This window comes from Ambystoma mexicanum, chromosome 3q (assembly GCF_040938575.1).
Source record: "Ambystoma mexicanum isolate Mex_15411 chromosome 3q, UKY_AmexF1_1, whole genome shotgun sequence".
NCBI classification, from domain to species: domain Eukaryota; kingdom Metazoa; phylum Chordata; class Amphibia; order Caudata; family Ambystomatidae; genus Ambystoma; species Ambystoma mexicanum.
The window spans coordinates 555,848,587-555,992,765 of record NC_090926.1 but is presented as its reverse complement, the minus strand read 5'-3'; positions in this window follow the sequence as shown (position 1 = coordinate 555,992,765).

Below are 144,179 nucleotides of genomic sequence, written 5' to 3'. Positions count from 1 at the left end.
GCCTGGATGGAAGAACAAGATGCTTGTGTATCCTGCTGCAGGACAGGACGAGGTGATCATTGAAGAGATGAAGAGAATGAATTGCCCTGATGTAACAGAAATAGCTGGATCACCTGGATGTTGGGAACAAACTCAACTATTTATCTATGGACAAGTGAGTTCCAAGAAGGGATGGGAAGAAGGAATGATGTCCTGTGCAGCTCATCTCTTGAAAACAGATTACGTACAAGAGGTACAGAAAGTGAATGACGGATGTTTAAAGTCATGGGCCAAACACTCCAAACTACTGACATGGGTAGAAGACAAATCAGGCCCTGTAGTTGTAATCCCACTGGTTAAGGTGACACTGTGCTTCCGAAGACATATACAGAATCACGTGGGATATAACAAAGAATGCAAAACCACAACTGACGTTCCTAGGATAGGAGCAGGGACAGCCGTCCTTATGTTATGTGTTTGTTTATAACAAGCCGATAGCCCGCAGGCATCAGGGTGCGGGCGTATCCGTGATAATTCAGTGCGCATAATATTATATGCTGTAGAGGGCGGTCTGCAGAAAGATAATGAGATTATCATTGGAAGAGGTGGGTTTTCAACAATTTCCTGAAACTCCGGTAGTACTCTTGTTTGTTTGTTTATTTGTTTGTTTGTTTATTTATTTAGTATGGCACACAAAACCCAGAGGTAACAGGGCGCAACAGAGAACAGAAGGGTAAGATTGCGTAAAAACTTGGTTACAGGATAAGGCATACATGAATAAGAGGCATAACATTACATTGCGTGGACTGTACATATATACATACAGAAAATAAATTACTTACATTTTTCCATATTTGATGCTGTGCATAGAGGTGGTCAAGTTTGATTAAGGGCATAGGCATGTGGGAGGGCTTAGTCATGGGGATCATTGGACCGTAACCCGGTGAGGGTGTTTCTCCTGAAGCAATAGTAAGATTGGTCTGTCCTAATGTTGAGTGGGAGGGCATTCCAGTGTTGGGCTGCCAAGACAGGGAAACTACTGCCACCGGTTTTCTTTTGTCTGAATTTGGGTACCTGCAGGCAGTGGGAGTTAATCGATCTGATAGGGCGGGTGGAGTTTTTTTAGCTATTCTGGCTGCTAGATAGGGGGGGGGCTGCATTGTTTAAACATTTGAAAGTGTGTGATGCTGTTTTTAGAGATATGCGGTAGGAGATTTTGAGCCATTTGTTTTCGCTCCTTTTGTTGGAGATGTGTTCCTTGGATGGTAGGTTAAGGGCTGTTCTGAGAGCGTTGTTTTGTAGTGTCTGTAGTTTGTTGATTATGCATTTGTTGCCACCTAGGTACATGTAATTACAATAGTCAAGTCTGGATAGTATTAGGGCATTGGCGATGATGATGCAGCTAGCTTGGATGAGGAAGGCTCTGCTTGCCCTGATTAGCTTGCATGTGTAGGCGGTAGAGGATGCTAGTGAGTTGACTTGTTTTTTTAGCGACATGGTTGTATCTAGGTGAAAGCCTAACGTTTTCACTGTTTTGGCCACTGTGATGGTGTTGCCATCAATGTTGAAGGCCTTATAGTTGGGGCTGAGTTTTTTTATATTGGTGTTGGATCCGAGGAGCAGGATTTCGGTTTTCTCATCATTCAGGCATAAGCCATGTGTGGCCATCCATGCCTGAATGATGAGATATATTTTGTTTACCAGGGCCGTATCTGAGTCGAAGTTGCCTGAAAGGGGTATGAGGATCTGGGTGTCATCTGCATAGTTTGTGTAGGAGACACCCAGTCTGTCCAACTTGTCAAATAGGGGCTTGGTAAAGATGTTGTAGACGGTGGGGGAGACGCAGGAGCCCTGGGGTACCCCGCAGGTTATTTTGATGGGGTCTGCTGAGGCTGGAGTGGAGAAGGCCCTCATAGTTCGATTGTCCAAAAATGATTGGATCCAGGCCATGGCCTCTTTCGAGAAGTGAGCAGCTGAGGCCAGGTGTTCGCACAGGACTGCGTGATCCACCAGGTCGAACGCTGCCGACAGGTCGAGGAGGAGTAGTATGTCGGTGTTCCCTTTGTCGTTAATCTCGTTGATCTGGGTTTTAAGATCGATTAGGGCTGTCTCAGTACCGTGCTTTGGTCTGAAGCCCGATTGACGAGCGCCTAGTAGTTTGTGAGTTTCAAGATATTGCTGAATTTGGAGGTATGCTACTCTGTCTATTATCTTTAACAGGAACGGCACCGTGGTGTTGGGCCTGTAATTGGTGGGAATAGCAGGGTCAAGGGTTTGCTTCTTGAGGAGAGGCAAGACCCAAGATTCTTTGAGGTTACTTGGTATGGTGTTGGAGGAGAAGGATGCGTTGATCAATTTGGTTATAAAAGGGGCTATGTACCTGGCCGCATCCTTGATTATCTGGGGAGGCAGTTGTCACCTTTACAGTTTGATGGTTTAAGTGAGGCTATAACTCTTTCTGTTTCTGGGATAGATATTTTGGTGAACCTGAAGGGATTCGGGCTTAGTGGGTTAGTTGCTTTAGCTTGGTTGCTGGGAGGTGCTTCGTTAGTGATGAGGAAGTCTTTTTTTTGTGCAATTTTGGTTTGGAGAGTTTTGATTTTGTTAGGGCGTTTTGGACGCTGGTGCACCATGCTTTGTCCTTGATTATGTTGTCTGGTGGGGGTATGGGGGATTCTAGTTCCCTTAGTATAGCAAATAGTTCCCTGGTGTTGGAGCTAGATTTTTCGATTCTTTCATTGAAGAGATTCTTTTTAGTGAGTAGGATTTCTTTTTTGTATTTTGTCGCAAAGAGTTTAAGTAGTGATTTGTTATCTTCTGTGGGGGAGTTGCGCCATTGCGTTTCTAGTTTCCTTTTGCGCAACCTAAGTTCTTTCAGATGGGGGGTGAACCAGGCGTTCAGGTGGGCTTGCTGTTTGCTCTTTTGCAGTTTAAGAGGGGCAATGATGTCTAGTGCTATCTTTATGGCATTGTTGTAGTTTTCTACTAGACATTCTGGATTTAGGCTGTCGGGAAGAGCATTGAGGGTAGGCAGTAGTAGTGGTAGGAGGTTGTCAGGGGTTATGCTTTTTTTTGGCTCTAGTGGGCAGTGGTGGTGCCATGATTTTTTCTTTGATGACTTCTTTGTTGAGTGATAGTGTGAAATCAATGAGGTGATGGTCTGTCCAGTGTTGGGGAGAGGTTTTGGTGATGAGGCTGTCGCAGTTCAGGGTGGCAATCCAGTCCAAGGTCCTACCTTTGTTGTGGGTAGGGGTAAGCACTCTTTGGATTATGCCGTGTTCATCTAGAATATTGGCTATAGCTTGTGCTGATTTGTCATCGGGGTCATTTAACCCAAGGTTCAGGTCGCCTAGCAATACTATTTGGGAGGTGTCTTTTGTGTTGTTGGCTAGGTTGATGGATAGGTCTGCTTGGAATGAGCCAGTGGGGCCAGGTGGCCTGTATATTAGATAAATGGTTAGGGTGCGGCATTTGGAGATGGGCAGTTTGGCTGTGAGGAGCTCGCAGGATTTTAGAGGTGCTTGAGGCAGTGGTCTAAGCTCGAGGTTTGTTTTAGCTATGATGGTTAGGCCACCTCCTCTGTTGTTGGGCCTGTCCATTCTGATTATTTGGTAGTTTTCTGGGATAGCTATTGAAAGTGCTGGGCCTGCTGCTTCTGTGCTATTTCTGTGGCATGGGCCACTAGCGATCTTGCGTTGATTAAGGTTCCGGATATAGCGGCAGTGTTCGGGGTGTTTTGGGTTGTTATAGGTATGAGTTTGGGTTGGGTGCTGTTATGGCAGGGTGGTGGGGTTTGGTTGGGGTGTTGCGAGGTGTGTCTCTTGTTATGGTAGATGGGCTCGTAGAGGTGGGGTAGTCTGGCTCATAGCCTGATGTTCCTTTCTGTGGTCGGACAAGGCGCTTTTTCAGCATGGTACGTGGTTGTGACAGCAGTATAAATGGCTAGGTGTAATAAAGGTATGGCGAGGTACAGTGGGTGGCTGTTTGGCTCTTGCCTACGTACATTGTACGATTTGATTAGGGATAATCACAGTAGTGTGGTGCGACTATTGTATGGCAGGGCTGTTCTGGCTACAGTGATAGTGGGAGGGTACAGCGACTAGCAACAATTGGTAGCTGATGAGCTGGCAGAGACACTCTAAACATTGAGGATACTAGCATGCTGAGCCTAAAATGTTACGGCAGCTAAATTCGATTTTGGTGCAAGTTTACAAAAACACTCTAAGCATTGAGGATACTAGCATGCTGAGCCTAAAGTGTTATTGCAGCTAAATTCGATTTTGGTGCAAGTTTACAAAAACACTCTATGCATTGAGGATACTAGCATGCTGAGCCTAAAGTGTTATGGCAGCTAAATTCGATTTAGGTGCAAGTTTACAAAAACACTCTAAACATTGAGGATACTAGCATGTTGAGCCTAAAATGTTATGGCAGCTAAATTCGATTTTGGTGCAGGTATACAAGGACACTCTAGCTAGGTTGTACTCAGTACAGGCATCTGGTACAGTTGTCACATTAATTAGGTCAGAAGGAAGGCTAATGGAGCTGTGAGTAGGGTGCTCTATGCTGGTGCAGGGTTATGGGCACAATTGTACTCTGTCTATAGTTAGCTAGCAGATGGCCGCTATTCAATGCAGGAAGCCCGTTTGTTCAGTAGTGTACAGGCAAGTAGCTAAACCATAAGGCACGCTAGGTGTAGATGTACAAGCCGGGTTTAACAGGCAGTGGTATGTGGGAGTCCCAGTGTAATAACTTAAGCTAGCATGTGTGTAGAGTTTGTAGGGTGTCCTGACCCACGTTTAAGCTACCCTGCTACAACATTTGGTGCTGTGGGCTTAGGAAATTCAAGATGGCGGAAAACCCACATGTGCGCCGAAATCCAGGAAAGCTGCGCAGTTGTGCGCACACCAAAATGGTTACCTAACTTGCCACCCACCAGGGTAAAGAAAGGTCTTTGTTAACAAAATCCACTTTTACTGATGTCAAAAAGTTGCTGAAATCGTGACTCATTGTACCACTTTAAAGATTCAACCCTTTTTGTGGGGTTCCACATAACCATCTTACTGTAAGGAGCCCCATCAAAACAATGTTAAGCAAGGATTTACTACCATGTAAGAACCATTCCTGTTTAGAATGCATTAATCCAAGAAAATCCCAAAAATGGGTGCAGTACCAGTACTCACCACTATCCAAAAGCCGGCGTTTTAAAACCCACTGTGTGTTTTTCTGAAGGCAAGCAAAATGCCTATTTCAAACCTTGCAACATGTGCAAAATATTCACTGAACACCAGCAGACATTTGGCAGAATGGAGTTTTGTGTGCCTACAAAATCTGGGAAATGAAGAGCCCAAAAACAATGCTTATAACAAAAATGCTATGGAGTCAGCAGCTTAAGCCTAACTGCAACTGGATTTAAAACCACCAAAATCGAAAATGTTAAATTAAATGAGTGACCTATGTTTGGTGTCACATGCCTTTGTAACTGTTGAAATGTCATAGTTTTGCACTTAGAATCAGCATTCTAGCTGCATGTGTAAAATTACAAGTTATTTTAAAAGCAACAAAAAGTTAGCTGAAGGTCTGGCTTAAGGAACTTGATTTTGCCTAGCAACGGATCCCATCAGGAGTGAAACTTGAGTCACAACTATGTTCCCAGGACAATGTTCCTTTTGCTGCCCACACTAAGGATATGCCATCTATCTGATAATTGAATTTCCTGTGCTCTGCCAGAGAGTGAACAAAGCCCTCTCCACTCAGGCAAAGGTTTTTATTACAGACGTCGTAAAAAGTGGCTTCCTCCTGGAGAAGCTGGGAGGGGCACTGCCTGTGAGAAGCAAGCTGGCTTGGCAGAAACTGGAAAGACTGGTTTCTGTACCATGTGACCTGAAAAGACACACCCCTGCAGCAAGGATATGGTTTTATAAAATGGGGGATAATTCATAGTGCGGACATGTGAAAATTTTATAAATGATACCATAATTCTTGTGATTTTTCTGCCCACAGTTTAAGACGTGGTAGGAACCGGTGGTATGTTCAGGGGGGTTTTAGCGGAAAAGTGGATATTACTCTAAATGTGTGCATGTTAAAAATCTGAAACTTCATCAGTTAATGTCCCTACCCCCTGCACACATGTATGTAAAGTTGGGTCCATGTCGGAAATTGAAAAAGCAGTTAAAAAGTCAATTATGTACACTCTTTGAATGCAAGCTCCGAGAATGAGCAGATTTGGACATAGACATGGCTAAATTCAGCCACACCATGTATATGTAATTTCAAACAACTGTGTAACTCTGAAGTATGGATTTTGATCATATATATATTTGGGTGCACAGATGATAAGGGAGGGTGTTTCAAGAGATCATAAAATGACATCAATCTGACTCACAGTTCAGTTTGCCAATCAAGCGGAGGAATGGAAGCCTGACCAATGACGAATGAGAGGGGCAAGTCTAGTGATGCAACACACACACCCATTCTCAAGAAACAGATAAAAGCAGAGAGTCAGGACACATAGAGACATTCAATTTCATCTGCCGCTGGAAGCCCTGCCGGAAAAATCCATACTTACCTCCATCAAACTCCAGAAAGCCAAACTAGAGACTTCAATCTATCCAGAGCAGAGACCAGACCAGAGAGAAAGCAGTGCTGTGCCTAGCAGAGACCAGACCAGAGAGAAAGCAGTGCTGTGCCTAGCAGAGACCAGACCAGAGAGAAAGCAGTGCTGTGCCTAGCCGAGACCAGACCAGGCGCTGTGAGCAGAATCCGGAAAGACCTGACCAGACTGAAGATCGTGACCAAGTCGCTTTCCTGTTCAAAATCTCTTGTGAGTACTTAGCAAAACTCAGAACACATCTCTTAGTTTAAATTCATCTAATTCAATCTATTTAACCTAAGTAGAACTGCCTCCTATCTGTCACCTGTCATTTCTAGTAAAATTTGTCATTTTGAAAAAGTGTGCGTTTAAAATTTACAAAACCAAAAACGACCTTTACTAAATTACTCATATCTCCGCAACCGTTTGGGATAGAGACTTGCAATAACTTTCATTTGGAAGCTGAGATCCCAGGCTTTCCTAGGACCCCAAAACGGTAGAGATAGTCCTTGCGGTTCCTTTGTAATAGCGCTCGGCGCATCCGCGAATTTTGCCGCGATTTGCAATTTCTTCACATGTAAAAAAACTGCTGCTGCCTGATTTCATTTGCCAGAAATTCGTTTAACCTGCTAACTATCCCTGCATCATTGCTAGTGTGAGCCTGGACTAATATTAACTAGATACCACTCATCCTGAACCTCTAAAAGGGAATTAAGAGCGTTTCCAGCATATTTCTCATTCATTGCTAGCACCTATCAAAGCATTTGCCTGTGTTTTCAAACTTCTGTTTAAGCTTGCTGGATTGAACTGAATTACAGTTGATTGCATTTCTGAGAACTGTGTGTTTTCCTTCCATTTCCTTGCCTTGCATCAAGGGGGGGAGGGGAGTAGCCAGAGAAAAGTGATTACATTGTTTGGTTGAAATCATATTGCGTATTTTCTGTACTGCATTCATTGAATATTGCATCCACCTGAGCCTACATAAAGCATCCTCTACCACATTATACTTTTGTTCCTATTTACCAGTGTGCTACCTTATCCATTTCATGTCAACTCATTAGTGATTAAAGAAGTGTGCTAGTGCCAGATTCTCCGTTGTTAATATTTACCATATCAGATTAAGTGTGATATTCAATTATTAATTTATTAAAAAGTGTGATATATATTTTAATTTATCAAATAAACCTTTTAAACTTGCAAAACAGAATTACTTCTTGGCTCAGTGGGGTCAGGGGGATTCCAAGAGAGGGGTGTTATACAAGGGTAGTCATCCAGAACGCATGAACTGGACCTAAAGATATATCAATAAGGGTTTTCATTCAGTATTCTAGACTAGGCGTTAACTTGGCTGTAGTGCTGAATTGAATCCTCTTACAAAGTGGGGGCTCGAGCCGAGACGTTGGGTTAGATTTACCAGTTGTGCAGCTTAATACAGTGTGCTAACTGACAGGATACATACACCCGGTCGGATCACCACGCTGCATTACGCTGTGAAGCATTCCTCAAAAGGGACACTCCAAGAAAAGTTCTGTTCTGCAAAAATAAAATACTAACTTCTGTAAGTCAGGACAGAGACCAATCTCTAGAATGACGACCTTAGTAGACATGAAAATAGCCAGAGAGCACCTCTTGCATAAGCTATTTGTGAGAGGTGAATGGACCGAACAGGGCCAGGATGTGTGGTTGCAGGCCATCACACAACAGGTCACTGAAACAGGGTCAGATATATATAGAGATCAGGGTCCCTTACATGTGGCCCTGAGTGAACTATATATGGCTCCTAAAGCCAAAGAGGAACACAATAAGATCGCCAGGATAGCAGCATACCTGTACCTATATATGGGAGACATGCAGGATAGATGTGCTGAAAGCCAAAATCTGGCAAATAGGCAACAGATGGCATTACAGAAGGTCCAATCTGATCTGGACTCTTCTGAGCAGAGGCTGCAGAGGAGCCAGGAGTCAGAAAATGACAGCAGACTGTACATTACTAAAATAAAGGAGGATATGGATGTGCTGCAAAAGGAAAAGTCAGAACAGGATACTAGATTTCTGGCCCTGCAGAAGGAGCACCAAGACAGTTTGGACTCCTTACTGCAGAGCCAGAAAAAGCTGGAGCAACAGATCAATTTCAACAGGGCATGCACAGAGCAGGTAGCCACCCTGCAAATCCAACTAGACAGAGAGAAAGAGGAGAGCAATAAACTGATCCTGAAAGACCTGGATACCCAGGCAGAGTTTGATCAGGAGCGCCAGAAAGCTGGTGCCTTCCAAAGGCAAAGGGACGACCTGGCGGCACAAATGCAGGCTCTTAGTCAGGAAAGAGACGCCTTAGGCCAGGAAGTCTGCCATTTAAAAAGGAAAATGGAAGAAAATCACCTGGCCCACCAGGGACTGGGTGACCTCCAAAAAGAAAACCAGAACTTGCTAGAGCACACCAGGAGGGTGGAGGATGCTCTAGCAAGAAAGGAGCAGGCCAATAGGGACACAGCTCAGGAGGTAACCCTCCTGCAGCAAAGACTGGCCCAGTTCTCCAGGACCAACCAGGAAGCACAGAGGGAAAATGAGGCCCTCTGTCAACACAATGATAGGCTCCAACAGCAGGTAGCGATGCAGGAGAGACTGATAGAGTCGAGTAAGGCCTTAACTGAGGAACTGAAGGCACAAATGCAGGCTCTTGCATTGCAACAGGGAGCAGGGGCGGATAGAGATGAGGTTCGCTGGGAAATGGAAACTCCGGAGCATAACCTCAGGAGCCCTAGTACCAGAGGCCCTCATACCTCTCAGTCCCTGGACTCTGCCACCCCCATGTCCCCTGGCGCACATGAGCACAGGGCCACAGGGATGGCAGATTACTATCCAGCCAGAAGCATGGGGCTCATAGGCCAGTACCATCCAGGAATGGAGGGGTGGGCATCCGGGTATGGGCACCCAAGTACAATACAGTTCAGTGGGGAACCCCAGGAGAGTAGGCCCATTAAGGGCATCCTGAAAACCTCTGCCCAGTTAGGTCAGTGGAGGGGGTACCCATCAAATCCTGACAGCAAGGAGGAATCTGAAGACTCCTCTGAACTGCGCAGGACACAGGAGACCAGGTCCCCACATTCTGCTAGCCATTCCCAGGCTCGCAGAATCCGGGAAAACCTGGAAGAACAGACGGGAACCTCTGGGAGCAGTGCCTCTGAGTCCGACGAAGAATGGACAAGGGTTACCCGAACCAAAAAGGCCAATAAGGCAAAAAGGGCCTTGCTCAAGGACCCCTTAAAGCAGATTAAGGCGATCAGGAGCGTCATCACGCCTTACCATAAGAACGCTAAGTATTCTGTTTGGGAGCACTTAGAGTTGTTTGAACAAATGATGGAGACTTTCCATTTGAAGGACAGCCAAAGCTGCATTCAATATGTAAAGTGGACCTTCTCCCCGGAATACTCCAGTTTCTTTGCGGGGCTGGAGGACCAAAATCATTTAAGATGGTCCACCTATAAGGCGGCCATCCTGAAACATTTTTCTGTTCACAGAAATCCTCAAGAGGCTCGCAAGGCAGCCTACAATTTGCAATGTGGGGAGGATCAGGCCCCACAAGAATTTGTGCAGGAGTTAAAGCGGGCTTTTGCACAGACCACAAGAAGGGTGCGCACGGATAGCCGTGAATTTATAAACACGTTTTTCCATGCCTTGCCCAAATATATCATGACCCAGCTCGTGAGGGATTTTCACGAGAAAAGATCTTTAGACTGGGTCATTGAACAGGCTACCCGCATCTATGAGGTGCAGAAGCCCATAGAAAATAAAAGCAATGCCCAGAAAAACCCCAAAGCCAACAGCACCCCTGCTGCTGCCAAGGTGGCAGAGGTAAAGGTCACCCCCGTTTTGGATTTGGAGATGGGGGGGCCTAAAAACCTACCTGCACCTAATAATGCTAGGCCCAGAAGGTCCTCGGGCCAGTCGCAGACAGGGAGCCAGGGAGGCAGCCCCACAAATGGGGTCCCTCGCTCTCCTGACTATGTAAGTCCTCGCTACAAAGGTAACAGACCCATCCTGGGTTATGTGTGGACTCCTCCAGCCCAAGGGGGGGGATCCAGCCAAGCACCTAACCCAGGGAACTTCCCTCCAAACTTCCCACAGGAGGGCAGAAATTTACCAAACCCTGGGCAGAACTTTTTCCCCAGATATCCACCCGACTTTCAGCCCCAAAACCATCCATCCTTCTTTCCCCAATTCCCTGAGCCCAGACCACTGAATCCGGGAGAGGGGAGGCCAAGGGTGGAGGGGTACCCAAATCTTCCCAACCCGGGGTATTACCAGAGGAGGGACAGCTACCCTTCCCGGGATCAGCCCAGGGGAGAAAACAGGGCCCCGTATCAGCCTGAGCGGGTTTCCCAGTTAGAGCGCCAGGTTCAAAACATGGCGCGGGACCTGGGTCACATACTGAGGGCTCAGCAGAACCCTCAGATGGGCGTGCCGGCGCAGAACGCACCCAACTCTGGACCTGGTGCTCCAGAACAATGACGGGGGCAGCACCCCGATAACTCACCGGTTCCCAGGGAGGAGGCACAAAGGGAAGGGGGGTGTAAAGCCTTGGAGGAAGCTTCCTTCCTCACTTGTAAACAGCCCCTGGAAACCCAGGAACCGGAAACAAAATCTCTTGCCCCTGAAAGTCTGCCTCCTAAGGAGCAGAGGGGGGGTAGGAGAAACAAAAGACCCAAACAGACTCAGTTTGAGGAGGAGGTACAGATCTTCCAATTTGAGGGAGAGGGATCCTCAGAGGATCCTGGGAAAAGGATCTTCTCCTTCAGAGAGGGGGGAACTCCTCCCAAAGAAAAATGGGTCCCTAGGGATGCAAATCCAGACTGGGGAGATGGGGAGACTGAGCTACCGCCGCCCACCATCTCATCCCAGAACCAACAGCAAGAAAATCCCCTGGTTCAAACCCATCCTTGCGACTGCCTCCAAAAAGGGGGTGGCGGCCCAGAAACGGAGCCAGGGGAACCCACAATGGCTCTGATCTCCAGTTGCAAATTTTTTCTTTCAGATTCCCAAGACTCTCCACAGAATTCTGCCCAAATCTCCTCGCTAGCGATGTCCAAAACCAGAAAATTAGCCCACCAGTTGTCCAAAAATGTACATTATCTGTGCCCCCTTGAGGAGAAGGAGGGAAGATATTATGCCCCGGTACAAGTACAGGGGCAGGGTACAATCTCAGCACTGGTGGACACTGGATCTCAAGCTACCCTTCTGTCCAGAAGGGCCTTTGACGAACTGAATGCAGGAAGGGGAGAGAATTACCAAATTCCTCTCACCTCTCTTCCTGGACAACTGCAGAACTTTGACGGGAAGGAAATTCCCGTCGAGGGGACGGCAGACTTGGACATTAAGATCGGGCGACATAAGTTGAAACACCCGGTCATAGTTGTGACCCCAGAGGGCACCCCTTGTTTACTAGGGAATGACCTCCTGAGAAGGTTGTCACCCCTAATAGATTGCGTAAACAAGGTCCTCTGGACTCAGACTAGCCGACCCATAAAATTAAAACAGAGTGTCAACCATGTTAGTTTAAACGGCACATGCCACATGGTTGAACAAAAATCTGACCAAGTAGAATTTCACTTCCAGAACAACCAAATTCCAGACGTGACGGTAATAGCAGTAGGACAACAGACTGGTGATGGGGGGTCCTCTCTATTTCTGAAAATCAACCTTCCTTCCAGTCTAAAGTGGTATTCCACGCTGGAAGGAAACACTCTGAAATTCTATACTAATCCACAATCAGAAACTCACACTCCTATAGTCCAGAAAGATGTGAAATCAGCTCAGAGCCTGGCTGATATTCAGCAAATTGAAGAGCAGTTGTTCATCCCTGTTCAGTTAAATGATGGGAAGGACTCTGTTCTCGCTCGAGTGTGTGTGAACAACGGTAAGAGCTTCATCAGCCAAGCCATGTTTCGCCAACTCCCAAAAGATCCAGCCATTCCCACCTTCAAACTGATAGACAAATGGGAAATGGACCTGGAAGCACCTAATTCCAAACATCTCCTGCCAAGCAGGTGTATGCTCAAAATCTCCATTGGCAACAAGAGCATAGTCCACAATTGTTGGGTCGTGCGAGACGTCCCTGCCGCCTTTTACTTAGGCAGTGACATTCTCAATCGCTTTGCCATTAGTTTGGACCTAATAAACTTCAAAGCTTGGTCCCGATTAGCGGATAATCCCATGGGCTTTGATGATCCAGAAAAAGCATTTAGGTCAGCTCAATTACTACCTTATGCAGTTGAAATTCAGATTAAAGAGGAAGTCACCATCCCAGAAAGGACCCGACAATTCTCCCTGGAAGTGAAAGTTAAAAGGGGACAAGAGTTGAAAAACCCTGATGCTTACATACATCTAAATGCTTCTCTCCAACAGCAAGGGTTGGGGGTAAACCCAACACCATTAGTCAACATAGAACATGACACCATTCCAATAGAGGTGGATAACAGCGACTTAAAGAGTATTACTCTAGCCGCAGGCACCATTATTGGAATGGCGGTTGATGACCGACATTTTTCCATCGACTTAGTAAATGAACTGTTAGGACCAATCCCCAAGGACTGCTTTGACAGTGACAGTGATGACAATACAACACCAGACAGGATTTTTACCCGGCATGGGGGGAACTTCCTGGTGTACACTTCCTGCCCCTATGGTAAGGAAGATGTGACCTGTGACTTCAGGAGGGATGAGGTGATTTTCCAGGTCCATGAGGGCTGCCTTTCCCACCTGAAGCCTCCGGTCCAAATCAGCACTCTGACCAGGGACTTCTCCACCCAGCTGGAGGAGGCCGCGGAGATAGCCAAACCAGAAGTCTTTCCAGGCTTCAGGCAGATGGTGGAAGAGAGAGTCAACCTAGCTGATGCCTGTGTGACTCTGGAACAAAAGCAAAAGTTGAAACAAGTTTTCTTGGATTTCCAAGATCTCTTTGCGGTAGACTCATATGACTGTGGTCGCACCGACATCCACACCACAACAATCCCCACGGACCCTGGCATGACTCCAGTGTTTGTGAAGCAATATCGCTTGCCTCTCGCATCAATGGAGTCCCTTACTGAAATAATTAAGAACCTTGAGTCCCGGGGAATAATCCGTCCAGTCCACAGCACCTTCAATAATCCGGTGCTGGGAATATTGAAGCCAAACGGCCAGTGGAGACTCTGCGCTGACCTCAGGGAGCTCAACAAACGGGTCCACACTTCCCGATGGCCTCTTCCCTACATTGACCAAGGGCTGGCCCAGATTCAGGGGTCACAGGTATTCACTGCAATAGACCTGACCAATGGATACTGGACCGTGCCTGTCAGTAGGGAGGACCAATACAAGCTGGCTTTTACCTTTGGGGGCCAGCAGTACACATGGACCCGGACTCCCTTCGGATACCTTAACTCCGGTAATGAGTTCAATATTTTCCTACATAAGGCCATGCCCGACTTGGGTGCAAGGGGTAACCTGGCTTATGTAGATGATGTCCTCATCAAAAGTTCATCTGTGGAGGAACACATAGCGGAGATCCGTTATGTTCTGACGCAGTTGAGGGCCGCCGGAGCAAAACTTTCCTTTCAGAAAGCACAGTGGTGTAGAACCCGTGTTAATTTCTTGGGGCATGAGATTACTCCTCAGGGTCTTTGTCCCCAGGAAAAGAAAGTGGAAGCACTTCAGAAACTGAAAGACCCCACAACTCTGCGGGAACTAAGGAGCCTCCTTGGACTGACTAATTACAGCAGAAAGTTCATTGAGGGCTACGCAGAGATCACCAGACCCCTGATTCATCTCCTGAAGGGGGGGGGTCAAGTGGGAATGGGGTCCAGAACAAGCCGAGGCGGTAAAACAACTCAAAAGAAGCCTCTCACAAGCGCCTTGCCTAGCTTACCCGGTCAGAAACAAGGAGTTCTTCCTGGAGACAGGGTTCTCTAATACGTGCTTGACGGCAGTATTATATCAAAAGCATGACAAGGTCAATAAAGTAATCTCCTATGCGAGCAAAACTTTATCCTCTGTGGAGGAAAAATTCAACGATTGTGAGAAGGCACTCCTGGCAACGGTGTGGGCATTGAAGAATTACCGCCCGTTTATCCAGGGGGAACACATCATAGTGGAGACTCCACACCAGCCTCTGCAATATCTCCAAAGTGACAGAATCCGGGCCGGAAATGTGAGTAATTCCCGAATTACTTCCTGGATTCTGTCAATGCAAGGCTTTCCTGTGGAGGTCCGATATGGCCAAAACAAGAAGAGTCCCCTCGCGCAAGGTCTGGCTGACTTGCATGATTGTGCCAGAGAAAACTGTCTCGAGGACGAAAGTCTAAAAATAAAGGACAACATGGAGGCATACCTTAATTCCCCCCACAAAGTCTTTGAAGAAGACAAGTGTGAGGGAATGCCCACTGTGTATGTGGATGGATGCTCTTACCATGTCGACAACAACGGGGAGAAAGAACTGGTGGCCGGCGTAGGGAATGCATGGGTGAATGAGTCCCCAGAACCCTCCGCTGGATACAAAATTGGTCCCCGAAGTAGTCAGGTGGCAGAATTGATGGCTGTGCATCAGGCCATCCTCACTGCTGTCCAGCATCAACTCCACGAACTGGTCATAATCACAGATTCGGATTATGTACGGAACGGGTTCGTGGAGCACCTGGTTAATTGGAAGACCAGAGGCATGGTATGTGCTAACAACAAACCCTTGAAACATGGGAAGTTGATCCAAAACATTGATGATCTGGTCACCTCGAATGGGATGACCATCTATTGGAAGAAGATCAAGGGTCATTCCAAAGTAGAGGGACCAGACAAAACTGGAAATGACTTAGCTGATCAGCTGGCCAAAACCGGGGCCATCCAAGGGGATCTAATTGAGATTGAGTCCCTCTTGGGGGAAATCCAGGTCACTGCCATCACTAGGTCCCAGACAAATGCTCACAACGACCTCTCAATTGCACAATGGAGTAAGGAGACCCCTGATGCTGATTTGATTACCGCTCAGAAGGGGGATCCAATTATTGGTAAATTTTACCAGCACCTTGAGGACCCTGAGAACTTTCCCCTGACGGATACCGATTACATTGGGAAAGAGGACCTAAGAGTGTTGATGAAATGTCCAAAAATGTTCCGGATCCAAGACGGTTTGCTGGTAAGGAAATCCAAAGCTGGCCACGATCAGTGGGTGGTTCCTACCTCATTCCGAAGCCTGATGTTAAGTCACGCCCATGATGCGGCCACCGCCGGTCATAGGGGGTTTCACACAACATTGGAAATCTTAAGAGAGGTTGCATACTGGCCACACATGGGGCAGGACCTCGACCAATACTTGAAGGGTTGTCTTGTGTGTGCACAATTTCAGCCGACATCCCTCACACACCGGGCGCCTTTACAAAAGAGGGGAATGACACTGCCATGGTCAGATTTACAAATCGACTTTGTAGGCCCTGTGATTCGCTCGGCTAGGGGGAATAAGTACATGTTGACTGTGACATGCTTGTTTACCAAGTGGGTGGAATGTCTCCCAGCCCCAAATTGCAAGGCAGAAACTGCAGCTGCCTTGATGATTAACCACATCTTTTCCCGTTTTGGTCTACCTCAAAGGATTGAGTCAGACAGAGGTAGCCACTTCACCAGTGAAGTAATGACAAAGATGTGGGAGATACTGGGGGTCAAGAGAAAGCTGCATATTGCTTATAGACCAGCTTCTTCTGGGGCAGTAGAGAGATATAACCGGACAATTGTGAGCATATTAAAGAAGTTTGTGGCAGATTCTGGGCCAAGTTGGGATATCCGATTACCTCTGGTCCTAATGGCCATCAGATCTACCCCTTCATCTGCAACCAAAATGTCACCATTTGAGTTGATGACTGGGCGCAAGATGGTGCTTCCGCAGCATTTGCTCTACAGGACCCAAGAGCAGACACTGATAAATGCCTCCACTACTCATGAGTACGTAGAGAATTTAAGGAAACACCTCCAACATGCTTTTGCTTATGCTCAGCGGAATCTAGAAAGATCGACTGATAGCATGAAGACCCATTATGACCTGAAAACTTCCAGGAAGGAATATCAGGTGGGAGACCGGGTCTATCTATACAACTTCCAAAGGAACCAGGCCAAGCAGCGCAAATTTTTGCCTACATGGAAGGGACCCTTTGAGATCGTCGATAAGATCTCCCCTGTGGCCTACAAGATCCGCATCCCCAAAGGTGGTTCGGCAGAGGGGGAAGACAAGTGGGTCCACATAAACCAGTTGAAATGTTGCCATCCCAGGCACACTCTGCAACAACTGGAGGAATCCTCTGGAATCCTAGCGGGTACTGTATCAGACTAATTCAGTTCCAATCATAAAACCTACCACATCTAGTCTCTAAAATATTGTGATTTACATGAAACTGTCTCTAGTGATGCTGTTTTTTTTTTTTTCAAAATAAGAATGTAATATTTCGTTACGATGAAATGCATATGCTGCCCCACTATCTCAACAGTGGTGGAAAAAAAAATCGTCTATGAGTAGATATTGCCGCTCTTCCTTTATCATCCTAGGAGAGATGAAACCATGAAGGATGACCAAGAAGGACGATCCGGAGACCGGGAGCAAAGACACAACGGGCCCGGGGTACCGCCCAATCTTCCCATCAGGACCGGCGAGGAGAACTGATCGATCTGACCGGATGGAGAAGAAGATGCTGAACTGTGCCATCTACAGAAGAGGAAGAAGATTATGCGGACAGACCGGTGCGTGGGTCAAAACCCTTGGGCACGCGACTCCCCATCGACCCAAACTCAAAGTGCAGTCACGTGGGGGGGCTTGTAGGGTGTCCTGACCCACGTTTAAGCTACCCTGCTACAACATTTGGTGCTGTGGGCTTAGGAAATTCAAGATGGCGGAAAACCCACATGTGCGCCGAAATCCAGGAAAGCTGCGCAGTTGTGCGCACACCAAAATGGTTACCTAACTTGCCACCCACCAGGGTAAAGAAAGGTCTTTGTTAACAAAATCCACTTTTACTGATGTCAAAAAGTTGCTGAAATCGTGACTCATTGGACCACTTTAAAGATTCAACCCTTTTTGTGGGGTTCCACATAACCATCTTACTGTAAGGAGCCCCATCAAAACAATGTTAAGCAAGGATTTACTACCATGTAAGAACCATTCCTGTTTAGAATGCATTAATCCAAGAAAATCCCAAAAATGGGTGCAGTACCAGTACTCACCACTATCCAAAAGCCGGCGTTTTAAAACCCACTGTGTGTTTTTCTGAAGGCAAGCAAAATGCCTATTTCAAACCTTGCAACATGTGCAAAATATTCACTGAACACCAGCAGACATTTGGCAGAATGGAGTTTTGTGTGCCTACAAAATCTGGGAAATGAAGAGCCCAAAAACAATGCTTATAACAAAAATGCTATGGAGTCAGCAGCTTAAGCCTAACTGCAACTGGATTTAAAACCACCAAAATCGAAAATGTTAAATTAAATGAGTGACCTATGTTTGGTGTCACATGCCTTTGTAACTGTTGAAATGTCATAGTTTTGCACTTAGAATCAGCATTCTAGCTGCATGTGTAAAATTACAAGTTATTTTAAAAGCAACAAAAAGTTAGCTGAAGGTCTGGCTTAAGGAACTTGATTTTGCCTAGCAACGGATCCCATCAGGAGTGAAACTTGAGTCACAACTATGTTCCCAGGCCAATGTTCCTTTTGCTGCCCACACTAAGGATATGCCATCTATCTGATAATTGAATTTCCTGTGCTCTGCCAGAGAGTGAACAAAGCCCTCTCCACTCAGGCAAAGGTTTTTATTACAGACGTCGTAAAAAGTGGCTTCCTCCTGGAGAAGCTGGGAGGGGCACTGCCTGTGAGAAGCAAGCTGGCTTGGCAGAAACTGGAAAGACTGGTTTCTGTACCATGTGACCTGAAAAGACACACCCCTGCAGCAAGGATATGGTTTTATAAAAAGGGGGATAATTCATAGTGCGGACATGTGAAAATTTTATAAATGATACCATAATTCTTGTGATTTTTCTGCCCACAGTTTAAGACGTGGTAGGAACCGGTGGTATGTTCAGGGGGGTTTTAGCGGAAAAGTGGATATTACTCTAAATGTGTGCATGTTAAAAATCTGAAACTTCATCAGTTAATGTCCCTACCCCCTGCACACATGTATGTAAAGTTGGGTCCATGTCGGAAATTGAAAAAGCAGTTAAAAAGTCAATTATGTACACTCTTTGAATGCAAGCTCCGAGAATGAGCAGATTTGGACATAGACATGGCTAAATTCAGCCACACCATGTATATGTAATTTCAAACAACTGTGTAACTCTGAAGTATGGATTTTGATCATATATATATTTGGGTGCACAGATGATAAGGGAGGGTGTTTCAAGAGATCATAAAATGACATCAATCTGACTCACAGTTCAGTTTGCCAATCAAGCGGAGGAATGGAAGCCTGACCAATGACGAATGAGAGGGGCAAGTCTAGTGATGCAACACACACACCCATTCTCAAGAAACAGATAAAAGCAGAGAGTCAGGACACATAGAGACATTCAATTTCATCTGCCGCTGGAAGCCCTGCCGGAAAAATCCATACTTACCTCCATCAAACTCCAGAAAGCCAAACTAGAGACTTCAATCTATCCAGAGCAGAGACCAGACCAGAGAGAAAGCAGTGCTGTGCCTAGCAGAGACCAGACCAGAGAGAAAGCAGTGCTGTGCCTAGCAGAGACCAGACCAGAGAGAAAGCAGTGCTGTGCCTAGCCGAGACCAGACCAGGCGCTGTGAGCAGAATCCGGAAAGACCTGACCAGACTGAAGATCGTGACCAAGTCGCTTTCCTGTTCAAAATCTCTTGTGAGTACTTAGCAAAACTCAGAACACATCTCTTAGTTTAAATTCATCTAATTCAATCTATTTAACCTAAGTAGAACTGCCTCCTATCTGTCACCTGTCATTTCTAGTAAAATTTGTCATTTTGAAAAAGTGTGCGTTTAAAATTTACAAAACCAAAAACGACCTTTACTAAATTACTCATATCTCCGCAACCGTTTGGGCTAGAGACTTGCAATAACTTTCATTTGGAAGCTGAGATCCCAGGCTTTCCTAGGACCCCAAAACGGTAGAGATAGTCCTTGCGGTTCCTTTGTAATAGCGCTCGGCGCATCCGCGAATTTTGCCGCGATTTGCAATTTCTTCACATGTAAAAAAACTGCTGCTGCCTGATTTCATTTGCCAGAAATTCGTTTAACCTGCTAACTATCCCTGCATCATTGCTAGTGTGAGCCTGGACTAATATTAACTAGATACCACTCATCCTGAACCTCTAAAAGGGAATTAAGAGCGTTTCCAGCATATTTCTCATTCATTGCTAGCACCTATCAAAGCATTTGCCTGTGTTTTCAAACTTCTGTTTAAGCTTGCTGGATTGAACTGAATTACAGTTGATTGCATTTCTGAGAACTGTGTGTTTTCCTTCCATTTCCTTGCCTTGCATCAAGGGGGGGAGGGGAGTAGCCAGAGAAAAGTGATTACATTGTTTGGTTGAAATCATATTGCGTATTTTCTGTACTGCATTCATTGAATATTGCATCCACCTGAGCCTACATAAAGCATCCTCTACCACATTATACTTTTGTTCCTATTTACCAGTGTGCTACCTTATCCATTTCATGTCAACTCATTAGTGATTAAAGAAGTGTGCTAGTGCCAGATTCTCCGTTGTTAATATTTACCATATCAGATTAAGTGTGATATTCAATTATTAATTTATTAAAAAGTGTGATATATATTTTAATTTATCAAATAAACCTTTTAAACTTGCAAAACAGAATTACTTCTTGGCTCAGTGGGGTCAGGGGGATTCCAAGAGAGGGGTGTTATACAAGGGTAGTCATCCAGAACGCATGAACTGGACCTAAAGATATATCAATAAGGGTTTTCATTCAGTATTCTAGACTAGGCGTTAACTTGGCTGTAGTGCTGAATTGAATCCTCTTACAAGTTTAATGACAACAGGATGCGGAATACATGGTGGGTAACGTGGTACAGTCCAAACTATGCATGCAGGGGGGCTTAGTGGCGAGCAAGGTTAAGACAACATACATGATTATGCAATACGTTAGGGTGTGAGGTCACAGTGTTCATGTAGTCCCTTTTAAATGTTCCTTATGTGGGCAATTCAGCTGTCAGAGTAACCCGCCGACGGCTGGGAAGGCGTGGACAGGCTGGGACAGGTAGAAGGCCTTAATGCAGGCAAGCACAGGGGCCTACCTCTGGTGTGTGGGAGGAGCTCCTGCTCCTCTCCCATGCGGCGGCGGTGCACTGCTCCAGCAGTGTTTGGGGCTCCTGCTACCTCGATGCCTGGTGATATGTGGAACACAGGCTGGGACAGGTAGAAGGCCTTAATGCTGCAGGCCTTGTTGCTGGAGGCCGGCGCCGCCTACCGGCTTGCCGATTGGACCGTTAAGAGGGCAGGCGACCCAATGGGGCAGGTCAGCAGCCTGGAGAGGCTTATGCCGGGAGGCAGGCAAGCTGAAAATTGCAGACGGCCATCTTGGAATGGCGATCGTAGTTACGAGATCAGGCGGTAGATGCAGGTTCAAAGTCATAGCACGGGGTGTAGAGCGTTATTGCAATAGCTCTGAGGATTGCACCTCACACAGGATGGTGCGCATTAAAGTAGCGCAATTTGGAATGATTTTCGGATTTTTGTGGTCGAGTGCATGCAAGCACAGGGGCCTACCTCTGGTGTGTGGGAGGAGCTCCTGCTCCTCTCCCATGCGGCGGCGGTGCACTGCTCTAGCAGTGTTTGGGGCTCCTGCTCCCTCGATGCCTGGTGATATGTGGAACTCTTCTAGTCGTAGAGTTAGTGGCAATTCGCTCCATCATTTTGCTGCCTTCACTGGGAAAGATTTCCCCCGCCCTTGCACACGTTTAGCTCTAGGAATATTCAGATAAGCCTTATCCTCTGATCTAAGGTGTCATTGAGGCAGGTACAAAGAAAATTGCTTCTTAAAATATCTCGGGGCTTCGCCATACAGACATCTGTGAAATATGGTCATCGCCTTAAAGTGTACTCTGTCTTCCACTCTTAGCCAGTGAAGGGATCTTCTCCCCATAGTCACATGTCCCTTTTTTTGATTCTCTTGTTAGCTCGAACTGCGTCCTTTTACATGACCTGACACTTTTGTATATCCCTCTTCGTGGCTCAGTAAGGCGTTACCGTAGTCAAGGCGTGACAGAATGACCGCTCTTGCTATAGTTGCTGCATTTGCTTCATTAATAAATGGCATTATGGCTCTCATGAGACGCATGTAGGAGGCATGGTTTTTCTGCAGGTAGTTAACCTGAGCCTCAGTTCCTACTGATGCTTCCACAACCATCCTTAGGGTTTTTAACGTGGGGCACCACTGGGATTTTGATCTATTTGATAGTAAAGGTCTGGTATTCTGTCCCTAACTTGGATCTGACCTGTTGCATCCCAAAAATCATCAGTTCGGTTTTCGCATTATTGAGACACATCCAATGATGTTGCATCCAAATGTCAATAATGCGATAAACCTCTGATATTTTTGCGCTGTCGATGCTGTATTCTCCCTTGAGTTAAAAAATGAGCTGTGTGTCATTGACGTAGTTAGTAAAGAACACGCCGATTTGTTCCAGGAGCTCGCATAGACTTCTCATATATAAATTAAATAGTAGCAGTGACAGGCTAGCACCCTGGTGGACACCAAACAAGATAGGGGCAGCCTCAGAGAATGTGTCACCCCAGTGGATCTTAGCACTCCTGTCTTTCAAAAATGATGCTAACCACTCCAACGCCTTAGGCGTGCAACCAACTGTTTTAGCCAGCGCTTCCTGCAGGAGTTGGTGATCTACCAAGTCGAAAGCTGGGCTGAGATCCAACAGCATATGGATACCAGTGCTGCCCTTGTCTATCAGGTCTAACGTGTAGGTCTGAAGATCGAGCATAGCTGATTCTGTGCTGTGGGAGGCTCGAAACACCTGGTTGCTGTTAATGCAGTAGGTTCCAGTCTTCTACATGCTTTTGTAGTTGGCTTGTGGCAACTTTATCTAGGACCTTCAGGATAAAATTTGAATTCATTATGGGCCTCAGATTACTGGGGTCCTTCAGATCCAGCCCTGGTTTCTTCACTAACGGGGTAATAGTCACCTTCTTAATTTCCTTTGGTACTACCCCCTCCCTAAAGGAGGCATTAACTATCTTTGTCAGTACTGGAACAAAAATGTCTCTATTGTCCAGTATGATTTTGGAAGGCAGAATATTCTCTGCGCAGTAGGTGGGTTTCATTTTAGCCAACACTCTACATAGCTCCTCCTCAGATATAGGGAGGAAGCTGAAATTCTCTCTTCCTTCCTGGTTACTTATTTCCTCTGGAAGGATAAGGGGCTCTCCTTCTCTTCTGGCTGTAATGATGTTATTTCGAGCCTTAGAGATATTGGCAGCAAAAGCTTATTGTACCCTATCACATTCTTGCCTAGTGGGAGTATGTGGAGGGGAGAGTGATTTTGGCTTTTCAATCCCTTTAAGTATTTCAAAGATTTTACTGGATGTGTTGGTCGCTGCCTCTATTTCTTTGTTGTAATGATTCTTCTTTGCTTCCCTGATACCTTTCCTGTATCTGTAATCAGCCTTTTTCCAATCATCTTTGTTTGCTAAAGTGGGATTTTGGTGCCATGATCTTTCTTTGGCCCTCTTCAACTGTTTTAGTTTATTTAGTTCTTCGCTATACCAAATTGGTGATTATTATTTTTTTTCACCAGTTTGTGTTTAAGTGGGGCTTTCTCCTCTACCAGTTCTTGCATGTGTTTATTATATTTTTCCAACAAGGTCTCGCAGTTGTCCTTTTGAGGGAAGGAGTCGGTGATGCTCTGTAGGCATGGTTTCAGAATCTCGGGACCAATACTCTTAAAATTTCTGCTCCATACTTTAGTATGGGGTTTTTCAATGTAAGATGTCGGTTAATTCAAATGCATCCTTATGGGCTGTTAGTAGGCTTGAGGATCTAGAGCTTACATAAAGTTGCCCAAGGATTGGGGTGGAGAGTGTTCTTTGGTGCTCGTCCATATTCTAGTTATAGTGATTCCTCAAAGCGAACTGAACATTGGAGAATTTTCAAAAGGGGATACCCATTTGAGAAAAAAAATGATCACTTGAACTTCTCCATCAGACAAGAAGATAGAATTCTTTCTCAGCCAAATCAATAACAGCATATGATTCCATTCCTGAGGAACACAGGTTGTTCAGCAAGACTGCTACAATATTTACGACTATGTTCATAACTGGGATCCAAACAGTAGCAAACGCCAAGCAGCTACAGATGGGAAATTCTGTAAACAATCAATGCTACCATAACGGGATTCAATGCTATCAAAAAAAGCTGATGGCCATACCACTGATGACCCTCCAGTATAGATGTGCCCTTGAAAATTGGGCCATCATGTTGCACATTCATACCTTATCACGATGAGTAAAATGGAACCTAGATCGAGGCCATAACGTTGTTGAGAGACCTGCATACCAAGATGGAAGATGAGACAGATGACATTGAAGATGACAGTTGGTTTGCCTCCCTGTTCTCGTGGATTCTGCAATGGTTGTCAAATATATTCAAGATTCTTGGAGAAATATTAGTGCTGGTGATGTTCAGATTCTGTGTAATCAGGATAGTGATTGCCCAATGCAAGAAAACAGAAAAGAAGGTGGTGGGAATGAAGATCATGATCAATATCTAACCTGAACATAATGCCAAGGAGCTGACTAATGAAGCTGTCCGAAAATATATAGAGGACAGCATCGTAGCCCCTGAAGGAACCAAGTTCCTGTATCCGAAGAATCATAAGAAGTACATGGGATGATGGGTCTATTGTTCTCTGAACGGACAATGTAACTACATGATCTGGAGTGTAAATGGACATGCTAAATCAGCCAGCACCCTGAGGGGGGTGAGGAGAAGATATGGATCCCAAAGAAGCACTTCTTCAAAAGAAAATACCAGGATGTGGAAACGATTTAGAAGGTGGTCGAGGACTCGACCAGAGGGGGTTAATGTAGAGGAGCAGCTGCATGCCTCTGCAGGGAATCCCACCCCCATACCTCCTATATGTTGGAAGCCTGAGATCTAGTAGTGTTTGACAGCAGCAGTTGTGCCAATACCACACCGTATATTCAAAAGAAGATACCCATTGAGACAACCCTATCGAATGTATCCCCGAAGAGACGACAATCTGAGGGAGGAAATCCCTGAAGGAATATAAAAGATTAAAGAAAGAAGTCTGTGACATCATAAAAGAATATGAATGACGTCTCTGGATATTGGTCAAAGAGGATGTATGGATATTACAGAAACCAATGACGAAGTAAAGAATCGAGTCAACTCTTAAATATGGAAAAGAAGATTACATGTGCACAAAGTGTTGCAGAGATTCGTTCATTAATTGTACAGATGCTGAAATGCAAGGTAGACTATGTCATCATAGAAGCTGGCTATGTGTGGTGAATAGAATGCAGGCAAAGCCACCATTGTATGTGAGCTGGACATCGGTATCATGAATTTTAGTAAGCCAAGACCCATGAAGAAGAATGGAAGAATTGTGTCACAGCAAGTATAAGCTGAAATCGTGAAGCTGCATGGCGAGTTTGTCTGGCCTGGAGTCAAGACTGAAGCAGCCAAGGTCAGCTATCAATTCTGAAAAGGAGCGAGCGTACAAAGGATGAATCAACCCTTGTTAAGGTGCAAAGAAAGAACGCCAAGAGTGCCAGATTTTATTCATTTAAGACATTTAAACCTGCAAAATGGACCAAATCATGGTCTCCTGTCATGTAAGACAAAGTTGAAAATAGATTTGAACTTGGAGTCCTAGAACAACAATAGTGAGTGCCCTCACTCCAATGTATTCGAGAGACAAGGATACTTTGCAAGGCCAAGTTCAAAGACAATCTTCATAGCCGAAGGCTTGGGTGATGAGAGATTTTGGGCTAATTGGGTGGAGAGGTAGAGTCAGGCCCACCTCCTTGCATCGGGTTCTGGGCTTAAGTGTTGCTAAATTAAGCAAACGTTCCACACACATGGCACAATCGTGCCAACCAATTGTAGAGGTCCATATTATGAAGGACTTTATTGTTTTAAGCCCAATCAGAAACCGTGTACTTGATGTTTTTGAAGATGGCATGTTTTAGAGGTAGGCATATATTGTCCACCTGACAGTGGGCAGCCAATCACAATCCTAGTTCCTATATAATGTATAGTTAAATATTCCTCTTAAGCCTATCCTTATCCTCAGTAGGTTTTTCATTATTTTCCATATAGTATGACGTCACCACTGACGTGTTTTGAATATATTATCTTGTTTTTATTGAAGAATTGTTGAAAGAAATGGAGCGTATGTCAGTTGATGTTCGTTGTAACTCCCTGTTTTAGATAATTGTTAATAAAACAGTACTTTGCCATCTTTCTGAGTTGGTCCGGTTATTTGGACTCAGTTATTCTGTGAACCCATCCATTGCACGCACGTTGCTAAAGGGCCATAAGCTCATCACCAAAAGATCTTCATAATTATACAGTAATTGAGGGGTGTGTAGTATACGTGAGAAATGCTTACATGTTGTGTGTTTGAAATATGTTTGTTTTTAAAGTAATTCAAGATCTATATTTACTTGGATTCCAATTTATGAAGTGAGCTTTTGTTAAAATAACAACCTCTTAACTGCCGAGGATTGTGAAAGAAATATTCAAGGTTTCCTTATCTGACTGTGCACTGGCCAACAAATGTGTAACTGATGCTTATTATTAGAAAAGCTATTTGATTTGTGTGAGCTCTCTAATGAAATGCATTTTATCCATGTTCAAGTACAAGTTACTGTAAAGGAGTACAGCATAATGCAACTATTTGGTCATTTTTGGTGATTCTCTGAGCTAAATAAATATCGATACTATGAACTCAGGGAAACCAGGAACAACATGCTTTCTTTTCTTTAAAATATTTTAAAAATATTGTGCAGTCTCGGGTCTGCTTTGGTTCTTGCTGGCCAAAAACATAGCAGTTCCTTGATGCCTGGAGCATCTCTCGTGCATCACTCATGTTTTGCCCTCCTTAATGATATCTCTGCTGGGCTAGTTAGCTTCCTCACTTAAAACCTACATGTACAATCTTCCGGCAAAATCCGGTTGCTGCCATCTGCAGCTGTGACTGTGTTTGCTGGCCCTGCCATGCTCCCTCTCCAGGAACTGCTGTTCTGCACCTGTCACCTCTTACTATTCTTGCAAGCCCGGTTCCCAGGACAATTGAGTTATACAGCTGCTGCTCCCCAAGTGGAGCAGCCCAATCACCTGTCTGCTCCTCTTGGACTTGTTTGTGCTTCTGCATTCCTTAGCAGTGTTTCCATCTTGTGTAGCTGTGGACCTTGGCCACGCCCCCTTTTGGTCCCCCCCAATGGTCCTAGACCTGTATGACATCACATCCTTGGCAAAGCCTTGTGCGAACTCTGGCAAAGTCTGGTTGCTGCTCTCTGCATATGTGACTGTGTGTGCTTGCCCTGCCGTGCTCCCGCTCTAGGAACTGGGGTTCTGCCCCTGTCACCTCTAACATCTCCTGCAAGACCGGTTGTGAGGGCAAGTGAAGTTACACAGTTGCTGGTCCCCACGGGGGGCAACCCACTCACCTGCCTACTCCTCTGGGATTTTGCAGTGCATCAGCATTCCTTGTCCACGTCCTCTTCTGGCCCTCCCACTGGCCACAGACCTGTATAACATCACATCCTGGGCAAAACCCAGGGTGAAATCCAGCAAAGTCTGGTTGCTGCTATCTGCAGCTGTGACTGTGTGTGCTGGCCCTACCCTGCTGCCTCTCCAGGCAAAGCTGTTCTGCGCCTGTCGCCTCTGACATCTCCTGCAAGCCTGGTTGTGAGGGCGGGTAAAATCACACAGCTGCTGCTCTCCATGGGGGGAAGCCACTCAACTGTCTACTCCGCCAGGATTGTGCAGTGCTTCAGTGTTCCTTGGCGGCGTTTCCATCTTGGGGAGCTGCAGACCTTGGCCTACCCTCCTTTTAGCCCGGCCACCGGCCCCAGACCTGTATGACATTACGTCCTTGGCAAAGTCCAGGGCAAAATCCGGCAAAGTCTGGTTGCTGCTGTCTGCAGCTGTCCTCTGATGGATGCTGACAGCATACTGCCCAATTCTCATTCTTTTCTTCCTGCTACACTTCCGTCTACTCCTTCCTCCTCAGGTTCAATTAGGCAGTGAAGATCTTTGCCAGCTTTCCCATTCGCTGCACGCCCAGCTTACTCACTGGCTGGTTCTACCACAGTTCCCATCCTAGTGTTGGCTACATTATTACTCCTTCAATCCGACTCTTCCCTCATTGTTACTATTGCTGATATGGCTGTCCTAATTCCTACTCTTTATACTTCCCAGGGTAGTGCTCTCTGTTCATCTTTTCGTAATCATTCTAATCTTATCTATCCTCCATGTCTTCCCCATCTTCCCCCTATGAATCTTGCTCTCTGAAATGCTTGTTCACTCTCATTCTGTTCTAGATTTCTTTCTTTGCCTGAATCTGCATTTCCTGTGCCTTACAGTGACTTGGCTTTCATCTTCAAACACAGCTATTCTTGCCTCTCTCTCTACTTCCACTACTGCTTTTCTTCACACCACTCGTCCTTCGGGCTGTGGGGGTGGGACTGGTATTCTCTATCACCCAGCATTTGCATCTACTCCTACTTCTTTTTCTCCTCCTACTTTTTCATCATTTGAGTACTCCCTGACTACTATTTTGAAACCCCACTCTTTGACTTGTTTACTTGTGTACCATCCAATTGGTCCTGCTGCTGCTTTTCAGATGATAGCGATGCCTTATTCTCTGTTGTGTTGCCATCCTCAACCCCACTCATACTTCTAGGCAATTTGAATCTGCATATCTCCTCAGTTCATTCTTCACTTCAATTTCTTGCTATTCCTGTTTCTTAACATCTTCTCTGTTTTGCTGACTCACCTCCCTCATGTGCCTGGTTCCAGTCTGGACCTTATTTTTACTTCATCAGTATCAACGTCCTCTGTTTCCTCTCTCCCTATTTATTCTTCTGTTCACCACCTCCTATTCTGTTCGATTTTTCCTTCCCTTTCCATTAACTAGTCCAGTCAATTTTGATGCACCCACATTTTCTCATTGTGATCTTTGTGCCTTTAATACTCATCTATTTGTTTCATCTTGCATTTCTGGTCTTCAATCTCACTCTGCACCTACTGCTCTTTCTGCTGACGATGCTGCCTCTACTCTTTCTTTCTCTCTCTCTTTGACTCTTGATTCTCTTTATCCTGTCTCCTAATTTTCACCCTCTTGGAAGCCACCACAACCTTGCCTTAGTTCCTAAATTTGCTCAATACAGCAAGCCCTCTATTGTGCCCTCTACAATTCTTCCTGGTTGGGAAGCATAGAACAAAGGGCCTATCTTATTTCTGGAGACCCTGTACAGGGTTTCCCTACTACTCAGAGGTCAAGCACCAGCTCTAGACCCTTTTTGCCATCTTCAATCCATTTTCAAGCTGTCTCGATCATTATGAGATGCTTTTCGAGTCACTGCAAGCACTGAGTGATGCCTGTGACAATTGCTGCTTTTTTGATCCACTGTCAGGCCCTAAAGTTGCTGACTTCACTCATTGTCTGCCCATGCTCCCGTGTTTTCGAGCTGATCAATGCTTTTCATTGTCGGATCCTTTTGAGTTGACTGAAACACTATGAGATGCCTATTTGACCCATCATCACCTGGTTTCTTCATCTGAATTTGAGACGATCACTGGTACAGGACTGCACCACATCGTTGGACCATTTTGTTCCTCTCTCCTCTCGACTGTCTCAAATTCTGTGATCTAATGGGAAATTACAGACTCAATTTAAATGTATATTTCAATTTAGTCAGCATGAACAGGCACAACTATCAAACATGGTTTTTCAGCACTCATCTGAAACAGTCAAAAAAAGAGCCAAGGGTTAGTTTAATAAGAAGTTATCAAAAAGCTTTGAACAAAAGGGGTGTGTGTCTCTTTCTAAACTGTGTGAGATCAGGAATCTCCCTGATGCTCAGGGGAATATTATTCCAATACTTAATCCCGATGACCTTACCATAGCCTCTTGAGCTGGTGAACCTAAGGACCGGAAGAGAAAAACATAATGAAGATATAAGGGGTCGGGTGGAGCTGTACCAGGAAAAGTGCAGAAGCATGGCCATCCAGCTTCTTATGTATCCGTGTCAAGAGTTTACATTTAATTCTGGCCTGAATAGGAAGCCAACAAACCCTTTTGAGAACCAGGGTCTGCTAGTGTTTGTAACAATGCAAGGTGCAACATTGTGCAGAATCTGTAGTTGTTGAACAAGATATTTAGTTGATCCAGCATATATACAGTTCCCATAATGCAATTTGGTTCCAATAATATCACTTGCTAAGGTGGCACAGACAGCTTCAGATAATAAAGGTCTAAGTTGTTTCAGAATCATTAGATGGAAATGTGTAGAGCTCAAAGCCTGCAGACATGTGATGCCATTGACAGTGATGACCCCAAGATCATTCCTAAGGGATTTCACCTGTTCTAGAACTCTGATGGTGCCATTTGGTGGGAGAGATCTACAAACCTAGGCAGTTCTTTCCATGGAGTCTGAGTAGGAGGCACGTACACTATTTCTGTTTTTGCCTTGTTTAAACCTACCCAGTTCAAAGACATCCATTTTGACATTTCCAAAAAAGTGCATTGGATAAAGGTGACATTATCATTGATGTTGCCCTTAAGATTAAAGTTAATGTGTGTGTCTTATTCATAATTCTGGAAAGTGACTCGAAGGTTAACCAGGAGATCATGCAAAGGTTTTATTTAGAAGTGAAAAGGCAAAGGTGAGATTCAAGATCCCTCTGCCAACCCACTTGTCACAACCACTGTTTCCAAATGTAAACTCCTTGACCTTAACTCTGGAGAGTCTGTTGGTAAGACCCAGGCGAACACTCCATCACATACCATAGCTTGGTCCATAAGTTGGTTCAATTGGCTGGTACAGTTGAGGGTACTGTATACTGCTGATAAATCTGGAAAAATCAACATACTAATATGACTGTCACCCAAAATTTTCAATCGGGTGTCCTTTCCGTCCATGAATTACATATCTCTGCTCTGTCTGGGTCAGAACCCAGAGTGGCTGTCCCCCAAGAGCAGCCCTGTGCCCAAATGCTCCTGAAGCTGACGTTTAGTCGTTTTATCTAATATTTTCAGGCAAACCCGTACATTTGAAATGGGTCTATGTATCAGGAGCGGAGTAACCCAAACCATTCTCAAACTCGCAGGGATCAGAGGTCCTGAGCAACGTATTGATGATCTTTTTAGCTATCGGTGATAGGGTGTCAACACATGTCTTAATAACTTGGCAGTTACAGGCATCACCTCGACAAATGGTAGGGTTTAAAATCAGTATTGTCGATTCCAAATTTCTTGGCACCAATTTAACCCTTTTATAGCACCTCGAAGCCTGGTCCCAAAGACAAGCATTCACATGTGTCTGAAAATGTCCTTTCCCCCTGTCCTGCCGTGAAGGTCCCTACTGTCTTGTAAGAGTCCAATTCCTACCTTTTTAAAGCCATCTCCTGAACCTTTTACTTTTGCTGCTGAAATCATTGCATGTGCACCCCTGTCTTCAAGCCCATGGTGACCCTTTATTTTCTGTCTGTGTTCTCTGTGTTTTCCTTTGTAGGGGTACGTGACAGTGTGTTGGAATCTTTTGAAGTACATTATTTATTTAGAACCTTGGTTAATAATGCTTTTATTTTGGCACCACAGCACTATTGTTGGTTGGTCTGCTTCTGTACTAGCTCACACCCTTCCTAAAGTGGAAGTGGTAGCATGATATCCTGGCCGGCCGTTAAGTCGCGGATGGATCCTGCACGCTGAAGTGATGTAGAGGCTGTCATCCCACATCTTCTGCACAATCATGCTGTTCTGTTGCTTCCGACTGCATAATATTTGCTCCTTGACTAAATAGGAATGGAGGTAATGTGGGTGAAGACCAACGCCCCCAGAACTTTCATTGAAGCAAGCAATTACAAAAGAACTAACTTGATCAGTTTTGATTTCTGCTTGATGGTGACGAGGGAAATGTGTCTATGGGCATGTGGGGGAAGGGATGCAATAACAGGCTGAGTGAGCACTGCAGGAAATGCTGGCTAGCTAATGCCATGCTGCATTCTCACTTCATGCTAGTACTTCCCTGTAACATTGAACTCAGTGAAGCCATCAGCATGAAGATGCAGCTTATGACGCAACAGACTGCAATTCCACTCTCAATGTCCTGATGCATGTGGTGCGCACTTGGGGTCCTTGAGTCCATCCGGCAGTGGATGAGTGAGTATCTGCTTATTGCTGAGCATCTGCAGTTAAGAGGCTCCTTCTTATCCTCCTTTGCCTCCTCTGGTCCCGCTATGTCCTCTATGTCCGCTATGTCCTCCTGTTGCTGCTGCAGCATGCCCCAGCGCCCAGCATGTTTATTTGTGGAATGCTTTAGATGTGTGTAAGCCTTGCAGACCTTTTTCAGGAGATGAGGGTTACACGTGTCTCAACTGGCCTCACCGGGAGCCAGAACATCTAACATTTGTTTCAGTGCTAAAAAGTGAGCAACCGTTTTGATAATACAGAATGGAGCAAATAGGATTTGTCAGTATCCGTATTATCTAAACACTTTTACACTAGGTAGAACATTAAATCGACTGTTTTTTTTAAACTATTTTTGCTGAATAACATAACAAGAAATCACTGTTTACTACATTTATTTTCATGTTACTCAGTAAAAATAATACATCGAACTGCCTGTTTTATTTTTGCCTTTGTGATTTTTTTTTGATAATTTACATTGCGGCTAAACCCGTTTGCTCCATTCCCAATTATCCAAGCAGCAGAATTGATGCTAAATTAATTTGCCGTGCTTTTTTTGCACAAGTGCAAAGCTTTGATAATGTGGCCCCTGGCAGTCATTTCCACCAGCATTTTGCTGGACGGGATCGTTTGCGGTATGTGCCCCATTTCTAGTGCAGCAATCCAAGCTAGGGTAGCACAGCATTTCCAGATGCAACATCTGGAAATAGTGAATGAGGCGTTCCAGGGGTTGGCATACACAGCAGTGTTTTCCGCATCTGTCATCTACTTAGTTAAAACTGCATCCGGTGACAACTCATAATCACGTGATTGGTAAAAATATGCATTTATATTCCCGCATATGTTTACTCTCACTGCAAAACTCGTAATGCCTGCCTGTGACGTTATGCAACATTGAAACGGACAAGCTGATGAAACAGGTAACACGTTAAACCTAGATATGTTTGGAGATATGTATAGCTCCACTATTTTAAATGAAACATGTCTCTATTCAAATTGCCTGTTGTAAGTGGTATGTATTATAATCTAGAAAAATATAGACACTGCTAAACGGTTACCAGTCATACACATAGCAGAAGTAACCCACGTAACTTCCGACTGATGTTTCTATTGCAAGAACTAGAACAGAATCAAGGACATTCAAACGACCCATTTTTGGCTGGAAAATGTAAATCATTACTACAATGTCGTGAATACTAATTGTACTATTAAAGGTACATTATGCAGGCTAATGTATGTAGTGAACGTACAATGCCCCAAATCATTCCAAGGTATGACAAAGGCTTCTTAATGAAACATAAATAAAATAGGAGAACCATCAGAATTTCTGAAGGTGGAAGAAATAAATCTATCCAACTGATGAAAAGAGCAAGGTGAAGCAATGTTAGCATGTTCTTTTTGTTGTAATTGAATAAGTCCTTTATCACAAAAGGTCGTGTCTTAAGACACTGAAAATCCTATTTCCTTTTCTCAGGAGAACTCAAGTACACGCCTTGAGCTAATCAGCATGACTAATCGCTGCGGGCCTATAGTCTCAGCCAAGAGTTCTTATGTAGACTAGTACAGGTTTCATACAACCTAAACATAAATGTCTAAAATTTGAGATCTTCTGCATAAGAAACATGTAAACAGAGACAAAGTGTATACCCCTCTTTACTTACATAAGTGCACAAGCTGTAAAACTAAACTCACCGGAAAATATTGGACGGTATATTCCTATGGAAATGCCATTACAATGATCCTTCAGAAGTAACACCATAGGTGGACAAACAATACCAATTGGTATGAAAAATCTGCAATCCACTACAGGTCATTACCATCGCCAATGCATCGCTCTCTAATTCTAGCTTGTTGTTATTGATCTTTACTATTCGAACCCCAATGGGAACGTGTTCGGACATTCAATTGATAATGATTATGGTCATGGTTTGGCCATATACATGTTGGCATTTTGCTTTGCAGTAATCAGTGCATGACATTAGAATATCGGAGTAGTTCATGTGTCAGGATTTAGGCTGGGTGCCAATTCACCACCAGAATTAAGTTATGCCATAATCAGGGTAATGCGTTACACACCCTGTAAAGCAAATTCTGGATTTCAATCCCATACTCACCTCAGATGGCCCTAAACGGACAGAACACCAGGCACTTCTGAAGAAAGTATTACCCTGTTGGACACACCCTTGGACAGCCCCAGCAGAAGCAGAACTTCAGAGGTGGGACAGAATCGCAAAGAATGTGTATACCACTACCTATAGAATCAACAATGGCACTAAATCATTACTGCTGCCATGCCATACAGGCCAGATCAGGAAGAAGAGAAACACCTTTATTGGGCAAACACAAGTCCTAGCAGCTATCAGAAAACACCAGAGAAGGTGACCATCATCTTTGATTTCCCACCGGAGGGAGGTGAACGAAAGACAATTCAAGAACTCATAGTGCAATTCTGTAGAATAACTCAAGCACCAAGATAAGCTAGATAGGGATCAAACTGCCTATGGAAAGGATGCGTCTCTGTAGGACATGTGCAGTGAACATCTATGCATAAAGCAGACAACCAATAATTTGGCAAGACTTTTCGAGGCTGCACACAATTTCAGGGGACCCCCTTCACAATGCCCATGCCTCACTGTGCTAGGGGAGGCAGCACCATCACCGATCAGTAAGGAAGAGATCATAAATCAGTGGGTATAGATGTCAAATAGCCAGATAGAAACTGCCAAAAGTCTGTAGAAAATATAGGATGTATAGTATTTTGTGTTACCTTTACTGAGGCAGAAGAACATGTTCATAATACACCATTGTGGATATCCCTTCATTTAAAGAAATGTCATATTATGGTATGTTGTTGTCTACCCCGCTCCCGTTATATATGCTTAACCTTTTCTAGAGCATGCATTGGAGGGTGACAGAGAACTTCACACTGAGTCGGAAAACAACTCTTGGGAATCAATACAATACACTCCATGTAAATCCCAGGCCAACACAACATCTGTAATATAGAAGAGATGAATTCTAGAGCTAGTACAAAGATGTATCGTACATTCTTGGAATATAGATAAACTCAAAGTCTCACCTTTATATGGAAGAACGGATGTTAAACCAAGCCCTTGGGCATCAGGATTCCAGAATACATGATTTGTAGTAGTACATAGTATGGGAAGTGGTCCCGATGGGATAAAATGGAGCCACATACCCCAGCAGAGATATAGGGCCTCATTATGACCCTGGCGTTAACCATGGTGCTATTAGCGCCATGGTTGACGCCGGTAAATTACCAACTCCGCCATGGCGAATGGCGGAATTACCACCCCATTCCAAGGTTGGCGGGGCGGTGTTTCCCCATTCACCATGGGCCCTTCCCCATTCCCATTTTTGCCCCCATAGGGCTCAATGGGAATGGGGAAGGTGCTAATTACGGCACCGTAAATTAGGGTGCCGTAATTAGCTCCTAGGTCCCTTTTCGGGTTGGTTTTTTAACGCCTGCTAAAAGCAGGCGTTAAAGTGCAACCCGCAAAGGGACCTCGTAATCAGGCGTTAAGGATTTAACGGCGCCGACACCTTTTACGGCGCCGTTAACCCCTTAACACCTGGGTTGTAATGAGGCCCATAGATTGTTAAAAAAGTTATTCTGTAACACTTCTTGGGAGTAAGGGGCAAGTGAAGTGGTTTCCTCAGTGAGCAATACTGTTGGGTTGGCTGAGACTTGGAAGGAACTGTGAGAGGTCTGGGGAGATTGATAAATATAAGATGTGACATCCAGGGATGTGGTCCCGATGAACATTCTTCCCTCACTGCATCCACCACTTCCTCTGCAGCATCTGTTTTCCATGGTGCTTTCCTATTATTTTGCAATGTCTCCTTTTCTATCCTCAAGCAGTCTAACAACTGGGTCACCCTGTCATGGGCCAAGCACGCCACTCCACAAACAGGCCTAGATGCACTTATGCATTACCTGTTGCTGTCACCCTTCAAGATGGGGTTGGCTCTCTTGTTTTATGCCACTGATTTTGACCATATGTACGTATGTAACCAAGCAAGTATTCTTAATAGCACCACGATGCCCGAGGGCAGTTTGTGCACTTTACAAATGCAAATAAAATAAATAAATAAACTACTACAGCAGCGATATGGCACAGTATTAAAGCCACTTAACATAATAAAACACAGGCTACCTGAACGCAGTTTCACAGGAAGAAGATGTTAGACGAGGTATTATGTTATGGTGACAAGGAAACAATATGTTTGGCGGTTCAGCCCAAGTGCCTTGCATGTTTTAAGATGCCTATGTAGGTATTGTGTTGAGTAGACTTTGCAGATACCTTCCTGTGTCCAGATGTGTTCTGAGGAAGGAAAAGAAGCAAGGAGCAACAGCGAAGCATCATTTCATGTGTGGGGTTATTTGGAGGTGCTATTTCTCCTTTTCGCATGCCACTTCTCACAAATCTTATTGCGCAGCAGCGATTGTGAAATGTGCTGTCTGGTCGCCATTCTGCCACTGCTCCAGTCGGACTTGCCCTAATACTTGTGACACCCCAGAAACCCCAAACCCCCTTTCCCCTCCCCTTGTATGCACGCCGCAGCCCTCTCTTCCCTCCTAATCCAGGGACTGTCCCCCCTTGGAAATCCACTCCCTCAATGCCTCTCAACCCACTCCCCCTGCTCCCTGTCCCCATCTACCTCCTTACCCTACAGCCCTGTATGACATGCCACACACACCCATGCCTGTCCCCTCCTAATCTTCTGTGCATGCCCAACATTGCACTATTTTCCCACGCACGTCGGGAAAATAGTGCAATGTTTCTTCAGAATCGTCACTGGGGCTGATTTGGAAATCAGTGGTACATACAGCCAGCGTCCACTTTAAACCACCTGCTCGCATCTTCTTTTCCATAAATCACATAGTATTATGTCATTCTAAAACTGCAGTATGTTTTGAATTGGGGGTTAGCACTAATAAGATTCTTTTATGTTTTTTAATTAAAGCATTCAGCGTAAAAAATAAAAACTTTTGCTTTAAAGGACATTTTCCCACTTTCACAAACACAAGCCAAACACTTCCTCTTTCTCTTTTCCTTCATCAATTTCAGTCCTGGTTTGGCTTTGTATTTCACTTTCGCCTAATAAAATTCAGTTTTAACAGGTCCATTATTTGATTGGTCTTTTTAACCTTGGTCCAGTCTCTTTAGCCTTATTTCCAGAAACATTCCCAAGCCTCTTGTATTTTTTCGATTGGGCTCGTCATACACCGCTGACCACCATGAGTCTGGGTCTAGATCACATGTTGGCATTAATATTCGTTGTAACTGGTGTCCCTTTTCTGTTCGTAGTTCTGGGCAAAACAAAATTAGGTGTTGTGTTGATTCTTCATCTTGTTTCCATTCCGCACAGAGCCCCCCATGTTGCAATAGAACACATCACTGTACTCACATGCCTGACCATGATGTCCCTGCACACACACATACGTACATGGCCTATGTCACACATACAGGCAGGTATCAGACAACCAGCACACTGCAACATGCCCTGTCTCACACAGCAATGCTTGGCCACTTACCGGCCAACTCCAGATGGGTCTGCCTCCGAAGGATCTGGGCGTGGAGCGCTGGGTCTACGCGTTCCAGGACCCTCATCTGGATGTCACTCAGGCGTGCCCGGCCCCCCTCCGCGAGGCGCCGGGCCTTATTGAGGGTCCTGGACCTCAAGTCCTCCCAGCGCTTCTTGATGTGCTTGATGTCGCGGGTTGCCACCCCCTCCGCGTTGATGGCAACCACTACATCGTCCCAGATCCTCTCCCGTCCTTCCTTGTTGGCGCGTGGTCTTCCGAAGAGGGCATCATAATGCCCCAGGACATGCTCCACCAGGACACCAACTTCCTTCTCACTGAAGCTGGTGGCCCTCTGCCTCTCTGGCTGGGGGTCGCCACTGGTCTCAGATGGTGCTGACATGGCGACCCCCGAGGCAGGCGTGGGTGGGCAACTGGGTCCTGGGGCTGGGCTGTGGAGCGATGGTATCCCAGTCGGGAGTCTACTGTTCCAGCAGGGGTGGACACAGCAACTGGACCCCTGCAGATGGCTGATGTGCAGGCACCAAATGGCAGGGCACGGTGGCAGCAGGCAGGCAGGCAGGCAGGCAGCAGCAGATGGCACGTGGGAGGCTGCTCGGGGCACTGGGGGGGCAGTGATTCGGCCTTCTGGGCAGGAGCGTGGTCTTCCGTGTGTATTCGCGTGGCCAGCTTGATACGGAGTGATTTGGCACGTGAAAAATCTGCACGTCAGCGTGTAATTCGAGGAAAGGCCCTTAGCGCGTAAGCGCGTCTGCACGCATACGCATTTTCATTGGACCAAAGGCCCTCAGCGCGTGAGCGCGTCTGTGACGTGACGTGCGAGGGTGTATCCATGGCACCCCGGAACACACGTACCCAGGCCAATCGCGTGTAGGATTTCTCGCGCACCCCTGTAATACACGTACCCAGGCCAATCGCGTGTAGCATTTCTCGCGCACCCCTGAAATCCACGTACCCAGCCCATTCGCGTGTAGATTTTCTCGCGCACCCCTGTAATACACGTACCCAGGCCAATCGCGTGTAGAATTTCTCGCGCACCCCTGAAATCCACGTACCCCGCTCAATCGCGTATTTGACTTCCCGCGCGCCACTTTTTTGATGCGCTGGGACTCTACCGCCTGCCTTCGTGTGGCGGCCGTGTTTCAGCTTGTGCGTGTCTTTGCCTGTGCGTGGCTTTGCCCTATTCGATTCCATGAATACGTGTGGTTCGAGTGCGTGTGGGCGTTCCATCTGCTTCCCTGCAGTACATCCCCAGTTACGCCCTTATTTTCCCGTGTTGTTCCCCATTCCGCGCGTTACGCCCCATGTCCCGCCCACTTTCTGGTGTGTGCGCTGAGGTTGTGCGCTTTCACTGTGCGCGTCGCGCACGCCTTTCGCGATGTTGCAGTGACTTGTGCGCCATGCATGGGTTTGGCGCACATCCCGCGGTGAACACGCGCAGGGACTTCCATGAATCGCACGCGTGCGCGTGCGCCTGTTTTTTTCCACTTGCGCATGCTTGCGCATGCTTGCGCGAAGATTTTCGGCGCACGTTTGTTCCATGAATCGGCCCCTAAATGTTAGGTTGAGTATTGTGAACCGTGATGTGAGCACCAAGCCATGTATTGGTGATGCATTTAGAGATTCACACAGACAATCCTTTTATCGCAGACTTGTTCATCAAATGTATAGTCCTGAAATGCTCTGTGATTTAATGCAAATCATGCAGGAATCTCCATTGGTGCTATTTGTCCCCTTTCCCACTCTCAGATAGGTATTTTGAAAGAATACAATAATAGTGTACCAGACTGTCCATCTTGGAATGATAACCTTCTACCAGAAAAGAACACATAGGTCAGTCTAGTATTGCCCCTTGCGAAATACAAGTGAGGTGGTATGAACAGAACACCTGCAACACAGGGCCAGGTCAGTGGGCCCTTGGACCCCAGTAGGCTGTTCACACCACAGTGTGCCAGTATGGACAGTTTGAAACTGCATTCAGGCAAGGCCTTCCCTAAGATCAGGTGACAGAAAAACCATTTTCTTGGGCAGCAACAGCTGTGTTTTCACATCAGAATTCTTCTGTAAAGTACTTGAATTGCAATGTAATGAAACCAGCTTCATTTATATAGCAATTATTTATTCATATTAAGGAGGGGTTTTGTCACACAGCAGAGGTGAAGTTTGGGAGTGATGTGTGCCAATCGTTTCGATGTTTCGCCCTGGGCACCAAGTTGGCTAGAAACTGCCTGAGGGTGGCATTGACCTTTGTAAATGTTTGTGGCCTTAGCAGACATGAGGCAGGGCCTTAAACCTGCAACTACTCTGAGTTGTTTCATTATTGTGACAGCTCACCCCCCCACCAGAGGTTCAGTTATCTGACCCTATTCACATGTGATCTTCCAGTGGAACGCATCGGCCTCTGATGTGTGGCCTGGCCTTGTTTCCGGGTATGTGTGTAGGTCTGCCATCCGCACATATACAGCAACATTCACAGTGCACTTTTATTTGCATGTTGAGGAACTTTCCTCTGATGAGTTGCTCCTGTGTGGCCGTTCCACATGCCCACATTGCGCAACGCATATTGCATGGAAGGGATTGTGAAATGTACTGTCTGGTCACCATTGTGGCACCCATTCTGCTGGACCTTGCCTGTTCTGGGGGACACCCCTGGAATCCTCACTACCCCTTTTCTATTCCCCTTCCCTACCCCCATGGACTTCTCCATCTTACCCCTCCACCATTCCCAATCAATGTGACCACTCTCCGCCCCCTTTGTTCAGTATACCCCCCTGCCTTCCAGCCTTGCGTGCGCTTCCACGCGTGCTCACCTCCACCGCTTCCAGGCCTCAGGGCGCACACCCATCCTTGCACTTCTTTTTCCACAAGGCTGGGTTGTGCTATTGTTTCTTCACATTCTTCACCAGGGACTTCTGAGGTTGGCACCAAGGTTTTTCAATAAGTGTGCTCCTCTTTTATTCTCCTGCCTCTATCCATTGAAACATGGAATAGGTCCACGTGCGTCAGGCTTTGTCCTTGCTGCAATCAAACTACACGTTTGCTTTATTGTTATAAGCTGAATAAGGACGCACTGAAACATGCATTAAATACGATCCCATCACTTATTTCTCGATAACAATGCGTTTCAGTTCTCCTTGTCACAATCACAACATACCGTTCTACCTACTGTTTCTGAGGCATTTGACCCCTGCTTTGCAGGCTCCAGGTGCAGCTCTGGATGTTTGTGTGCAGTTTAATCGTAGGGCACTCAGGAAAGGGATGGTCTTGTGAAAAACACAGAGATGTTATATATGTAATGCTTACAGGGGGCCGTCCTCCACTGTATTGGATTATGGCAAATTCCGACAAGCACTGAAGACTTTTCTCTACGCTAAATATTCAGCTTGAGTCTTTTTTCTGCTAGCCTTCTGCCCAGGTTTTGTTTTCAATACCCTCGGGTGTTTGTGCGGTATACAAGGACACATTAAAATCCCGTAACTGTACTGGCCTAATCTGGAAAAGATTCGGTTGTCATGAAGAAGAGCAGGCATACAGATGCATACCTGTTTTCAGATCTGAGATCTCATGGTAGTGTGACCAGGGTGGCTTATGGCTAATCTCACCAGTTTTTGGGTGGGCCAATTAATCTATCAGTGGCACGCAGGGATAAACTCATACAAAGTCATTACAGCACCAGTACACAATTCAGAAAATAACACATTTGTGAAACAAAAATCCACAGCTACAAATGGAAGAAACCACATGAGCTGTATACCTGCAAACAAATGATTTGAAGTTCGTGCCCAAAAGGTATGACCGTTTTCACTGTGAACAAGCAGTTTTAAATCTACTGCAAGAGTTTGACTTACTTCCCACAAACCCTCAGATAGCTGTTACATTGAAAGTACTTAAATTGGTGATTGAAAGAATGCATCCCGCAGCGGGCATCCAGAGGGTGAAAAAACCTCTGCAGTGAAAAAGTTGCCAAGCTAAAAGTACTCAATAAATACAGCTGAAAAGTAGTCAAAATGTAGGTGTTGCTAGGCTTAAGGAGTGTTTACTGGGCTTGTGATTGGCTGGTTTAGGGTTAGGATAATGGCTAGGATACGGATTGGGGTACTGTCAAGTTTAGGTTTAGAGTGAAAATGTTGGGGGTGACTAGGGTAGATTAAGTGTCAGGGTAAGTGTTAGGATAGTGGTAAGGCTAAACCTAGTGGTTAGGGTAAAGTGAGCTTAAGGGTAGGTGGACTAGTTGCTAATAGTGGAAGGCTTGTATTACAGGAAGGGTTTGGTTTGGGGCAAAGGCCATGTCATTTGGGGTTGGGGTTGCTTCACTGTTCACCTTCGGGTTCATTTGCATTGAGTAATATGCAGGTAGAATGCAGTATCGCGCTGAAGGGTTAGTGTTCTGTGCGAGGTCAGGGTTGGGGAAGGGTTAGGAATGGAGTTAGGGCGATAGTGGAGGATGTATTAGAGGTTTGGACCATAGTTAGGATTACAGCCTTGTCCTTTTGTGTATTGAAATATAGCTTTTTGGGCCACCTTATTACTGGCAACATGTTCACACTTTGCTTTGCTTGTATTGAATGACTACACTTTTATAAACAATTGTTTGCAGACTACATTTTCACATGACTACAGTTTCCTGGGGACAATTTCACATAGAACCCTGCAGAGGATATCACACAACTACATGTATGTGCGAGTTAACATAAAAGTGATGCTGTCAGTGGAAACTACTGCCATGTGACAAATCTTGGCCAATAGGGGACACATACCAGAATTTGTGTAGATGTCTGTTTAATGGAAAGGTATGCCGAATTGGTTCTCGAGGTGCAGAACGTCAAATGTGTCCAATTAAAGTACTCTTCTTCACGCACAAAAGGCATTGCAAAAACTATTTGTTTTTCCGTGGAATATTGGGGGACATGTATTGATATGCATGGTTCTGAGGCCTCAGTGGAGTCATTACAGAGCTTGGGAAGACGTGGGCTGGACTCCTGTGGCTGAGGACATTAGTGCAGTCTTCATTCCGTGCTGCAGGATTTAGTGGGGGGCACCTGAGGATCATCTTCTGCAAGGGACTACTGGTATATTTATTCTTGCAGGGCTCAGGTATGCGACCTGCTCACAAAGCTTCTGATTCTGGGGTCGCTTGCAGTCAGGCGTCCTTTTACATCGTCCAGGTGACTTACAGATCAACTGAGCTTCCAAGTGAGGGTTGGGTACTGTGCCAGAGAGACTGTGCAAGCTCAAACAAGGGGAGAAGAGCACTACAGGGAAAGCCACTTAATGCATGGGCCTGTATCATTAGGAGGAAAACAAAAGATGCTACTATTGTCAGTTAGTCCTGAAAGGCTTCTGAGGTCTCCCCACAAGGGCTTAATGCAGTTCTGCTATTCTGGGGAACTTTTTTTCCATGTATGCCTCATCCTTCCACTAGTTGCAGGTAGTTGCAATGGTGCGGATTCAAGGGGAACAGAGTGCCACATCAAGATTTGTGATCAGCTTCTCTCTCCTCCAACCATCTGGCTGAGGTTCTTCCAATTTGGTGTCAAGATGGAGGCTGTACTGTTTGCTTCCACAATGGTAAGAACAGTGGCAGATGCAACCCCCATATATCCCTGTGGGTGCCCAGTGCACCCCAGAGCCTCCCGCTGGTGCTCTATTATCCGCCCCCCTTTGCACCAAAAAGCTGCCTCCACTACTGGATAAGAAGAGCTGTAATAAGAGATGTTATGTCAGAGTTGGGCAGGGTCATTGTAAAGACCGCCAAGAAAAGCGTAGTGATTCCGTGTGTTAAACGAGCTGTTATGAGAGGAAGCTTTACATTTTGGATAAATACACCTGTCTTGGGGAGACTGTGCCAACAAAGTTAACAAGATGCCATACACATAATAGTAGCAGGCTCATTGTAAGTTTCAGTATCCTGGTGGTAAATCTGCCAGGATACCGGCAAGCGAAATGACCAATACCGACACTTGTTCCTGCGGTATTACCGCTGGATTACGAGTGTCAGTAGCCAGTGTAAATCCACATTCAATGGAGTCCCTTTGAGCTTTTGCTGGTATTACGGGCACTGGTATTATCAGTGCCTCTAATGCCAGTGATTGTTGCCAGTAGGGTGGCGTAATGAGCTCCAGCTAGTAGCTGGAGCTCATTCCGCCATCTCACCGGCAAGGTCATAGTTTACCCTTGCAGTAACGTGCAGGTATACATTAATATGAGCACGTTATTTGCGCACCGGTCAACTTGTAATGAGCCCCTATGTTATATATGCTTGTTGTCTAGTTTATAATATGCTCTGCTAGGCATGTTAATATGTTAATATGTTATATCAGACCGTGTTAGATTAGACCAAGCGATAATTAGGAGTGTACAAAGTTTATTTTGTGCCATTGTAAGTGTGTGAATTTCCTGTCTTTGCCACTAAGTGAAGTTGGCAAGGGTGCTGTGTTTTTACTATTTATGATGTCTAAGGTTTTTCATCCAGACCATTCATTTAGCAGGTAATATTTCTCTGGAATTCATGTGTGCATGAAATAGTTCTCAACAATACAGTCATGGTGAAGAATTAAGAAGCATAACTGCATTTCGTTCCTTTGTTACTTGCTAAAGTACATTCGGTGGAACATTTGTGAAAATGATTACCATCTAAAAGCACATTTAGCAGAAAACTAAATACGCAAAGCTACATTTACTGGTGTTTATTCACATGCAGGGCACACGGCAGAAGCAGAAGCTGGAGTCAATGTATGCACAGAGCACACAGGAATTTGGGGTCAACCCGGCTACTGCTTTCTCTTGGTGACTGTAACTGGGTGTTTGGGATTTGGGAGATGACCCTGAGGAGCACACAATTTAGCAAGTTTGAGGCAGCCTGCCTAATATGCTATCAGGAACTTTATATGCCATGAATGATGGAATGGGTGGGAGGGCATAGGGGAGAAGGAGATCTCAAAGATGGTGCTGAACACTGCTCACAAATGCACACAATGGGATGATGTGTTGCACTTGGCGCCAGACCTGCTCACGGGCCTGTGCGTGCAGAGGCAGGAATCTGTCAAACGCAGGGCTGCAATAGGAGCAAAAGGCGGTAGTAAGTGAGAGCACGTTAATTGGGGAACGTGGGTCTCATTTACCTTTTCCTTTATTTGCAATATCCAAACTTAAAAAGTAGACTGCAATCCTAAAATCTAGCTCTGAACTCTGTCTAAACTCTGCTCTCAACAGTCTAAACTGTAAACATTCTAAATCCTAAATGCTGAAAACTCTGAAGTAACTGTACACTACCTGAACACTCTAACCTATAATACAGTGTATATACACATCTGTTTCCTTTAACCAGATGGAAATTAAGAGATGTATCCAGGAACTTCCAGTGGTACAGGGAAGTCACTACTCAGAAAAGAGTTTGCATCGGTGCAGTAATTGTACCTAAAGTAGACACAGCGGCCTAAAGTGAACACTGCCCAAGTGGCACCAATGACAACCTTCCAAGAAGGCCCACACCACCAGGCCCACTGACCTCAGAGACTGTAAAAGAGAATAAAAGTGAACTTCTAGGAAGTCCAAAACCAGCTGGACCATGTGGAGGCTATGATTCAGCTTTTGAAGAATGGCTTCAAAGGGCCTTCCAGAGAGTGGCCTTCATAGGTTCCATTTCCCTTGTTCATTTATTTCTCGTTTTATGTATTTTGTATAGTTGTAAGTATTTCTACCTGAAACACGGGACAATCATTTTTAAGGTAACAGCTCTTAGTTGTTTTCTGGCAATAAAAAATGTGTTTGCACTTCCTTGTGACGTTATGTTTTTGTCTCAGTAGAGTAACTACACTAGTGTCACAATGTCAAGGTGGTGGCAGTGGCGGCAGGGTATTTCATGGGCAATGGAGACTTGTGAAACGGTTCATCCACTTTCTAGCACCACATGAATATGCTAGACAAGCTGAGAGCAATGATGGCACAACCAACAGTGATGCGATTCCAATTGATTATCTGCAGCAGGAAATCAGGGAAGAATTTGCAGGACGGAATCCCAGCTCTGGGTTGAACATATATTGATGTTACCAGTACTACCATATTTGCCATAGCCTGGACTCTCCAGTGCAGAGTGCCGTAGTTGCTTCAAGCAGCATTATTGGATGATGGTGCCATCCCCTGGATCATGGTCATTTTACTCAGCAGCAGCAGACACATGTTCAAGTCTACCAAAGTGCTTGCTCCAAACCCTCAGCTCCGGAAACAATGCATATGTGTGGTAGGAGGTGCTGGTCCATCGTCAACATTTTTAGGATTCCTATATTTCCGGCTCACAGACTTGTCCTTCTGTCTCTGACGATGGCCCCTGCAGCACTAAAACAATATTCAGAGATGGCATTGACATATATTTGATTGGAAGTCTGCCACTGTTGACCACTGCTCCATTTCACCGCTTTAATAAAACAGTGAGGCTCTTCATGAATGCGCAACAGCTCATTACCAGCAAGACATTCCTTGAGTATTCTCTCTTGTGTCCTTCTTGATATCAAAATGTATTTCTATTAGCTGTGTCTTCAATCCACATTTGAATGTGCCTTTCCAACAGGAGTCTTTGCTATGGACTGCACCTGGAACGCTACTGAAGACAAAGAAGAAAACAGACATACACCTGTGCTATATTTCCGACTGCTAACGGATATCAGAGACATTGTAGAGGCTTGTGAATTCTATTGTTTTGGGGGGGTGGCAGTGAGGGTGCTTGTGGTTATAGTGCTGCCATGGTGCATGCTCTTTTTGGAGGTAGAAGAAGAGGACATTTGTCCAGTTCCTTTTCTGGGAAGTTGCAAATGAGACTTCTCATGTACCGCAATTCAGTCCAGGATCCATGTCTTGCATTTTGACATATTACCCCTGAAAAAACAGACAATCAAATCTATAGAATGCATTTAAAATTGGGGCACAGATGCACTACTTGGGGCAAATCGGTGTATATCCTGACATTTGTTTCTAAGGGGATCATTCCGAGGTTGGCGCTAAGGGACAAACGATGCCGGTAAAGGATTACCGGCATCGATTACCGCTACAAGCTATTCTCACCAACATGACCGCTATCATAGCGGCATCATAATTTACGGCGTCTCTAATAGCAGCATGGGCGCGGGCACACGGGCCACCATGCCGGAATAAGCGGCATGCCATAAACTGTAGGAGATCACAAGTTGAGCGGACATGCAAATAACGGCTCCATGAAGGCGTTAAAAGTGGTTACCGGCATGTCGTAAATACCGGCATCGCAGACCTACCGTAAAATGCCATGTGCAGTGATCACAACTGCCACAGGTGCACACAATCAGCACAGGTGGAGGCAATGGAGTCTGGCTCACTACAAAGGAGCACACCCACACACCACACCCCCTCCACACCACACCCCCTCCCACACCAAGATGATTCCAATAGTAGTAGCATTACTGGAGCTGGAGGACATGCTTGCATTGCCACAACAGCAGCAACAACAACAACAGCCGGCACGACAGAGGAGATGTAGGAGGAGAAGGAGGGTGAGACAGGCCCAGCATGCCCCACCAGTGCAGCCACCGTTACCACGCAGGCAGCCCCCAATTCTTCGCATCAGAGCCAGTCCTTTCAACCTAACCCCTGAGCAGATCCACACCCTGTACCGTCTGGACCGGGACACCATCACCACCATTGTGGACCTGATACACAACAACATTGTCAGCCTCATAGAAATACGCACCGCCATCCCCCCTCTACTGAAGGTAGTGTCTGTGCTCCGCTTCCTTGCCACAGGCACCTACCAGCACACAGTGGGGCACATGCATGGCATATCACAATCCTTATTTTCTCGGATACTGAACCAAGTGCTGGATGCCCTCCCCAAGCACACAAGGGACTACATATCCCTACCACGGACTCCCCAGGAGATATTTGATACAAAGGTTGGCTTCCATGCACTGGCAGGCATGCCAAATTGTGTAGGTGCCCACGACTGCACCCACGTGGAGTTAGTGATCCCGCATGCCATGGAGGTGGTGTACCGCAACTGCAAGCAATACCACTCCATCAATGTGCAGATGGTATGTGATGCTAGCAAGATCATCACACATTGTTGTGCCCGATATCAAGGATCAACTCATGACTCTATGGTCCTGCAGAACTCCATGCTATAACACTTCATGGAGCGACATGCTGGACGACGTGCCTGCCTGCTTGGTAAGTTGCATGACTGGCACATGGCTTTTAAATGGGGGGAGAGATGCACACACCACCATGCTGCCAAATTTGATGTGACTGCACAATGTGCACATCACCTAACACTGTGCCCCAAAGCATCACAAACGGTACATGACACCCAAATCCCATAGGAATGAAGTAAGGTTGAGACCTATCACTACATGACTAACAGGAAACCACCCCACATCCCACAACACGTGCACCACTCATCAGCGGCCCTCACCCTCTGTACCGCCATCCTGCACCATGCAGTGCATATGCACTATGTTGCTATCTCCAGCATATCACCACACAGGACAAGCATCCCTGGTAGTGCTTTAAACTGAACCAACTAGGGAATCCACAGTCTGCCACAGGTCCACCACATCCACAGGAGTGCTGCATGTCACCATGGGATTGATCAGCGCTGATTGCACAATAATGCACAGACTACTGCCAATGCAGAACATAACACATCACAATTCTGACATGAACACAGCTGTATGCTTACACGATGCATGTGCAACAAGACGTCAGTGCACACCATGTATCATCTTGAAGATGCAACCCACACCATTAGTCCATGGCACAGGACACATTGAGGGGCTGGAGATGGCATAAATACATCCATGAACATGTGCATGTGGGCAACGATAAACTGCAGGCATGTGTGACTAGTACAGCTGTCCATCATGAATTGACCAACATTTACCTTTTATTGCCTCTCATGCAGGTGATAGTGGCTATCCCTTGAAGCTGTGGCTTTTCTCCCCTGTCCGAAACCCACAGAAGAGGCACGAGGAGGACTACAATCGTTCCCATACCTGTACCCGTGTGGTCATCGCGCAGACCTTTGGCCTGTTGAAGGCACGATTTCGCTGCCTCAGGCGGTCGGGTGGGTCACTCCTCTACAGGCATGAGAAGGTGGCCATGATCATCATGGCATGTGTCATGCGGCACAATATGTGCATCTGCCGGAACATGCCCCTGCCTCCTGATATTGAACTGCTACCACCTGGTGATGATGAAGGGGAAGAAGAAGATCTGGCTGGACATCATCGCGGTGCCCATGCACAGGAGGGACGTGATGTGCGCCAGTCAGTGATTGCACAATATTTCTAACACACATGGCAGCAGAGGGTGATGTGATGGTTGGAAAGAGGGCACTGGGTCAGGGGATACATGTACACTGTACACTGTAAATGAATACATGACACATGCGCAATGATGAATGTCCACTCAGGTCTTGTTTTTCACACAACGGGTGTATTAAATATAACAATGTAAATGTAAGTGCAAAAACCCTCCACCACCCTCACTCAACTCCCACTACCCCCACAACTCCCCCACACACCCTGACCTCCCTCCCCTTTCCCCCACAACTCCCCCACACACCCTCACCCACTCCCCCTCTCCCCAAAACTCCCCCAAACATCCTCACCTCCCTGCCCCTCCCCCACATCTCCCCCACACACCCTCACCCCCTCCACCTCTCCCCACAACTCCCCTGCACGTGTCCCATCGAGTTTCCAATGCCTACATGAGGCTGCCCTGATGATAAATTGGCACTCCCTGGTTCAGGTGGCGGCATGTCTTGCCAGCACAGGGTACGTGCCTACCTGCAGAGCGGGCTTGTCTGGGTCGAACTGGATGAAGACGGGGTGGCCACCTGCTGGGATTGTGAAGCGGGATGCCCTGCCTCCATGGCATCCGTTATGCGGCCTAAGACCTGGCGGAGTGCCGAGACCTCCTCGCAGAGGCGGCTTGTGTTGTCAGCAAAGGATTTGGCCATGGAGGCAGTGTTGTCCATGATGGACCTGCCTAGAGAGGCAAAGTTTTCACGCCACTCCTGTCTGGCCAGTCTGTTTTCCTCGACAAACTCCCGTACAGGGGCAGTAAGCAGGTTAGACCGCTGCGGCCCTGCGGGTGCACCTGTGGAGGTTGCTGGTCCCTGCCTGTCCTGCCTAGCCTGCTCAGCCTCCCTAGTTGTCAAAATGGGTCTGAAGTACCCTTCCGTCTGCTCCTGAGCAGACTGCTCTGGGGTGGTGGCGTGCTCTGTATCGAGTGACGATATTAGTGGGGATGCCGGTGGACCTGGCGTACGGACCACTTCCGATACATCATCCTCAATGGGCACCCATATGTCATCCTGTGGGTCCTCCACAGCCAGGGGTGCTGTGGCTGCCACCTCCCCAGACAAACTGGACTCCTCTGACTGTGGTGCCTCACCTGATTTGTCAGGATGGCCTATGGGTGGTGGTGCTTCGCCCTCTACGGGCCTTGGTGGCAATGGTGTAATGGCTACCTGGGGTGTCTTGCCAGTTGGTGCACGGCGGCCCCTGGGTTGTCCCCTTGAGGTCGAAGGGCGGTTGGCATCATCCTGGGACCTCTTCCGGGGTTAGCTCTGTGCAGGGGTTGCGTCCTGCCCATCGCTGTCATGGTCAGAGCCTGGGGGGGGTCAAAGAGAGGGATGGCATGAGTGATGTTTTGATAGGCATCATACATATCTTTGGACAATTGATCATCCACAACATTGGGGGTAATAGGCATTTGTGTTTGGATGAGCACGTTGTTTCATACATGGGTGGGTTATGCAGGCATATGTCGGCGTCACTCATGTTGGCCAAGAGCAATGCTATCTGACATGCATGGTATTTTGGGCCTGCACGCTGGGTGACTCATGGCATTTACAGCTTTGTGTGGTATGTGTGAGGTACGGCATTGCCTTGCAGCAGGCATCTGCATATGTCTGTGATGCGTCCGCCTACTTTGCTGGGAGTGTGTGTGTGTTGGACCATGGCTTGACTCTTTGGACTGAAATATTGATTGACTTTCATCACACTTGGCATTACAATGTTTTCTTAGCACACTCACCTCCATCGCCTGATGTTGTGGCGCCACACTCCATCTCGCCAACACCTTCGATCCCCTCCATCCCTATCATGGTGGCGCAGATGTCCTCCCATGGGGTGAGCTTGATTGGAGAGCTGGGACCTCCTCCTGTTCCGATTGCCTGGCTCCGGTTCACTCAGAGAATGTTTCAGACTCTCAGTCGCAGGTCGTCCCAGCGCTTGCGCCAGTCTTTGATGGTGTGTGGGGTGTTCCCAACAGCACTGACCTTCTGAGCAACAAGTGCCCACGTCTCCTTCTTCTTCAGTATTGCCTCCATCTTCATGTTATTGGAGAATAATATGCCAGCATGCTCCTGCAGTGTGTCAACCAGCATCTGCAGCTCATCCTCATTAAATCTTTCTTTCCGCTGGTGGGCAGCTCCCTTCTTCAGGGCCTTGGGCATAGTGACATAATAGGTGGATCTATTCACGACAACAGCAGAGTCCAAAGGGTCCTGTGTGGTGAGGATGGCAATGGATTGTGTTTTTAAAGATGGCCACCATGCTCCTTCCCGTTCCTGTGCGATGACGGTACTTCTGGTTCCGCTTATTAGCGGTGGCCAATATTAGCGGTCACCGCTAATAGAGGTCACCGCTATTGCCGCATTGGACCTTGTCGGTAGTGCTATCTGCGCTATGCTTGATAGCGCTAAGGGCATTTAAGGTGCCTTTAACGGCATGCCGGTAATGACCTTACCGGCATGGCGTAAAGCTCGTGCCCGCGAAGTCGTAATAGTCCTCTATTAGTGGACTGATGACTGCCCCGACACGCTATTTACACCATGCCGGTACGGACCGTTACTTACCTCCAAACACGGAATGAGGGCCTAAGTAATCGTGTATGTCATTGGCCAGTTACAGAGATTCCAAATCCTTGTTGCCCTTTCTGGGCAAACTCCTGGAAAAGTTGGTCATATCTCAGGTAAACCTTCATTCAAATTCTGTTGGCTGTCTCCATGACCATTAGTCTGGCTTCAGAGCTGGCAGAAGCATGGAAACTGCTCTCCTGAACATCTGCAAGGATCTGCTCTCCAAACTTGACTCCAACATTCCTTCTATCCTCATCCTACTCAATCTCTCCTCTGCCTTCAAAATGGTCAACCATACCATCCTGCTCAACCATCTCCGTGATAACCTGGGTATCACTGATGAGGCTCTGGCCTGGCTGACCTCTTTCCTCTCTGATCGTACCTCCCAGGTCCAACTTGTGTCCTTCCTATCATCTATCTTCCTCTCCACCTGTGGTGTTCTCCAGGGGTCTAACCTCTCACCCTGGCTTTTCAACCAATACCTGGCAACTCTCGCCCACTGCATTGACATTTTCTGCTCAAAATTTCAGTGATACGTGGATTACACTTAACTCATTTTCAGGCTGCCCTTACCACCTCCTCTCCCACTCCCATCTCTGATTGCCTAACTGCCATTCAAGATTGGTGTGCCGCCAATGATGTTTGTTTGAATGCCAGCAAGATGGAGATCCGCCTCATTGGCACACCAGCACCATCCTTTCCCCTCATTCTCTGGCTGGCCTCCCTTGGCCCTCCTCCTATCCCCACATGCAAGGCTAAGAACCTCAGGGTCATCTTTGATTCCACACTTTCTTTCTCCGCCCACATCGCTGATGTCTCTAAAAAGACTAACTTCCTACTGCACCTCCTCCGAGGTACTCTACCTTTTCTCTATTCCTCCAGAAGCTCACAGGTCTCCCAAGCTAAGGTTCTGTCTAGGTTGAACTATTGTACCAGCCTCTTTCTAAATCTACCTGCCTCTACTCTCCGCCCTTTGCAACTTATCCAGACCAGGACTGCAAGACTAGTCCTTGGACTCAAGCCCTTGTATCGTATCTCTCCAGCTCTGAAATCTTTCCATTGGCTCCCAGCGGATGCAAGGATTAAATTCAAAACCATCTGCATTGCCGACAAGGTTTTCTGGGGCCTGGGTCCAACATACCTTTAGCTATCCCTCAAACAAATACCTCCCCTCTCGAACTCTCCGCTCCTCTACCGCTAACACCCTCAAGGTCAGTCGTTTTTCAATGAAACAATCTGGGGTAGATCTCTGTCTTCGACCAGGGCCTCCCTCTGGAACAGCATCCCCACCACTCTAAAACTTCAGGAGAACCATCTCTGGTTCCGGAAGCACCTCAAGACCTTCCTCTTTGCTTCTTCCTTTGTTCCCTCTCTCCTGCTGATTCTGTTCTCCCTCGGCACCGTGTACCTGGCCACGCTCTGTCTTCCGGGCCCAGGTACCTGCTCATCCTGCCAGCCTCCTGCACTGCCTCCGGCCCACACTTTGGACTGGGGTCTATATCTGTACCCATACAGTCGCCCCTCTTTTTCTTCTTGCACTTATCAGACGTACCCAGTCTGCTGCCTTATACCCAGCTCTTGCCACTTGCTGGCTGCACTTCCATTGTTTGCTGCATTTTATTATTTATTAATGTGTTATTATTTATATGTTTCTCCTTGCTCCGCACGCTCCTTTTTTCCCACCTTCCATGCACTTTTCCCCCTCCCCCTCTCCCATGCGCTTGCGTGTTCTCAATGTCATTTGTCCTAGTAAGATCGTTGTTTTTTTCTCCCTTGTTCCCCTTCCCTTGCCTTGTCGCGCTCTGAAACACGTGTGTGTATGAGCAGGATATGTAAGATTAATTAGCGGGTTTTGGGAACACAGAGCACAGCACCACTGTACAGGATCAATGTATAGCATGTTTTTTATACAGCACCACTGCATGGGTTTGGTGCATTGCTATGATGCAATTGTTTCAAGCTGTGTGTTGCCAGTGCAACCTATTGACATGTAAATGAAAACAGGCTATGCAGTCAAAAACGATTTCTACATATAAAATGCAAATAATTTTTTTTCACAGTTAAAAGCATATATTTTTACCTGAAATTCCTCTGTTGCAGGAGACACATTTGAGGATTAATGAACTAACCCCATTAACAAAAAACTAACATACTAACTCATTAATAAAATAATGTGTTCTCCAGTGCAAAATGAATGGAAAATGACAGGCTCTGAAAGTCATTTTAAACGCGCATCCAGGTTTTTTTTTCTTTGCTTCTATCTGCGCTCTGTCCACAGTATTTGCAGGAAGCAAAGACTCGAATAAGCAGGAAATCAGTTTGGTTACAGTTGCAACTGTATAAGCCAAGCCATTGTTAATGAGAAGCAGGGTAGGACATGATAGAATTTCATTGGTTGAACTCGTTTGGCAGGCTGTAACAGAGCTTTGCTAATGAATCTCGGGAAAAAGGAGGGCAGAATACATTTTAGACAGCTCGGAGAAAGACCTGACTGGTAGCTGTGGAGTTTCTGATTGAAAAAGCAGATCCCAGCTGCACTGCTGCAGAGACTGGTATCCCAGACAATAATCCCCGGTTTGAATAACGGCTGATGCCTGTTCTCACTGGGGGTAATTGAAGAGGGAATTGCCACATCCAGAAGGCGACCAGCCGAAGAATTTCACATGCTGAACAGATTAGGTAATTATACATTGCAAATACGGGGGCAGTGTGTGTGAATGCGAAACTATTCAGTCAGTGTAGAAGAAAGAATTCCAGTGTGTTATCATCAGGTTTAATGTTGCGACTTCTAGTCACCCTCTTCTCATTTTGTTACAGATAATGTTGACTGTGCTATTTCATTTATTTCTGTAAAAAGAGTGAGATCGTGTTTAAATGCAACTTTTATAATACACAAAAATATCTGAAAGCAGATGGGTAGTGTGTTTTATTTTCTCTTTCCTTTGTGCATTTACCAATACAGTGCTGATGATGTGGGGAGATGTTTAGACAGTGCAATTGTCATTTTTAAGGTAGCTAAAAATAAGACTTGGCTGCAGCTGTGTGCACGATTTCATTCAGTATGAGCAATTATAAATAACTGTGTGTGTTATAGCCTGCTGGAGGTACATGAGTCAGCAGAAAGAGAGGCCCTGGACATACTTCACCGATGTAGATACGTTGGTGATAGATACCGCATGTAAGCTCGCTGCCGGAGATAAGACAGCGAGGACAGCCCATGGAGGTATACTAAAAATGAAAATGTGGTATTTCTGAAATGTAGGCCTGAGGTCTCTCTAGTGATCACACAAACAAACTAAGCAAAAATAAGGGGTTCTGGATATTGGGGCCATATATAAAACAAAGAAATTATGCTCACCAGAAATACCACCAATAATGCATACCAACATAATGTATACCACTAAATGTATCAGTGTGCTGAAATAATGTATGTATACTGTAGTACGATATACCAAATCTAATCTGAATGCAAAGAATGATTATTACTGAATTATTTTCATTTTGGCGGTAAGAAAATACCGCTAGGCCCCAAATCTATAAAAAATACCCAACATATTTATGGTGCGTTGCAGGCCGGGAAAGTGATCATAGAGCACCTGCCGGGCGTGGCATGCGTGTCTCACACTGCCACCTGTACATTAGAGGGAACCCATTTCATAATAGCAGTGTTCCACTAAAAACGAATTTCAGAATGTCTCCAATGGAAGCCACATTCCCAGAGCTAGTGCAATATTTAGAGGCAAAGTTGTTTGCACATGGGACGTGGTCATCGAACAATGCCACAGAATGGCACGACCGCATTCATGGTGAAGTGCAGAAAGAAAAACTAGACAGTATTTTTGCAGCAGGCAGCATGATTCAGGTCTGCCTTCAGAGATTATTAAATGCAGCTGATAAACATGCAGAAAAAGACTGTTTAATACGGCTATGTGCCGAAATATGGTTTATTTTGAATAGGTCCCTGCAAATGCAAGAAAATGATACCAGCTAATTAACAGGTTAAAGACTGACTTAGATGGGGCAAGTAAAAAAGAGGAGATGTTAAGAACAGAATTAGAAGGATGTCAGAAAGACATGCAATTAAAATGCAGAGATTTTGATATTCAGTTGTCCAAAAGCAAGAAACAGTTTGAAGACAGTGAGCAAGAATTGGTACGCTTAAAAGCCTTAGTGGATCACATTAGACAGGATAAAAATGAGATTGTTTCAGAAATGCAGATTTTACAAAAAGAAAACTTTGAAAAAGAAAGTGATCTCCAAGTTGCAGAGAAAGAAATGGTTAAAATGATTCAAGAGAGAGACAAGAGAAACAAAGAATTCAATGAATGCCAAATGCAAATGTGCGACATGCACGAGGTAATAAATAAAATGAGTGATGAAAACAACTATCTGCAAAATGAAGCACACAGGCTCCTTAAAAAGTGCAAAGACTTAGAACAGCAAATGTGTATTCCCAGGTCCCAGGAGAGGCGGCAAGGTACTACATTCAATGGAGTGGAGGTGAATTCTAGTTCTGCCCAAAGAGCTAGTGCTCCAGTGACTGGGCCGGTGACTGAACTTGGTTGCAGCGCCCTTGGGGGATTTGATACTCCCATTGGGGGCAGCCACCAATCCTATACACCTGAGACCCGGATTGAATCACAAAGTGGTGCAATTCCATGTATTGCAACAAGTAGCCCAATAAAGATAATGAAATCCATTAAAGCCCTGATCAAACCATTTAAAAAAGTAGGGGAATGCTGCATTGAGGATCACTTAGAAGCGGTTCATGACATTTTTAAAGCACTTCAAATACCTAAGGAACAGTACAGACAATATTTTCATTTAACTTTAGATGCTCCGACGGCCAGCATCATAAGGGGATTAAATGAACAGCAGAATATGACATGGATGGAGTTTGAAAAAGAAATTAGGCGTCATTTTTCTCCTTTTCAGTCATTGCAGGAGGCAAAGAAAGTCGCTTACACAATCACTGCTGGGCCTAACACATCCCCTCGCCAATTTTTACAGGACTCAAAAAGGGCATTTTCTCGCTTTGATGTATCTTTTGACCCCAATTCCAATGAGTTTAAAACTGCCTACTTCTATGGGCTACAGAAAGACATCATATCACAATTGGTCCGTGAATTTGACTGTGACAAGTCCCTTGAATGGATTGTACATCAAAGCACAAAACTATATGAGGTACTCTATTATCAGGGTAGAGAAAGTGATAAAATGAAAGATATTAGACCTAAATCTAAAGAACCCTCAGCCACAGTGATGGAAAGCAGGTCAGCCAAAATGTCCCTTGAGTATGCTCAAAGTCCAGGTAAAAATAATTCGGCACCTGAACAAAGAGTTAATCAACAAAGGTCATCACACTCTGCACCAATGTTCCAATCACATGATCCTAGTAATAGGGAGAGCTACATCAGCCCTAGGTATTTAGGGGATAGACCCCGAGCAGGATATCGGCCTGATATGTCAGGTATGAATAATAACTAAAGACAAAATCAAGATCAAAGAAATGATGGTCCCTACCAGACATTGGGGACACAGAGCAGATTTGATCCCAACACCATGATATATGGTAATCAGGATAGACCCCGATATGTGGATCGATTTGCTGATAATGGGAATCAACATAGGGGTCAGTACCCACAACATGAGAGACAGGACATGAGACAGAACATGAATTACACTCCACGTCAGTACAATGATTCCCCACCAGGTGACTACAACCAAAGGATGGGTGCACCCCGCTCCCCTCCACAAATGAATCAAGAGTTCAGGAACCATCCCAGTAGAAATCACTCACCTGAGAGGTATCAGAATAGATCCAATCAGGGGGAAAACAACCAATATCGACCTAGGCCACAAAAAGAGGATTCTAGAGAGATGGAAAGGTTCCAGTGCCTCGAGGCCCAAGTGAAAATGTTAGCTGAGCAAATAGGGAAGCTCTATACAGCGCAAAAACAACCATCCAAAGAGGGGGCTGATGGCCATAGCAATGACCGGGGGCTTCTTCTGAAAAGTGACTAAGTACTCATGATACCTGCGGTGCTGAAAAGACAGATTGCCTTAATGTAATTTTGCATAATGACTCTGAGATGCCTAATGATGTAAAAGTGAAAGCACCAATGAATGAACATGTAACAGAAAGTGCAAATAATTCTAAAAGAGAGGTACGGTTTAACCTAGAGCTAAATCAAACATTGGAGATTTGTACAAATGAAATAAAAAAACCTGAAACTCCAAGAGAACAAAGAGACAGATTTAAGAAAAATTACTCTTGCATGGTGAATACCAGTATACAGGGAGTAAGTGGGGATGCTATGATTTCTTCCCTGAGCAGTCAAAACAATGACCAAACACAGGCAGAAAAAGGAAATACTCAAAAGGAGGGTACAAATCAATCACCTGAAGAATTCTTTGAGCCACATATTTTTGAAGAGGCTGAAAGGGCTGGTAACACACTAAATGATCAAAAATGCACAGAATTAAACAATGACAAATTACTAAATGATGTTGTTACACATGTTCAGTTGGAAGGTTGTAATGTGGTCCCTGATGGTACCCAGATGGATGGGCAAACAGTGGCCACACTCTAAAAAAACTCTGAACATGGAGAAATTAATAAAGTCTCTCGCGCAGAAATGGGTAAAAAGGAGGGAAAAATGTCTTTACATTTACCAATGTGCTTAGCCAAAAGTGAAAAAGGTCTGAGAAAGGTGAGCCCTGAAATCAGTAAGAATTCACACTTCTTATGTGTATTAGAGGAAGTTGAGGACAGATATTATGCACCCATTACTGTAGAAGAAAAATGCCAAATATAATTGACACTGGCGCACAGGCCACAATTATGTCCAAGGAGCTGGTAAAGAGTATCAATGAAGGGAGATCCCCACAGAATCAGATCACAGTGAAGGAAAATCAAGGTCCAGTGCATAACTTTAATGGGGAGGAGGTGCCCATCATAGGTGTAACTGAGGTTGACATAAAAATAGAAAAGCACAGAATGAAACAAGAGGTATTGATCACATCTATTTGTGAAATTCCATTTCTGATGGGGACAGATTGCCTGAAAAGATTGTCTCCTCTCATAGATGGGGTGAATGGAGTGCTGTGGTCCTTAACCAAAAAACCATTGAGGCCTAAGAAACTAAAATCACAAAACAGCAACATAAATGAATGTCACACCGTTGCCAAAACAAATGATGCTGTGGAGGTATATCTGCAGAATAGTTGCATACCTAGTGTCACTGTTATATTAATGTGTCAAGACAAAATGCAGAGCGACAATGAAAAACTACCTGTACAAATATACTTGGACCCAAGGAAAAATTGGCAGACTGCCATTGATGAGCACACATTACGTTTTTATTTAAAAGAGAAAACATTCAAACAGAATATTGCTCCTAAAACAGATTCAGAAAAACACATTACCACTCTTGCTGAAATACACATGGAAGATGAGCAACCATGGGTTCATGTTGGTATAAATGACTGTTTTAAAACAATAAAAGCCATTTTAGCGCTTGAACAGGAGAGTAGCTTCATTAATGAGAAATTATTGCAAAAAATAATGGAGAGGGAGGAGATCCCGAAATTTAGAATTAAAAACCAATATGTTTCTGGGTTGGACAGTCCAGACTTTGAAAACCGAATTGCAGGCAGATGCATGCTTAAAATTAGCATTGGGCAGAAAACAATTTACCATAATGTATGGATAGTGAGTGGAGCACAAAATTATTTTTACATGGGCAATGACATCATGCACAGAATGTGTATGGTGTTAGACTTCCTTAATAAAAAAATATGGTCACGCCTAGGTGGGCCGGCACCTGAATTTGAAGACAAAAGAAGGGCTTATCATTGTGCACAACCGGTTCCTTATGCAATCGAATTACAAATGAGGAAAGATACTATTATTCCTGCATTTACAAAACAGTTTGCAATAACACTCAAATGCAAAAATGGACAGCAGATGAAAGACTCTGATGCATTTTTATGCCTGAATGAATCCATAAAACAGCAAGGCCTGGATTATGAATACATTCCATTGGTAGATATTGGTGAAGGGCCTGTAAGAATTATGGTAAATAATAAGGGTTGTCAAGATATTCATTTAGAGGAAAACTCCCCAATAGGAATGGCCATACAAAAATCACATTATACTGCAGATCTAAATAACATGGTGATTGGAAATATCCCTGAAAAGTATGTAGATGCCAAGGGTGAGTTACCAGAATACCTGGACTCTCAGCCCAAAGGAATATTTAAAATTAATTCTGTGTACCCTTATGATTCAAATGAGACAGTGTGCTGCCATCAAGAGGATTGCATAACATTTAATTTAAATGAAAATGAAACAGAACATCAGCCCATTGAAGTGGAAGCTGATATGCCAAAATATTTAAAAGTGGCAGCTTCACAAAAAGACACAGCCACACAGTTAGAGGAAAGCGCCGAGATTCCCTTACCAGAAGATTTTCCAGAATTTTCCAAAATGGTAGAAGAGCAGATCTCCTTAGCGGATGCGTGTGAAAGCAATGAGGATAGGGACAATCTGAGGGAGATATTTATGGAGTTTAAGGATGTATTTGCAAAAGATGCTTATGATTGTGGTTTAACTGATTTACATGTGGCCACACTACCAGAAGGGTGTAGCAGAAATCCAGTGTTTGTACGCCAGTATAGACTACCGCTGGCATGTTTAGAATCATTGGCAGAGATTATTAAAAATTTAGAATCGCGAGGAATCATCAGGCCAATCCATAGCACATCCAACACGCCCATTTTAGGTGTGTTAAAGCCAAATGGTCAATGGCGGCCTTTTGCAGATTTGAGGGAGTTATATAAAAGAGTACCAGTGTCCAGATGGCCACTGCCATTCATTGATCAGGGCTTAGCTCAGGTACATGGTTCAAAAGTGTTTACCACATTAGATCTCACCTCTGGATATTGGTGCGTGCCATTGGCAGAGGAGATACAGAATTTATTTTCCTTTACATTTGACAGGACTCAATACGCATGGGTTAGAACTCCGTTCGGGTACGTCAATAGTGGGAGTGAATTTGGCATATTTTTGAGAAAGGCCATGCCAGATGCAGCGGAAAGAGGAACCATCGTTTATGTGGATGATGTCCTGATAAAAAATGAAAGCTTAAAAAACTATTTTGATGAAATAAGGCATGTGCTTGGCCAATTGCAGAAAGCAGGCGCCAAAGTATCTTTACAAAAAGCACAATGGTGCAAGAAAAAAGTGAATTTTCTAGGCCATGAAGTAACTGAACATGGTCTAAATCTGCAAAACAAGAAAATAGAGGCCATACAAAAACTAAAGGACCCTAAAAATGTGAAAGGGGTAAAAAGTTTATTAGGGATGACAGGCTATAACAGAAAGTTCATTGAAAATTATGCTGAAATCACTCAACCATTGACTAAACTGCTTAAACTGAATACACCCTGGATATGGGAAAAAGAGCAGTCTGAGGCAGTGGCTAAATTGAAGGAATGTCTTGTAAAGGCACCATGTTTAGCATATCCCATAAAGGGTAGGGATTTCTTTATAGAAATAGGTTTCTCTGAACAATGTATGTCAGCAGTTTTATCACATAAACACGATTTGAATCACAAAACCATTGCCTATGCAAGTAAGGCATTTTCCCAAGTTGAAATGAAATTCAATGAATGTGAAAAGGCCCTATTAACCACTGTGTGGGCGCTACAACATTTCCGCCCTATTGTTCAGGGAGAAAAGGTGATTATTGAGACAAATCATCAAACTTTGCAGTTTTTAGAGAGTAAAAGAATTAGGTCAGGTAATCTAGCGCAGTCCAGAATCACTTCATGGACGCTGGAATTACAAGGTTTTCCTGTAGAAGTGAGATATGGACAAAATAAAAAGAGCCCAATTGCTCAAGGGTTAGCTGACTTACATGACTGTGCAGCTGAACAAGTATCAAACGAAATGGAAGTGGAACGTAGTTTGCAGGAATTTGAACAATCACCACACAAAGCTTTTGATGAAAAAACATGCAAGGATTTGCCAACTGTATATGTGGATGGTTGTGCTTTTCACATTGAAAATGACAGTAATAAACAATTAGTGTCAGGAATAGGGAACGTCTGGTTGAAATGTGAAGGCGTCCCCAGTATAGGGATGAGGATTGGAGCTAGAAGCAGTCAAGTGGCGGAATTGGCGGCCATTTAAAAAGCAATTGCTACTGCAGTTGATAATAAATTCAGTGAAATTGTCCTGGTGACTGATTCTGACTATAGCAAAAATATCAACTCAAATCAATTTTCTTCCCTGATTTCCTTCTGCATGGTCTCGATCTGGTCCTTGAGCAAATGAACAAGTGGAATCATGTCATTAACGGTTTTCCTATCATTGTTCTCAGCCTATATAGCATAGTCACAGGGTGCTATAAATTGGATGAAATAAGTCCACCTTGAACATGAGTCAAAGACATGGGTGGCCTTGAGTCACATTTTTGTTGCATCACATACTCGTTGATAGCTTTGTGCTGTTCAAAAATGCATTGAAGCATATTTAGGATTGAATTCAATAGGGTGGAAACATCCTATATAAAGCCAAGCTGGGGAAGACCATTCATAGTTTGACATCTTCTCAGCATCTTCCAGGCTTTGACAGAATGGCAGCACATTCTGTGACATATGGAAATAATGTTGTCATCTTCTGTGTCACAGTTAGAGTTCCTACTTGCCACAAAATCAAGGAGATTGTCACCTCTCCCCAAGGGGGACCCACCTCTTTTGGGACTAGGGATGTGAGCCTGCTATGTTTAACACACCGTAGGGGACAGGGTAATCAGGATTCCTTAAGAAGTTATCATCCAACGCCCACAGAGGATAACAACTTTATGGGCTATATAAGGGCTTGGTGGTATGAAAAACAAATGACCCCTTTCTTACGGCTGACTCAGCTTCTGACCCTAATTATGCCCAATCTGGACGAATGGCGGAGAACGGACGAAGGGGCAAATGGACCAGCTCCCTGAAGGAGCGGTCGGAGAAGATTCAATCACAAAACAGTCTCCGCAGGTACCGCAGAAAGTAACTGCATCAAGGAGATCGCAAGAACTGTGGCATTTGTGCAAGGGACAACACCATTCTCAGTGTGCAGTGCCACAATGTGCTCTGGAAGAGTGCAGCAAGGCAGACAAGTTGTTGGAGCAGCCGTAGAGATGGCAAGAATGAGGACCAAGCACCTCAGAGGGCAGCCGAGGAGCCCCTACAAATGAACCCTTACAGAGTCGAGATGAAGAGTCGTGCAGGCAGGTCTGTGGCACCATGAAACACAACCCCACCCAATGCCCCTTCCGGGGATCCCTGCTCTTAGCAACCAGGTACGCAGTGGCTCTGATGGAGAGGGAGGTGGGTGATCAAGTAAGCAAATTAAGCTTCAAAGAGGATGGAGGGTCAAAAGGGACCCCAGAGTGGAGAGTGAGAATGAGTAAAGCCCTGGAGTGGGGAGAGCCAGAAGAAACCCTGGAGTGGGGAGTGAGTACAATTAAAGCCCCAGAGTGGGAAGTGAGAATGAATAAGACCCTTGTGTGTGGAGAGCTAGAAGGAACCCTGGAGAGGTGAGTGTTACCAAGTGAAGCCCCAAAGTGGGGAGTGAGAACAAGTAAAATCCCAGAGTAGGGAGAGCCAGAAGAAGCCCTGGAGTGGGGCGTGAGAGCGAGCAAAGCCTCAAAGTGGGGAGAGCAAGAGGAATAAGCCCTAGATAGATGAGTTAGAAAGAAGAAAACCCCAGAATGGGGAGAGCAAGACACCCTGGAGTGGGGAGAGCTGGAAGCAACCCCAAAGAGGGAAGTGTGAATGAGGACAGCACTGAAGTGGGACAAGCCCAAACAATCCCAAAGAACGAACCCCAGAGTGTGGAGTGAGAAGGGTAAAGCTCTTGGTGAAGGGAGAGCATGAATCAACCACATGGTGGTGAATGAGGACTAATTAGGTACTGGAGTGGAGACAGTAGAAAGGACCCCAGAGTGGAGAGTGGGAAAGGGGAAAAACAAAGGGCCAGGAGAGACTGAAAGAACTCCCAAGTGAAAGAGTGAGAAGTACAGAGACCCCATAGTGGGGAGAAACTGGAGCAGGGAGAGGTTGAAACAACTCCTCTGCAGGGATTAAGAAGGAGGAAGACCCCAGAGTAGGGGAGGGATAGACTTAAATAAAATCCAAATGGGAACCAGACCCAGAGAGGTCTGGTGTTTGAACCTGCACAGTATTCAAGTCGCTAAGAACTGTATAAACCTAGACTGCAAATATATGCAATGATGAAAAAGGGATCAGGGTTGTGGTTGGAAGCCAGAAGCCATCACTTTTAAGGAGGTAGTTCCGTCATCTATCTCTGTTTGTTTATTGCTTGCTATTTTCTTTGGTAGAACAGGGAAAGTGGTGAGGTAGAATAGGATTCTGGAGTACTTCTTATTTATAGACATCCTGACTAGCACCTTTTTTGACTTTCTGTTGTTATAGAATAGGGCTTAATATTGAAAAGTATGGAATTAGTGGGACTTTTAAAGAGGGAAAAAAAAAACGTGAACCATACATCAGTGTCCAAGTCCTGATTCTGACCAATTCCACATTGCATACACAATATTGCTACCGCCAGTGTTGACAACAAAACTATCAGTCCAGCCATTTGGTTTAAGCCATCCCAAAATCTTGTCATCAAATATTGGCAGGATGTGTGCTGCCTTTTTGTGCCTTCTCCATGGCAAACATTGAAAGAGTTGATTTCTGGAAACGTTTTTTGGAGCATAGAAGTTGAGCTAGTGGGGTTGAGCAGCTGGCCAGGATCATCAAAACTAAAAAGTCTGTCACTGTCGTGTCTCAAAACCAACCTCTATTGCTCCCACTAATAATCAAAAGCAACTGTGCAAGGATGATCTCTTCTCAAAGTAAAAGTGTTCATTGTGTTTTCAACCAACAGGGAGTTCCCAGTCTCCCTGGTAATCAAACGCGATGAAAAATAAACAATTATTAGCAATATACGACTCCAATGCTAGGGTTGTGATCCTTTCCCCTAGAGTTCATCTTATCTTACTTTAGTTTAATTCATTTTGGGCTACTGAGCCATTTTCCTCTTAGGTAAAAAGTCACTGGGCAATTCACAAGGACATACTCCTTGGATTCATAGTTCTTTGTCCCCACCAACATGGCAAACCCCACTACCAAGCGTAGGATTCCTTTTTTCACAGATTCACAGCTTTTTATCCCACCAACTTGGCACACTCCACTCCCAAGAGTAGGATTCCTTTTATCATGGATTCACAAATCTGTATTCCACTAACTTGTCACAGTCTGCTGCCAAGCAGAGGATTCCTTTTGTCAGTTCCAGGGTTCTTAAGCCTCCTATTCTCAACTTCTCATGTGGGTGCAGGTCCCAGTCTCTGAATATTTTACATGGCTTGGTTCACTCTCCTGCCAGTCAAGTGTCCTCTCATGGACTATCTCTCTTCATCTCACAGGTGCCAGACCCTCTTAATATTCATCAATTTAAACTTTGGTTTCTCATATGGGTGTGTGTCCCAGATAAGCACTGTAGCGTAGTGTCTGTTTCGTTTACTTCCCTGCCAAGCATGCAATTCTTCCCTGCTTGCTTCTTTTATCATCTGGGTCTCAGACCCTCTTATTCTTGATGTTTTATTTGGGTGCAGGTCCCAGACTCGCAATGTAGCATTCTATATGCTTGGTTCACTCTCCTGCCAAGCACACAACTCTTCCTGGTTAGTTTCTTTTATATTCAGAGTCCCAGACCCTCTTGTTCTCAACTTCATATATGTTTCAGGATCCCAGGCCCTCTTATGCACGCTTATGTGCTCCCCCTGTTGCTTCCCCGGACCTCTAGCACCTCCTGGCTAACCCACTTACCTGTTTGTTTCTTTCTTGTAGGTACTGGCTTTTCCCGGGCAACTGCGTCCCTTCTCGATTCTCCGGTGGCGTTCCGGTAGCCAGTGGGGTCTGCAGCGGCTCTGCAGATGTCTGACTCTTCCCAGCTGCAAGTCCCCCCTCTCTCACGCTTTATCAGGGCCTGGGGTGCCCAGAGGATTAACTCACCAGCAACCCGAGAAGTGCTTCGATCATGGACTCAATTCAGCTTCCCTTTTCCCTCCAGGCAGGGATTTCCATTTTGCTTGCGCCTGCTGCTCCAGTGCACAGCTCCCCCTGTTACTCCTCAGTGGATTGCTCTCTCTGGCCAGCGTCCCAGCTGAGGTACTTTAAAACTTCTGAGTGAAATTGGTGTACTGCTTTGGGCCAATCACTGGCATTGAGAAGCTAGGCCATTCACTCTGGTAGTCTAGAGTGATCATTGCACTCCCGGTTATCTTCTTCTTCAGAGTACTAATTTCAAAACCATATGGATGATACTTTGTACTTTCTGTTCTTTCAGTCTTGTCACAAATGTTACCTTAACTGACTTGTCAACAAAACACATTGGCTCTATCCAGAAAGGGGGAGGAGGATTTAGTATTGGAAAAGGGGTTGAGTGTATTGCAGCTGAGTCATACTGCACTCTCTGATAATGGTCGTCCCAAATCCCATAAGTGGATTCCTTCCCCATGTGATCCTCCCTCGGTGCACCACCACCAGGAGGACTAACTTACTGTGGAAGCACCACCCTGGCCCCATGGGAGAGTTTCCCGACTAGGGGAAAAGGGACAACATCCACAGATTTGTCACAGAAAGTTGATGTGGAGGGGTATGAGAGGTTCATCTGCTTCATACTCAAATGCTAAGCAATTGATTGCCCTCATAATCTTAGGGTCAAGCATTGTATTCCAGTTACAGACATAATGTGTCCAGATATACACATATTGAAGTTACGTCCATACTCTTACTGGGTAATCCCGCTAAAGGCCTTTGAATCCCCGTATGTTGATATTTATTTATTTCTATTGAGCATTTGTTAGGCGCTTATACAACTAAATAGTGTTTAAAAGCGCCACAAGGCTAAATGGGAAGGGAACAGGGGAAAAATAACAATGGCAAAAACAGTACAATATTAGGCCTTGTAGCATTTGGTAGTGTAAGTGCAGTAATGAGGATTGCGGGAGATAGGGAGGGAGTGGGGGAGCAGAGGAGTGGACAAGTGCTGGTGACTCCCAAGGGTGGGAAGCAGAGCTGCCAAACAGGGGCCCACAGGCCTGTTCAGTGGGGAGTGCTGATATCGACTAGGAAGAAGGGCTTGGAATCCTGTGGGCTTCATGAGGATACATTGTCAGTGACAAAAATCCTGGGAATCCTCATGGAGAACAGACTTTCTTTAGAACCACAAGTCAATGCAATAGCGAGAAAATGCTTCTAACTCCTGAGAATAATAAGATGGATACTCCCCTACCTCAGCTTCTGACACAGAACCCTCACAGTCATGTCCTTGATACTATCAAGACTAGACTACACAAACAGCCTCTACCTTGGAATGCCAGAATGCCTACAGAAACTGCAACGCATCCAAAATACTGCAGCAATACTACTTCTAAGACTAAATAAAAGAGTCAACAAGAAAAGTCCTCTGTTTCTTGAAGGAATGACCAGGCACATCCAGGCCACATACAAGTTCTTGTAAGGTATTGAACAAGGATTCCATAATCTGTTGTTATATGAAAGGGTACTATGTTCATTCATCAACAATGCTTTTTTTGATGTTTTTTTTGTAGATTTGTTTTTTGAAAAAACTCATTGAAAATGTTCCTTTTTTATTTTGGGGGATTTGCCCCCGACCCACCACTCCCTCCCCTATTAATTGTACACGTTTTTGTTCCCACACCCCTTATAAACCCTTAACCACAACCCACATAATTTTTGATGCATTTTTTCGAAAAAGAACACTGTAGATGAATGAACGTCATACTGTATGAAAGTCTGTCTGTTTATTTTCCACACAGAATAAATGTTTATGTCCTTTGTACAATTCATGAATGACACATTAATTCACAGTTCATGGTTTATCAAACAATATGGTTTAATAATGTACCAAAGTTATTGAAAAGTGCAATCATAGAAAAGTGACAAGATTATTTTGAGATATTCTTCATAAATTCATAAATTGCAACAATGTGTTACACAAGAGTTATCTGTATATGTTGGATCTTCATAAATTCTCCTGCGTTCACTATGCCCTTTTGCGACTGCTATGTGCCTTCTTCAGATGTTAACACACTAGTGGGCTTCAATATACATTGGGCAGTGCAGGTTAAATGTGGCGGTATTACCGTATACTGCTGCATTACCGCACCGCCCAGCTATAGGTTTGGCGGAAAGTTGGAGGATTCACCTCCAGCCATGAGCTGGAGGTAAATCCGCCAGCTTTCCACCAAATTTTGGCAGAATTACTGCAGCAGTATAACTGTAGCGGTAATTCTGCCGAAAATGCCCCACTTGAATAAAAGACAATGGGGATTTACACCACCACCGCCACTTGTAATCTGGCAGTAATACCGCCGAACAAAGTGGCGGTAAATGTAATACAGTTTCAAAATTCTCACTTCAGTATTGAAAGTAGAGTTTACTGACCTTAATATTCAACCAGATCACTAATTTCAACTGAGGTATAGACACACCTAAAAACAGAAAGTATATTGAGCACTTACATGCACCAACTTTCTGTAAGTCACAACCTATGTTCCCTCTAATTATTTTTACCTAAGTTTGGAAATTATTAGCCTTCATGCACACATTATTTTCCATGTGCGCAACTGAATAACGATGTAAGCCACTTTGTGTGTGTACGTAGTTTTTTGAGATACCATCTCCCAAGAGAATTAATGGAAATTTCCCCTACCCAACCATCGTAATTCTTAATTATTTACAAATCAGTGTAAAAGGAGCACCTTACAAGTCTTTTTCCAAACATATAGGTTAAAAAATAAATATTTTATATGTGATTATAAGGAGAGCTCATCAACCAGTCCAAGACTTCCAAGATATGACACAGTACCTACCAAAAGTACTCCTACGCAGAGAAAAAAATGTGTATGCACAAAAAAGCTTTGCATGTTCAGGATAAACAATATGTTTAGTTGTGGCTATTCATTTGTGAACACTGCTCAGAGACAATGCAAAAAGTGTTAAATGCCATTGGGAAAAAACTCATGTTTATTACAAAAACAAGTATCGCTAATCACTGATGTGGTTGTCAAAAAATTCAGACATTATGCATTTTCTGCAAATGGAATAATTGCAACTTAAAGGAATGTGTCAGAAAACATGCCAATAGGAGTTCATGTGCAACTTTAATGGAGTAATTCAAGGGCCAGGAGACAATACCTCTCACAATTTATGTAAGGATGATAATTGCATCAGAATAACTGCACCACAGAATATGATGATCTGAGTTCCTGGGCCTCTGCTTACTATCCACACTATGTTGTTCTGTGAGTTGTGACATTTACTCAAGACTAGCCTTACAGCTAGGAGGAATATACTATTTCACTAAAAACAGGGCAATGTACCCAACAGAAATGGGAAACCATGAACATATAGGAATCTGCCCCCTGCTTCTAGTCACAAAGTTCCAATGATCTCTTTTCGAATCAGTGACCAGCAGAGCAGTGTCATTGGTAGGAACTCGAATAATATTACTGCCAGGTGTCTAGGCATTTTAAAGGGGAAAGAATATATTTTAATAAGCATGAAATATCCCTACTGGCAAAGCCAACTACTTTCTTAATCCCTGAAAAATCTTTTGAATCCAAGTATGAAGTAAAATTGTATCTGAGCCCTGATTGTAACCCTGACATAGGGAGTGAAATTACAGGGCACATAATACAGCCTATAGTTTTGCACACCCTTTATAACCACAGCCTAGAAAAAAATCAAAAAGGTTTCTTCTGGTGCCCCGTTGGAGAAAATCACATATATTTGCCCTTTAAGTCAATAGCAGCAATGCTCACAGTTACAACATATTGATTACCTTCTTCTTTAACTAGGGACCCCTCCTCTGAAATTCACTGTTATCAGTTGAACAAGATACATGGGGATGCTAGAAGCAATAAATGCAAACCCATGAATATATTGAAATGTCCTCAGCAGCTGCACATAGAAAGAAATGGAAGGTGCCATTTCTTAGGCTATTACTATAGTTTCCTATCCTTTAGAAAACAAACATTTCCTTCACTGTACTGTGCTGCCAAAACATCTGATTTGTTTTTTGAAAGTGGCTGATTTGTTCCTCATCCCAAAGGAGTCTTCTGTTCCCTTTCACCCGTTCCCGTCCCGGGCTCCTGTGCTAGCCTCCAATGTTAGTTGACAGGACTCTGTAAAAAGTGAGGGATTCTAGAAGTAAAACTCTGACATATTTGCATAACACCAATACCTTGCCAACAAATACAATGTAAAGCCTCATGATGATATTATGTGCAGTTTAAGAAAATGTCATAAATCTGCATGTGCACAATTACTGTGAAGTGCATACAAGATTGTTTGCAACATACCCCACCTTTTGAGTGTTCAATAGGTTTTGACAAGTGCTCAGTGAAACCATTTTTGTAAAGGAGCGAGTTAACATATAATTTGTTAAGGTCTATCCCCCATGGAACTCTGAACATTTTGAAAGGTTGCAGATTATGTGAAAAGCAGTTTAGTTATCTGAATATTGTTGCCCTAATTTTATATATGAATAATTCCGGGCAGAGTCCATACCAATTATCCCTTACAGGCCACGTAAATTATATTTCAATGCTGCTCTCCACTCTTAGTATAATGTTATCAATGCTAAAGTAGGAGACTCTGAACATGACATGTGCCTACTCAAAATCCTTAGAGGGCAAATTCATATTTGAGTTTTATAATGCGTTAACTTGCATGGGGGGGCTCTTCAAAGTGTTTGTTTGACATATTTACAAAGAACAGGAATCATGGAATGAGGTTAAATATCCTAGTACGGCTGCTTACTTACAGTCCATACCCAATTTTTGAGCTAACACTCGGGTTACATAATGTGGGTAATGCTTTTACTAAGGCACCATGATTAACAGAAATTCTTGTGCTTGAACGTCATATTATAACATAAATCAAGAATTGTATCTGAGTCGGGAAACCTTTTCCTGAGCTAAGGTAGGCGGAGTCAAGGTTGTCTGGTAACATCTGAATGTGGCCTGGGGCAGAGTTCGAGTCATACGGTATAAGTATGGTAGAGTCAAGAATAGGATCTTGGTTGGGTGGGAAGATCATTTAGTTAATGTGTGCAGACATATCTTAGTTATATCTTTTGTTCATTGAGCCACTTTTTCATATTCATTTTTAACCTTGTGTGGGTGTATTCTTTTTTTTTAGAGATTTTAAGTTTTTAAGGTCAAGCTTGCATAGTAGGACAATGTCAATAGGTTACACCAGAATATCAAGAATTGATAGTATAATTTAGCTTCATTTTGAGAGAAAACAAATATTAAGTAACTTCTGTGGCTTGTGCCTTATTAAATCTTATTGAATCAATCAACTGTGATCTGATACTGCTTATGCCTACAAAAAGAATTGGGTATAACTCTCAGACTTAACAACTGGATTTAAACCATTTTTTAAGTTGAACTTTGATAAGTCTAAGATATTCTTCAGCTTTGTTTGTCAGCAATTCTCACGAAAAACTTTAATGCAACACAGAGACAACGTTTGATTGATTGACACCATTTCTTTTATTTGTTATGGATGATACAATCATCCTTTCAAATATGCGAAATCACATGTAGAAAAAAGTAAAATATTGCAATTTAACGATTTAAGACAAACATTTTGCAATAACAAACATATTGTTCACAAATTTCAAACAAAACATATTGAAAATACACAGACAAAAGTATTGTTGACAAAATTCATCAATGGAGAGGCTCAGATATCGGACTATGGCTTAATACTAATTGAAAAGACAATTTTAAGATCTTTCATCAGAAAGGCCATTTGGAAGGATTGCGTCTAAGAAATGAACTAAGGCCGCCGTATTCCCAGGTCGGGCTTGTTAATTATATGGCACCAAATTTCGTCCATTGACATATGATGAAGGTTGGTCAAATGGCATTTCTTGAAATGAGTCATCCTTTGATCAACTAACATAGGACAATATAATATACAATGTTCTAAAGTTTCTCTTTGCGTATTATCTAAGCAAAAGCGGCAAAAGTTCAGTTATTTCCAAATCAGGTTTCGTCTAGCCAAAACCTCAGTTGTGGGCCAGAGATTTAACTGAAACCTAAGAAATTGATGTCTGATGTAACGACATGGACATTTTAACAAATAAGGTGCTCTTACATACAGTGCTATGTTACCGAAAACTCGAGAGTCAAAATACTTATATTTTAGACATAACCTTCGGTTTTCTATCCAATCGAAAAGAAAAAGTTTTTGATTCGCACAAACTGGATTGGATAAGATCAAATCTAGCGAAACCGATGCATCGGACAAGGTGCCCAGAACTGAATTACACCAGGTTTTGGTGAATACATGGTCCTGCGCCAGAAGATGCTGAGCCAAAATGCCCAGTAAACCTCCGGCAGCGACGCCCAAGATTGATTTTCTAAATAAGGCGTACATCCTCCATTTGATGTGGGATTCTAAGGACGGGATTCCTAATTCAAGTCGAATAAGTGGTAGATGCGTGCTCTTGGGCAGAAGTAACAGTTGTTTCCAGAATCTGGCTTCCAGAACTGACCACCAATTTGATTTTTTTGGAAGCAAGGTTTGAAACCTGTAACTTATAATAGGGGTCACTTTCTGTTGATAAAATAATGAAATGTGTTTCAAGGAGAATTTTCCATATTTCCTTTTAAGAATTTGTGCTTGTGTAATTAAAGAGCAGAATGTCATCATCCGACACCTGAAATGAGATTGTGTCCTGTATGAAAAAGCCTAAATATTTATAGTTCTGGGCCTGCGATAGAGATTCCTTTAGTAGATACCACCTATAAGACTTACTCTCATTTTTCCATGAGGTTTGCATATCATAGTTTGCGTTTTTTGTGTGTTAACTATGAGATTGTTGGCAGATACATTTGAGGCCAAAAAGTTCAATCGTTTTTGTAGTCCAGAAGGTGTCTGAGATATAAGAATTAAATCATCCGCATAAAGAAGATGACTTATGATATGCGTTCCAAGTTTCGGAGAATCGCCCCTGGTGGCTCGCAAAATGTCCCCCAGATCAAGAAGAAAAAAGTTAAAGATGGAAGATGCCAAGATGCAGCCTTGTTTGAGGCCTCTGGCAGTCTTAATAATGGAAGAAAGTTTGCCTGCTAAAGAGATTCTAATTTGGATGGATGTATGGGTATTTAGTAACATGACAAGAGTCAGGAGTGAAGGAGGCCAATTTTGTTGCATTAATTTGGAATAAAGACTGGACCTGTCAATGTAATCAAAAGCGGCTTTGAAGTCAATATATGCCAGGTATAATAATTGGTTCTTGGCCGCATATTTTGATTTCAATAAGGTCATAAGATTAAGACAGGTACCCAAACCTGCAACAAAACCCGACTGGAAGGGGTCCTTAGATTGTTACGGGACGTCCATAAATTAAAGTCCCTTAGAATGATCCTCGCAAAGATTTTTCCCGGTGTGTCTATTAACGCGATTGGTCTATAGCTGGCCGGCAAGGAACGATCACCTTTTTTAAAGAAAGATCAGGTCTATGATTGAATGAGTCCAGGTGGCAGGCAAACACTGAGAAATGGTGGTGAAAATCTTATGTAAAATGGAAGCCCAAAGATCAGGATGGTTTTTAAACATTCTATTGGAGTGTCCATCTGGGCCACATGCACCAGAGTTATTGAATTTATTTATGTAAGATCTGATGTCATCCAGGTCAAAAGAAAGATGAAAAGGGTCATGTGCAGAAGGGATGATATTATAAGAATGTTTGGGATAGGCGCAGAGATTCTGATAGTGATTAATCCACTTCAACTCGCTTATGTAATTTGCTTGCGAGACGGATTGTGGATAGCACGTGGCACTATTTAATAGTGACCACACACCTGCGACATTTTTCGATCGCACGGACCACAACATAGCTTCTCCGTCAAGCTGAGCATTTTTGTGTCTAGTTCTAATAGTTTTCAGATTGGAAGCTCTAGAAGCTACCGGAGTATTCAAAGCCTGTCGCTCTAGAGGCCGGGTATGAACTTTCAATTTTTGAACCTCAACGCTAAAGACATGAAGTTTCGGAGTTGACACCTGAGAGCTTGTACTAAGATTAGGTACTTTGGAGAACTGAAAGTACTTCATCAAGTCTGGATAATACATGATTTGATTCCAGTGATGATTGTCTAATGCTCCATTCAGTTCTTGCAAGGAACGTGGTGACCATCATAGTCGATTTCCTCCATTGTTCAAAATAAGATTTTCATGGGACGGATTCACAGCACTAGTGATACCGTGGGTGTGGCTCGTCCACACAGCAACTAATTGGTTGTGGTAGCTATTATTATTATCGATTATGTGGAAGTCGTCCATACTTTAGAACAAATGCGCATTCACAAAAACATAATCAATTACAGATGCACTAGTACCTCTCTTCCAAGTGGACTTGGGCGGTGTGTCTGATGGAAAAGATCCATTAAGCATAACTAGATCATAGTTGGACACCAACGCCAACCATTTGGATGATTTTGCGTTAGTAGAAATTTGAGAGGAGAACCAATTGCAATTTAGATCACCTGCAATAATAATATTCGAAACTGATGTATCAAGGGCAACCAGATTGAGTAGATCTGTTAAGGCCTTGAGAAAACATCCATCAGATATGATATGGCATTTGGCATTTGTCGACCGAGTTCCAGTACACATTGATCAAGGCATAACCAACTTCATGAATGCATAAATTAGCCATTTGTGAGTACTTATTCGGGCAACACCATTCTTGAACAACCATGCCTACGCCCATTTTGATGGCAATTAATAAGCCAGAGGTAGGTCTGCCAGAAATACCACGTTGGGCCGGATTGAGGAACACATCATAATTGTCCCACACTAGGACCGAAGTCATCCAATTTTCCTGGAGCATAAGTATGTTGTAGGAAGCGAGCAGGTTGTTGTCATTGTTGACCAAATGAGAAAACCCTCTGGTATTCCAACTAATAAAAGTGATAATCTGTGGATTGCTTTGGACAGCTAGCTACTTTGGTTGAGAGGCTACATGGCAGTGACATTCAGTTGTTAGTGCCACCTGAGGAAGCTGATGACTTTGTGGTAATTCACCGCTATTAGTTTGTAAGTGCTCTTGCTGATTAAGAGCAGCTGCATTTAGCGTATCTATTGCAAGATCAAAACCCAGGGAGGCAAGTTCCATCTTTGCCATCCAAATAAGATTCTGAACAACTCTAGAGTTGATCCAGATCCTAATGGAAGAGGCATTTTGCTGTATTGGAAATTCTATGAGGGCAATATCTGTTGTGCCAATATCTTCTAGAGATCTCATTTTTAGAAATGATGGACAAAAGGGAACTTCTGTTCAAATTATATTGAATTGAAGGTCTTGGTTTGCAAGTTATTAGAAACAAAATATTAGCTGGAGGTTTAATGATTGGCTTCCTGGGTACAACATTGGACTGAACAAGAGGAACATTGGGGTGCTTCAGGGGCACACTAGTAGGTTGAGTTTTAGGATTGATGACTGACTGAAGCAACTCTACCATTTCTGGGGTGATCTGTGAAAGGATTGCATAGGGATCATTTACCAAAGTCAGCTGAATGTTATTAGAAAGGGTACCAGTTGCATCATTTTCGGATGTTAAGAGAGGCAAAACAGGAACCTTTGTCAGAGGGGCATCAAGAGGCCTAGAATAGGGCACAGCTGGGGATGGTACACACCTTAAGGCATCAGTAGTGAGAGATTTCAATGGTAAGCTACTCATGTAAGCATCCACGGCCTTCCTGATCTCTTGACGATGTGAATCGTCAATTCTACTTGCAGAAGTAGTTGTAGGTTGGAGGCAGGCAACCTCACCAGGGACAGCCTCAGGGCAGGACGATTTACCGGTCTTACAACTAGCTTGTACCATTGCAACCTCAACCAATTGTTCTAAAGGTGCATATGGTGCCAGAGGATTACTAATGGAAGGCAGCTTGGTTGTCACTTTATTCTGTTTAGTTGGAGGTATTTCTTTGACACAGAGCGAGCAGCATCAATCGCCCATTTATTGGTCAAGTTCAAATTCTTGATGAGTAATTTCAATGTCGCAGTATTGATTCTTTTTTTTCCTGGAATGTTTTTAGACAACTTGGGTTGGTTGGAAGAACCGAGATTCTTTTTGGAGAAGATTGTGTAAATCTCTTTGTTGTGTAAGGACTTTTGTGATTGGGTGGAAATCGGATTTGTGGCACACTGGCGCAACTTTGCCACCGGTTCAACTAAAAGGACACTTGGAGATGTCGTCGACTTCTTCTGCCATTTTGCGGGCCGCACATTGTGGGCCTTTTCAGACTGGGCCAATACTACAGGCGGGCCACTGTGCCCATTCAGAACCTCACAAGCGTCAGTATTGCAACCCGTGTCAGCGCACACAAATTCTACATTCTCTTCTAAGGCTCGTGTGGTTTTATCAAATACAGGCAGACAAGGATCCATACATTCTTCAGCAGAGGTCTGTGAAGCTACAGCAGAGAGAACTGGGGCCATGTCTCCTGTTTTTCCAATAGGGCCGTTTGAGAGAGCAGTCTAGCATCTAGTGTATCATATAATTTCATTAGAGTGGTCAAAGACAATTTTAAAGAAGCATTCAAGGCAATTTGAGTTAGTCGTGAATTGTTCTCATTTTGCCACACCTGATTGGAACCAGGGCTAGGAATTTGTTTTTTGGTCGGGGACTTTGAATCAGAAGCTGAGTCGAGATTAATTCTCGAAGATGGAATAGAAATAGCATTCACATTTTCTTGAGGGACCAAAAGTCTGCGGGGCGTAGGAACACAAAAGGAAACTTTAGAGATAGATGAACAACTGCTCGAAAAAATAATAGGAGATTTTGATAAATTGTCCGACATTAGCTGTGGAGAGAAGCAAGAATTAGAAAGGTTAAGGTCAATAACAGCAACATCAGAATATTGGGCTGCTGCGAGGGCCTGATTGAAAACAAGGTCTGCAGTAGCAGGGACATTCTCTAAAATGCTGGAGTCAGTAATCACATTCAACTCCCCCGGATGTCTTATACACGAAACACCAGAAGAGAGGGGCTCATCACCACCTACCGAGGTGAGTTGTGGGACATGTGCTGTCTGAGATGAGCTTATGGGATGGAAAGAAGCCTGGCGAGACTGAATATTCATTTTTTTGAGTAACAATACGCCGGGAGGAATGCTGTTAGCAGGCGTATGTAGCTCGGCTACCGAAGCATCAGGAAGTTGAGTTAATATAGAACTTTCAAATGTCCGGTAGACAGGGTTTTCTGTGAGTTAGATTTACGCCTCTTATGAAGCGCGAAACTTTTGGGGTGGAGGTGGAAGTGGAATTCACAATGCTCACTTTAATGTCTCTAGATGCCACAACTCCAGTTTCTGGGTGCAGACCCCCCGGCATACCGGTTTTCAAAGTAGGGAACATGTTAATATAAACGAAAAACACACTACACAATTAGGAGGAAGGCACAACGGACCACGGGGCACTTCTGCCGCTAGCCGCGTTGCCGTGGCGAAGCGGCAATGCGGGACTTGTGGGGATTTGCTTGGCTGCGCGCGCGCGGTGCTCACGCAGACCATTTTTTATAGCTCCGCCACCGCCTCCAGGGGACACGATAGCCTGTACAAAAGGAAAATAAACGTTGTGTAGGTCCTTTCAGCATGAAAGTGCTAAAGTAAAGTCAGTAAAGCAATAGCAGGGTTCGCCTTCTGGTAAACGTAGTCCTTCAAATGCACGGCAGTGCAAAAGTTCGAAGAAAGCAGGTCCAGCTGCAACAGTCACCGCGGCAAAGCGGGACTTGTGGGGACTTGCTTGGGTGTGCGCGGTGCACGCACAGACCAGTTTTTATAGCTCTGCCTCTGCCTCCAGGGGACATGATAGCCTTCTGGTAAACGTAGTCCTTCAAATGCACGGCAGTGCAAAAGTTCAAAGAAAGCACGTCCAGCTGCAACAGTCACCCGCGGCAAAGCAGGACTTGTGGGGACTTGATTGTGTGCGTGACACCATTTTCTGAATTTTGTAAAAATCAAATTTGATTAACCACAAATAAATAAAAAAATAAAAAAATCTTATTTGAATAGGTGTGAATTGTCTGTGTGCGCTGCTAAAATACTTCTGAGCGGCCCCCAGAAGGAAGCTGGGCAAGTGCATGTGCACACAGCTTAGAGGAAACAGTGGTCACAACTGGTATAAAGGATATATAGACTCACCTACTGTCTGCCAAGGTCATATCAGTAAATATCTTAAGAGCAATCATGTTCCCAAATTCCGCCAGTGGGGGAATCAGAAGCAGATTCTTAAATCCATAATGTGTCTGCTGTTAGCCTCTCTTCCTTTGAATTTTAAGCTGCTTACCTTCCAAGATGTTCACAATGAGTGAAATTACCCCTCTTTTTATTCTTAAATGAAATGTTCTTAAAGTCTTCGAAGACCTGCTTCTGACCAGCTTCTAAAATAGAATTCTGTACTTGGGGAATTAAGGTACTCTTTAGCTTAATCTCTAAATAATCTGGCTCATCTCATCAGATACTTGGGTTGATGAAGACTCCATTTGACTTAATTACTCCCCTTCCCCATCAAGTCAAATAGAGTCTTCATCAGCCCAAGTATCTGGCCCTGGTACTGCTATTCCTTTTTTAGACAGAAGACAACCAGAATTAGTAGGAAGAAGGAATCCATCCAGAAAAGTTATGTTTCCAACAAAGACGACCTAGCTGTCAATACCAAAAAAGTAAATCCATAAGGAACAATTTGATTAGGGCAGACTTTAGTGCCGAGAAGCAAAATAATCCATCATTTAAGGGCACGCTCTCGTGTAATAATTGTCAGCACAGTCACAATATCATTAAAGGCAGTACTGCTAATCGTCCATATTCTGGGCAAAGATGCCTTTACCTTTAATAAACACCACAACCTGTGATTCTATGAATGTTATGAACCGCATTAAATGTTCATGCAGTATGTTTTATGTGGGAACGACAAGCAGGAAGGCAACAACACGCGCGGCAGAGCACAAATCCAACATTAGTACAAAATCTGAAAAGTCTCCAATTGCACCGCATTTCATACAAGAACACTCAGTATCTGAGGCAGCTTTTGGTATGGGGCAGGCAGCTAATTAGGTGCCAGTAGAAGGCTGGGGGTGCGAACCAGGGGGATCAAGGGAAAGCTTCCACACCCCTGTCTCCCACCGGCTCTGCCACCGAGCACATCACACCATGGCCCAGATACAGTTTATCATATTGGAACAGGTTAAGGGACCCAGGAGGGGTGGAGATAAGAATACGTTACTCTACCAGAAAGAGATTTACTGGATAGAATGACAAGAGGCATTAATTCCTTGCAGTATGAATACTGACTGGAATATTACATGTTTCTTATAAGACAAATAATATCTTAATTCTGGTGACCCCCTTATACACACTAAACAGCACTCAGAGGTACACATACATTGTAATGTTCATGAATATATGTCTTGCTACTGCTGTACTCACCTTTTTATGAAGTATTCATCTGGAAGGAAGTTTATAATCAAACATGAAAGCAGTTATGTTAGTCCTCACATGTCCAATGTTGATCATCATATGATTGTATGATGCAACTTATTAACCTATTAAAAATGTATTTCCATTGAGATATATGCAATGGAAATATATTCACCTCATTTGGTGTTTTTTATGCTCAAGAGATTGTCGATATTGTTAACTGTGAACTGACAGAGTCACTCACAAACACATTTAATGTATGCTGTAGTATCAGAAAAGTGTGAGCTGCATTCACTTTCACAATTATATTTTATGCATAGACAGTATTTGGAACTCAATTTCTTTGTTTTGTAAAAAAGCAAACTCATGTGTAGTGAGCCTACTAATGCTTTATTATACCTCCCAATTTCTATAGAAGAACCATAAGTCATATGATTGTCCATGACCATACCACTGTCCTCACACACAAGTAGCTCGGTACACAACATGCCATTTCATTATTCACGTAGAATCTGTATTGAGATTTATATACCATGTTCTACTATTTATGTACATACAAACATCATAAATGTTTAGTGATAGAATTTTGGGCATGCAAACTAAACACAATGTGATTGCTGTCCGTGATGACCCTGCGTGCCGACGCAATAGCATGTCATGTGACTAGCCACCTTCGATTTATATTAAAGACACCTACTAAACACCTCGGATTATGCTCATGTGGACATCACAAAAGTATAATAATAATATTGTGGTTTAAACCAACAGAAAACAATGTGCCTGTTGTTGATGATGTCATTGCGCCCTTATGCGGGTGGCGCATCACATGACCGACCATCACAGCATTTGTTTGAGCGTGGCCGAAAGGACTGTTTCGCAGCACTTATGCTCGCCCTATTGTGCTCTAGCACCTTAAATCGTCTCTTGTGCTAGATGGAATTACCAATAAAGATCTTAGACCAAATCACCGGACAGACTCAAGGAATATGGCATAGTACTATTTAATTCTTAATTTGATAAAGCAGGGTCATCTTGCACACTTACACACAAACTTGATTACACAGGGGTTTTATACCCCAATATCTGCCATCTATAACATCATTCTACATGGCAAACCATAAAATCTATTAGCGGGAGGGATAGGATTAGGGGAACATATCTACTTATAGAAGGTATACGGGTTAGAACTTCATTGGCTGCCTCTTATCTGTAAGACAACCCTCAAACTACGACTACATACTCATAACACTGATTATAGCAAACAAAATTGCAGCGGATTGGTCTATGCAACATTGTATAGCAGGATGCCCCATATACCCACTGATTGCTTGGCATTTCCACGCAACCTTGGAATTTCGATTCGGCTAGCAGCATTTTAGGAATCCGAAACCCAGGTGCTTGGATCACGTCAAATTATTCCCCACTTTCCCAAATAGTCCATCAACTCCCATCAGTTCTTTCATGAGCCAAGGTTTCTCGTCTGTAGTTGACCTTGTAGCCTTTTCTCTGTTCTAGGACATTCAAAGGAGTGGAAAGCACATCAGTATCTTCATTCAAGGGTTAATAAATAGCCCTTCTTTTCGACTTCTAAGTCACATGTGAAGAGACGACACATTTGTCAATGTCAGCCTCCTATTTACTGTTATTTATTTTAATTATACTGGGTGTCATTGCTCCTCTTAGCCTCTAGCAACTTGCTCACTTTACCTTGCATAGACTTTATACACTTTTAATTGCCCAATACTTGGCTCTTGCAGATGTTTTCTCTTCTTCCGTAATCTTAGAGAAATGTGTCTCATGTCCATGACTCATCCATCTGCCTCCCTTTGTGCTTTGCAGCTATTCCTTAAAAATAGCCTCCTTGATCCGAAGCCAACATCGACTCCTCTTATTTTGCACACAAAGCTTTTTTTTCCAGCGTCTTCAGACTCTCCAATCCCGGTCAGCTTCTTAGGTAGTTGAATTGAATATTTACACAAGCCGGCATCCATTTTCCTATAGTGGCCGTCCTTGTCACGTTATATATTCCTCTATAGCAAGATTCTATGCGTATTTTCTCCCCTGCATTACTGCGTATTTACAGTTATTGGTAAGCAAGTTACTTTATCTTCTTTTGCATTAATGATTACTTTATCATTTCATACATGTTTTTCTTGTTACTTCAGTTACATCCTCACTCTTCAGTATTTTCATATCATTTCAGCGTGGCTTCATATATCTTTTTTATGACGTCACTTTGCCCACATCAGATTTCACTAAGCGCTCCATGATATCCAAAGGTGCATGCTCCATTCTTCCATACGGCATCTGTCCACACTTTCAGTGCGAGGGTACATTCGATACAGTTGTCTGAGTGCATATCGTCTCTCATACACTGAATAAGGTATGGGCAAAACACATGGAGTCCCACATACAGCCCTTCTCTTGCTGTTCCAGTATCACGGCGGTGAGGGGCAGGAGCCTGAGACAATTCATCCACCTGCTTGACTACACCGTGCTTGACCACACAATTTAGGACGGTAAGCAGCTTAAAATACCCGTTGTGACCTGCAGAAAGTTGTTTTTAGGTAGTGTCTATACAGCAGTTGCAATTAGTGCTCACATTGAATATTAAGGTCCATTAACTCTACTTCTAATACTGAAGTTAATTTTGCAAATTACAAACTACAAACTCAATTGAACTCTAAACATATTTTGATACAGGAAGTCAGTGTGTTAACATCTGAAGAAGGGACAGAGCAATCGTGTCACGTTTCTATGATTGTACTTTTCAATTTTCTTTAGCAGATTTTTAAACTGCATTGTTTTATAATCTATGAGCTGTTGATTAATGTGTCCTTTATGACTTGTACATTGTACACAGCTCATAAACATGTATTCTTTGTCTATGACTCAATATCTTGTTGGGAACATAAAAAAACGTACTTTCATATAACAGATTATGGAATCCTTTTTGATTACCTTATAAGAAATCACATGTGGTTATTATGAGATTCCCCATTAGAGTACCTGGTAATTCCTTCAAAATACAAAGGACGTTTCTTTTTTACTACATAACCTGTCCTTGTAGCCAGGGACCTGACTGGAGCACCTGAAAAAGATCTACAAATTTCACATGATTTGAATTGGTTTACAAAATTGAAAAGAGTAGTGTGTCCCCATACATCTTATTGACTAAATAGAGGAGTCCACAAGTCACCATCCCTGAGAGCTCAACACTGGCTACCAGTAAAGCAAAATCCATTAACTATAAAGCTCTCTGCATCACCCACTAATCACTACATGGACAAGGAGCCGAATTTCTCCAAGCTACAATCAACCGCTGCCAACCAGGAAGAAACCTAAGATTGAGCAATTACGTCCAAATAGAAATGAAACACTACAAGAAAAGGAAATACAGGGTAACCACATTATCCCATTTGATATCCAAACTATGGAACTCAGTACAGAAGGAAAGAAGAACAACGGTAGACTGCCTATCTTTCAGAAAAAAAGACCAAAAACATGGCTATTCCACTCACCAAGACATGCATAAAAACATGCACACCCACTAACCATACATGTGACAATACGGATCGAAGCACCAACAATAAAACAAACACACACCCAGAACCAAATAGAAGCCAACTAACCACCTACCTACCTCCTCTTTTGCACACCGGCATACCTCTCACAGACTACACACGCCCAAAAGGGTCAGCAAAACTACACACACAAAAAAACACACACCCATCGCTAATCATGGCACAAGCCGAAACAGTTGCAAACACAAACAACCCATACACTGGGTGCTACCCTTCGGGGCACAACAAACCCTGTGCACTCATCAAAGCACACCCAGAAAGGTGACATGCACAGATACAATGTTCTCCTGGTTCTGCAAGAATCAACAGAAGAGCACACTCTCTATCCTATCCCTCTTCCCCCACTAACCTACCCTGCCCACTTTTGTTACAGAGCCACATGAGCACCTGGAGACCATGCAAATGGCAGAGGTGCATGATATAAATCATCATAACATTCGACCCACCCAAAACAAACCCCTATATCGCTCCATTCTCATAGCCAAGTAGCCACACATTGATTGATTTATTGATTGATTTTTTATTCGTATTGCGCTCGTACAGAAGTGTTTCAGAGCACGACAAGGAAAGGGAGGGGAACAAAGGAAAACAAAAACAACCATCTTACCAGTCCCAGTGATATTGAGAAAGCACAAGTGCATGGAAGAGGGAGAGGTTGAAAGTGCATGGGAGGGGGGAGAAGTGGAAAGTGCGGAACAAAGGAGGAACAAATAAATAATAATTAATAAATAATGAAGTCAGCAAAAAAGTGACAATTGTAGTGCGTCCAGCACATGGCAAGTGCTGGGTTTGAGGCAGCATACAGGGCATGTCTTATAAGTGCAGGAAGAAAAAAAAACATTTGGTCAATCGCGTCACCATCTTAGTATTCACTATATAAATGAACATGATCCTTACATCTTTTGGGTACACATTTCCCAACAAACCCTGCAGAAATCTTGAAAGTCCTACAGCTGTGTTGCCATTTTGTTGTCCTACCACAAATTTCAATGTTTGTTAGAACAAACGCCCAACGTAGGAGAGTAAGTGATACATGTACTTGATTGGCAGTAGATCATGTGTTCTGTTCTACTGCACAGTAGTAACATGCAGAAGAGTAAATGCTAGTAGGAGATGGTGAATTTCTATAGACCTTGTTATGTTGACAAACTGCCCACTTCGCTCATCTATCACTCCTTTATCATTCACATTGATTTAAAAATAAATATGTAGAGCCCCCGAGTGACTCCGTTCAAATCCTGCCTTTTAACTTATGTCATTTTGCTGCAATGATGGAGGATGTTGTGGTCACTTTATGAATGTCGTACTGGAAGAACTACAATGAAAAGTGGTGTGAACTTTATTGCCGAGGTAAGCTGAACAACTAAGACCTGGCCAGGGACTATCGGAGATCACAGGTCATCTTCTAACAATCCAAAAAGGCTTACACTCTCTAAAGGCACCTGTATGACTTGCCTTTAGTCTGTCTTGGGCAGTGTATGCAGCTAACTTGCTGCAATGGGTGATCAGATGAAATCTGCAGGTCAACAGAACACATCATTACCTTAACGCGCCAAACACGCAATCATCGCAGACATGAAACAGACAGGGATGAACAACGTACTCATTGAAATTCGTTTTTAGTTCTCGAAGTCAGTTGTGGGCAGTGTGGCATTCTGCCCGTGAAAATTAGTTGCACAGAAAGCGAGCTCGACTGCACACAAACAAACAAAAAGAATGGACGATAAATGACGATAAATCGTCTCAGCCCAGCATGAGTCTCTGCTGTGTTGCTCCACTCAACAAGCCTATGCTGGAGGGCCTGGCTGTGCCAAAGGGCGCCTGGGTTCCCCCTTGGAAATAGTGGGGTAACTTCAGGCCCTGTAAGTAGGGTCGATCGTGCTATGAATGTTGACCTGTTTATCAACATACACTTCAGCCTTGAACACTCGTGTCTGCACCGAAAAATGAACCTTTACACAGCATCCCTGCCCACAGTTCACTAATGCTTCTAAATTGTTAAGATTCTATTGCTGACATATGCATTTTAGTCGTATTTTTAGAGTATTATATTTGTGTATGCTGTGTTCTTGGTAATCGAGTATATTTTGAATGCATGGGCATAATTACTCTTTTCATGAAAGGCTTAATCAGCCGAAAGTGTAATAAAAAAAAGAAATTCGCCAATGCTAAGGTGTGCTTTTACTGCTCGCCTTTAGCTGCGGTAAGGTTGTACGCACCCACCTTCACCGGATTATACCAGCTGCTCAGTTCATTATTTGGAAAATTACTCCACGTTTTAAATGTCTCGCATCTATTCATATCTGAAACATCTTTAGGCCCAACATTTGTATCTGCCTTTCAAACACATCATTGCTCTTAATAGTATGTTGATGCAAGTGAATAAATAATGTGTGTTTTTAATCCATTTCCTTTCTCCTTCTCGCGACTACTTAGCTTTGATCGTGTCCCAGGGGAGCACATTATTGACCAGTCTGCCATATTTGTCTTTGCAATGACCAGCCCTGGTGCTTACTAAGCATTCGCTCCATCCCCCGGGAAAGCGTATGTTTCAGTCAAATTTCGCGTCGGAACAGTATATTAAGAAGAGCTTTTAAAATCATTTAAAAATCCTTTTTCTCATTTACTGGCTCTGTTTCACAAGAGCCTGCAAAGGCATCCATCGTCTTTGCAGGACAAGCACTTTTTTTTTCTTTAAAGGGTGGTTATTCTGCCGTGTGAAAATGGCTACGCTGGTTTATTCGTCATGGCCTAGATTTTCTCTAAATGGTCCATAAAATAAGGCAACTAAAACAATAAGCTATGTAACCTATTGTATTTTTCATGCACACGTTTTCAGCGCAGCCTCACTCTGGGCCCGATTCTCAAGTTGGTGTCAATTAACGAAAATATTGTAAAAAGTGCTAACGGCATTTTCGGTAATTACAACCTATTCTGAAGGTGGCGCAATCTTCCGTAGTCGGACTGATTGCGCCATTTTCGGAATATGGGTGCCGGTTGCTAGGAAGGGCTGAAAACCGACCTAGCAACTGGCATTTCGTTATTTTTCCTTTTGCATGCGTATTCTTGTGGCACTCCTCCAATTTCCGAACTGCCTGAAATTGGCGCCGAAGTAAGGTACTAAATTGGTGTCGTACAGGAGGAGTGCCACAAGAAGCACGTGCACAGGAGTAGTGCCACAAGAAGCGCACAACTGTTTGGGTGTGTAGATGGTGACAGGTGGGTCCTGCACGGCATCTTAGTTTGCAGAAGAGTGCGTACTGCCATCCATGGTTCTACTATGGATGGCAATATGCACTCGTCTGCAAACAAAGATAAATAAATGCAGTGCAGGACCCACCTGTCACGATCTACACACCCAAACAGCACATGCTTTTTTGTTTTTATCTCGGCAGCCATGGGCGTCGGACAAATCCCCCCACAATGTTAAGTGGGGGGATATAATGTAATTTATCCCCCCCAGCATTTGTGTCACTTCAGCATGTAAAATACATGTGCAACCTCTGAAGTCTTCCTTGCTACCCCTGTGGTCTCCCTTGCTACCCCTAAAAAAAGAATGGGAAAAAAGAAGTTTCCTTTTTTTTTTTTTGTAATGCAAGCTCCTGGGCTGTGGCCAGTCCCATTTGGCTCTTTACTTCTGGAGTGGCTGGCTATCTTGTTCAGGTCTCTAAAAAAAAGAAGAAAAAAAGAACAGGGGTGCCACAAGTATAACACTTTCAGCACTGACCCTAAATAAGAAAGAATAGGAAAACCAAATAATGTGTCTTTCTGGAATCCTATACAATAATTGCTACACTCATTAAAGGTTTATTTCAGGCACACTTCAAGGGGTGAGTCTCCCAGATGTAGTCTGTTCTTAAACACCTCAACTCAGCCTTTTATCCTTCTAAGGTCGATAAATGAGTAACAACACAGGTTGGGTGATATTCGGTGTGTATTTTCTTTATATAAAGCGCTTAAACATAAGTGCTATATAGAACACATTATTATCATTTGGCCATGGACATCTGCTTGCATTCACAGTAATTTGGTAACATGGGTCTATACACACTGATCCTAGCGATACATATGGCGATCGATTCTTGTATGAAATGTACATCATATTATAGTGATATTGTAAACATATTTTTCGTAGTGTACTTAGGAACAATGCTATGTGATGGCACTTCCTGTTTTGTCAAGGGGTGAAAGGTTGAATTCTATCGCTTCCCGTGATATCACTTCGGGGTGGGGTCAAATAACATCACCTCATGTGATGTCATCAGAGGTCAAGGGTCGTGTGATGTCACTTCTGCTACCCCTGGAATTTTGGTGAAATGACATCCCTGGTCATGCGTGCAAAAGTACAAGTTAATTTCAGACTGTCTGCAGCAGCGGGCTAAAACAAAAACCTCTGCTGGCTCATGCGTGCCCTGCACCTGTGCATTTGGAATGTGCCCAGGCCGGGGAACTGCACGTGCTCCTGCGCAGTGCACTACTGCACAGCCTCATCAAAGGAGAAGCCAGGCAGCGACACATACTCCTGCTGAGAGTGAATGACTGACAGCGTGTGTTTATGTTGAGGGAGACAGAGTGAGACTCTGACTGAGACTCGACCTCCTGAGACCTCAGCTACCGTACTTAAGGTAAGTCAAATGGCCCCCCTCTCCCAGGTGCAGTGCAGGCCGGCCTGGAGAGGATTTATTAGAGGGAGTGTGCCAACGTCATATTTATACAGTTTCTAAACACGTTCAGCATGTTGCAAACTGATCAGGGAATCCTGGCCTCTTAATGTTTCATCATGAATTGAAAAACCTGAGGGTCGAACCTTTGTTTTATTTCATGATAACAGGAAAAGACAGGCTTCGCCCGATGCCTCATGAAGGTTTCAAATTGCATGCAGGTGACCCAACAGCATACAATTGCTAAAATGGGCTGTTCTGTGCATGCAATGTGCACTTTTAAACGATGAGCAAAATACATACGTCCCTGATGTGTTGCATGCACTGTTTACACTTCGCATAGCCCCAGTACAGAACATAAATGATAAATCCACACCCAAGTCCCCTGTGTTGCGCAAAGTGCTCACAAGTGCATCGCAAACCTACGCGACTTCAAAAAAAGCCCCTGTTCAGAGGGATTCTATATTTACTGATTGTTACCCGCTGTGGAACTCTTTTTAGGTCGCCACAGGCAAACTGGATTGTGGTGACATACCTGGAGCACATACACTGGAGCGCTATTCTGGGAATGTCTCCATTGTTTGGAAAATTAAGCTATTTGTTAATGTTGAAGCTCATAATGCGGTGCATTGTGCAGTGCGCTCTTCCCGATAATGACGGCATTCATGAGGACCACAAAAGTTGGTGTGAAATGCAAGTTGGCTCAGCCTGTACCTGGAGCAAAGGGATGTGCTCACACGTCTGTGGATTAATTTGAAGCAGTTGAACCCAACTACGGTACTGTGGTGGCTGTGGCTGTGGCTGAGGGGAGGTGTGCGTTGCAGGGAGCGGTTTGGCCCGGGTCCGGGGAGGGCTTTTTTAGGCTCTGCAGAGCTCGAATTTGAATTTAGGATCAATAAGTGTAGTGTGAGGCCAGAGCACCACCACCGCCACGCCACCTGCGCCTTGTGGGAATTAAAAAGCCATGATAGGGAGATGACCATTTGGAAATCGTGTCGACTACAAAGAATAGTCTGTATAACATGGGTGCAGAAATGGGAAATTACTTAGACCTGCACTGCAGGCTAATGTGTAAATACTACAAAGACCTGACCCCACACCTCAACACCATGAAAATAAGTGCAGGTCAGTCACTTACATCATGCTACTTACCTGGTGACGGTGACCCGAGACAGCACTGTATGGCCTTGTTAGCGGGCCTCTTTCTCCATGGACCTGTGTGCCAGTGCAAATTCCTGTCCATGCTCTGTTGCCGTTTCCTTTCCCTTGTGTTGTGTGTTTGCCTCCCAGAGCTCCCAGGGGTCCCTATGGTATATGCAGTATTAATGCTGTTGCTGTGAGAAGAAGCATGTTGCCATCTTCCCTTCTGTTCCCTTTGCACATCCAGTGCACTAGTTTATGGAAGTTCAAGTGGCTTATAATCCCCGTTACCCACTTGCCCACCTCAACCCACCGCTGGGTCCATACCTGGACTTCATCACCACAGAGCGATGTGTGTATGTATACTGACACTGCATACAGAGCAGGTGAGGCAAACATGTGGTCTCAGACCAGTGCAGTGCAGGCCGGTATGGGGGGATAGCATCCGGCAAGCGGCAAGCAGCATTATAGTGTAAATAATAAATACAAGCATGTGTGCACAACACTGGCTGGGCCTTGCCTCGACAGTGACCTTTGAGAAGAGGGGTGCAGAAAAGACCAGAACACAGGGAGAGTGGTGTAGGGCAGAAATGGCATAGGATGTGCTTCGGGTTTAGATAAAGCCATTGACTTAGGGATGTTTGCATGGCACGGCACTGGCTTCTCATTTCATCTCTAAAACTCAGGACATCCTGTCCTCTCTCTCTTCCTCTCCCCTTCCTCCTTCTACTCCTTGCTCTTCTACTGACCCTTCTTTGGCCACCTCTCACCTCTCAACCTCCTTCTCTGCCTTTCCCCTGTTCTCCCCAGACGAGGTTTCTAGAAAAGTCCGATCTATGAAAGTCTCTTCAAAACAGGTTCATCCCTGTTCCTCCAAAGCCATCAAGGACCACATTGACTCCCTGGCTCCTGCCCTGGCCGACTTCTGCAACCACTCCTTTGCAACTGGAGTCTTCCCTTCAACCTTGAAGCACTCCCTTGTGCACCCTCTCCTTACGAAACCCTCTGCCGACCCGTCGTGCCCGGGTAACTATCACCCAATCTCCATCACTCCTTTCCTGGGCAAACTCTTGGAAAAGCTGGCCATCTCCCAGCTCAATCTTCACACTGAATCTGTTGGTTGTCTCCATGATCATCAGTCTGGCTTCAGAGCTGCCAGAAGCACGGAAACTGCTCTCCTGAACATCCGTGAAGACCTGCTCTCCAACCTTGATTCCAACACCCCCTGTGTCCTCATCTTACTTGATCTTTCTTCTGCCTTTGACACAGTCAACCATGCTATCCTGCTCAACTGTCTCCGTGATAACCTGGGGATCATCTGTCAAGCCGTGGAGTGGCTGACTTCTTTCTTCTCTGATCGACCCTCCCAGGTTCAACTTGGGTCCTTCCTCTCCCCTATCTCTATCTCTACATGTGGTGTTCCCCAGGGGTCTAACCTCTCTCCCTGGCTGTTCAACCACTTCTTGCCCACCGCATTGCTGTGCTCTGCCCCAACTTCCAGTGCTATGCAGATGACACTCAGCTAACTTTCAGGCTACCCTCACCCACCTCTTATCCCTCTCTCATCTCTGACTGTCTGCCCGCCATACAGGAGTGGTTTGCCGCCAATGATATCTGCCTTATTGTGAGTAAGACCGAGATTCGCCTCATCGGCACACCCGCTCCCACTTTCCTGTCACTCTTTGGCCGGCCTCTCTTGGCCCTCATTCTGGTCCCACCTGTGAGGCCAAAAACCTTGAGGTCATCTTCTACTCCACACTCTCCTTCTCTCCTCACATCTCTGACAACTCTAAGAAGTCTCACTACCAGCTGCACCTCCTTAGAGTATTCTTCCATTTCTCTCCTTCCCCCAGAAGCTCACTGTCTCCAGAGCTCTGGTCCTCTCTAGGCTGGACTGTTGCAACAGCCTCTTTCTAAATCTGCCTGCTACTCTCTGCCCTCTGCAACTCATCCAGAAAAGGACTGCGTGACTTGTCCTTGGCCTCAAGCCCAGGGATTGTATCTCCCCAGGACTGAAGTCGCTGCATTGGCTCCCAGTGGCTGCGAGTATTAAGTTCAAAACCATCTGCATTGTCCATAAGGCCTTCTGGGGTCTGGGGCCTTAATACCTTCAACTCACTCTTCCTAAATATCTTCCTTCTCAAGCTCTTCGCTCATCCGCCTCCAACTCCCTCAGGATCAGACGCTCCTCCAAGCAACGAGTTGGTGGTAGATCGCTTTTGTCGGCTGGGGCCTCCCTCTGGAACAGCCTCCCTGTCTCCCTGAAACTTGAGGAGAATCATCTACGGTTCCGGAAGCACCTCAAAACCTTTCTCTTTGTTTTTGCTTTTTCTCCTCCTCTCCCCTGCTGACTTCCTGGCTGATACTGAAACTGCACTGGTTACCTGGCCACCCTCTAATCTCGGACCCCGGCCCCCTCCCCCACCAGTCACACTCCTGCACTACCTTCCTGGCAACCCCCGCACTTGGAGACTGTTTTCTGTATCCCTACAGTCCCACTACCAGCACTTGACACCTGTTGTCTGCACTTACCCTTGCACTTGCCACCTGCTGGCCTTACTTTTACTTTGTTTATTTATCTTATTATTGCATGTACTGCACTGTTATCTCCTCCCACCCCCTCCACACTTTGCTCCTTCCCCTTCCCATGCACTTGCGTGATCTGAGTGACACCTGGCCTAGTAGGATTGTTGTCTGTCTTCCCTCTGTTCCTCCTCCCTTGCCTCATCGTGCCTTGTACCCAGTGGGGGTTTCCCCATAAGGGTCCTGCAAAAAAGATTTTTAAAATAACTATAAAATTCTAGGACTCTTCCAAAACCAAATGCACATAAATATAATGTAGTGGATATGAAAGACTTGAGGGGTTTGATAACCTCCTTTTGAAATCTTTAGACCTTTCCACAATTTGAATACATGGAACTGTGACCATGAAATGGTTTTATTTATTTCTATTCTTCTTTTGATGTAACTAGAGGATATTTTCCTCTTCTATTTCCCCTTTTGAAACACTGGGTCTTGGCTTACTCACGCTTTCACTTCTTATTGCTCTCTCTATTTCTGTCCTTTCACTTAGTTATTTGAAACCATATGATTGAAAAATTAGGTAATTTTTCACTTTTTTTCATACATGTTTACGATTTTGTTTTTACTTTTTGGTTTAAATTTGGTATTGAACATATTGCAACCTCTGTTCGCATTTTTGTTATGCCATGGAGAGCACTAAAATATTACAATTTATATATTGAAAATGTGGTGTATGTGGTTTTTCTTTACATAAACTATGCATTAATATGGTCAAAACTAGGGGTTGTATTTGACACAAGAGAACCCCAGTTACTGTAAGGTACTCCAGTAATTTAGCATATCAGGTAAGGTGTAGAGTGCATTCTCCTTTTTTTGCAGCAATGCTTCCTTATGTCATATCGTCGTGCCTTGAAACACGTGTGTATGGCGCGTCATAAATGCCATATCATATCATACTACAAAGCCCTGTGTAGTTAATACCTTAATTGGAGCTGGGAAAATACTACTGGTTTAATACAAATGTCTTATCCAGGGATGCCTTCAGCCACTCTATTAGCGCTTTGCATTTCCTTCACTGAAGTCCTGCTAAAAACCAGCAATGGCAAGTGCTTGCTTGTGTATACGCATTGGTCATTTGCCAGGCACTGCCATTAAATATAAAGGTACTTGCACCATTTTGCAGCTGCTACCATTAGAGGGTACCTAATACCACTATGGCGGTGCCTGGCAAGTGCCTTTTCCATGCCTACATTAAAGCCCAAACGGTTGGCGTTGCCATCGCCTGTTTTAAAATAGGGATGCAACTGCATTTCTGGTACCCACCACAAGCTGAATAATGAGTTTTAGACACGTTTTAATAGAGGCCACCATAAGCCATCTGGGTGACCCAGAAAAAAATAAAGCAGAGCCTCGAGATTCACAACAGCACTTGTTCCGCTACCCATGTAAATCCAGTGAATACCATGGTGCCGAGGTATGATTGCAGCTCATACACTGCTGTAAAGGGGCACACTCATGTTCCATCATTGAGGGTTCAAGTGGAATAGCATAGGATGGGTTGGCCAAACCCCATAAAGCATCTGCACTTAAAGCGCAGGTGAGATTATTATAAAAGATCTCTCTAAAGGTCCATCACGGGGAGACCTGGAGAAACACAAGAAGTGAAACGGATCATCACACCAACTGAGGTGGAAGAGAAAAACAAAGCCTGTGGGGGGAATATTATTAAGACCATATTATTTCCATACATTTGGGTTAGCTCCTGTACAATCTACTGCATATGTCAGTGACAGGGAAAGATGTAAAGGAGTATCTGCGAGCTGGCAATTCCTGCCTCTCCTGCCCAAGTCCCCAAGGTGTCCCCAGTCCCCCCCCCCCAGATTTTATGGGTCTCCTACGCCCCTGTCGGCAGCATCTTCATTAAATAACGATTCCCTCGTTATTTGACAAAAATACTGCCGAGATTCTGCAATCCGCCTGTTTCCACTAGAAACTGGTGTATTACAGGGAAAGCACTCTCATGCTTTGCGAAGACGCCCAGGCCCACATGAGAATAGCAGTGGTGCCTGGGCGTCAAGAAATGGCGCAGCGAGTCGTGCTATTTAGCACCCTCACTGCACCATGATCAGAATCGGGCCCTCTGTGTTCCCCTAACAATCCCAATATCATGACATTAAAAGACATTTGTGGCAGTATGACTGGATATTTTTTGATTGCATCTATCTGATGAGATGCGTGGCCACTGCGGGATTTCGCACGCATCTTATCAGCTCCTTTGCCTATTTTCTGGCCATCACAATATTTCAATTCATTCAGATCAACTTTATCATAATGTTCTGAAAAGTTGACATCATAACATGATAATATGTCGCACTGGTTAGATGGGGACTGATCCTCTCCCATGCATATATTTTACTTATCCCTAATTGCAGATCTTACAACATAACAGTAGTGAACATAGTTACAATCTCTCCGACAGGTATTTCATTTTTTTTTCAAAATTCTAAATTCTTGCTAATTTGTTCTAACTCCTCTAAGGGACCAAGTGAGTGACATATGTTAATCTCAGATACAAGAAGGCATGCGTTTGTGGTTTTCTTTCTGTGATCCCACTCATTCTGGGTTCTCATTCATTTTGACAGTACCAACCCACTCCAATATAGCTGCTAAATGTGTTCCTTGTCAGGAAGTCCCGAGGAGATGAACGTAAAAACGGTTTAATTATTGCATTCAGACTATGCCAGTCTATCCCTGGAAAGCCTTAAACATGAGGGAAGAAGGACACCCAGAGTTATACCACTCCTTAAATCTATCAAAGCCCTTCAGTGTAACTTGGATATTTGCTCTGATAACATAGAGTCTGCAGTCAAAGCTGTGGAAGAAAACATATTGGGAATTGTATAGCAGGATGGCACCCACTGACAAATCTGTTAGCAAACTGCAAACAGAGGTGGCTACTCTGACATGACAGGGGAAAGTAGTTGACACTGCCCAGGAAGAAACAGGGTATTTAGGAACTGTACAGATGGTAGCATGCTTAAGGTGGAAACAGTGATGGATGTTTTAGACAAAGAAGCTTCCAATCCCTTCTATAAGGGCTGACTAGAAGGGCTTTGAAGAGCATTGTCCTTGGAGCCCCTTCTACTAAATGTAACTCTATTCACTATCAACCTTTGTCTCCTGTACCTTACCAGTTTTTATCAGATTCAACACCCTCTGACCAGCATAAATGCTACCCAGCTTCCCAATGAGGTTTTGGTCCATCATACCTCCTGTTAGATTTGCCTGTCCGCTGCCACACCCTGCAACCACACTTCCCTCCCTAGGAAAACTGTCCTGTGGTGGACGCTGCACTCTACTAAGCTTCACAACGCAACCACCTTGCTATCTGAAATGAGAGATTAGAATAAAAAAGACAACTTTTACTTGAAAATGTTACTGTACCGTGTGAAGTGGCCTGTTATGCCTGGGGGACTCTTGCTGCCTTGATTCACAACCGGAGTGCTTATCGCTTTAAATACTTGGAGGACTGTAAGAATATACCCCCTACCAACGGACACTCATTAAGTTAACTGTGCCTCTAATATTACCTAAATATATTCGAATATATTGCCTTTTGTTGATTTTCTTAGTGGCCACGCCCGCAGCCCACGCAACATTTCAAAAAGTAACACATGCGTGCCCAGCACGCGCGCCGGTGTGAAGTGGCCTGTGGAAGTGGCCTGTTATGCCTGTTAGGCTGAGGGCGGGTGGCCGAGGGCAGTCTTGATTTTGTATTCCTTCCAAAGTAATTGTGCTGAAGTTTGCTGGACCTATCTACATACTGTCGCATAGGCAATCTTGCACTCAGTCTCCTGTGTTTATGTCAGCCTTATAGACCAATAACTGACTTATTTGTAACAACTACAATATCCACGGCAGATAACGTTGTCATGAAAAGGAAGATTCTTCACCCTAAAATTGTAAGAAAAGATACTCAAATCGAGCCTGTTGGCCCCAAGACTAGGCGCATGAGTATGGCGTGCGCTGCAGCCTTACCTCTGCCGGCTTCCTCAGACACGGATGAGAAACTGCTAGAATGTGCGCAGTTATGCTCCTCATATAGCTGCACGAAGAGCGCTGGGGTAACCGCAGAACATGCGGCTGAACCTCATGAGTCCTCACAATCACTGTTCTCCAAAGAACGCGCTGCCGAATCTTTAGGCAATGTCACTAACGGCCGTTGTAATCCCGAGACTGACATTGAGCATGCAGGGGGCTCCAGTCTATCTTTTTTGAACACGCCCCCCATATTCTCCACTGGTGACATCTATTTAGTGTGCTTATCGCAACACCTTGACCATCATGGGCACTACACTGCAGCTAGAATCCTAAGCCCTAGGAAGACTGACACACGACTTCACTCAACCTAAATGTGAATATGGAGATAGTAGCTGAATTAAAAAAAGCATTACCGGATGTTAAACGAGATTGTTTTAATTTTGACCTCCATGCCTGATGTATGCTGCAAAGCAATGCTTGCTATGCCGGCTCTTAATAACAAAGCAGCGGACTCAAATGGTATCTGTCCAAAAAAAGTGAATGTGAGGTCAGCGGTTCCAGCTAGGGAAGCACTGGCTCCTGGGCCTCATTACGAGGTGGGCGCAAAGGGATACCGGGCACCGGTAAGGACATTGGTGCCGGTAATCCCTTTGCGCCCTATTCCGAGTTCCCTTAGCAGTTCCCTTCCTTAACGTTATGGACGGGACCCTTAAAGGGACTTTAGAGCTATAATGGTACTGCAATTTGCAGTACCGTTATTAGCGCCTTCCCCCTTCCCATTGAGCCCTATGGGGGCTCAAATGGGAATAGGGAATGGCTTTTTCAATGGGGACTTACCGGTCCCCCAAAGGTCGGAATAGACCGGTAAATCCCCATTGAACCAGGGCGGACTCGGTACCGGCATTGGAGGTAGTCATGGTGCAAATAGCGCCATGATTACCTACATACTCGGAATGAGGCCCAATATACGTTGGTGATACACCGGTGCCAGCCATCCAAAATACTTTGGTACTTGAAGCAGACGTAGGGGACGCCTTTCCAAGGGAAAAGTGTAATTTTGATGAATCTGTAGGAAACTAAGGTGCGGGGACCTTCACTGTAAAAGTATCAACAAAACAAAGAAAAAAAAAATGCTGCGCAAGAATGCCTTGGTGCTAAAAGCACTAAACAGTTCCTCTCGCAAGTTCTTAAGAGATCCAAACCTGCGAGTTGTGTCTAAATTGCCTGCATCGACGTCGGATATAATAATGGTCAATGAATCAGGGCATGAGATTCAGGAACTCTCATCGCCCATTAATTCAGGGAAAATCAAATCCAAAGCTATGCAGTGTGGCTATTTTGAAGCCCATAATAGACTATCTGACGCCAGGAAAAACAGAGAAATGTTAAGTGGAATAGATAGGAACCTGAAATCGATTGAATCAGGGGTGCAGAATCACGAACCAATACCCCAACGTCTGCCGGTCCTGAACTAGCTGCAAGTGGGGCATGCTGGAGTAAAGCGACGCAATCTTCTCTAAGTCGTGTTAATGCGTTGGGCTCTGTTGCCCCTGAAGCAATAGAGTCTGCTATAAATATAGAGCAACACCCACCTTCTGGAATCAAATCTCGCAGGGCCTGCAGCTCTCACCCTGGATTCACGTCATGTTAACATTGCCCCTGATGTAAATGCAAGGTCGAGCATAGATGTAAATGCAAATCGTAAACCTGAGTTGGCCATTTCAACTGGTGGACAGGATGGGCTTCTTTTAGAGACTCGAGTGCTGCACGAAACCAAAAATTCTGCAAGCACAAAACGTGAACACATAAGCCAACCCCATTTGAATGAGATCTCTGTACGGAAGATAGTTGAAGAGATATTGAGTACTAAAAAGTGCAAGGTTTAGGCAGCGGTCCTAAACAAGAGCACCACAATAGCTAATATGGGTAGCATTGGCCTAGATACATTGTCATGCACCCTCCCCCAATCATCCTGAAATGTACAATGGGGCAAGTGCACCTGACACTATAGGCAACGAGCAGACATACAAACCAGCGGAAACTAGACTAGATGACAATCGCCCCCCTGCAGACCAGCAAAATTATTTAAGGAAAGCAGTTTTTCCGCAAGATCCAAGTTTAATCCTGCAGTACATCTTTGTTGACGGTCGACCTCAGTCTCTGAATAGATGATACATCTTGAACCTATTTGCAGACATTCCGGAATTCAGCTTAATTGTATCAGCTGGTATAAAGTTGGTGGATTATATCCACACACACAGATTTGACTACGTGCAACTGGTTATTGCTTCACCTCTTGTAAGGTCTCTACTATTGAAAGAGGCCAGCGCCCTTCAAAGAAGAGGTGTTGATATATTCACTTATCAAAACAATATATCGAATGAGGGCAACAGCTCTTATGTTGCAGAATATACTGATCCGCCTGAATACTCAAGAGTGGACATTTGAAAAATCAAGTACCTGAAAATGGTATCATAAAAGACATGCAGGAATGGCGTGATTTAGCGTTTTTCCTGAAAGACTCAATTGCACAATTAAAAGCTTTAGGGTGCCCCTTTAGCACAAAAGCCAATCTCACCATTGTATCGTGCAACACGAGGGGCAGTTCCGACCTTGCCAGAAATAAGAAGGTCTGTGAATTTTTCACTTGTCATGACATTATTTTGTTGCAGGAAACCTGGGCCACAGGGCCTATGTATTGGGATGGGTTTGAGACCCTGTATATTCAAGCCAAATCAGGTAATAAGGGTCACCCAAAGGGAGGTCTTGCCCTCACCATGAGAAATGACGATTCCCTAAAAGTGGAATCTGAAAGTCACATTCTGGATGCAAATATGGTGGTTACAATACTAATTACAACTGAAGAAACACCAGTACATTTAATGATAGCAAACATCTATTGGAATGCTCTTGAATACTCTGATAGTTCACATGAATTGGCAATCTGCAAATTGGATTCATTAATAGATGATTGGGTAGGGATGGATCCAGGTGGTACAATCATCCTCGCGGGCGACTTGAATGCCGACTGTGATTTGAATAATGGGCGCATGACCTGGGCAATGACTCCTGAGTGTGATACAGAGGTAGCCTATGGTTGGCGTTTGCTGAAAGCTGGGGTTTACACATTTTGCATAACCTGCAGCCAACTTGGTTTGCAAGAGGGGTATCCTCCATTATTGATTTCATATTTGTAAGTACAGACGTATATTTCAGCATTGGTAATATGGAGGTTTTTCCCATGACTTATAGTGACCAGGCATTTAGCCTGCCTATAACTGCATTTAGCCTGTCCCTGATTGCATTTAGCCTGTCTATAACTGCATTTAGCCTGTCCCTGATTGCATTTAGCCTGCCTATAACTGCATTTAGCCTGTCCCTGATTGCATTTAGCCTGCCTATAACTACATTTAGCCTGTCCCTGATTGCATTTAGCCTGTCCCTGATTGCATTTAGCCTGCCTATAACTGCATTTAGCCTGTCCCCAATTGCATTTAGCCTGCCTATAACTGCATTTAGCCTGCCTATAACTGCATTTAGCCTGTCCCTGATTGCATTTAGCCTGTCCCTGATTGCATTTAGCCTGCCTATAACTGCATTTAGCCTGCCTATAACTGCATTTAGCCTGTCCATGATTGCATTTAGCCTGTCCCTGATTGCATTTAGCCTGTCCCTGATTGCATTTAGCCTGCCTATAACTGCATTTAGCCTGTCCCCGATTGCATTTAGCCTGCCTATAACTGCATTAGCCTGTCCCCGATTGCATTTAGCCTGCCTGTAACTGCATTAGCCTGTCCCCGATTGCATTTAGCCTGCCTATAACTGCATTAGCCTGTCTCTGATTGCACTTAGCCTACATAGGATTGCGCTGTCTAACCTAGAGGTACCTGACTCCCGCAAACCAACTGTTCGTGCCTAAAACTAAGTTAGAATGATACTAACTCTTATTTACCTGTCAGCCTTTTGGACCACAATGCCAAAAATAAACCAGCAACCGAGGCCTACACCACAGGGCATACCGCCCGTGGATGAAGGACTCTTAACTCCCCCACTAGAGCCCAGCCATCAACCTTCACATTTACTTATTACCCACCAATTGCTAACATACCTCCCCTGTGACACTGCAAGCAGAAACGCAAAACTACGCTCAAGATTACCTAAAATTTACGAACCACTAGCAAGACTCAACAACTCTTGCAACAGAAGTAACACCAACATCCGAAACACTCCTCCTATAAAAACTGACCCCCATCGCAATAACCGCCCAAATAAGCAGACCAATGCTAACAATAGCCTACCTAAAAAGAAAAGCAATGCCACCCAGGCCATAGCAAAGCCGAACCTCCAACTGAAGTGCGCCCTTATTAATGCCAGGTCACTAATAGCACACGCGACCGAAATTGCTGATCTCATTCAAATAGGAGACTATGACATCCTCGCCATAACAGAAACTTGGCTGCACCAAGCTGCAGGACCTGCCATAATGCTTGCCCTACCACATAATTACACCATACTTAGAGAAGATAGAGTCAACTCTCGAGGAGGTGGCCTAGCTATTATTGCTAAAAATAATCTCACCCTAAAAATTGAATCAAGTTCAACGACTAACTCCTGCGAATCATTAACTGCTAAACTCCTCGCATCTCCCTCTCATTCTATTAATATCCACCTTATCTATAGACCACCTGGCCCTATTGGCACGTTCGAGGAGGACATCTCCACGATCCTCTCAAACAACCTAAAAACTTCATCCCAAGTTATCCTTCTGGGAGACCTAAACCTAGGCTACAACGACCCTAAAGACCTGCAAACAACTAATGTCACTAATATCATCTCAGAACTAGGCTTCTCCCAAAAAATCCTACAATCCACACACGAAAAAGGCCGTATACTTGACTGGGTTGCTGACTATAACTGCAATACTACGATTGTCGACATCAAACCACAAATTTGGACAGATCATGCACTGATAACCTTCCTCCTAAATGTTAACTTGACCATACCTACTGAAATTGTTCTGGCTCCCCCCCTGCCAACCAGAAACAAAAAACTTATAACTACAGAAAAACTGCTACCACTCATCCTCCCCAGACTAAACTCTCTACCTGACTCATCGGACACCTCATCACTAGTAAATGAATTCAACTCTTCTATGGCTACAGCTCTAGATACTATTGCCCCACTGAAACTCAGAAAGAGTAAGCCCAGAGCCCACCTAAACACCTGGTTTACTCCTCACCTCAAATCTCTAAGACTTGAAAAACGTAAATGTGAATCTGCTTGGCGACTAGCCCCAACAGAGACAAATAAAATTACACTCATCAATGCCTCCAAGATTTATAAAAATGAAATAAAGAAAGCAAAAAGAGAGAACTTCAACAACAGAATACTGCAGGCCAAATCTGGTACGAAGGAACTATTCCTTATACTAAAGGAACTAGAAAACCCTATTCTTGTCCAGGATAACTGTGATAAAAATAAAATATGGTGCTCGAACATCCAAAAAGCACTAAATGACAAAATCGCCACACTCCAAACAAAAATTGAGATAAAGAAACAGAATATTCCACCCTCAACTAACCTAAGAGGCAAACTACCAACTAGCACTAAACTAAACCATATATTTAACTTCTCGAAAGTAACCATACTTGAAACCGAAAAGATAATACTTTCACTCAAGCCATCCAATTGCCGAGGTGACCTATGCCCAGCCCAACTAATAAAAGACATGGCCAGAGACCTCTCACCATTCATTTCTAAGCTTATTAATGCCTCCTTTGCTTCAGGCACTATTCCAGATAACCTCAAGCAATCTTGGGTCCTCCCCCTTCTAAAAAAACAAACATTGGACCCATCCATCCCGACTAACTACAGGCCTATCACAACGGTACCGTTCCTGTTAAAAATCCTAGACAGGGTAGCCTACCTCCAGATCCAAAAACACCTGGAGCTGCACCACCTTTTAGGCACAAGACAATCAGGTTTTAGACCTCAGCATGGAACTGAAACCGCACTTATCGATCTTAAAACTCAGGTCGATGAGCTGAGAGACTCCGGAAAGATGGCCTTACTCCTCTTACTGGACCTCTCTGCAGCCTTCGACCTAGTGGATCATGATGTGCTATGCACCCACCTAGAAACAGCTGCCCACTTATCCACGCATGCCATCGCATGGATCAAATCTTTCCTAACCGGTAGAACTATGAGAGTCTTCTCTACTTCTGCTGCTGCAGACCCAGTATCCATCACATGTGGAGTCCCACAAGGTTCTTGTGTCTCCCCCACTATGTACAACATCTTCACAAAGCCCTTGTTCGATGATCTAGATAATCTGGGTGTCACCTACACTAACTATGCGGATGACACTCAGATTCTCATACCACTCTCAGGGGATTATGAACAAGATTTGGCCTTGGTGAACAAGATTTACCTCATCATTCAGGCATGGATGGCCACCCACGGGCTATGCCTGAATGATGACAAAACTGAACTCATCATACTGGGGAACACACAAAACATCAAAAGACTAAAAGAAGAATACTCATCCTTCGTCATAGACGGTAACACTATCAAGGTGGCAAAAGTGCTAAAAACACTAGGGTTCTACCTTGATTCCCACCTCTCCCTAACCAAACAGGTGAGCGCAATGGCATCCAGCACCGCATATACCTGCAAGCTGATCAGAGCCGCAAAACCATACCTATCCACTGCCAACTGCCTAACCCTTTCCCGAGCATTAGTGCTGTCGAAATTGGACTATTGTAACGCTCTATATATAGGAGCCAACAAACACACGGTGCAAAAGATTCAAACACTACAAAACAATGCCCTTAGGGCTGCCTTAGGAATTCCAAAAAGGGAGCATATTTCAGAAGCTAGAAGACAATCTAATTGGCTCTCCACAGCGGACAAAATCAAACTTAAGACAGCTTCTCTAACCTTCAAAAGCATCAACTATCTAGCACCTAAATACCTAGCCGCTAGATTCAACAGAAAAATCTCCACTAGACCTACCAGAGAAGCATACTCTAACCAGTTAATGATACCCCCATTCAAACTAAGTACGGCCGGAGGAAACAGCTTCCCGGTCAAAGCTGCCCAGCTTTGGAACTCCCTCCCGCCCGGCCTGAGATCCCCCCAATCCTACGCTCTCTTCAGATCCAACTGTATCAATTGGATCAAAGAAAATGACCGATAGTCCATTACCACTGTTCTACAAACGTACTATGTACATAATTATATATCCTCTTTCTCCCTACTGCATATTTCCTGCTTATATTATGTTACATGTATATACCATGGCCTGCATTATGTAATTTCTACTATGTATAATCACTATTTGTAATCATATGTAACCTGTAAAGTTTAAAGTATCCTTGAACAACGCGCCCGGTTACCCTCGGGTCTGGCGCGCGCTATAAATAATAAACTCAAACTCAAACTCAATGTGTACCCTGCCATGGCCAAAAAAAGGTCGAAAACTTAATGTACATTGTGAAAATGTTGAAATCAATGTTAAAGGCTCAAGAGTGAAATGGAATGTGGGTAAAACTGCGAATGTAACAAACTGATGTTGATCGAATATGACTCTTTCCCGTTGGAGAGAAAACCCATTACTTATACAGTTGAGAATTTTGGTGGTCATGTTGAGATTGTGTGGCGCAAATATTGTGCGAAAGACTCTATGTCGAAACAAAAGGCATCCGTACGCAAGCACAATTATGACTTAGAAACCAAGCAGCACAAATCCCTCAGAAATAGAGAACTCTGCAAGATAAAAAAAAACTAAATTTGGATGTGGCGGCAGCCAGAATTAAATTAAAAAGATGTAGACAGAGCTATAAGAATTGGGCAATAAACCATTGTGTAGTTATTCAACAAAAAGATGCTGAATCCCTGTTCCACACTATTAGGGATTCCAACTCCTGATCCTTTTGTTCGTTAATAAACGCCACAGAAAAAACACACCAGCTTTCTCTAAATCCAATAAGTGCAGCAGTTTGGGCGACACACATTTAAAACCTGTGCAGCCAATCTACATCTGTAGAAATAGATTGGGATAAGACAAGCTATTCCAAATGGGATCTAGACATATCTATTATGAACATAAAGGGCCACATGCTTAAGTCGAAGGCTTCTAATACACCAGGCCCCAATAATTTGTCGTTCAAAACATTGAACGACAACGCAGATTTGTGGGCCCGCATTTTACACATTCTATTCACTGATGTTCGCATCAAGAAGACGATACCCGACTCATGGCTTTTGTCTTATATAGTAGTCATATTTAAGAAGGGTAACAGAATATCCCCAAGCAATTCATTTTTCATCTACTGTGCTTGATAGGCTGCTTTCTTGGATCAACGATAATGACATAATTGATATAAGACAAATTGGGTCCAGAAAAGGCCTAGGCACGGATGCAGGTGGATTGATGTTGACCCAGCTTCAAGGTAATGTGCAATCTAAGGGGCAAGGAGCTGTTTATGTTGCATCAATGGATCTATCAGCGGCCTTCGATATGGTAGACAGACCGACTCTATGGCGAAGATTGATGAAGCTGGGCATAGATAGCGACTTACTTTCTATACTGGTTAACCTACACTCTAATATAATGCTAAGTATAAGGCTAAACAGCTAAGGCCTTATGTCACATGCTATTGGGGTGGCTACCAGCCTTAAGCAGGGCTGTGCCCTCGCTGCAATTTTATTTAATCTCTATGTCTCTTTGGCTGGACAATACTTGGACGGAAACGGTCTCATCTCTCCTAAACTGGGCACATTGAAAGTACAATGGTGTGCCTACGCAGATGATTCTTGTTACTTGACACAACAAAAATTGGGTTGCACCGACTGATTAACAACTGAGGAACGCGTTTGTTTTGTTTATAAGGGATCTGAAATTGAAAATAAATGCTTCAAAATCAGTGATAAAATATCTGGGTAAAAGAAACAAGAAAACTGCAGTGTTCACATGGTATTACGATGGCACTAGACTCAAACCACAGAAAACATTAAAATATCTAGGCTTCTTATTCACAAGCATGACATCGAACAGCTTCATTAAAAACTACCTGAATCAGAAGGCTCTTGCTGCTGCTAAGCAACTAAAAATTATCGAAAGGAAATATGGAAGATATTCCTTATACGCTTTTATTGAGTTTTAGACCAAGAAAATAATTCTGAGGTATAGTTACGGACTCAAATCTTTACCTGAACCCTTAGCACGTTACTTAAAGTTAATCGAAGGCATGATATGGAGAAATGTATTGTTCTTCATGCCGAAAAGTATTCCTTTTGAAATTATATGATCTGAGCTGGGTTTATCCTCCCTAGAAAGTTGTGTGGAATATTTGTATCCACCATTGTGCCACACTGCACCCCTTTGCCAATGAGGAAAGACAACTGTCAAAAATTGAGGCAATAACCCCTGTGCGCACTGAATCTGCAAAATTGCGCATGGTCCATAACCACCAAAGAGCTGCACACCCTGCAACATACACAGACAAAGTTGTGTAAAAGCAGGAATCACTGCTGTCATCTGTCATCTGTCACTTGAAACAACCTACAGAAGGGCTAAAATCCGAAAATCCGCTTAAACACAGCTCTCTAATCAATGGCATCTTTCAAAATGCTGTTTTGGCATAAAATTCTGTCATATTTCTAGTGAATTATTGAAAGGAAAAGGGTGCTGAAACCAGGGATTCTCCAGGCAGTCAGAGGAATCCAGGCATCACTGCCTGACAGCTTCCTAAAGAAATTGGCTTTTAAACCCAGCTTAAATGTACTTTCTTTGTCCTGAAAAATTGCAAAATCCACTATTTCAAGCATGTTTGTGAAGGGCTAATTCTTTTAAAATGTTTAAATCCTTTTATAAACTGTGCTTATATTTTATATGGGAAATGAAAAGACTTTAATGTTAAGGGGCCCAGTCTGGGACCAATCCACAATGTAATTCTGATCTGATAGCCTGGTCTGGGAAAACTGACATCTCTGCTTAACACTTCCTTGAGAACAGGAAGGCTAATGGCTGTTAATGGTTCCTGCATAATCCCAACAAGCCACACACTGTCATATATACTGGAGAACAGGCAGGAGCAAGATTGGTTAAGCCTGGCAGACTAAACACGCCTTGCAGGTATCAAACATCCATTTGCCACACTCTTGCACTCAGATGCATTGCACAGGTAGCCCGGCCCCCTTTAGGGATTCTGATTGACATATGCACACTTCCAGCACACTCAAGATGGCCCCAGAGAGACTTCCTGTGAATCCTGCAAATACCAAGGCACAGTCCAGCCTCTGGGCGTGGTCGGCTATAGAAGCCACGCCCAAAGGCAGACCTGTGCTTCTTCGTGTTGCTACTGTGACTTCGAGCAACACGCTTCCGGCGATCCTCGACTTGTTCCCTCCTCGATCTTGTCTGCACGCACGCTCTGGATCCCAGCATCTGAAAGAGAAAGACAAAAGACAGCATAAGAAAAAGCAGCATCTGTCAGCGCCTCCTCAGCTTCAGCGAACGTCTGCGCAGTCAGCAGCATCACTTACCCGAATCTTGGAAAACCTGAAGGTAGCGTTCAGACTTCTTTTGCGCACCTCCTTGGTCAGACCCTTTTCCGAGAGCGGCCACAAACCACCTCTGAAGAAATAAAAACAGGATTAAAACTAGCAATCATCTGGCCTACCGCGTGCAGAACTCACTGCATAGCAAAGGCTCTCAAAGACGTACGGAATACCCAAACCAGCAAAGTAACTGGAATCAGAATTTACCTGCACATATAACCCGAACCAGTGAAGTAACTGTAATCAGAACTTACCTGTATAACCCGAACCAGAGACGCAACTGGAACAAGAACTAACTTACCTGCACTCTGGAACTAGATCTTACCTGGAAAACATAACTCAAGCCAGTGAAGCAACTGGAACTTCGACTTACCAGCAACTAGGAAGTAGAATTTACCAGCAACTAGGAACTAGAACATCAGCAAACACCCCAAACCTAACAGAGTTCCAAAGGTCTCAGAGATACAGCGCCCCTGCCTAATTCAGGATGGAGAGCTCGCCCAATCTGTTCTAAAGGTGACCCAAATCCCTACACATCCATCACAGTGCACACATGGGAGGACGGAAAGGGGGATTTGGGCCATATTTAGGCACACTGAGCCACTCACTTCTCTCTCAACAGATACCAGTAGTACCACTCCACTACTCCAGGGGAAGGGTCCGGAAGGCTTCATCACTCCCGCGGAGACCCAGGTGAGTGTGACACACAATGGGGCCACATTAGACATTCGTCTGCTGGCTAACCAAAGAACAAAGGACAGGCCGATGCATTGTCCTCTGCAAGGAGGGACAGGATGTGGAGGAGGATTCTCAGTGAGCTTCAAAGGACTGGACAGCTGCTGCCTGAAAGGGGGAGGTTACCCAGGAGGACCTTGCTGTGAAATTCTTATTTTGATTAAAAATTGAAAACTCTTTAACTGAACAACCTACAGAGGGAGAAATCTGAAACTTGGTAGACATTAAACTAATTTCAGCCTTGTGATTTGAAGACATTAAGGAAATTCGCACCATGTAAGGAACCAAAGTTATGAAAAATGTTTGATTGTGGCAAAGCTATTCATGTTACAAACTTACAATTGTAGGTACACAATCCACTGATAAGCGCCCAGAGATGTATCACATTAGAAATGATTAATCCAAAGTGTTATGGGTAAATTTGATAATAATCTATAGAATGACCAATACAGCTCTCACAAAGATGGGAAGTTGATGTAAATGTAGACAATTGAATATACAGTATGTGTGTCCAATTTTATGAGGGTACATAACGGTAGAAATGTACATTTGTGCAAAAGTATGTTTTGCGTAAAAAACCAGGTGGGAGTTCCTAGATCCTGTCATAAAATGACAGCTCTGTTCAGGCTGCCAACCAAAACAAAGCACATGCCGGTAGCCACTTACAACCATGGGGTGTGTTTTGAAGTTCAGCCCTTGCCATAAAATGTGTAATGGATAAATATAGGAGTTTGACTACACATAGACACACACTGCTTCCAGAACAGACTGCTTCCAGAACCCATACAGATGTCAGCGCAGCAGCTTATTCCAGAACTCTTCAATTTATAGCTGACTCCAGAATTCTTTGAAAGATCCAGATTTCATTGCAGAATCCAGACTCTAGCATTGCAAAATTATTGCTAGCCTGACCCAATTGCAAAAATCTTTTTTTTAATTGAAATTGTTTTATTTTTATCAGCTGAAATAAATTAACCTTTCAAATGTACAAAATATACACATCATTGGTCAAACATTCATAAGAACAATTCATAAAAACTATTCAACCTTAAGCATGAGGACAGGAAATACAAGGATAAATAGAAAAAGAAAAAACAAAGATCAAACTTCATACATAGACACATACAATTGCAACACATTTCCAAAAGTAATTCAATAAATTCAAGGACAAACTATACATATCATACTCAAGGTGAATTAAAAGAAAAAATTAAGAGCAAGAAAAAAAGAAGAAGGAGAAAATTAGAAGTGTTGCTATACTATGCACCATTGCCGTACGATATCTATTAAGAGATTACTTTTTCCGATGGAACTCTAATTTCAAGTCTAAACAACATTAAGGTACAACATAACAATCACAAATAGTTCCTGCACACTCCTTCATACAATCAATTAATTAATGGAAGACTACATTTGTGTTAGGCCATGCTATATCAACCCTAAACAATACTATTACAATTGTGACACAGTATTGCTTATTAGGACCTGGGATGACTATTTAGAAAGTTGATGGCTGCAATTTGAATTGATATATTGGCACAGCCCAAAATGAATGTCAACTTTGGTTTTGGGATACACTCCCCAGATGTTTGCAATGTTGTGTAAAAAACATTTCTCTTTTGGGTCGGAGTACGTGGCACTCTGTGATCAAATGTTTCAAATTCTCTGGGGTAAAACCATCATTGCAAAAGTGACAGATATTTTGGTCTTTGTTCGCAAGTTTACGCCTTGCCTTGATGTCATTAGTGACCCATAAGTTAAGGCGAAGGCAGAGTATACCATTGCGATACTTGAGCGAAGGACAGCGTATCAAATATGGTGGCCGTATGCCAACTTTCTTCGGAGGAAAACGCAGTGTGTCGACGTCACAAAAGGTGGAACATAAGTCGCAGGTAGCTATCCAATCAGTCTGATAATACTTGAGTTTTTCTTTATCCAGATTGGAAAGCAAAAGTTCAATAGGGATCTCGGCTTTAGCTAATATGTGATAAACTCGATCAAGCAAGTTGTTTGCAAATATATAATTGGCCCAGAACATATACTGTGATAATGTTTTTAGTAGCACATTTAGCTTTGTTGAGATGATACATTTCTTGAACAAAGAACAGAGACGCCAGTTGTAGTGCGCTTGGAGCGAAAGCAGCCCCAGCTCATATCTTATCCAGGCCATCAGTGTGCATTGAGGCAGGTGTAAAACAAAGCGCCAAAATTTGGCTTCCCACTGAATAAATTTGTAAGGGGTGTCACTCGGCATAGTTTCAAGACCATATAACAATATTGGTATGATTTTCTTGGTCCAAAAATGCCAGGCGGGCAAGATAGAAAATTTGCCATATTTATGCATAATTATTTGCGCTTGTGATATGGCTGAAGATAACTTATCTCCACCCGGTCAAACTGGTCCTGTGCCCTGCTTTTTCCTTCAAAATGCATTCCCAGATAACAATAGTTTTGTGCAACAGTGACTGGAACACGATTAATGGTCCAGACAAACGACGGCGGACCATGACACCTAGGCGAGTACTGAACTATTTGGGTTTTGGCTACGTTAATTGTTAATTAATTTGACTGTATATAGTCCTGAAAGGCATGGAATAAACGCTGGAGCCCAACCTGAGTCCTAGAAATTAAAACTAGATCATCGGCATACATGAGAGATTGAATCTGGTGATTATTCAATTTAGATGAGTCAGATATAACAATTGACAGTGGCACTCTAACATCATGTATAAAATAGTTGAAAATAGCAGAGGCCAATGAGCACCCTTGCTTCAATCCTCTATAAGTAGTGATTTTCTTCAAAAATAATCTGTCCAAGGTTATACGAATCTGGATGGATGTATCATGATATAAAGAATGTATAATGTCGTATAACGCAGTGGTACAGCGCTCTCTACGTAGTTTGTTCATTAATATATAGTGACTGACAGAGTCAAAAGCAGCATTAAGATCAATAAACACAAAAAAAACCTGTTGCTTCTGTTCATGACATTGGGCTTTAATGGTGTTAAAGGTCAATAAATTGATTTTGGTTCCCATTCCCGCCATAAATCCAGTCTGGTTGGAATTGTGTAAATTACAGATCCCTGTACACACATTGAACTCTCACAGGACCAGTCTGGTGAAGATCTTGCCCGGAGTGTTTAAAAGAGCTATTGGGCAATAGTTTGAGGGGAGATACCGGTCACCTTTTTTAAAATGGGAATAATGATAGAGGTCTTCCATGATGGTGGTATATAACGCATGTACAGTATGTCTTTAAAAATGGTTGCGAGTATATGTGCCCATTCATGAGGGTTTGTTTTGAACATCTGATTAAAAAGCCCATCTGGTCCCTCGCCTCTGGAGGAGCTGATTTTCTGTATGATGTCATATATTGTTTCATAAGAGGAGTCTAACTGCCAGGCCGATGTCGAGACCGGCTCATAAGGGAGGTACAGCATACTGTGGGTCAGCATATAGGGCTACGAAATGGGCAATCCAAGCTTGTTCAGTCACACCATTAATTTGAGCATCTGCTTGCTGGTGACAGGTGTGATTATTTAGTAGATACCATATTCCAGAGGAATTTTTATTGTGTATTGCATGAGCCATAACTTCGCTGTCTTGCTGATATAAGATTGCCTTCTGAACACATAGCCAATTTTTATATTTGCATTTGGCGGAATTTAAATCTTGCCACCTAGTCGATGATACTGAGGCCAAAATGTGTCTTTTGAGCTTTCTAAATTTGGCCTTTCTTTGGTGAGTTTCTTGGTCAATTATATGGGGACGGCGTATGATATTATGATGAGGAATCATAACTATTTTTACAAAGGGTTGTAGTAGATCAGTGTAATGATTTTGGAGCATGGATTTTGAGTTATCAGCAACCGGATACTCAAATTGGTTTAGTGTCTTCAAATTCCATCTCACTCGAGAACGGGCACTGCTCACTGCTACATTGTCATGATAGTACTCCTCATTTCGTTTTAATGTCAGATTCCAATCCAAGATACAGAATCAAAAGACTATGGTCGCTCTTCGAATGACCTTTTATGGTTAAGGACTTTATGGCTTGAACAAGCTTGTGGTCGACATAGATATAGTCACTCGTGCCATGATGCCACATGTAATGCGCTGGAACATCTCCTTGAACTGCACCATTGACCCTATAATAGTTTTGCTCATGCATAATTGACATCCACTTACATACTATTTGACTTTGGGGCTTATATTTCCAACAATCTAGATTTAGATCTCCCACAATGATGATGTGAGTGATCATGACATCTAATGAAATGTGATGAAACATGTCAATGAGGCCAGCATAAAAAGTCTAATCAGACATTGCAATGACGTTACGATATATCTTAATTAGAGCAAAAGCCTGCGCATTGTTAGTTATTTTAACAAGCTGTATATGTGCCCCAAAAGAGGCCCATGGCACAACAGAAAAACCTGACTTGATGTTTACCATAACGATAAGGCCAGATGTCGGTCTGCCTCTACTAGGAACATCTGAGATCAGGGCCAATTCATAATTGTCCCATATTGGCGGTTTAATTAGCCATTTCCCCTGGAGTGCTATTATATGATAACGTTCAGACATAGCTTTAAATGAGGAATTTAGATGAGCATGACCTCTAGAATTCCAACTTACAATGATTAACTCAGTTATAATAGTTCATCTTGATGGTTATTGATGTAAGCTTGTGATTCTTGGAAGTTCTCGATTTTCTTGAGAAATGCCCTGATAAATGTTTGGTTTGGTTTTGGATATTTTAGCTCCTGTTAATGCACTTTCAGAGTCTTCCGCTAACAAAAATCCCATGTCAAAAAGGAGCATTTTGCTACGCTATATGGACTGCCAAACCACACCAGAAGGAATCCAGAGTCTAACTATCGAGAGAGGGCAATCAGTAAGAAATTCAATCTGGTCGATGTCTAAGGTAGAGATGTTACGTAAATCTTCAATTTCTCCAAAAATGTTTAGAACACTTTGCCGGTTTAAATCATAAACTGGATGGTTGCCCTCTCTGCATTTAAGGATCAATGTATGGAAATGTGCACGTTGGGGATTTAAATGTCGTGGATTTGTCTGGATTTCGGACTTACGAGGAGTCCATTTCATATCAGCAGGCCGGTCGAGAGATTTTGGAGGACATTGAGTCTCCAGCCGACGTGTGTCATAAAATTATGCAGGAGTATTTATTTTTTGGAGATAGGGTGCATCAGTTGGTCCGCTTGGCTCAGTAGTCAATCAGTGTTGATGTCCAACCATTTGAGAGAAAGCCTTTGCCAAGTTTATGGCTAGATATTCGTCAACCCTTATTTTAAGTTCATCAACAGCAGCCTGAAGCATAACTGCTTCAACAGGTTGGGGAGGCTGGGAAGGAGGTGCGAAGGACACTGATTTAGGCTGGGTGGAGGGAATCGCTAGAGGTGGTGGTTGCATCAGAGTTCCCTGAGTAGAGGGACCTACATATACCTGTGAATCAGGAATCAAGAGTGACTGAACAAATGTAGGAGGATTAAAAAGTGAGTTTGACTCGCAGGGTGCAGCTTTCTGTGCATGTTGAATTGATTGAACCAGTTGCGAGAGGGGTGAAAGAGTCTGATTCGGCCCTTGCAATTGATTGGTAGTGCTCTTTGGCAATACGTGTTGAGTATCCACACTTGCCTCTTCAGATTGTACAGCTTGGGTTGCTAGCAAAGCAACCCCAGTTTGAAGAGGTAAGACTGTGCTTGACCTTTTGCCAAGTGCTTTAAAAAAGGCATTAAGAGTGCTTTTTGGTTGTTTTGTACAATCATATTTTTAGTTTTTTGTGAATTTGGGATTTCTAGATTTTAACTGTTGTAAGTGACTTTGCCCAGAGGTCAGTGTGTTTTGCACACTTATAGCCTCAGGGACTGGCGGAATAGATGGAACTTCACTGCCAACAGGCACGCTTTTATTTGATTGTAGAAATAAAGCTCTTTGGGGATGAATGTCCATAGGACCTATTCTGCCCGTGATTGGAGGAAGAGGACAGGGGACCATGACTGCTGCAGCTACAGGACCCGGACTTTGGGTGATCAATACCCCAGTGGTTGACTTTTCAATGCATGTAACCGAGGGGCTCAAAACCATAACTATGGACTCATCAGGACTTCTATTACTTTGCTGTGTTTTGGATAGATTTTGCGAGGAAAGCCATTTCATCAATTCCTCAAATTGTGTTGCTTGATGAGCTACTTTGTAGTCCAGTGATTCAAAGAGTTTACACAGGCTAAAAATAGCGGTATTAATGGCTGTGGCGGCTGGCTGTATCATAAGTAGAGTTTGTGTAGAGTTAACAATTGGTAACAATCTGTTAGGACGTGGTGTGGGTAAAGCAAAAGACTTCAGCATCGGTTGAGCTAAATTCAGTAGTGCTCTAAATGTACCAGTGATATATTAATGTCCACAGGGTCCTAGTTATTTAAGTCACCTCAGGGTGTCGGAAGAATCTGTGTGCTATCCCAAATGGGTATTTGCTGATTTAAAGAAACTGAGTGTGTATTTTGAAGTATATTTTTGTGTTACATATATATTGCTAACTTCTAAAGAAGGCTTATTCAACTGACTGCTAAATTAATAATTGTGTAATCAAGAAACTCTGAGTGTAAGTGTTTATTTGAATACTTGTTACTGTGAATCTGTGTGATTGACCCCTCCTTCAGAGAAGCCTGGCTGCTCAGTCACTCTACCAACTTGTGTCGTACATGCTTATACCAAAGGTTGGGTTAACTATTGCCAAGAGGCCAGGGCTGGTGCATTCTCCCACAGGGTACTGCATACAATCTTGCCTAACACATGCCAATACCAGAGCACCCGGCTCTACAAGAGGGGGTACTTTCTGGAGCCTTCACTCTGTCGACACAAGAGCGCACTGGCCTGTTCCTTCAGAAGGACGTCCTGGCCGAGGCCCGTAAGGCCTCATTCTGGGCAGCACCTAAACAAGAAAATTGATGCTTGCTACAAGCTACACGTGTCTGAGGACATATCCTTGTCTGCATGTCCACTCCCCTCATCGACAGTGGTGGCAGCAACTATGCTCCAGTCGAAGCCGGCCTCTACATCCTCCACTGCAGCATCTCAGATCCTTTCCAAAGAGGACAAGCTTCTTGAAGCAATTGGGGGAAAAGGTTTTTTCCAATTCTGCTCTTCAGGTGCATCAGGCTAATACTGAGTGTATCCTGGCCACTGCTCATGTCAAACTGTGGAAGGAGCTCACATTAGAAGGTTCACATAATACTGATGCCTAGCTAAGCGTAGGTTCAACCCCACCCAAAGAGTTGACAGACTCACGCAGGCTCGCATGGATTGAGAGAGCTGAATATTCTGGGGAAAAGTGGGGAAATGCAATTGGGGAAACTGACATATTCGATTTAGGTGGTTCTGGACAATTTTTCATAGATTCTAACATGGTAATATCAGAAATAGGATGTGGATTGACACGCCCCAATGGCGTACAATGGGACGCATGAACTTTACCGATGGTAAGGGGAGATGGTGTGTTTCCCCGGACGATGAAATAGAAATGGGGGAAGTAGAGGACACACCAACTCTATTAGTTTGTGTATTAAAGGGGAATCTTGTTTGCATGCTAACTGAGCATGCTTTGGGTGTAATTGACATAGCAGAAAAAAAAGGTTTGTGGATATGAACCAGATCACAAATTACCTTCTGTAGGCGGAAGAGAAGAAATTGAAATTGACAGCGGCACTATGGTTGGCATGCTGGTGGTTAGCTTGTACATAACAAAAGCCGTCATTCATATACACATATTACACAGAAGAATAGCACAATAGTAAAACGATAACAGAACAGCGGGCTGAAGTTACACGTTCACCTTAAATGTAAGCTTTCCAATATGTGCGTGTTGTGCTTCAATCTAACATTCACGCCCTTATCAGCATAGCAACCAAAGTGGTAAAGTTTGCCAAGCTCTACTGCGGCACCGTGTCTGTGCGGTTAAGCGGCCAAGCGTACTTTAGAAAGTACTTGTGAACGAGTGCATGTGCACGTGTGCACGTGCGGGATCGTTCTTAAAGGAAACTCAGCAATAGGTCCAGAAGGGAGGTGGGACCTAGACAAACAGAAGCAAAGTCGATTGTTAAAGTCGATGTTAAAGTCCAGCACTTGACAAATGTGGTTCACTCAAATCTGATTAGTCTCTTACTTAAATCCACCAGCAGCAGTCACTGTTGAATCCGGAAACAGCAACAAGGCAACAAGGCAGAGGAGCAGAAGAGCAGCACGTTCAAGGGGCCAAGCGTACTTTAGAAAGTTCCTAGTGAACGAGTGTGGGCGCGCGTGTGCGCGAGTGGGGTCGTTCTTAAAGGAAACTCAGCAAAAGGTCCACAAGGGAGGCGGGACTTAAGTCCACCAGCAGCAGTCACTGTTGAATCCGGAAACAGCAACAAGGCAACAAGGCAAAGGAGCAGAAGGGATTTAATTCTGATTCAGCTTGGCTTGCTACCACTAAGGTGTGCCCGCTGAAAACTTGCATCCAGGCTATCTACCATGTCCAGTAACCAGAAGGGGCACTTGCAAATCCAGGCTGAGGTGCAGTCCAGTTGACCAGAACCGCCTTGCTGATCCAATTCCGATAGAGGTGCCCTGCTGCCGGTAGACCAGATCCAATTCATTGAGCAGAGCTGGCGGTCCAATTTAATAACTTCTTCTGTAAGTATTAACAGGAAGAACAGTGACCCATAGTATATCTGCATTGTATCATCCTTATCTCAACCCATCCCATCCTTAATTCAGAACTCCAGTATTGTTAGAATCCTTCTTGCACTGATTGTCTCACCTGTGTTCCAAAACTATAACTCCCTAGTGATTTTGAATAACTAAAGTACATTTTAGAAAGAAGTAGAGTCTCCACAACAGGACGGGATACGCTGATCACGTGACTGTAAGATCCATCTGTGGCATTCTCTTTTTCATAGTCATAATATAGTGTAATCAAACCCATCTGTCATTTTCAAAAGCGCATTTCTGTTTTCATTTTCGCGCCTATTTTGCAAAAATGCCTCTCACTAAAACCTCTATGACTCCTTCAGTTTTAAAGATAGAAACGAAATTTCAACTCTCACTGATACCTAACCTCCTTACCTAGCTCCACAAATAGAATAGTGTATTTGACCTGTTTTTCTTCAATATCACATTGTAAAAGTTTGCCGCAAATTTGCAATTTCAGCCAAAGTACACGTGGCTTTTTCCCATTTCAAAGTGCTTTTTTTCCATTCCATCCTAATCTCAAGTGTGTATTATTGTTTATATTATGGCTCATGTATGTTAGGATCTGATTAGTGTTGCTTTCTTTAGAACTTGTCTCCAATCAAGCAGTTTTGCAGCATTTTCACCTGTCATTTCAAAGTGTCATTTGCCAAAATATAGTTTTCTCTCTTGTGTGGGAGGGAGGATTGCCTATAACTCCAGACATTGTATTTCATTCCTGAAAACCTGCTTGTTACTCACATTGGTGTAGGATTGCTCATTTGTATTTAAACAAAACTTTGCAGGGGGTAACATTAACCTAAACGCTATCTGTGTGCAAAACAAACTGTTCTTTTTCCCTTTGTTTTCTAGTTTGCCTCCTTATAAGTAAATTCAATAGCTTTGCTTATTTATGAATTGGATTGTCACCCTTTGGGTGATTGCTGCCCCATATCTATATCTATAGTAAACCTATGTGTGATATAAAATATTTACTTTTACAAACTAGACTGATTCCTGGTTCAGTGTGACCTGGGGGGTGTTTGAGAAGGGTATGATATGAGTGGGATATCATTCAGAATATTGAACTTATAGACAAAAATAAATAAGGGTTTAATTTGCGCACTACATGCTAGGTGAGACCTTGGTATGTGCCTCATTGAAATCTCTTACAGCTGCGTGTTATGGAAAAAAGTTGCCCTACAAAGGAAATGTTTGACTTGTGAAAGTAATCAACCATATTGTTGTATAGCACAAGATAAAAAATGACAATTCTTCTACGAGCTCACAAAAGGTGTGGAGTGATTGTTATTAAATTTGGGCTTATCAATTTAAATCCTGCTTTACAACCCTATGAAAGGGAAATCCTTGATAAAAGCATTTGACTGGGTTGGTAACAATGTCATACTTTTAAATCCTCAACTATACGCCCAAACTGTGTCATTCTGGAAATGGTTTCCGGAACCCGAATCATACATTCTCAAATATCCAGCACGCACTATTCGGAACTGCACAATGTGATTTAGATCAAATGAGATGAATACAGAGGAAATTAGAAACATTTGTTATCCTGTCCTTTGTGAATATAAATTTTGCAGGCATTGGGCCTCATTACACGTTATGCGCTAAATTCCGGCGTTTACCGGCATGGCGCTAATAACGTGTCCGCCTTGGGAAGAGGCCGCTAGTTGCATGCCATTACGAGTACGCGGACACGAGCACAGCGCCATGCCGGTAATGATCCTACCGCCATGCCGCTAATGACCCCAAAAAGACCCTTAGCGGCACCGATGAAAGCGCTGATAGCACTTCTGACCTCCTGCAACATGCTAATAGTGGTCACCGTAAAATTGCGGAACCGGAAATAGCGTCATTGCACAGTAACGGGTAAGAGCACGGCGGCCATCTTTAAAAACACAATCGATTGCCATCCTCTGCCCCCAGGACCTGTTTCCACACCAGTGCCATCCCAAAGCCTCAGGGATCCCCTCACAATGCCAAAGGCAATCAAGAAAGGTGCAGACCACCAGCGCAAGGAGAAATTCACGAATGAGGAGCTGATAATGCTGACGGAGACCCTTGCAGCAAACGCTGATGTTGTCTTTGCTACTGACATGCGGCAGGAGACCCTGATTAAAAAAAAGGCCATCTGGGCAGAGGTGGCCCTGAAAGTCAGTGCGGTGGGCACCACCACCTGCACCGTTAAACAGTGCAGGAAGCGGTGGGACGATCTCTGCCTCCGGGTCCGCAGCATACAGTCTGCTAACCGTAAGCTGGCCATGGCCACAGAAGGTGGCGCTGATTCTCCCATCAAACCCAGGGAGTGGGAGGAGACCTGCACCAGCACGATTGGCGTAGAATCCATCGAGGGAGTCGGGGACATGGAGTGTGATGCGGCCACAACATCAGATGGAGGTGAGTGTACACATGAAACAATGCACTGTGAATGGTGAGGCACCCCCCAAATGTGAGCCCAGAATCACCTCATAGATGCGGCCACAAACATACATGCACACAACCCTGCCCATGTGAGTGTCACAACCCAACATACACACATGCACGCATCACCACAGACACGTACCACACAGACCCATGCATGGATGACCCACTCAACAACCCCATGACCTGAATGGCCACTATTGAAGTCCCAATGCACAGACCAGCATGATGAACAGAATCTGCATGAAGCACGTTGAACCATCACTAATGCCATCCCCCCTTTTTCTCCCCCACAGGCTCACAGACCGACAGTGAAGAACAGGACACAGCGACTCAGGCTCCCCCTGCCAAAAAATAAGCCAGGGCACGGGAGACAGGGACCACCGCCACCACATCAAGGGGCACAGGGAGGAGTGAGCACCTGCAGAGGGGCAAACATAGCAAGAGTGCCACTGTACCAAGACCTGAATCCACGGCTGCAACAATTGCTGCACCCACTGCTGTGATCCCCCCAACACAGGACACACCCACGGAGGGCCCACTCTCCGCTCCCACCAGTTCGACTGGTGAGGCAGCAGCCACTGCGCCGCTGTCTGATGTGGAGGACCCCAGTGAGTTCCCCATGCAAATGCACACCCCAGCCCCCCAGGATCCCGAGAAGCAGGCCCACGGGCAACACCACCATTCAATATCCATGGCCAGTCTGGCGAGGAGACCACGTCAGGGTGCTGAAGGCCACAGGTGGCCTCACCTGATGGCCAAGACATAGAGGAAGGTGCAGCAGCCACACCATGAGCCGGCCACAGTGGCCATAACCTGGCCACCATCAGGCAGCGCCAGGAGGATATTACAGCGCTGGTTGGCCAGCATGTAGATGAGGCTGCCCGTCTGATGGGGGAGGTCACGGAGAATGCTAGGCAGTCGAGGGAGGCCATGGAAGCCTGTACCAACAGGCAGCGTGAGGAGATGGCACAACTGAGGCAGGTCCTCATGCGCATAGCGGACGCGATGGACCGACAGTACCCACCACCACCACAGTGACAAACAGGCACCTCCTCCTCTGCAAGTTCAAGGCAGACAAGCCCCCGCCGCCGCTCCTTGCGCACCATGAGGCGCACACCCTCCCAACCTCCTAATGGTGGTGGTGGGAATGGGAATTAGGGATAGCAGGGTCTAGCTGGCACATGTCCAGCAGGACACCAACGTTGTGCAAGCCACACCAGGGGTTGTTGTGGGGGACAGGGGAAAGGGTGTTTTGGGAGTGTTGTGTGGGGAGGAGGGAAAGGGTGTTTTGGGAGTGTTGTGGGGGGAGGGGGAAAAGGGTGTTTTGGGAGTGTTGTGGGGGGAGGGGGGAAAGGGTGGTGGCATAGTTGGGGACATGCACTTTTTCATCTCATGATATGTTCAATACACCAGTGACTAGTTAAAACACAGGCTTGGACTTCATCATTGTGTATGTGTACTTTACTGGGGACAGGGCCCATTGTGTGCTTCACCACAAACGCTGGTGCACTAATACCCATATCTAGCCAACAGAGTTGAACCATGTGTCTCAGAATATTTGGTTGATCAGATGCTGACACACATTGCGTCCCTCCTGGGCATCGCCTCTTGCATGACCTGCAGCCCTGTCTCCTCCGTCCTCATCCCCATCATCATCCTCATCAGGTGGTTGCATTTCAACGTCAGGGGGCAGTGGCACATTCCGTCTGATACACATATTATGCAGCATGACACATGCCATGGTGATCTTGGCCACCTTCTCATGGCCGTACAGGAGAGCCCCACCCGACCTGTTTAGGCACCGGAACGGTGTCTACAAAAGGCCAAATGCCTGCTCAATCACGACGCGGGTACGGGTATGTGCACTATTGTAGTCCTCTCCGTGCCTGTTCTGTGTGTTCCGTACAGGGGTAAGGAGCCACCTCTTCAGGGGATAGCCAGCATCATCTGCATGGGTGGAAGAATGGGGACTTGTTACTGTTCACCTCAAGTGCAACCTGTACATATCACCCTAATCGACTTTGCATTGTGATTGGCATCCACGAATCCCAGCATGCATGCAGATGATCTGTGTAACTGCAATGTGCGAAGGTGAGCTTGTCCCTGCAAGTGGACATGCCCCATGCATGCCTCTGACAGTCATTGACATGTCCTGGGTGAGGACTGGTGTTAGGTGTCCCTGGGCCCAGGCAAATTTGGTACCACACTGCTAGTGTACTGCCATTCTGACATTGATGTTGCCATGCTGTGAAGCGTCACTTCAGTGGTGGTGTAGGGGTGTGGTTCAGTGCAATGGTTAGAGGTGATCCCTTTGCATGCACTCAAGGGTGCATTGCTGTATTAATGTTGTGCAGCACTAAATTTCTATTACTATATTGATGCCATGTTGCTGTTATGTGTCATATGTGGTGTGGCATGATGTGCAATGTGCATGTGGATGGATGTGTCATGTTTGGCATCTTCTATTGCTTTCAATGTTGTGCAGCTTCAAATTGCATGTGGGTTCTTTTCCAGTAAATTGTGGCCTTCCTTGATGGACATTGGTGTACATCTGTATGTCCATTTGTTCTACGGACCACAGTCCAAACCCAGGTGGCATCTCTTCCCCCCCATCACACCCAGTTGGAGTATGCATCCCCCCCCAATCACACCCAGTTGGAGTATGCATCTCTCTCCCCAATCACACCCAGTTGGAGTATGCATCTCTCCCCCCCAATCACACCCAGTTGGAGTATGCATCTCGCTCCCCCAATCACACCCAGTTGGAGTATGCATCTCTCCCCCCCAATCACACCCAGTTGGAGTATGAATCTCTCTCCCCCCCAATCACACCCAGTTGGAGTATGCATCTCCCCCCCTCCCAATTACACCCAGTTGGAGTATGCATCTCCCCCCAATCACACCCAGTTGGAGTATGCACCCCCCCAAATCACACCCAGTTGGAGTATGCATCTCTCCCCCCCAATCACACCCAGTTGGAGTATGCATCTCTCCCCCCCATCACACCCAGTTGGAGTATGCATCTCTTCCCCACAATCGCACCCAGTTGGAGTATGCATCTCTCCCCCCCAATCACACCCAGTTGGAGTATGCATCTCTCCCCCCCCAAATCACACCCCACATCACACTGCCATGTGCTTGCCCTGCTACTCACCAAGTAGCCACGAACGTTGTCCGGATTGTTGCTCCATGTAGCGTGGTATGGTTGAGTTCCGCAGGACCATTGAGTCATGGGTTGATCCGGGATATCGAGCACAACAATGTGTGATTATCTTGTTTGAGTCACATACCATTTGGACATTGATGGAGTGGAATTGCTTTCTATTTCGGTAGACTACTTCATTGTGATGTGGGACCACCAATTCCACAAGGGTACAGTCAATGGTCCCAATGAAACTTGGGATGCCTGCCAGTGAATAGAAGCCATCTTTGGTGTTTGAGATCTCCTGGGCAGTCCATGGCAGGGATATGTGTTCACTTGTGTGCTTCAAGAGGGCATCGCGCACCTGGGTCAGCATGCGTGAGAATACAGGTTGTGAGATGCCATACATCTGCCCTACTGTATGCTGGTAGGTGCCTGTAGCCAGGAGGTGGAGCACAGTCACCACCTTCAGTAGAGGGGGGATGGCAGTTCGGATGTCTATGAGGCTCACAATGTCGTTGTGTATCATGCTGGTGATGGTATCCAGGTCCAGACGGTACAGGGTGTGTATCTGCTCAGGGGTTAGGTTGAATGGACTGACTCGGATCCTGGGGATTGGTGGCTGCCTCTGTGGTATTACTAGGCGCCCTGGTGGTGCTTGCTGCGCCTGTCTCTCCCTCCTCCTCCTCCTCCTCTTGCGTCTCCTCTGTGCTGCCTGATGTTGTTGGTGCTGCAATGCAATCATATCCTCCAGCCCATGTAATGCTGCTAGTATTGGAACCATCTTGGTGTGGGAAGGGGTGTGTGAAGGGGTGTGGTGTGCTCCTTTTGTGCTGCCACAGTCTCCATTGCCTCCACCTGTGCTGATTGTGTCCACCTGTGGCAGGTGTGAACACTGCTCAGTTCTCTTAACGGGTGGTTCGCAATGGCGGTATTTACGCCATGCCGGTATGGGATGTTGGGGGCTGATCCATGCCGCTATTAGCACGTCTGCATGGCTTGTCATTGGGTGCTAATAGTGCCATGCCGCTATTTACGGGATGAGGGGTCGCGCGCCCGTGGACTAGCCGCTATTAGTGGCACCGTTCTTAGCGGTGCCGCTAATAGCGGTTGGCCGGGTCATAATCGGCAAGGGAATTTAACGATACCAGTAATCCCTTACCAGTATCGTTATTTCCTTACCGCCATCCGTGTAATGAGGCCCATTGTCTTATTGCTGAAGAAAAAGAAACTTTATACTATCTGATACTAGTGTGCCCAAAATTATTGTCAAAAAGAATCGAGTACTTTGAGCAATTCGTGATCGACATTTCTTGTGTAAATCGCGATTTGCTACGGTGTGAAATGCTACATGGAAAATCAATGGCACTAAAAATCAGAACTCTTGCTTACTTAAGGAATGTCTATTGGAATGGTATAAGTTCTTACTCTCTTGATCGGATCCCATGAATTTATATTTGTGTTTACTTATGGTCCTTATTTTAATCAAATAGGTGATCGATTCGAATGCAATTTACTATGTATTTTAAATTGATTTTGGTTTTCCTTCCTTTTATGATTTTATGATGTTAAGTTTAGAAATCACAAAATTTGTGATCTTGTATATTCCAAATTTTGTAAATTGTTGTTCTTTTTATACATTTTTGTAAAGGTTTATATAAACCAAAAACAAAAAAGGAAAAGAAAAGTTACTTTACTTTTACTTAACCTTACAAAATATACTAGAGCATGAAAGATTGATAAAGATAGGACACACCAGAAATAAAGAGGACCCGTTCTAGAAAAACCTATAAATATAGTTCCACATGTATTTTGTCTCTACTAGTGAGAGATTGTGGTGAAATTAGGAAAAAGTTTAATTTACCATCCAATTGAAATATGCATTGACAACCCTGTCATTACGAAATAATGCTGGGTTTGTCAGGCCATGTTGGGTGATATACTGCCCAAGTTACTTCGGGCCTTTAATGCAGGCCATTGGTCTTTACCATCCACCTAATACAGCATTGCTGCTATGAGCCCATTTATTTGTGAGTAAACACAACCCACAGGGTCTGCTCACAAAAAGAAACTGCAACTAAGAGAGCCCTACGAAAATGGTTGACAAGGATCCATCCTGATGCCATGGTCCATTTCCTTGATGATCAAGGGATGGTGCAGGCCAGGAGTGGTGTGCTTTTGTTAAGGGAAGGGGTGCATTTGATCTAGGTGTGAAGGGGGTGGGTGGAGGGCAGAGGTGAGGCATGAGCAGAAACAGGGGCGTTGCTAGGGGGGGCTAAGGGGGGTATAGCCCCTGATCTTTTAGTTGTAGCCCCGGATAGAATCCCAGGAGCTACAACCAAAAGACTAGCTAGCCCCCAGTGCCAACAGTTCCGACATCAGCTTAGCCCCGGGTCTTTTCCAGACCTAGCAACTCCCCTGAGCAGAAATAGGTGTGCTTAAAACATGGGCTTCCTCTTACCCCTCTCAAGCATCTCAGTTCACCTCATCTACCTCATCTCATCGTTCCACCCACCTCAATGTTTCATCTGTCCCACTGAGGGGTTATGGTCCATCCTCACTGTTTAGGTAATTCTGGAATGGACCACTTCAATGAACGAAACTCGAACTTGTGGACTGAGCCATTCTATTCCATTGCATGCAGTCCACGGCTTGGTAAAGTGATGTGCCTCATCTCATTATAAATCTCCTTACACAGGAGATATCCCAAACCCTCCAGGCTCATATCCACTTGCAAGATGTAATGCTTTTGGGGATACTCGTAGGGTAGGACTGGAGATGTGCTGATGTTCCACTTGAGCTCCTAAAAGGCATGCTGCCATGATCCTGCCAATCTCTCAGTAAAAGGGTGATCCTGCAGATGATGTAGGTGTTCAGTGGGACAGATTGTATTCCTGTTGCCCGTCTGTATTGATGGCTATCCTTTAGTGAGGCCCAGAAGTGGTCAGGCAATGTTGGCAAATTCTTCGACGAACCTCTGGTAGCATTTGCAGAATAGCAAGAAACTCTGCAACTCCTTCAGGGTCTACGGTCATGACCATCTGAGAAGGGAGCCCACCTTTGCTGGGTCCATGTTGATGTTATCTGCGTAGATTGTGACGATCTATCAAAGCACTGAACTTAGATGAATCTCAGGGGGTAGCCAATCCATTGCACATAGAATAATTGTGGAATTTAACAGAAGAATCAGACTTAATGAATTATCAAGGTTAGCCTATTACTGCATTTAGAAGAATCACCGAGGGTAGCCAACACATTGCACTTAGCATACTTCCAAGGTACTGCATTTAGAAGACTCTAAAAGGGTAGCCAATGCATTGCAATTAGAAGAACCTGAAGGTTAGTGAATGTATTGCACTGGGATGAATCGTGAGGGTAAGCAGAGACATTGCATTCAGATGATCTTCGAGAGTAACCGATGTACTTCACTTAGAAGAATTTTGAGGCTTTGCAAATGCATTGCTCTTAGAAGAACACTGAGAGAAGCCAATGCACTAAACCACCCTGCTCCTGATCCTCTTCAGCATACCTCTCAAGTGCCACACACCCCCTATTGGGCAAGCCAAACCACACACGAAACATATAAACACACACCTAACATGATAAACATGTGTATACTAAAATCAATCCCACACACTGGACCTTACCACTCTGGATACAACAAGCCAATGGACACAATCTAAACTTGAGTAGAAAGCAGATACACACAGACACCAGTTTTTCCAAGCATCAACAGACGAGCACAGCTTCTATCCCATCCCTCTTCCCTCACTGACCCACCACGCCCTCTTTCCAACAGAGCCATGTTAGCACCCGGAGACCAAACTACTGGTAATGGTGCACAGTATAAGACAACTTAACATAATATTACATGATTTTAGGATTTTTTGACACTCATCTGGAAAGCCTTGCACTTGACCACACCAACTTTCCCCCTTTAACCTTTCATCCTGGTAAGGATTTCAATCAGGTGATACACACTGGTCTCAGCCTAGTATGCAGCGCACAACTGAAATGCTTATTTTATTATATATATAGGTTCAATATTTGAGACATACACCACTCATATCACACCTCTTTTCAAATACCCACGGTCACGATGGACCAGGAATCAGGCTGGTTGGTAAAGGTAATATTTATTTATTTAAAATTCAAATCAAAAACACTTTTTAATAGGGAGCAGCAATCACCAATGTGGTGACAATAACAGATAGGAATGTGAATAATGCATTTAAATTAACCCTTTAGCCACACAGATGGAAAACACCAGAGAATATAACACTTTTGGCTTGTTTGGAAAGATAGCACTTAAGTTAGGATTTCCCCCTGCAATATTCCTCAACCCACAATTAATCAATTCTAAAGATATATAAGGAAGCAGCAGGTAATCAGGAATGAGGAAAAAGAAACAGAATTCAAATCCACCCTTCCCTCCCCAAACAAGAGAGAAAAAAGTATTTGAACCTTTGCAATGTTAAAATGACACTCGGAAATGGCTGAATAAAACAATGACTGTGTGAAAAAATCCTTAAATAAGTACAAATCTTTACGGGAGCAACACTGGAAAGTTACTAGCAATCATAAGAAATAGTTTGAGCAATAACATACACTTCGAAATTGAATGGAAGTTTTAAAACAATTGATAGTAAAAATAACATGTGTAAAAATTTGCAAAAATGCTCATTCCCGCCTGAAATTAACCAAACAGTTTTTAATGAAAACGGGCCAGATATGCAATTTAGAATAAGAGGCATTTTTAGAAAAATCGGGTAGCGAAAACAGAAAAGAAACTCAGTGTGGACAAGAATAGTTTTACTCTAAATTTTACTCTATACTAGAGCATTCAGGCTAGAATACCAAAGAGGGACACAGTAAGCTCTAAAGTTGATTCATGACTTCAACCCCAGATCCCCAGCACCCGCCCTGGCGGAACCAGTCCGATCACTTGAAATAGGATTTATAGTTTAGGATTTACACAACATAAAAATGACTAAAGAAATGGCGCTTAGCAAGATAAATCAAGGACAGGATTGCAATAAGGATTCTGACAATGTTACAAGCTATTAAGATAAGGATAGGATGGTTTAGAGATTAGTATAGGACAAAGCAAGGCAAGGTAGCCTATGATTTTCTATGATTCCTATTAATACTTACACAAACTTTAATTTAGGATTTTGGACCGTCAAGTGTTCTGGTCACCACAAGGATCTGGTCTAAAATAGGACAGCTGGGCAAATCTGGCGGGACAGGATCAGCTGGGCTGTTCTGGTCACTGGAGTGCACTGGACTGACACTTCTGGTTACTGGATACTACAGATCAGCGGGGTAGCAAGTTTGCTGCAGGCATGCATCTAGTAGCAGCAAGCCAGGCTGGATCAGTATACTTCTCTTGAGTTTTTGGGATTGTTTTAGAATTTGAGGCCTAGCTGAAAATGGTGTCAGCAATGCATAGGCCTTGGCTTTGTAATGAAAATCTGGAATCAGGATCAAACAGGATGAAGAAATCAGGAACCGGACGCCATGCAGGAATTCAGGAAGAAAGTCTGTAATCAGTCTGTAGTGCTGTCAAGGGCCCTTATTTATCATGCAAGATGACTTCACTAAAGTATTTGACCAGGGCAGGCTTTCTACTCCCGCCTCTAATAACAGGATTGGGCAAGGTAGAAGTCACCTCCTAGCTCTTTGCTGATTGGATCACAGAAAAATGATGTCATGTTTATGGGGTAATTTTTACAATGTCTAGAAACCTCCCCTAGATACTGGAACTAAAATCTAATTTTGCCACAATCAGATATTTATGCATTTGTGACCTCTCAGTAAGTAAGATAGACAGGTTACATATTTTGTGCTGCACATTTCAATCCAAACCTCCAGTCTGTGGGATCTGGTTCGCCTTTATGCTACATTTTGGTAATTTTAAACATGAAAGATTTGGCCTAAAATTCCCCACTTTTGTAAACAGATATGCATTTACCCCAGGGATGTATGTACAAAATGTTATTTTCTCAACATCAATACTTTCCTGGGAATCTGTCATATTTTGTAACTTCTGTTCCTTATGCAGTGATGAGTTCTATCACGTTTTCAAAGAACGAGCATAGAATTCAATTTAGAACTATGAACCTTTCATATTTTTCCTAATTCTTGCTGCAAAGTTAAACATCTTTAATGTTCAGTTACAAAATAGCTTTTAAAACCAAAAGGAACTCCATTGTCACTTGATCAGTTTTTTATTTCCCCCAACTGCTGTCAATTGTCACTTCCTGCAAAGCAAAGTGGAATTTCTAGTCTTAATTAAACATTTTTATTGCCCCTCCATTGAGTGTCCCAGCCTGCTATTGTCTCAGCCTGGGGCACAGACGAATGTCTGATGAGGATGTGAACCCCCATTGTCTTGGTTCATTCAAAGCCTTTTAAGCTAGCAATTACCGCTTGCTTGTCCCAGAGGTTTATGAGGTATCACCCTTCCTCAAGGCTAGCAAGTGGCAGAGCAAGTTTTCTTTTTATAGCTTGCCAACTTAGCCTATGAGTTTTAGCCTTCATTCTCTTATTTTAAATCTTGACTTAAACAAAACCTGTGGAATCAAAACAGTTTATAGGTGTACTTTTACCTGCAAGAAATCCTTTAACATTGCTAAGTAAGCAGGCCTTCACACAACAATTTACTTTTGAATAGGCGATTTTCTCTCTTCAGTCAGAAAAAGCACACTTTACTATTTCTTTAAATTCGGTTTTCATCTCCAGCAAATATGCACTTTATGCAGCTATAGTTCTTTTCTTGAGTGCTGGAGTTTTGCAGCATGGATACATTTAAACAGGCATCTATTTAGAGTCTTTCTCTGAACAGCTGATTTTTAGATACTTTTGCAAACAAATAGACGTGTTTCGCATGCAAAATAAAAACAAAGTCCCTGGTTGATTTTTCAAAGATACTTTTGACAGGAGCTGTCATTCAAGAATTAGACCCGGTTCTGCTGAGACACAATGGATGATCCTGGGCATTGCAGGGCCTTTTTAATCACAGTGGTTCATAAGGACTGGATGAGTTTAGTGTAAGCAGCACTTTTAAAGGTTGAAAAAGGTGTCATTTTAAAGAGGCATTTGGGGTTTTCAGCAAAGTAATGCTGCCTCTTTCACTTCACTCCATGTTAAATGTTGAAGAGCACACTGGCACGTTCCTGCAGTGAGTACTCTGTTCCACCCTACCTGAAATGTTTGTGGCAGGGTGGTGCAGCCATTTTCTCGTTGTTGCAAAAAGGCAGTTTAGAGATTCTGGCGTGCACAGGAGTCAGCACGGCCATTTTTCTGTTTCTTGCACCACTGCAGCAAAGTGATGTAGTAAAGCACAGCTGAGTGGGCAAGTGGGATTTCTTCCATGGGAAAAAAAGGTTCAGTTGGGTATGAGTCCTTCTTCCATCAGCGAACAATGCAACATGTTCCTCTTGTTGTCTCTGGACGGAACGTGGAACAACACTTCCTCGCTTTCCCTAGGATTTTCCTTTCATAGTGTGGTGCGACACTTTCGGATATTCTTTGGTTTCTCCCTTCCAGGTTGCCGGGGCAGTCCTCCTTGGTTGTTAGGTAGGTGCAACCAGTATGAATCTATAAAAGAGAACAGAAACTGGTTACAACAATTTCCCACTAACTGTCCTCCAATTGGGATGACAGCAGTGGGATATGCATGCATTCAGTGACAATTGAACTATTCCTATGCTTCAGATGTATCCCCCACTGGGTTTTTTATGGACTCCTCTATTTGTTGCAAAGTGTGCCTGTGGTGGCAACTCTTTAGCTGATTTATGTGGACCTACTTCTCTTATGTCAAGTAACCCATGGGGATGCAGATTCTGTAGGCGACTGGTGAGATGTTGTCCACAATTTCAAAAGGTCCCCTTCAGGTAGGCAAAAATGTGCCCTCTTTGGTCTGGTTCCTTTGGAAATTGGAAAAGTAGACTGTGTCTCCTACTTGGTATTCCTTTTTGGTTGTCTTCAGATCATAGAGAGTTTTCATGCTGTCTGCAGATCTTTCTAGATTCCGCTGAGCGTGCGCAAATGCATTTTGCCATTGTTTTCGCAGATTCTCAACATACTCATGAGTTGTGGAGGCATATATCAGTGTCTGCTCTTGTGTTCTGTAGAGCAGATGCTGGGGTAGCACCATCCTTCGTCCAGTCATCAGCTCAAATGGAGATATCTTAGTGGCGGAAGAAGGGGTAGATCTGATGGCCATCAAGACAAGCGGATGACCCAACTTGGCCCAGAATCTGCCACAAACTTTTTAGTATGCTCACAATGGTTTTATTGGACCTCTCAACTCCCCCACTAGAGGACTGTTGGTATGCAATGTGTAGTTTCCTTTTTACCCCAAGTATCTCCTACATCTTTGTCATCACTTCGCTGGTGAAGTGACTACCTTGGTCTCACTCAATACTGTGGGGTAGTCCAAAACGCGAGAAAATGTGATTGAACAACAGGGCAGCTGATGTTTCCGCCTTGCAATTTGGGGCCGGGAGACATTACACCCATTTGGTAAACAAGCATGTTACAGTTAACATATACTTGTTCCCCCTAGAGAAGGGAATCACGGGCCAGATGAAATCTACTTGTAAATCTGACCAAGGCAGTGTCATCCCCCTCTTTTGGACGGGAGCTCAGTGTGTGAGTGATGTTGGCTGAAATTGTGCACACACAAGACACCCCTTCAAGCATTGGTCGAGGTGTCCTGCTCCATGCGTGGTCAGTATGCAAACTCTCACAAGAATTCTAATGTAGTATGAAACACCCTCTGACCGACTGTGGCTGCATCACGGGCATGACTTAGCATCAGCCTTCGGATTGAGGTAGGGACCACCCACTGGTCACAGCCAGATATGGATGTCCTTAACAACAAACTGTCTTGGATTTGGAACATTTTTGGACATTTCATCAACACTCTTTCCCAATGCAATCGGTATCTGTCAGGGGAAAGTTCTCAGGGTCGTCTATGTGTTGATAAAACTTACCAATGATTGGATCCCCTTTTTGTGCTGTCATTAAATCAGCATCTGGGGTCTCCTTACTCTATTGGGCAATTGAGAATTAATTGTGAGCATTTGTCTGGGTCCTAGTGATAGCAGTGACCTGGATCTCCCCCAACAGGGACTGATCTCAAAGAGATCCCCTTGGATGGCTTCAGTTTTGGCCAGCTGATTAGCTGCATCATTTCCAGTATTGTCTGGTCCCTCTATTATGGAATGACCCTTGATCTTTTTCCAGTAGATGGTCATCCCACTAGAGATGACGAGATCATCAATATTTTGTATTTGCTTGCCATGCTTGAGTGGTTTATTGTTAGCACATAGCATGCCTCTAGTTTTCCAATTAACCAGCTGCTCCACGAACCCGTTCCGGACATAATCTGAATCAGTGATTATGACCAGTTTGTGGAGTTGGTGTTGGGCGGCAGTGAGGATGGCTTGATGAAATGCCATCAGCTCTGCCACCTGATTACTACAGGGACCGATTTTTTACCCAGCAGAGGGTTCCGGGGACTCATTCACCCAGGCATTCCCATCGCCAGCCACCAGTTCCTTTTCCCCGTTGTTGTCAACATGGTAGGAGCACCCATCCACATAAACTGTGGGTATTCCCCCGCACTTGTCTTCTTCATAGGATTTGTGTGGGAAATCCAGGTACACCTCCATGTTGTCCTGGGTTTTAAGACTGTTGTCCTCAAGACAGAGTTCTCTGGCAGAATCATGCAAGTCAGCCAGACCTTGCACCAGGGGACTCTTCTTGTTTTGGCCATATCTGACCTCCACAGGAAAGCCTTGCATTGACAGAATCCAGGAAGTAATTCTGGAATTACTCACATTTCCGGCCTGGATTCTGTCACTTTGGAGATATTGCTAAGGCTAGTGTGGAGTCTCCACTATGATGTGTTCCCCCTGGATGAATGGGCTGTAATTTTTCAATGCCCACACCATTGCCAGAAGTGCCTTCTCACAATCGTTGAATTTTTCCTCCACAGAGGATAAAGCCTTACTTGCATAGGAGATGACTTTATTGACCTTGTCATGCTTTTGATATAATACTGCTGTCAAGCATGTATTCGAGAACCCTGTCTCCAAGAAGAACTCCTTGTTTTTGACAGGGTAAGCTAGACAAGGCACTTGTGAGAGGCTTCTTTTGAGTTGCTTTACTGCCTCGGCTTGTTCTAGACCCTACTCCCACTTGACCCCCCCCTTCACCAGATGGATCAGAGGTCTTGTGATCTCTGCGTAATCCTCAATGAACTTCCTACGGTAATTAGTCCATCCAAGAAGGCTCCTTAGCTCAGGCAGAGTTGTGGGGTCTTTCAGTTTTAGGAGTGCTTCCACTTTCTTTTCCTGGGGACAGAGACCCTCATGGGTTATCTCATGCCCCAGGAAGTTGAGATAACGGGTTGAGCACCACTGTGCCTTTTGAAAGGAGAGTTTTGCTCAAGCAACCCTCAACTGTGTGAGAACATAACAGATTTCCACTATGTGTTCCTCCACAGTTGAGCTTTTGATCAGGATATCATCTACATAGGGAGAGTTGACGTATCCGAAGGGAGTCCGGGTCCATGTGTACTGCTGCCCCCCCTAAGGTAAAGGCCAGCTTGTATTGGTCCTCCCTACAGACAGGTACGGTCCAGTACCCATTGTTCAGGTCAATGACAGTATACACCTTTGACCCCTGGATCTGGGCCAGCCCCTGGTCAATGTAGGGGGAGGCAATTTGGACATGTGGACCCGTTTGTTCAGCTCCCTTAGGTCAGCACAAAGTCTCCACTGGCCGTTGTGTTTTAGAATCCCCAGAACCGGATTATTAAAGGTGCTGTGGACTGGTCGAATTATCCCACGGGACTCAAGGTTTTTGATAATTTCCGTCAGGGGCTCCATGGATGCGAGAGGCAATAGGTATTGCTTCACAAACACTGGAGTCATGCCAGGGTTCATGGGAATTGTTGTTGTATGGATTTCGGTGCAACCACAGTCATATGAGTCCACTGCAAAGAGATCTTAAAAATCTAAGAACACCTGGTTCAATTTTTGATTTTGCTCCAGAGTCTCACAGGCATCAGCTATGTTGACTCTCTCTTCAACCATTTGCCTGCAGCCCGGAAAACCTTTTGGTTTTGCTATTTTAGCAGCCTCCTCCTGCTAGGTGGAGAGGTCCGTGGTTAAAGTATTGACCTGGACAGAGGGTTTCAGGCAGGGGAGGCAGTCCTTGTGGACCTGGAAGATCACCTCATCCCTCCTAATGTCACAGGTCACCTCCTCCTCACCATAAGGGCAGGAAGAGTACACCAGGAAATCCCCCCCCTTGCCGGGTGAAGATCCTGTCTGGTGTTATGTCATTGTCACTATCATTGTCAAAAAAGTCATTGGGGATTGGTCCTATCAGTTATTTACCTAGATCTATGGTAAAATGTCGATCATCAACCGCCATTCCAATAATGGTGCCTGCGCTCAAAGTGATTCTCCTAAGGTCGCTGTTATCCATTAATATTGGAATGGTGGTGTGCTCTACATTGACTAATGGGGTTGGGTTTAAACCCAACCCTTGCTGTTAGAGATGGGCATTGAAGTGAACATATGCATCAGGATTTTGCAGTGTCTGTCCTCTTTTAATTTTTAATTCAAGTGGGAATAGCCATGTCCATCCTGGGATGGTGATTTCCTCTCAAATTTGAACTTCACTGCATACGGCAGCAACTGAGCTGACGGAAATGCTTTTTCTGAATAATCAAAGTCCATGGGATTACCCCCTAATCGGGACCAGGCTTTGTAATTGATCAGGTCAAAATGAATGGCAAACCGGTTGAGGATGTCACTGCCTAAATAGAATGCAGCAGGGACATCTCGCACAACCCAACAATTGATATGATATGATATGATATGGCATTTATAACACGTCTATACACAAGTGTTTCAAGGCGCGACAAGGCAAGGGAGGGGAACAGAGGGAAGACAGACAATGACCCTACTAGGCCAGGTGTCATTATGATTGCACAAGTGCATGGGAAAGGAAGGGGGGAGAAGTGCAGGGTGGGAAGGGGGAGAGGACAGTGCAGTACATGGGATAAGAAAATAATAACAATGGGTAAGTACGGCCAGCAGGTGGCAAGTGAAAGGGTAAGTGCAGATATCAGGTGCTGGTAGTGGGTCTGTAGGGATAAAGAAACAGTCCCCAAGTGCGGGGTTGCGAGGAGGGCAGTGCAGGAGTGCGACTGGCGGGGGAGGGGACCTGAGCCCAAGATCAGAGGGCAGCCAGGCAACCAGTGCAAAGTCAGTGTCAGCCAGGAAGTCAGCAAGGGAGAGGAGTAGAAAAAGCAGAGGCAAAGACAAAGATTTTGCACTGTGTTTTTTCTGATAGAGATGTTGAGCATACACCTGCTAGGCAGGAGATGTTTGGAATTGGGAGTTTCCAGGCCCATTTCTCACTTATTGATCATTTTAAACCTTGGAATGGCTGGATCTTTTGGGAGCCTTCGGAACATGGCTTTGTTGATGAAGCTCTTACCGTTGTTCTCGCACACTCAGGCCAGAACAGATTCCTTCCCCTCATTTAACTGAATAGGGATGAGTAACTGTTGTCTAATTTTCTGGATGTCAACTAAACTTTGAGCTGGTTTCTCATCACTCTTGACTATGGAATTGGGATTTTCAGATTGTGAATTTATATAACATTTCAAAGTATTTTCTTCCAGTGTGGAATGCCACTTGAAACTGGAAGGAAGGTTGATTGTCAGAAATGGAGAGGAGTTCCCATCACCAGTTTGTTGTGCTATAGCAATTACTGTCACGTCAGGTATTTGGTTGTTCTGAAAATGGAACTCAATATGATCATATTTTTGTTCTGAAAATGGAACTCAATATGATCATATTTTTGTTCAACCATGTGGCATGTGTCATTTAAACTAACATGGTTGACACTATGTTTTAATTTTATTGGCCAATTAGTCTGGGTCCAGAGGACCTTGTTCACACAGTCTATTAGGGCGGGCAACCGTTGCAGGATGTCATTCCCCAGTAGACAGGGTGTGCACTCCGGAGTCACAACTATGACTGGATGTTTCACCTTGTGTCGCCCAATTTTAATTTCCAGATCCACAGTCCCCTCGACAGGAATTTCATTCCCATCGAAGTTCTGAAGTTGTTCAGGAAGAGGGGTGAAAAGGATCTGGTATTTCTCCCCCCTTCCTGAATTCCAAGGGGGCAAAGATAATGTGCATTTTGGGCAAGTTGGTTGGTCAATTTCCTGATTCTTGACTCCGACACAGGGGTAGTTTGGGCACAATTGTACGTGGAAGTTTGGGGATCTGCAAGAAAAATGTGACAATTGGATATTTGGGGAGTTTTTGGCTCCCCTTTTCTGATTCTGCACCACCTCCCCTTTTTGGAGGCAGTCACCAGAATAGGTTTGGACAGTGAGGTTTCCTTGATTATCATTCTGGGGTTCAATAATGGGTGATTCTGACTCAGTCCCCACATTCACCCAGTGTTCGTTTGGATCTCTTGAGACCCTTTTTTCTTTGAGAGGAGTTGCCCCGTCCCTTAAGGAGACAATCCCTTTCCCAGAATCCTCTAAGGATTCTTCCCCTTCAAATTGGAGGACACTGACTTCCTCCACAAAATGGGCCTTTTTGGAATCTTTATTTCTCCTACCCGCCCTCTGTTCCTTGGGTGGCAGGTTTTCGGGGCAGGAGATTTTGGTTCTGGTTCCTGGGTATCCAGGGGCTCTTCACAGGTGAGGAAGGAAGCTTCTTCTAGGGCTTTATTCCTCTCTTCTCCCCGTTCGCTTGAGGGTTCTTCTGTGCCCTCAACATACGACCCATATCATGGGACAGGTTCGGGACATGGTGCTCCAGTTGTGACACCCATTCCGGCTGGTACGGGGGTCTCTGGTAAATCCTAGGTGAATCGCAGGAAGGGTAACTATCCCTTCTCCCATAGTACCTTGGTTTTGGAGAATTTTGGTAACCCTCCACCCTTGACCTCCCCTATCCCGATTTGGCTGTTTGGTCTCTTGAAAGTAGGGAAAGAAAGGAGGGTGGGTCTGTAGGTTGGGGTTTTGAGGGTACTGTGGAAAGAAACTCAACCCAGCATTTGGGGGATTACTGCCCTCCTGGGGAAAGTTAAGAGGGAAGTTTCCTAGTGTGGTACCTACCTGGTTGGACTCCCCCCTGGGCTGAGGGAGTCCATACATACCCGAGGATGGGTCTGTTACCCTTATATCAGGGGCTGATATAATCAGGGGAATAAGTGGTCCCATTTGTGGGATTACCTCCCTGACTACCGCTTGTCTGGGATTGGTCCGAGGGCCTTCTGGTTCTTTGATTGGATGGATTTTGTACAGGTATATTTTTAGGCCCCAATGGGAGGGTTTGGGTGGGCACCGCAGTATTCAAAAATATTTAAATAATGTTAGATCAGTAAATGATATATATTAATTATAATGGGAGCACACCCTGTAGCCTTGGCACCAGGTTATGGACGGAGTACCTTCTGTTCCTGAGTGTGCTTAGTCATAATACTCCTTCCAAAATATGTTAATATCTGATTATTTCCAAACCAACGTTGTTTGAAATTCACTTCAAAAGATTGATTAAGACAAGGTAGAGCGTGATGTATATCATTATTTGTGGCACTCCAGTGTCATCATTTATTCCTTTTTTACTTACATGCCTGCCAAATGAGTGCCCAATTTTTCATTGCCAATGCATTTAGGACTATGTCCATTGTCAGGGCTCCTAGGCACTGATAGTTAATCAACTGTTATCAACCCATAACAGTGTCCACATTAGTCAGTTACATATGTATTCACATCACAGTTCAGACATAGTTGATTTCAATATAAACCATAGCACATGTGTATATTATACAATTTTCAATAATGTCAAATGGATTTTAAAATTGCACATACCCGAACAAAATGGTAGTCCATGAGAGAATTTGTGAAATATAAGAACAGAGAAAATTCAAATCAATACCTATGTTTAGTAATGTTGTTTATGACAACTGAGGTGTGGACACTGGCAGGTGCACTAGCCATGTAAGTGAGAGTGAGGAACATGCAGGGTTGTTGACTGAGTGGGCGGAGGAGGCAGCGAGATGTTCAAGGGGCCTCGAATGCAAAGGCACAGGGTGCCCAACCACCCCATTGGTGAGAATATGCAAGCCCAACTCCTCAACTCAGGATAGAGATGCCACCTAACCAATACCACTAACAATTTCCACTTCTACATACACCTCTCAAACTCCAAACCAAACACAACCACAAACCTCCAGCACAACAAACCACACAAACTTCACTACACTGCAACAACAAAACAATAAACACACATAGACTCGCACATCACAACGACTACATTTAGGTACACAACGACTACCGGCCGCAAACACCACAGGCTCAGCCGACAGACCCACCAGGCTGAGGCTGCCAACAGCACATCACTGCATTCATGCACTTTTCCAGCCTCCTCCCTCTAACTCACCTTTCTTCCCACTTTCAGAGCTGCAGAGCGCCAGGGGACCACTCCAGTGGTGATAGAGAACGGTACAAATGTCCTTTAACATTAACATTAACAAAAATGTACACTATTGTCTTATTCATACCTGTGATACTGAATTTTCATTGAGCTGTGTCTCTGTTCAAATCCAAAAGAAGGTTGTTCAGTAATTACATATCATCCACTAAATAACACTATGTGCAGCTTGTAAGTTGAGTAACAAAACATCCATTGCCTTACCTAAATGTAGATCAATATGGCTGCATAATCTTTAGGGGTTACAGAATATACTGATTAGAGTTAACAGACTACCTCTATATCCCTATTCTTTCCCTTCAAATTCAAAGAGCTTGTAAGCATGCGCGTCGGGTTAGTATAATAGTAAGATGCACCTGCGCGTGCGTTTATTGACCTGGTGGCAGTGTCTCCAAATTGTCAATGATTTATAATATGCACTAGTAGATTTACATATAATAGGACATAGGAGCACATAAAAGTTAATTGAGTTTCAGTGAACTTTTGCTGAGCGCCAGGATGCAAATAAATATCACTGGAGTGAGCACTCACATCTGAGGTTTGGCTTATGTGTCACTCTTCTCACTAAGATTCTGTGTCAATCAGAGGTGATGATAAGGGGGCTATAGAACCTGGTCTTTTGGTTGTAGCCCAAATAGAATCTCAGGAGCTACAACCAAAAGGCTAGCTAGCTCCCAGTCCCAACAGTTACGACATTAGTGTGGCCCTGGGTCTTTTCCAGACCTAGCAACACCCCTGGTGTCAATGACACTCATCTTAGTTGGTGCATATACAAAGATGCAGTTTATAAACTGGTGTTAGAAGATGCATGTGTAAATAGAATTTGTTCGGCGTGCCTATTACCATGTGCAGCGGGTCTACATGACCAGGCAGTGGGTTACACTGCCTTACGTCCCACTGGAAAAATCTTCCTGGGGAGGATTTCCCTCGTGGGACGTTTTCATGTTACCCTTGGATTAGTATTTCTGGTGATGCACCTAGGATTGGTGATCCTATGTGTTATTTCCTGGTCTATATAGAGGGATCCACATTAGGAAATTAAACAGAAAAATTAAACAGAAAAAATTAAAAATTAAAATTGTACTCACAATGGAAATTAACAGGAGACATTTATGCATGTCTATCTACAAAACTACGTCCTTTACAAAAAACACAGAAAGTTCATCTCTTCATTCATGCCCCTTGGTCTGAGGGCATCTAGATTATCTATCCAGTAGGATTCTTGTTGGTTCAGTCATTTCCCGAGATCTTCATGTGCATTCTGTTGTCTGACCACTTTCAATACTTGTATCCTTATCTGGCTAATATTGTGTTTCACCTGATTCCAATGTCTTGCTACTGCTGAATTCATATGCAGGATTTGTGTTCATTCCAATGAATTTTCCCTGGTCTTTTGGATTGTCCCACGCAATAGACACCACAAGGACACTTGATCCCGCATATGATATTAGGTGTATCACGTGTAGCATAGCTCTTGAGTTTGATCTTTCCTCCTGTTAGCGAATGGTTAACAATTTCTCCTTTTGTTATAAAGTTGCAATTGCTGTAGTGAAGACATGGGTATGTTCGTTCCTTGTGGTGGCCTGTTGTTTCATCCCTGTTCTGGTTTTCATTAGTTTATCTCTCAAGTTGGTGCTCCTTTTGTGAGCAAATATCAGGATTTCTTTAAAAAGATGTTCCACTCTCGCATGATTCATCAAAGTGCACCAGTTCTTTTTGATTACAGATTTGATTTTATTGCTCTGTAATGAGTAACAGGAAACATAAGCTATAGGTGATGTAATTTTTTGTGATACTGGGGTTCTGTTAAGTATAGTAGTGTCGTGATCTGGGCAAAATCTTCCTCGGGGCCAGCCCTTTGAGAGCAAAAAATACCCAATTCAGCCCAAAATACAGGTTCTATTGTGCTGAGCAGTGATCTCATGCTAGTGACAAATGACACCTTCAAATAAGTTTTAGCATATTTATTCTAAGCAGTGAATTTCATATACATTTGGGATTCAAGTTAGAGAATATTACAAAGCATAAAACTTAGAGAAATGCAAAATATAGTGAAACATGGAACTTAGATAAACATAGAGAAACATAGAGAAATATAGAGAAACATAGAGAAACACAGTCTTACGTCCCTTTAATCAGCACTGGGAGACCCTGGCCCTCATAAACTAGCTGTAAACAAGCCCCGCTCAGAGAACAGTGCTGGAGGACGCCGTCAGAGCCAATTCCGGGCACTTGACCTTGCACGAACCAAGTCCACAGGACGATCTCCCCCCGAGTCATGGGAGCATGGATATTTTATAATCTCGTGCTGCCCCTCCATGACGCACAGTTCCAGAACTTTCCCTGTGCAAAATATAGGCTGGCTCATGGAAAAAACCCAACTCTGTTAATTTCCACTGCTCCGTCTGAGCCCCATCCTGGCTCCCATCTGCGAAAGCTCAGGAATGTCTTATCAGTGCCTTCCCAGAGAAAAGGAAGATTAGCTTGTGGCCAGGGCTACCGTTAGTGAGGCTGAATATTCTAAGGGAAGCAGGGATGTATTAACCCCATCTGCAAGCTCTAAAAGGCATGCACTCATAGCTTAGTGTTTATAGCGCTTAAGACTGGCTATCTAAGCGCTATATAGGTGCCATAATGTTCCAAACACTCCAAAAATACCTATTAGCTACAGAGCTAGGGCCCTCTCCCTGCCTGTCTATCAACAATGCATAATGTGACCTATCACTCATACTAGGCCTGCATATTCCTTGTAGCTCACTACTGCATAATGGAAGTGCTACAACAGACTACAGTCAGCATTTTTAGCACATACTTTGAATACACTATTGGCTTTCAGCGGCTAATGCTGTCATCTAAAGCCCTGATTGGCAAGGTTGCAATTTCGTGTATCACTACAAGTAGTTAATTGCTCTTTTGCTGCACTTATCTCTCCTGGTTTGCAACCTCTTGCCGCAAATTTCGGACCCATTTTTGCAATTTCCCTCTCACATGTAGTAGGATCATTCACTATCCGCTTCACTCTCATCATTTGACTGTAGGGAAGATTTTTTATCAAACTTGGTTGGTGGAAGTTAAGGCGGTGCAATAAGTTGTTGCGGTCTGTTTGCTTTCTGTAAATGTTAGTTAGATAGTTGCCTAAATGCACCTGAATCTTGACTTCTAGATAATGAATGTTTGTTCTAGACACTTCATGTATGAATTGTGTCCGTTGGTCAATAATATTCACATAAGTGAAAAAGTTCTGTAGCAATTCTTCTGTGCTGGTCCAGATCCCAAAGATGTTATCTATGAATCTAACCCACATAGAAATTTGTGCCTTCCATTCTGTTTTTTCTAAAACATGGTCCTTTTCGAATTTATGCATGAACGTGTCACTGTTCCTGATATTTGGAGGAAGAATTTGTTCTAGTATTGGAAGTACAAATTTTCGGAAATAAATTGAAGTAATGTCAGTATGAATTATTTAATTGATTTCAGATCTCCTTCCTTTATCAGAAGTCAATCAACACCCTCCATACGCAAATTGGTTGGAATAGATGTATATAGGCTTTTCACGTCTATCGTAAATAAGATGGAGTTCTCAGTGTATTTCATTCTCCTCAATTGTTCTAGGTGCGTCACCAGAAATACTTATCCAAGGAAGGGTAACATGAAAACGTCCCATGAGGGAAATCTTCCCCAGGAAGCTTTTCCCAGTGTGACGTAAGGCTGTGTAACCCACTGCCTGGTCATGTACACCTGCTGCACATGGTTAATAGGTACGCTGAATACATTCTATTTACACATGCATCTACTAACACTAGTTTATATACTGCATCTTTGTATATGCACCAACTAAGATGAGTGTCATTGACAAAGACTCTTAGTGAGAAGAGTGACATATAAGCCAAACCTCAGATGTGAGTCCTCACTCCAGTGATCTTTATTTGCATCCTGGTGTTCAGCAAAACTCACTGAAACTCAATTAACATATATGTGTATATATATGTTAATTAACTGAGTGCTCCTATGTCCTATTATTTTAAAGTCTACTAGTGCATATTATAAGTCATTGGGCCTGATTACGAGTCCGGCGGTAACCGTGCCTGAAATTCCAGCAGGTTACCGCTGGACCCGTATTACCATTCTGCCTCCATGATTCCTGGAATTACCGGGGCATTGGTACCCTGGTGACCTGGGAATTCCGGAGGCGGAATTCAGTAAATCCCCATTCCCATTGAGTCCCATAGGATGGTGATGGTGCCGGTGTTTCCACGTCCACCTGCAGGTCAGACCTGGCGGGAATGACACCTCCCGCCTGCAGAACTCAAGATCACCCGGCCCGGGTTTACCGCCACCGTTATTTCTAGACCGGGTGACTTGTAATGAGGCCCATTGACAATTTTGAGACACTACCACCAGGTCAATACACGCACGCGTAGGTGCGTCTTACTATTATACTAAACCTGTGCGCATGCGCACAAGCTCTTTGAATCAGAATTGCATAAGCCACGAGATTTAAATAAAATATAGATTAAGTCGCACTAGATAGGCGCACAAATCCTAAAGAAAAGAAACATCATATTTTGTTTCTTACAGATCATGGAATGCGATCGTGTTTAAACGTGGGATCCATTCGCGCATGCGTGAAGAGGGTCAGCGTTACAAAATAGAGTTCATCCGAACTTTGAGCTGTCACTGGGTATCCAGCTGCGGGAGACAACAGAGGTAAGCGCACACATAGATAGGAAAGAATAGGGAGATAGAGGTAGTCTGTTAACTCTAATCACTATATTCCGCAACCCCTACAGATTATACAGCCATATTGATCTACATTTAGGTAAGGCAATGGATGCTTTGTTACTCAACTTACAAGCTGCACATAGTGTTGTTTAGTGAATGATATACAATTACTGAACAACTGGATATGAACAGAGACAGAGCTCAATGAATATTCAGTATCACAGGTATGAATATGATAATAGTATTCATTTTTGTCATAAACAACAACATTACCTAACATAGGTATTGATTTGAATTTCAAAATCCATTTGACATTATTGAAAATAGTATAATATACACATGTGCTATGGTCTATATTGAAATCACCTATGTTTGAACTGTGATGTGAATACATATGTAACTGACTAATGTGGACACTGTGATAGGTTGATAACAGTTGATTAACAAACAGTGCCTAGGAGCCCTGATGATGGACATAGTCTGAAATGCATTGGCAATGAAAAATTGGGCACTGATTTGTCAGGCATATAAGTAAAAAAGGAATAAATTATGACACTGGAGTGCCATAAATAATGATATACATCACGCTCTACCTTGTCTTGATCAATCTTTTGGAGTGAATATGAAACAATGTTGGTTTGGAAATAATCAAATATTAACATACTCCGGAAGGCGTATTATGAGTGAGCACACTCAGGATAGGAAGGTCCTCCGTCCCTAATGTTTTTGATATTTTTAGGGCCCCCATCTCCAGATCTAAAATGGGGGCAACCTTCACCTCCACCACCTTAGCAGCAGCAGGGTTGTTGGCTGGTTTGGGGGGTTTGTTTCTGTTTTTGTTATCTGCCAGTTTTTGTACCTCATAAATTTGGGTCGCCTGTGCTTTTACATGGCTAAGTAAGCAGGCCTTCACACAACAATTTACTTTTGAATAGGCGATTTTCTCTATTCAGTCAGAAAAAGCACGCTTTACTATTTCTTTAAATTTGGTTTTCATCTCCAGCATATACGCACTTTATGCAGCTATAGTTCTTTTCTTGAGTGCTGGAGTTGTTCTACAGAATTGGTACATTTATACATGCATCTATTTAGAGTCTTTCTCTGAACAGCATATTTTTAGATACTTTTGCAAACAAATAGACTCTTTTCCCGTGTAAAATGAAAACAAAGCCCCTGGTTGATTTTTCAAAGATACCTTTGACGGGGACTGTCATTCAAGAATTAGGCCCGGTTCTGCTGAGACACAATGGATGATCCTGGGCATTGCAGGGCCTTTTTAATCACAGTGGTTCCTAAGGACTCGATGAGTTTAGCGCCATGCAGCACTTTTAAAGTTTGAAAAAGGTGTCATTTTAAAGAGTTATTTTGGGCTTTCAGAAATGTAATGCTCCCTCTTTTACTTCACTCCATGTTAAATGTTGCAGAGCACACTGGCACATTCCTGCAGTGAGTACTCTGTTCCACCCCACCTGAAATGTGTGTGGCAGGGTGGTGCAGCCATTTTCTGGTTGTTGCAAAAACACAGTTTAGAGATCCTGGCACGCACAGGCATCAGCGCGGCCATTTTGCTGTTTCTTCCACCACTGCAGCAAAGTGATATAGTAAAGCACTGCTGAGTGGGATAATTTATCGCACAATCCTGTAGGTGTTCCAGCACCTCCATGAGCCTCCTTTTGTGTACCTCTAGGTTTGTACTGAGCACAATGATATTATCGAGGAAGACCAGAACCTCCAAGAGTTTCATGTCTTTCCCATAAGGGACTGGAACATTGCTGGCATGCTGGAACTCTCAACTGGCATCCTGATGAACTCATCAAACCCAATGGGCAGATTAAATATGTCTTCTCATGGGCCACCAGATGCATCAGAATCTGATAGTAGCTGCTCCTGTGGGTGCCCAGTAAACAATAGTGGATACCCCCCTTCTTCCTCTGGGTAACAGCAATATTTATGTATGTATTTATTTGTTTTTGCATTTATAAAGCATACTACACACAGAGGGATGAAGCCGCTGGTTACGACACAGTCAAGACAAATAGGCAGCAAGCAGTTTCAAATAAAGATCAAGAAATGGCATGTTCAGATCAAGGTGTCATTTTGTGAAAACAGAACAGTGTTAAGTTGTTTTCAGAATGACCAATATGATTGTTTTGATCTCAGGGACAGGGGTAGAGAGTTCCAGTTCTTAGAGGCGATGACTGATTTCTTCTGCTTGAATCTCGTGATGAGGAGTTGGTGAGAGTAGTGTGAATGGGACAGCCTTGTTGATTAATCTTTTTTCTTTGTCTGCAAAATGTATCTCAGAGCAGTGTCCGCAAGGAATGTGTGCGTAATAGCCAAGGTTTTGAAGATAATTCTCTCTCGAATTGGCAACTAGTGTGCATTTCTTTCTTCTGGTGGTAGAGGTGTGATCATGTTTTGGTATATTTAGTACAGCTCATAACACATTGTTTTGATTGCCCTGTAGTTTGTTAATGTTATAAGTGCAGGATCCTGCAAAAAGAGCATTGCAGTAGTCCAATCTTAATCTTATAAGGGCACAGGCTATCGTGAGACAGCTGTCAGTGGACAAAAAGAGCCTGCAGGCGTTGACTAGCTTGGTGGTGTGTGCCGCTGAAGAAGCAATGGCATTGACTTTTCTTCGTAGTGACAAGGTGGCATTTAGGTGCATGCCTAGGGTCTTGACTGTATTGGCTACTGGGATGATATTACCATCAATAGAAAAGGATTTTTAGAGTGGTTTCAAGGTTGCTGAGTGTGTGGTGCACTTCTACGCTGAGGATTTACTTCTTGTCATCATTCAGACATAGGAGGTCGGAGGCCATCCATGACTACCTCGGAGGAGTACTTTCCAGTGAGCAGCAATAAAGTCTGTCTCAGTGTTTTTAGTGTATGATATGTCAGAGAGTAAAACCTGTTTATTAGCGTAATATGCCAGAGTCTTTGAGAAGATCAACAGTGGTTTGGTAAAAGCATGGGTGGATGCAGGAGCCTTTCCGGACACCACGTGTGATGGGGGCAGGTGATGCTGTGGCTGAAAAGACTCCATAGTTCTGTCAGAAGGATGAAATCCAGGCAATGGCTTCTAGAGAAAAATGAGCTGCTGATGCCAAGTGATGACCCAAGATCTGATGGTCCACCAGGTCGAAGTGGTCAAGAAGCAGGAGACGGGCTGCCTTTCTGGAATCTTAATTTCATCCAGCTGATATTTTAAATCTAGAAGGACAGATTCTGTATCATAGCCCGGTCTGAAGCCAGATTGATGCAGGTCTAGGAGATTG